We start from the raw sequence: 121,874 nt of genomic DNA, 5'->3' as shown, positions 1-121,874 counted from the left end.
CTTCCACTTCCTGTTTTGTGTTTTTACTTCCTGTATAGGCTCCACTTCCTTTTTTCTGGTTTGATTGATTCAACTTCCTGTTTTACATTCCCACTTCCTGTTATGACTCTACTTCCTGTTTTATTTATTTTTGTCCCCACTTCCTGTTTGCCGTTTCAAATTGTTTTCTTGTTTCCACTTCCTGTTTTATACAATTTACCATTTTTCTGTTTCTACTTTGTTTTTTCTTTCAACTTCCTCTTTATAGGTTTCACTTCCTGTTTTCTGTTTCAACTTCCTGTTTACTTTCCAGTCTCCTTTTTTTCTGCCTCTAGTCTTCTTGTTTTTGCTTCCTGGTTCCTGATTCTACTTCCTGTTTATAGGTTCCACTTCCTATTGTCTGTTTCTACTTCCTGTTTTCTTTCCACATTTTAGCTTCTTGTTTTACTGTTTTAATTTCCTGGTTCCATGATTCCACTTCCTGTTTTGGTTTCAATACCTGTATCCTTTCTACTTCCCATTTCCTTGTGTGAACTTCCTGTTTTCTGTTTCTACTTCATGTTGATTTTCCACTCCATTTTTTTTCTACCTAGTTGTACTTTTCTTGTGTTAACTTCCTGGTTCCTGATTCCACTTCCTGTTTTGATTTTGATTCCTATGTCCTTTCACCTTCCATCCTGTTTCCTTGTGTGAACTTCGTGTTTATAGGTTGCACTTCCTGTTGTTGTCTTGTTACACTTTGTTTCGTTTCACTTCCTGTTTCCTTCCCTCCACTTCCTGTTTTATCACCTTCCTACTTCCTGTTTCCTGTTTGTGTGCACCATGAAGGGAAAGCGAATGTAGCGAAACTCAGGGTGTGTGTGTGTGTGTGTGTGTGTGTGTGTGTGTGTGTGTGTGTGTGTGTTAAAAAAAGTCTATTTTTATTATGAAGGGCACGAAAAAAAAATGTATATTTTTCTGAAAAATAAAAGAAGGCAAAGCGTGTAATGGACACACCCCCTAGGGGCCAGGCCACGCCCACTGTGACACATGACACGCCCACATCATGATCCCCGCCCACGGACACAGGCCACGCCCACCTGCTCCAATCTGAAGGCTTTTATTTTGTTAACACAGCAGCTAAGAGGCTTTTATTTTGTTATCTCGAATTTAAAGACTTTTATTTTGTTAATTCTGGTTTATTCCTTTATTTCCCTCCAATATGAAGGCTTTTAATTTCTTAATTCTGGTTTCTTTTATCTTTCTTGAATTTAAAGGCTTTTATTTTGTTAATTCTGGTTTATTCCTTTATTTCCCTCCAATATAAATGCTTTTATTTTGTTAATTCTGGTTTATTTTGTTTATCTTCAATTTACAGGCTTTTATTTTGTTATTTCTGGTTTATTTCTTTATTTTTCTTCAATCTAAAGGCTTTTATTTTGTTAATTCTGGCCCATTACTTAATTTTTTCTTCAATTTACAGGCTTTTATTTTGTTATTTATGGTTTATTTCTTTATTTTTTTAATCTTAAGGCTTTTATTTTGTTAATTCCGGTTGATTACTTAATTTTTCTTCAATCTAAAGGCTTTTAATTTGTTAATTCCGGTCCATTAATTTTTTCTTCAATTTACAAGCTTTTATTTTGTTATTTCTGGTTTATTTCTTTATTTTTTTAATATAAAGGCTTTTATTTTGTCAACACAGCAGCTGAACAGGCTTTTATTTTGAAGTGAAGTTTATTTAACCCACGTTTCTACAGATTAAAAGTCGCTCTATTCTGAAAACAAGGGTCTCTGTGTTGTTGACAGAGCGAGGGGTCAAAGGTCAAAGGTTGAGTGTTTGTTTTTTGAGGTCATCAGCGGATCGGTGATTAGATCAAAACGGAGGTCCCTGAACGCATCACGGGAGGAAAACCTTCAGATTAAAAGAGAAGAGTGTGTTTGCCGAGAGTCCCTGAACGCATCGTTGAGGATTGGTGAAGAGAAAATAAAAGAAATAAAAAATTAAATAAATAGAAAATAAATAGATAAAAATAAATATTTAATAGAAATAAAATAAAAAAATTAAGAGTCCCTGAATGCATCATTGAAAATTGGTGAAGTGCAAAATATTGAAGGGGAAAAAAATATATAAAAATTAATTGAATGAAAAAAATACATAGAAAAAAATAAGGATTTAAAAAATGTAAAGTAAATATTCAAAAAAAAAAAAGTAGAAATATACTAGAAAAAAATAAAGAGTCCCTGAACGCCTCATTGAAAATTGGTGGTAGAAAAAAGGGGAATAAATAAACAGGAAAAAAAATACATGGAATTTAAAAGAAAATTAATACTAAAAATTAAGTCAATAAAGAAATAAATAAAATACAGGCAATTAAAAGTCTCTGAACGCCTCACTAACAAGCACAATGGAAAAAAAAAAAAATACAAACAAGAAATCAGCAAATCAAGTAAACGTTCCTTGAACGTCTCACAGAAAATACTTTTAAAAAGGTGAAGAAAATGAAAATAACAGTCAGTTAAAACTGCTTAAAAGTCATTGAACGCCTCGAATAACAAGAAACAGGATGTCCTTGAACGCCTCTGGGAAAATTACTTAACTTATAAAAAATAAATAAAATAAAAACATTTTTTTGGGAAAAAGGCTGAGAACAAAAAAAAAATGATAGAGAAAAAAATCCACAAGATAAATTTTTAAAAAAATGAAAAAAATGCACAAAATAATTACAAAAAAAAAAAAAAAAATTATAATAAAAAATTCAGCAGTAAAAAAAAAATCTGCAGTTCCACGCTTTGGCCACTGGGGGGCAGAACTCACCAAGCAGAGCTCTGTGAGGGGGGGGGCGGGGCTTCAGAGGAGGAGGAGGAGGGGGCGTTTGTTTTGTCCTCACACACACACACACACACACACACACACGCCGCCTCGGCTTCATTTGAGACACAAAGACGCTCTCACACACACACACTCTGTCACACACTCGTCCTTGATCATTGTTCCTCTGCGGATCTTTTCTCTCGGTCGCCGCGGCGATGGACGGCGCTCGGACAGGTAACGTCAACAACAACGCCGCCGCTGTCTGCTTGTTTGTTTATTTATGATGTGATTTAAAGGAGAAACAAATCGCTGGAGAAAAAAATCAGACAAAAAAATGAAAAAAAAAAATCTGCAGATTTGACTAAATTTAAATGCAGAGGGGAAAAAAATCTGGATTGTTTTTTTGTTTTTTTTTTGTTTGTTTTTTTTTCAGAAGTGGTGTTGATGTTTTTCATTTTTTTGAGAACTTAAATATTGTTAAATTTCTTTAAAAAATGTAAAGAAAAAATTAGCATTATATGATTATTATTCTGCAATAAAGATCATTTTAAAATATTTTTTCCAATTTTATTACCTTGTTTTATTTGTTTTTTAGTAAGTGTTTTTGTTGATAACAGTTTACATTTATATGTAATTTTTAATGATTTTTCAAAAATATTTTTATATTTTTTAAATGTTTTTAAAATTAACTTTAAACTTAAACTTTTAATTGCTGAAGTTTTTGTTTTAGTTTTTTGTTATTAAAGTCTGTTTTCTAAAAAATTGGCTTAGAAAGTTATTTCCAAGATTTACAATTTTTTAATGATTGATATTAAACATTTTTTACACAATTTTAATTTTATACTTTTTTTTATTTGAATATTTTCTTACGTTTTATTAAGAACAAAAAAATCTTAATATTTGTGAATTTAAAGTAGCCTTGATATTTTTTTCATATTTTGAAAAAGTTCAATATTGTTACATTTTTTAAATAAAAGCACATCTTTTAAAGAAATGTGATATTTAATGTATTTTTAATAAACAATTTGATAAATTATTATCCTACAATAATGGTGATTTTTAAATATTTTTACCAAATTGTTGTTTTCTTTTTTTTATTTTTGTTTAAATTTTTAGTCATTTAAATTGATATGTATTTTTTAATGATTTATTTCGTATTTTAATTCATATTTATTTTATATTTATAAGTTTTTTTACTAATTATTTTTTAAATTTCTTTAAACAATTTCTTACAACTTTTTAATTAAAAACTAAAATCTGGAGAATTTGATTGAATTTAATTTTCTTTTTAAATTTTCTTTTTAATTTTTTTGTATTTTCAATACATTTTCAATACTCAAATATAATTAATATTAATTAAAAACAAGTTTGTGTTTTTCAACAGCGTTCAATATTGTTATTTTTTATTTTTATTTTTGTCTTTTATACAAATTATTTTGTTTTCTGCCTTATTAATATTTATTTTTTTATTTTTATTTTGTGTGTTCTTTCCAATTTTTTTCTTTCTTTCTTTTTTGTTTTTTTACAATATTGATATTTTTAATTTTAATTTTTATCTTTTTATAGTAAATATTTTGTTTTCTGTCTTATTAATATTTTTTTTATTTATATATTTTTTTAATTTTGTTTGTTCTTTAAAATTTATATATGTATATATATATATATATATATATATATATATATATATATATATATATATATATATATATATATATATATGTATATTTTAAAATAAAATTATATAAATTTATTAATTTAAAGATAAAAACAGCTTTATTGTAGTAAAAACAAAAACAGCTCATTTTGAAGCGTCAGGAGAAAAAAAAAAAAGCTGAGTTTGAGGAATTAAAATAGTCGGGAGGAAGTTCAGAGTTTCAGGGTTTTTTTTCGGGGCCCTGGGTGACCTCTGACCTCTGACCGCCGTAAATCTGGACGAAGCGACAAGGCGCCGCTGATTCTTTATTGTTTTAACTGTTGGAGGCTGAAGAAGCTGCTGAGTAAGGAAAATAAAGAAAATAATAAAACAAAAAAAATGAGAATGTTAATGAAAAAAAAAATCTAATTAAAATAAATACATTTTTATTTCTTAAATAACTTTCAAAAAAATAATACAAAGAATGTAAACAACTGAAAAACAATACAAATAAAAACAACGTAAAAAACTTGTAAGCTGCTCAACACATTTAGAAAAAAACAACAAAGTTAATAAAATAGTAATTAAATGTTAATAAAAATGAAAAAAAAAATCTAAAATTGCTGCAAAAATAAAATTAAAAAAAATAAGCTTAAAAAAAATGACGTAACCAAAAAAAAAAAAAAATATATATATATATATATACAGGTTGTTTTTTTTTTTTTTCAAGCAAGTCTTCTAGGACCTGATGTGCCGACAATAAATAATAATAATCAAGAATCATAACAAAGAAAAATTGAATTTGAATATATATATAGATAAAGAAAAATATTTATAAAAATAATAAACATACTATTAAAAAAAATACTGTTCAAAAATAGTGTTTTTGAATTCCTAAACTTGAACCTTAATTAAAATTTTGGAAAAAAATATATATATAAAAAAAAAAATATGAATAAAAAATGATATATAATGTAATAATTCTGAAAAATAAAATATTTACAAAACAAATGGAAAATATAGAAAATATTTAAAAATGAGTAAAATCAAACAGAATATAGGGAAATAAAATAATAATTCCGTTTCACCTTTTTAAGTAAAAAAATATATAAAATATTAAGAAATGAAAATACGAACAATAATAAGTGTTGACCTTTGACCCGCAGTGCTGCTGCTGTCCTGCTGGCTGTGGTGCGTTCAGGGCCTCCAGGTGGACGTGTCCCCCCGCCGGCCGCTCTTCCCGCTGGGCTCCCGGCGCCGCCTGCTGTGCTCGGCCCGCGACTGCGACGCGCCGCCGCCGCACGTGGCCTGGACGCCGCCGGGCGACCGGCCGCTGGGGGGCGCCGTGGAGGCCGGCGACGGCGGGGCGGCCGCCGCCGTCACCTTCGACCCCGTGGCCGCCGAGCACGAGGGGGCGCTGCAGTGCCGCGTCGTCTGCGGAGACCAGATCAAACACGTCACCGTCCGGGTCCGGGTCTACGGTACGGCATGATGTCATCGTTTCTCTGTTTTTTATTTATTTGTCACTATGTACTTCATTACATTTTTTTAATTTAAATAAAAATAAAATATTAAATAAAATATTTATTTATTTTTTTATTACTAAAAGTAGTATCATATTTAATTATTAGTTATAAAATATTTTATTTTTTATTTATTTGAAAACAAAATAATAAAAAAGAAATTGTATTATTTTTGGTTAATTTTTTTAAAAATTATTTTCAATATTAATAGTATTAACAGTATATATAATGTTTATTCTTTTTTTTACTTTTCCCGTTTTAATTATTTAATTGTTTCATATTTATGTTTATTCAAAAAAAGTGTTTTTAACATTATTTTAATTTGATGTCATATTCATACTTGTTTATATTTGTATTTCTTCATTTTTTTCAATTTTTTTATATCTACAGTCAATTATAAATTTATTCATTTAGTAATTAATAATTCATTGTTTCTATTAGTATTTTATTATGTTTTATTATATTTGGATTTTTCAACACTTTTGTTTTATTTATTATTATTTATTAAATGTGTTATGTAGAATTCAAAATTTTCATATTTTGATATAATTATTATTCTTTTTATTTTTTCTATTTTTCTTCCTTATTTTTTTGTTTTTCTCCATTTTCTTATTTTATGCTTTATTTTTATTTATTTAATTCAATATATTTATATATTATACTCATTGTTCAGATGTATTCTTATTTTTAGCTTTATCTTTATTTGAAATATTTTTTATTGTAACTTATTATTATTATTATCATCATTATGATCAATAATATTGGAAGATTTTTTTGCTTTCACTGTTTTCAGTTTGTTGTGTTTCTCTTTATATGGCTTCTATTTAAAATTATGCTTTTTTTAATTGTACAATTCTTTTTATTCAAATTTAAATTGAACCTTTTTGTTTTGTTTTTCCCAAAAAATATATGTTTATTTTATGTTTGTTTGGTTTTTATATTATTAGTTTTTTTTTTAATGTATTTATTATATTAAATAATCTTGTATTTAACTTTGTATACATAAATTCATATTTTATTTATTTTTATATTTTCATTTATTGTAGTTTTAAATGCATTTATTTAAAATTGTTTTATTATTATTATTATTATTATTATTATTATTACTATTATTATTAATGTTATTGTTATTACTATCAATATTATTATTGTTATTGTTATTAATGCTACTACTGTCATTTAGTTTTTTGTTAATTTAATTCTTAATAGTAATATGATTTTATTATTATTACTTTCTTCTTTTATTATTGTAATTACAATTTTTATTGTTATTATTACTATTATTATCATCATTGTTATTTTTATCATCATTACTATCATTATTAGTAGTATTATTTTTATTATTATTATTATTACGATTATTTTTTTATTGTTATTATTACTATTATTGTCATCATTGTTTTTATCATCATTACTAGAATTATTAGTAGTATTGTTATTATTTTTTATTATTAATATTATTATTATTATTATCATTATTATTATTATTATTACTATTATTATTGATGGTGTAATGTGTGTGTTCCCCAGCCCTCCCCTCCCCCCCCCTGGTCTCGGGGCTGGACCGGCTCCTGTCGGGCTCGGAGGCGGTCCTGACCTGCCGGGCCCCCGGGGCCCACCCTGAGGACCGGGTGCGGCTGTCCTGGCTCCGGGGGGGGCGGGAGGTTCAATCCGGGTCCGAGTACCGCTTCGGGGTCTCCCGGGACGACCGGGGGGCCGAGGTCACCTGCAGGGCCTCGCTGGACCTGGACCTGGGGGGCCCCGATCAGAACCTCACCAGGGAGACCACGGTCCGCCTGGAGCCGCTGGGTGAGTCTGCCGGCCGCCGTTACCGTGGCAACGGGCCCAGAAGAGAGTTCTGCCCATCTAAACACAGATATCCATGTAAAGAGGTGAAAAAAATATTGTTGCCATGGTAACAGATTAAAAAAAATATATATAGTAAAAGGTTTAAGAGTGGGCAGTAGTTACCATGGTAACAGATAAAAAGACAGTAGTTACCATGGTAACAGCTGTTCAAAACTATCAGAAGATGCCATGGTAAGTTTTCAAAGTAGCAGTTACCATGGCAACAGGAAAAAAAAAAAACAAACAACAACAACAATGACGGTATGATAGTAACAGGTTTCCAAAAAAAAAAAAAAAAACCAAACATTGTTGTCATGGTAAAACTGTTACCATGATAACGTGTTTAAAAATAACAAGAGTTACCATGGAAACAGGTTTAAAAATAGCTTTTGTCCCCATGGTAACAGCTTTGAAAATGGCAGTCGTTACCATGGCAACAGGTTGTTTTTTTTTTTTTTTTAAGCAATAGATGCGACGGTAACAGGTTAAAAAAAAAAAAAAAACTATGGTTGTCGTGGTAAAAGTGTTGCCATGGTAACATGTTTGGAAAACAGTAGTTACCATGGTAACACTTATATAATAACAATAGTTACCGTGGTAACTTAGAAAACAGTAGTTACCATGGTTACACTTTTTATATATCAGGTTACCGTGGTAACTTCATTAAAAAAATGTAGTTACCAAGGTAACAGTTTCTAAAATAAGAGTAGTTGCCATGGTTACCGAGGTCACAACAGTTTAAAAATAATGGCATTTTCCGTGGTAACAGTTTTGAAAGTAGCAGTTGTTGCCATGGCAACAGGTTAAAAAAAAACAACGGTATGATGGTAACAAGTTTACAGAAAAGAAAAAACAAATACTGGTTGTCATGGTGAAACTGTTGCCATGGTAACATGTTTAGAAAACAGTAGTTACCGTGGTAACAGTTTTTAGAATAACAATAGTAACCATGGCAACATATAAAAAAAAACAGTAATTAACATGGCAGCAGGTTTAACATTTACAGTGGTTGCCATGGTAACAGTTTAGAAAACAGTAGTTACCATGGTAACAGGTTAAAAATATTAGTAGTTACTTACCATGGTTAACAGATAAAACAGTAAAAAAAAAAGTTACTATAGTAACGTTTTTTAAAAATAACAATGTTACCATGGCAACAGGTAAAAAAAAAAAAACTGGTTACCATGGCAACAGGTTTAAAATTAAAAGTAACAGGTTATCAATAAAAGTGGTTACCATGGCAACAGGTTAAAAAAAATACAGTAGCTACCATGATAGGTAAAAAGAACAGTTGCCATGGCAACAGGGAATAGACCTTTAGTGACAATGGTAACAGGTTAACAGTAGCAGGAGTTACCATGAAAACAGGTTTGAAAATAAGAGTTGCCATGGTAACAGGTTTAAAAAAAAAACTATAGTTACTATGGTAACATGTAAAAAAACAATAGTTACTATCGTAACAGTAAAAAGAAGAAAAAAAACCCCCTGCTGTATCCATGGTAACAGAGCTGTTGCCATGGTGACGTCAAAGTATGGACAACGAATCCACAAAACATGTTGTCATGGTTACATGTCTAAAAGAATACATCTGTTGCCATGGTAACATGGTTGCCCCCTCCTCTCTGCTCTAGCCCCGCCCACCCCGCCCTCCCTGCTCCTACTTCCTGGTCCGGACGTCCTGGAGGGAGGCCATGTGACCCTCAGCTGTCAGTCAGACGGAGCCCCGCCTCCCACGCTGGTGCTAAAGAGGGAGGGGGCGGAGCTTCGCCGGGCTGGCCCCGCCCCCTCCTCCTTCACCTCCTCGCTCTCCTTCAACTTCACGGCCGCCCCGGAAGACTCCGCCCACTACACCTGCGAGGCCACCAATCAGTTGGGGTCAGAGGTCGCCACGGCAACCGTCAACGTCAGAGGTGGGTTTGTGTTGCGGTGGAAACGAAAGGAAGTTCGAAGAAATTGTAATAAATTCTAAATAAAATGAATGGATGCAAACAACAATTAAAAATAAATAAAAAAATAACAATACATAAATAAAAATAAAATATGGAACTAAATCAATACAATAATAGCAATAGTAGAAAGAAATACATTTAAATAAATAAATTTAATTCTAAAAATAAATTTAAAGAAAAAAATCATAATGTAATATTTATAAGATAATGCATAAATATTAATAAAATAAAACATTGACATCCACTTTAATATTGTAACCATGGAAACAGATGAAAAGTACAATTGCAATAAATTGTAATAAATAAAAAACATAAAACATTTTTAAAAAATGGAATTAAAACAATAATTTGAAAAAAGGATTTCAAAAGTTACTTTTCTCAAATTAGCAGATTCTTAAAAAAATAAATGTAAATAAAAATAGAATAGAAAAAATAAAAAAACATAAAATTTAACATAAATAAATTGCTCGAAATAATTTTGAAAAATAATTAGAGAAAAGAATGAAACTATACCATAAATACACTGCATTTGCCATAAATTTTAATCAATTTATAATACAGTAATTGAAATACATATTGAAATCAGTAGAGGAAAAAAAAAATCAATATTTTTTTGACATTTTTCATAAAATTAAAAATTAAAAAGAAATGAAAAAATCAATATAATATATATTATACTGTAATTTTTTATTATATTATATATAATGAAAATAAATAAATATAAAATATACAAAAATAATATAAAATGAATAATATTTATATATATCTAATTTAACCTTGGCCCTACCCCGCTTCCAGCCCACCCCCTCCAATTGGACGCCTCCCCCGAGCTGTGGGCCGAGCTTGGCTCGGCCCTGCTCCTGTCCTGCCGGGCGTCGGGTTGCGAGGAGCCGCCGGAGCTCACCTGGTCCCGGTCGGACCCGGACCAGGACCCGGACCGGGACCAGGACCGGGTTCTACAGACGTCCCGGGAGCCCGACGGGCGCTCCCAGCTCCGGGTGGGTGACCTGGGCCCCGAGCAGCGGGGGGGCTTCGCCTGTCGGGCCCGGTGCCAGGGCGTGACCCGGGAGAGGTTGGTCCGGGTGCAGGTCTATGGTGAGGGCACACACACACACACACACACACACACACACTAGTGTAGGTTCACAATGGGGACTTACATGTGCAAAGTGGGGACTTACACACAGATATTGGTACACATGCAAAGTGGGGACTTAAACACACTACATGTGCAAAGTGGGGACTTACACACAGATATTGGTGAATGTGCAACGTGGGGACTTTCACGCAGATATTGGTTAATGTGGAAAATTGGGGACATATACACATATATTGGTACACATGCAAAGTGGGGACTTACACACATACATTGGTAAATGTGCAAAGTAGGGACTTTCACGCAGATATTGGTTAATGTGGAAAAGTGGGGACTTAAACACAGATATTGGTACACATGCAAAGTGGGGACTTAAACACACTACATGTGCAAAGTGGGGACTTACACACATATATTGGTACATGTGCAAAGTGGGAACTTAAACACTGGTGCATGTGCAAATTGGGGACGTAAACACATATTCTGGTCCCTGTATGAACTTCAGGACCCAATATAAAAACACTGGTACAGTTTTTGGATTAACATCATGCTAACATTAGCATCATGCTGACATTAGTGCCTCGGGCTTACTCTCACATCATGCTAACATTTGCATAATGCTACCATTGACCTCATGCTAACATTGGTCCAATGCTCATTATTAAGATGCTAAAATTTGCCTCATGCTAGCTTTGGCATAATGCTAACAATAATGCTATGCTAACAGTGTCCTAATACCAACATAATTAAGATTGGTCCTGTCAGCATCACGCTAATACTAGCATTATGCTACCATTAGCATCATGCTAACACTCCCCTCCTCTCCCCAGCCTTCCCGTCCGACCCGGTCCTCTCTGGCCCCGCCCCCTCCCCCCTCCTGATTGGCCGGCCGTCCTCCCTGCTCTGCGTGGCTCCCTCTGTCCTCTCGCCCAATGGGGCGCGGCTGCGCTGGCTGTGGGCGGGGCTTACCCTGGCCTCCCGGACCTTTGAGTTCTCCGGACATCCCAGGAATCTGTCGCTGGAGCTCCAACTCCAGGTGGATCAGGGTCCGGCTCAGGATCAGGACCAGATCCAGGATCAGGTCCGGGTCCGGGTCCGGCTTGGGGACCCAGTGGAGCTGAGCTGCGAGGCGGAGCTGCTGGGCGACGACGGCGCCACCTGGAGGAGCAGGAGGAGAAGCGTGGAGCTGGAGGTCCAAGGTGAGGGGGGAGGGGGCGGGGCTTGTGTCTACTAACATAGGGGCGTGGTTTAGCTTGATTTCTTAGTATTTTTTATATTTGTTTTGTTTGTTTGTGTATTTCTAAGTTATTTCACTTATTTTATTGTTTTACTTATTTTATTTTAAATGTTTGTGTTTATTAATAGTCATACAAGAGGCGTAGCTTTCATCTATGGTAACAGGAAGGGGCGTGGCCTATTGGTCCTGACTGCTTTATTGTACTTTATCTTATTATATAGTTATTTATATGTATTATTTATTTTAAATATATTTTTCTATGTATTTTTTAATTATATTTACTACTTTATTTTTTTGTTTTTTGTATTTTTTATTAGTATTCTGACTTCATGATAACCGAATGGGTGTGGTTTGTATCTATAGTAACACTAAGGGGGCGTGGCTTATTTGGTCCTGACTTTTGCTATTTTATTTATTAATTTTATTATTATTATGTTTTTTTGTTTCATTTGTTTCACGTGTTGTTTCACTTACTTATTTGTTTGTTTATTCATTAATTAATTTATTTAATTATTCATTAATTTTTTTATTTAGTTTTATTTATTAGAATTCTGACTTTATACCACTAAAGGGGCGTGGTCTGCCTTCATAGTGCCAGTAGGAGGTGTGGCTTGTCTCTACAAATACAGAAGTGGGCGTCGCCTGTCGGCATAACCACCCGTAGGGGGCGTGGTTTGTAAATATACCAAACAGTAAGGGTGTTGGTGTGTCAGTAAGGGGCGTGGCTTGACGTTCTAATAAACATACATGGGCGTGGTCTATTGGTTTAACAGCCAGTAAGGGGCGTGGCCTGTTGGTTTTAACAAAAAAAGGGGGCGTGGCCTTTTTATACAGCAGCATTTTGTTGAAGGGTGTGTCTATAGAAACATTAAGGGGGCGTGGTTTCTCCTTCCTATATCTACTTCCTGATTTCCTGTAACAGGCCCCGCCCCCTCTCTCACTCTCTCTAGCCCCGCCCATGCCGCCCTCCCTGCTTCTACTTCCTGGTCCGGACGTCCTGGAGGGAGGTCATGTGACCCTCAGCTGTCAGTCAGACGGAGCCCCGCCCCCCACGCTGGTGCTGCGGAGGGAGGGGGCGGAGCTTCAGCGGGCTGGCCCCGCCCCCTCCTCCTCCTCCTCTGTATTGACCTTTAACCTCTCCTCGGCCGCCCTGGAAGACTCCGCCCACTACAGCTGCGAGGCAGCCAATCAGCACGGGTCCAAGATGGCGGCCGTCACGCTCCGGGTCAAAGGTCAGAAAAAGTTATTGCTAACACACTCCAAATTAAGCTAATAGCTAATAATAGTCTCCAAATTATGCTAGCAGCTAATGCTAGCAGGCGCCAAATTATGCTAATAGTTTAGAATACCCCAAAATTATGCTAACAGGCTAATCATGCTAGCAGTGATTGGTAATAGACTCAGAATGATGCTAACAGCTAATGCTAGCAGACTTCAAATTATGCTAATTACTGATGCCAATATTTGCAAAATCATGCTAATGGCTAATGCTAATCAACTGAAAAATGATGCTAACATGCTCAACATGTTGGTATTAGCCAATGCTAATAGACTCATAACGATGCTAACAGCTAATGCTAGCAGACTCCAAATTATGCTAATTATTACTGATGCTAATATTTGCAAAATCATGCTAATGGATAATGCTAATCAGCTCAAAAATGATGCTAACATGCTCAACATGTTGGTATTAGCCAATGCTAATAGACTATAAATGATGCTAACAGCTAATACTGACAGCATTAGCATGTTAGCATTAGCATCATATCAGCATTAGCATTAGCATGCCGTCTCCCCCTTCAGCGCCCCCCAGGAACACCAGGGTGCTGGTGCTGCCCTCTGCCGTAGTGCCCCTGGGCCACAACGTGACGGTGTGGTGCCGCAGCGCCGGCTGGCCGCCGCCCGCCCTCACCCTCACCCGATTGGCCGACGGCGCCCGGCTGCCCCGCCCCCCCGGCGGCGACGTCGACGGCGGCTTCCTATTGGTCGACGTGCGGCCCGAGGACGGCGGGCGCTACCGGGTCAACGCCAGCAACGAGCTGGGGTCAGAGGTCACCCACTTCAGGATCACCGTCACCGGTAATGCTAATGCTAATGCTAATGACTAACGTTAAACGTTAATAATAATAATAATGATGTTGATAACAGTGGATGATGCTAATGCTAAAAGATGATTATGATGCTGATGCTAGTGGGAAATGCTATTAGGTAACGCTAAACAATAATAATGCTAATGCTAATGCAAAAAGATAATAATAACGCTAATGAGAAATGCTAATTGCTAATGCTAAAGGTTGGTGATAATGCTAATGACAAATGCTAATAGCTAATGCTAAAGGCTAATAATAATGCTAATGAGAAATGCTAATAGCTGATGCTAAAGGTTGAAAATAATGCTAATGAAATATGCTAATTGCTAATGCTAAAGGTTGATAATAATGCTAATTAAAAATGCTAACACCTAATGCTAAAGGTTAATACTAAAAGCTAATCTTAACGTAAATATGATAGTTACTAGCTAATGCTACTAGCTAATCAGAATACTAATGCTACCAGCTAATGCTAACAAAATTGTAGCAGTGATGCTAATTACTAATGCTAATAGCTAATGCTGACATATTGTGATGCTAACAATAATAAAATTTTACTAGCCAATGCTAACATAATTATAATGCTAATGCTAACGAAAAACAGTACTAGCTGTTGCTAAAATAATTATGAAAATGTGAGGAGCTAATGCTAACGAGCACAAGCTACCAAGAGGAAGCTAATGCTAACAATTTACGCTGATGCTGATAGCTATGTGCTAATTAAAAAAAAGCTATAGGGTAATGCTAACGCTAGCTTGCCCCTCCCCCTCCCCCCAGGTCCCGGCCCCGGCCCGCTCCTATTGGCCGTCCCGGCCGTCTGCGCGCTCGCCGCGCTGCTAGCTAGCGCCCTGCTGCTGGAATACCTGCGGAGGTCCCGGAAGAAAGGCTTCTACCAGCTAGCGCCTAGCGGGCTGGAAAGGCGCTAGCGCGACAAGCTAGCGAACCCCCCCCCCCCCCCAGGACTGTGACCACGATCGGCTAACGTTAGCATGATGCTAACGTCCTCTGAATGATTGGATATGAGGTGGCTAGCAAGCTGCCAGCGTGTGGATCCTACATGCTAGCATGATAGCAGCTGCTAGCTACTTGTTAGCATGTTGGAGGCTACACAATGCTAGCATGTATCGCCAACATGCTAAAAAGTCACTAGCATGCTCATTTGTTAACATTTGAGTGGAATGCTAGCATAGCATTTATTACCATGTGGCTCCAACATGCTAGCAAGTGGCTAGCAGTTGCTACCATGCTAGCATGTCAGAGCTACGTGTAGAGCTAAGTCATGCTAACATACTGACCTGTTAGCATGTTAGCATGCTAATATGCTAGCCGATAGCTGTCAGCCTGTATCTCATCATGCTAACAAGCTAGCAGCTAGCTGTTAGCCTTTATGTCATCATGCTAACATGCTAGCAGCCAGCTGATTTTCATGAAGCTAATATGCTAACATGCCAGCTCTTAGCCTGTATGCTAACATGCTAGCAGCTAGCTGTTAGCCTGTATCTACATCTTGCTAATATGCTAGCAGCTAGCTGTTGGCCCGTATCACGTTGACGCTAAGATGCTAGCTGTTGGCATGTTTCTCCACAACGCTAACATGCTAGCAGCTAGCATGCTAGCTGCTAACCTCGATCGACTGTATATAATGTTGCGTTCAATGACCGTCAGTAAAAAACAGTTTGTGTGTACATTGAGTCCGAGTTTTATTTATTTTTTATTATTCAATTTTATGAATGAATATTTATTTCAATTTAGATATTTTTTTTAAACATTTTTTTATTTTTATTTCTATACATTCAGTTTTTTTTAGAAGCTTTATTTTTATACTAATTTTAATTATTTCACCATTTATTTTTTAATTGTTTTTCCATTTAATGAATTTTTTTTAATTATTTTTTTTATTTTTTAGCCGTTTTTTGTCATTTTAATTGTTTATTTAATTTTTTATCAACATTATTTTATTTTATTTTTTTTTTTAAATTTCATTTCTTTTCTTGTTTTTCCTGCAACAACAAACACAACATTGAAGACATTGAAGTTGTTTTTTAATCCATTTTCAATAATTTTTATATTTCTAATCTACTTTAATTATTTTCTTAATTTATATATATTTTTTTTCTAATTTTTTTTATTTTATTTTATGCGTGATAGTCTCATTAAATAATTATATATAATTTTGTTTTTATTTTTTATCCCTTTTTGCCTATTTTTATTATTTATTTAAATTCAATAAAATTTTTTGATGATTTTTTTTTTTTTTTTAATTTCATTTGTTTTTTTCTTATTTTTCCAACGACAACAAACAAACAAACAACACCGAAGACGTCGATGCGGCTCTTCCTGCTGCCCGCTCCTCGCAACGACATGCTGGTGAAAAACACTGAGGACAATCCCGCATACAGGTAAAGTAAGTAAAACAAATGTAGTAAATAAAGTACAAGTAATTGAATAAATCAATAAATAAATAAATAAAAAAATAAAAAAATAAATAAATAGAAGTGTATATGAAATATTACATTTTTTAATTTTTTTATTTGTTTTCTTATTTTTCTTGCGACACCAAACAACACTGAAGACATTCCTATTTTTATTATTTAACTTCAATTAAAATTTTTTGATGTTATGTTAAAAAAATGTTATTTTTTTTGTTTCATTTTTTTTATTTTTATTTAATGTAACTAATAACATTAAGTAAATAAAATACAAGTAATTAAATAAATCAATGAATAAATAAATAAGTAAATACATAAGCAAATAAAATAAAATAAACAAATAAATAGAAGCGTATATGAAATATTTAGTAAAATGTATAAGCATAAATTTTAAAATATTTAATAAATGTAATAAAATATAAAGCAAAAAAATATATATGAAATAGAAAAATATATCTGATCAAAGGTAAAACAATGCCTATTAAATGAAATAATATACATAAGTTCTGTTCTTTCTTAATTTTTTGTTTTTTTTATTTTAGTATTGTTATTTTTAAATTACATTTTTATGTGTTTTAATTTATTTATTCATTTTTTTAGATTTGTTATACTTTTATTTGTTCACATTTTTTAAAATATTTTGTTTATTATTTTAATTATATTTTTTTCAAAACATTTAATATATATTCTTTTCTTTAATTTAAAAATTTTATTTAAAAAAAACTGTTTTGTTGCAGTTGCTTCCTTTCTCCATAAAAGCATATTCCTTTAAAAAAAAATACATAAAAAATCTAATCTCATAAACAAAAAATTTAGTAAATGAAATAAAAATATAGACTATGAAGTAAAATATAGTAAACAATTAAGAATAAATAAAAAAATAATAAAATAAAGGTAAATATGCAAAAAATAACGATGAAAATGAAAACAAATACATACATGTAAGACTAATAAAAATAAAGAATAAAAACGAATAGTTTATTAAAGTTCATTAGTTTACTAACAGAAACAATAATAATAATGATAAAAATAATAATAAAAATAAATTTAAAAAATCCAAATTAAAGATATTAAGTAAAAAAAATAATAAAAATGAAGTAAATAAAATTCCATAAAAAATTTGAATTAATATTAAAAGCAAAAAAAAAACAAAATCAGTGTTGTCTTTTTTCTTTTTTTGTTTACTAGTGTGTGTGTGTGTGTGTGTGTGCATGTTCATTCGCTTTTCTTATGTGTTTGTGTTTTGTTTTTCTTCTTCTTCCTTCTCTTGTTTGTTTCTTCTTCTCCTTCGACCGGAAATTCCAGCGCATCAACTTGATGAGTTGCTCTCTCTCTCTCTCTCACACACACACACACACACACACACACAAACAGTGAAGGGGGGGGGGTCAAAGGTCGAAGGTCGGGGGAGAGAATTCGCCGGACGCGGAGAAAACATGAATCAGCTGAAATGAGCAGAAACCTTGACGCCTCCTGGTGGAGGCAGAGGGACTGACGTCATGCCGCTGCAAAGAATGTTTGACTTCATTTGTAATTTTTTATCTAATTAATTTAATTTATTATTTATAATAAATGTATAAATATATAAATTAAAAATAAATAATAGATGACATAAAAATATCAATATAATAAGTTAAAAATCCATATGTTATTTTGATTATTCATTTATTTATTCATTCATTCATTCTTTAGTATTGATTTCAATATCAATTTAAATAATTAAAGAAATATTTATAACAAAAAAACAATCGAAGACATTTCATTTTTGTTTTTTTCATTTTTTAATGTAAAAACTTAATTGAAATTTTCACATTTTGACAATAATATGCAATACAATCATTTTGGTTCATTCATTTTTTTTTATTATATTTGTTTCCTTTGGTTTTATCATACATTTATTTCCGAGATTATTTTTTAAGACATTGAAATTTTTTTTTTAGTCTTTCAATGTTTTTTTTTTTTATTTCAATAAATTTAATAATTATTTTTAGATTTATTTAAAAAATATATTAATTTAATTACATTTGAGATATTCTTGAATTATTTCAATGTTCACATTTTGACAATAATATTCAATACAATCATTTTGGTGTATTCATTTTTTTTATTATTATATTTGTTTCCTCTGGTTTTATCATACATTTATTTCCGAGATTATTTTTTAAGATATTGTAATTTTTTTTCAGTTTTTCAATGTATTTTTTTTTATTTTTTTTATTTCAATAAATGTAATAATTATTTTTTAATTTAATTTATATAATATATTAATTTAATTAAATTTGAGAAATTCTTGAATTATTTCAATTACTTGTAATTATTTTTTGATTTTCTAATTATTATTTTTATTTTTATTATTACTAGTATTATTATTATTGTTATTATTATTATTTTTTTTTATGTGTTTTATTATTTTTTCATTTTTTATTATCATTTCTATTCATGCAACATGGATTCTGTGTAGCTAGCTTTAGCCTGAGCTAGCATTAGCCTCAGCTAGCCTAGCTTAGCGGTGAGCGAGTTCCCCAAAACCCGTTTTCCTCCTCCTTCCAAAAAAATGCTTGCTAGCTCCACATTCCTCCCTTGGGCGCCTGGCTTGACCCCTGGAGGTCAAAGGTCACGAGGTCAACCTTTAAAAATAGACTCAGGGTCATTCCCCGCGTTAGCGTCAGCGCCCCAGGCGCTAATAAACAACATTCACAACAAGCAAATAATTCCAGCTATGCTAGCGATGACGCTAGCAGCTTGGAAGGGGGCGTGGCTAACTTAGCTGGCGACGTTAGCAACGCGGTTTCGCTAGCAGAAGCGGCCAGGATGCCGAGGAGGACGCCGCCGCAGCCGCTGCTGCGCCGCAGGATTAGCATGGGTAAGCTAACCGCTAACCGCTAAACGCCGCGATTAAAATGACGGGGCCAGCTCATTTGCATAAAGGGGGATGATGTCGTTGATGAGCAGCTAAAAATAGAAGAGGGAAGATTTAAAGGGGGGAAAATTGGAAAAAATAAGTGGAAAAATAAAACAAAAAAAAAATGAAATGGAGAAAAATTTGAAAAAAAAGAAAAAAAAAACATTCATAAAATTTGAAAAATAAAACAGCAGAGAAAATAAGAAATAAGTAGGAAAAAGTAAATAGGAAAAATACAGGTGAAATAAAATGGAAGTTGGAAAATAATAAAAAAAAAATGAGTTGGGAAAAATTAGATTTCTTTTTTGTAATTTCTTTGAATTATAAAAAACAAAAATTAAAAAAATAAAAAATAAAACAGTAGGTATAATAAGAAATTAGTAGGAAAAAATAAATAGAAAAAATAGAGGTGTGATAAGATGGAAGTTGGAAAATAAAAAAAATGAGTTGGGAAAATTTAGAAAAAAATAAGAGAGATTAAAAAATACTAAAAAATAAAAATTACTTAAAAATAAAAAAAGGTGAAACAGCGGGGAAAATAAGAAATGTGAAAAAAACATACATAGAAAAAATAGAGGTGAAAGAAAATGGCAGTCGGAAAATAATAAAAAAAAAATGAGTTTCGAAAATTTTGAATTTTTTTTTAATTTAAAGAAATTTAAAAAAATAAACAAAAATTAAAAAATAGAAAAATTAAAACAGTAGGGAAAATAAGAGACAAGTAGGAAACGGAAAAAATAGAAGTGAAATAAGATGGATGTTTAGAAATAATAAAAAAATAGGTTGGGAAAATTAAAAAAAAATAAAAAAAATTTAAAGAAATTAAAAAAAATAAAAAACTAAAAAACAGAAAAAATAAGACCGTAGGGAAAATAAGAAATAAGTAGGAAACAAATAAATAGGAAAAATAGAGGTGAAATAAAATGGAAGTTGGAAAGAAATCAAGAAAAAATTTTAAAAAAGATTAAAAATATATAAAAAAATACAAATTAATTAAAAATAGAAAAAACAAAACAGTAGTGAAAATAAAAAATGAGTAGAAAAAATAAATAGGAAAAATTTAAGTGAAATAAGTTGGAAGTTGGAAAATAATTAAAAAAAATGAGTTGGGAAAATTTAGATTTTTTTTTTAATTTAAAGAAATTAAAAAAACAAAAATTAAACAAACAAAAAATTAAACAGGTATAATAGGAAATAAGTAGGAAAAAAGTAGATAGAAAAAATAGAGGTGTAATAAGATGGAAGTTGGAAAATAATTAAAAAAATGAGTTGGGAAAAGTGACAAAAACATACATAGAAAAAATAGAGGTGAAAGAAAATGGCAGTTGGAAAATAATAAAAAAAAATGAGTTGGAAAAATTTTGAATTTTCTTTTAAATTAAATAAATTAAAAAAATTAACAAAAAAAAAAAATAGAAACATTTAAACAGTAGGGAAAAAAAGAAACAAGTAGGAAACGAAAAAAAACAGAAAAAATAGAAGTGAAATAAGATAGATGTTTAAAATTAATAAAAAAAAATAGATTGGGAAAATTTTAAAAAAATAATTTTTTTTTTAAAGAAGTTAAAAAAAAACTCAGAAAAAATAAGACTGTAGGGAAAATAAGAAATAGGTAGGAAACAAATAAATAGAAAAAATAAAGGTGAAATAAAATGGAAGTTGGAAAATAATAAAAAGAAATGAGTTGGGAAAATTTAGACAAAAAATAAGAAAAAGATTAAAAAAATATAAAAAAAATTAATTAAAGAGTAGAAAAAATGAAACGATGGGGAAAATAAGAAAAATGAAAAAAATAAATAGAAAAAATAGAGGTGAAAAAATATGGAAGTTGGAAAATGATATTAAAAAAAAATTAGTTGGGAAAATTTAGAATTTTTTTTAATTGAAAGACAAAAAAAATAAAAATTAAAAAATAGAAAAAACTAAACAGTGGGGAAAATAAGAAATAAGTAGGAAAATCAATCAATCAATCAATCAATCAATCAATCAATAAATAAGTGAAAAAAGTAGGAAAATAGAAAAATGAAAATGTTGGGAAAAATGGGATAGAACTCGGAAAATAGAAAAATACATTTTTAAAAGAAAAGGAAAAAAGTAGAGAAAATGAAGAGGGACTCCGAAAATAAGTGGGAAAAAATGAAAAAAAAAAGAAGGAAAAATAAAGAAAATGAAGTGGCAAAAAATAAAAAAAAAAATTAAATAAAAAGAAGTTTGAAAAACCAGGAAATTTTATTTTTTTTTAGTTTTAAACTAGAGAAGAAGTGGGGGGAAAAATGAGAAATAGGCCTCGCTAATGACTGATGAGCGGGCTAATTTGCATAAAAGGTGATGTCATCAATCAGCGGCTAAAATTAGAACCGAAAAAGTTGAGGTCATTAGAGAGAAATGGGGATGATGAAGGGAAATATTGAAAATAACCTGGAAAATGAGGGCAAAAAAACGGGAGAAACAGGAAAAAAAAGTGAGAAAAGTTGTAGAAAAGAAGTAAAGGATTATGGGAAAAAAATGAAATGGAAAAAGTCGTAAAAATTGTAGAAATTAATTCAGAATTATTTAAAAAATGAATTGGGAAAATTAGAAAATAAGTTTAACAAGTCGGAATATTGTATTAAAAAAAATCATTTATTTTGACTTTTTGGTTTGTTGTTACATGGAAATTATTTAGTGATTTTCTTTATAAAAATCTTGATTTTCAAATTTTTTTTTCTTTTACTTATTTATTAAAAACATTATTATTATTATTATTATTATTATTATTATTATTGTTTTTTATGATTGTTATTATTACTAGTTTATCATTACTATTGTTTATTCCTTTCCGTTTCTTCTGTTTTTTTCATTCATTTAAACATGTTTATTTGTTAATTCATATTTTACTATTAGTTATTATCATTTTCATCATTATTATTATCATTATATCTATTCTTTTTTTCTATTATTTCTCTTTTTTTGTTATGTATTTATTCCTGTAATTTTTAGATATTTTTCAACCATTTATTATTATGATTATTATTATTATTATTATTATTATTATTAAAACATCTATTCTTTATTTTGTTTTTTATTAATTTATTTATTCCTGTAATTTTTTCTTAGATATTTTTCAGTTTTTATTATTATGATTAATATTATTATTATTATTATTATTATTATTATTATTATTATTATTATTATTATTATTAATACAAATATTATCTATTCTTTTTTGTTCTGCTTTTTATTTATTTATTCCTCTTTTTTGATATTTTTCACTTTTTTGAGTTTTAAGAAATTTTTAATTTATAATCATTATTATTATCGATATTATTATTATCTATTCTTTTTCTATTTTTTCGGTTTTTTTAATTATTATTATTATTATTATTATTATTATTATTATTATTATTATTATTCAAACATCTATTCTTTTTTATTGTTTTTATTAATTTATTTATTCCTGTAATTTTTTCTTAGATATTTTTCAGTTTTTGTGTTTTTTTAAAAAAATATTTAATTTATTATTATTATTATTATTATTATTATTATTATTATTATTATTATTATTCTTGTTATTATTATTTTTTTTTCAATTTTTTTTCCTACAAATTTCAAATCACCCTGTCTGGTGTCAGGTGCTGCCTTGCTCCAGGGCTCCTCGGCGGCTCGCCTCCTGCTGCTGCTGATGGTGATGCTGTCGGGGGCGGCAACAGCGGGAATCCAACTGGCAACCCGGCAGGGGGCTCCGGACCCGGGGAGGCAACTGGACACGGCAACAACCGAAGAAACAACAACAACAACAACCGACATGACAACAACCGAAGAAACAACAACAACAGACATGACAACGACCGAAGAAACAACAACTGAAATGACGACAACAACCGACGTCACAACAACAGCAACAACAACTGAAGAAACTACAACAGCAACAACCGCAGAAACAACTGCAACCACGGCAACAACTACTGAAGAAACAACAATGGCACCAACAACAACAGCAACAACAACAATGGCAACAACAGCCGGAGAAACAACAACAACAACAGCAACAACAGCCAGAGAAACAACAACAACAACAGCCGAAGAAACAACAATGGCACCAACAACAACAACAACACCCGGAGAAACAACAACAACAACAACAGCCGGAGAAACAACAACCGCCGGAGAAACAACAACAGCCGGAGAAACAACAAGAACAACAACAGCCGGAGAAACAACAACCGCCGGAGAAACAACAACAGCCGGAGAAACAACAACAGCCGGAGAAACAACAACAACAACAACAGCCGGAGAAACAACAACTGCCGGAGAAACAACAACTGCCGGAGAAACAACAACAACAGCCGGAGAAACAACAACAACAACAACAACAGCCGGAGAAACAACAACAACAGCCGGAGAAACAACAACAGCCGGAGAAACAACAACAACAACAGCCGGAGAAACAACAACAGCCGGAGAAACAACAACAACAACAACAGCCGGAGAAACAACAACAGCCGGAGAAACAACAACAACAGCCGGAGAAACAACAACAACAACAACAGCCGGAGAAACAACAACAGCCGGAGAAACAACAACAGCCGGAGAAACAACAACAACAGCCGGAGAAACAACAACAATAGCCGGAGAAACAACAACAGCCGGAGAAACAACAACAACAACAGCCGGAGAAACAACAACAGCCGGAGAAACAACAACAACAACAGCCGGAGAAACAACAACAACAAACAACAACAGCCGGAGAAACAACAACAACAGCCGGAGAAACAACAACAACAGCCGGAGAAACAACAACAACAACAACAACAACAGCCGGAGAAACAACAACAACAACAACAACAACAACAGCCGGAGAAACAACAACAACAACAGCCGGAGAAACAACAACAACAACAACAACAGCCGGAGAAACAACAACAACAACAACAACAACAGCCGGAGAAACAACAACGGCAACAGCAACCAAAGCAATTGAAACAACAACTTTAGCAACAACCGCAACAGCAACTACAACTGAAATGACAACAACAACCGAAGAAACTACAACAACCGAAATGACAACAACCGCAACCGAAGCAACAACAACAACAACAACAGCCGAAGAAACAACTGAAACCACGGCAACAACAACTACTGAAGAAACAACAGCGGCAACAATAACGGCAACCGAAGCGACTGAAACAACAACCAAAGAAACAACAACAACACCTCAAACGACAGCAACGAGTGACATGGCAACAACAAGCGCAGCAACTGAAACAACAACCGCAACAACAGCCGGAGAAAAAACAACCGAAATAACAACAGCAACCAAAGCGAGTGAAACAACTGGAGCAACAACAACAGCAACAACTGAAGCAACAAGGAGAGAAACAACAACAGCAACGTCACCTCAAATGACAACCGAAGCAACTGAAGCAACAACGGCAACACCTGCAACAACAGCAACAACAACCAGAGCAACAACAGCTGAAAAAACCAAAGCAACAGCAACAACCGAAGCAACGACAACAACACCCAGAGCAACAACTGAAACAACAACGGCAACAGCAACCGAAGCAACTGAAACTACAACCGAAGAAACAACAACAACAGCAACTGAGACAACTAGTCCAACAACAACCGCAACAGCAACTACAACTGAAACGACAACAACCGCAACCAAAACAACCAAAGCAACAACGGAAGAAGCAACTGAAGCAACTGAAACTACAACCGAAAAAACAACGGAAGAAACAACAACAACAACAACAACAACAACACCTCAAACAGCAACAACCGAAGAAATAACTGAAACTATAGCAACAACCACAGCAACTGCAACACCTGACATGGCAACAACTTTACAAGCAACAACAACAACAACAACAATAGCAACTGAAACAACAACCGAAGAAACAGCAGCAACACCTGAAACAACAACCAAAGCAACTGAAACTAGTCCAACAATGTTAGCAACAACCGCAACAGCAACGACAACTGAAACGACAACAACTGAAGAAACAACCACAGCAACTAAGGCAACTACAGCAACGGCAACAAGCGAAGCAACTGAAACAACTGAAGTTGCAACACCTGCAACAACAACAACAACAACAACATATCAAACAACAACAACAACCGCAACGACAACAACCAAAGCAACAACGGAAGAAGCAACTGAAACTACAACCGAAAAAACAACAACGGAAGAAACAACAACCAAAGCAACTGAAAGCCCTGACATGGCAACAACAACAACAACAACAACAACAATAGCAACTGCAACAACACCTCAAATGGCAACAACAAGCAAAGCAACTGAAGCAACAACCAGAGACACGGCAACAACCAAAGCAACTGAAACTACAATCGAAGAAACGACGGCAACAACAATGACTGAAACGACAACAACAACAACAGGAAGGAAGGCAACAACTGAAATGACAACAACCGCAACGGCAACCGAAGCAACTGAAACAACAACCGAAGCAACAGCAGCAACAAGCAAAGCAACAGAAACAACAACTAGTCCAACAACAACAACAACAACAACAACAACAACAACAGCAACTATAGATGAAATGACAACAACCGAAGAAACGGCAACGATTGAAATGACAACAACTGCAACTGAAACTACAACCGGAGAAACGACAACAACAACTAAACGTTTAACAACAACCGCAACAGCAACTGAAGCAACAACTAGTCCAACAACAACAACAACTCGAGCAACAACAGCAACAGCAACAACCGAAGCAACTGAAACAACAACCGAAGAAACAACCAGAGCAACAACTGAAACAACAACAAGAACATCAACGACGACAACAACAGCAACGGCAACCGAAGCAACTGAAACTGCAACTGGTCCAACAACAACCAAAACAACAACCGCAACAGCAACTACAACTAGTGGAACAACGGCAACAACAACAACAACAACAACACCTCAACCAACAACAACTGAAGCAACCAAAGAAGCAACAACAACAACAACTCGAGCAACAACAGCAACGACAACAACAACCGAAGAAACGACGACAACAACCGCAACCACAACAACCAAGGCAACGGCGGAAGCAACAGCAGCCGCAGCAACGGCAACACCTGACACGGCAACAACAACTTTACAAGCAACAACCGCAACTGAAGAAACAACCACAGAAACAACAACAACAACAACAACCAAAGAAACAACACCTGCAACTCCAGCAACAACCGAAGCAACGACAACACCTGCAACGGCAACTACAGCAACTGAAGCAACAACTGAAACTACAGCAACTAATCCGACAACAACACCTGAGCCAACAACTGCAACTAATCCAGTAACCATGGCAACCAAAGCAATGGCAACTTTGGAGACAGGTATGGGAACAACCGCAACGTCAACGACAACTACAGCAACCACGGCAACTGCAACGACACCTGAACCAGAAACTACAGCAACGGCAACTAGAGCAACAACGGCAATAAATCCAACTACAACCTCAACTGTGGCAACTGCAACTACACCCGATCCAGCAACCGCGGCAACTACAGCAACAACCATAGCAACTAAGGCAACTACAACTGGCCCGGCAACTCATCGAACAACTGCGGCAACGAGAGCAACAACAGCAACTGCAACTGAGCCAACCACCGCAGCAACTGCAGCAACTGAAACGACAGCAACTAATGCAACAGCTGCAACTACAGCCAGAGCAGCAACGGAAACTCCAACTGACCCAGCAACCGCAACCGTAGCAACTACAACAGCAACTGAAGCAACTACAGCAACAGCAACTAAGGCAACTACAACAACAACTACAGTAACTAAAGCAATTGCACCTAAAGCTACAGTAACTACAGCAGCAACTGGGGCAACGACAGCAACTAAGTCAACTACAGCAGCAACTATGGCAACTACAGCAACTACAGCTACAGCAACAACTACAGCAACTACACCTACAGCAACAAGTACAGCAACTACGGCAACTACAGCAACAACTACAGCAACTAAGGCAACTACAGCAACTACACCTACAGAAACAAGTACAGCAACTACAGCAACAACTACAGCAACTATGGCAACTACACCAACTAAGGCAACTACACCTACAGCAACAAGTACAGTAACTACGGAAACTACAGCAACAACTACAGCAACTACACCTACAGCAACAAGTACAGCAACTATGGCAACTACAGCAACAACTACAGCAACTAAGATAACTACAGCAACAACAGCTAAAACAACAGAACCATCAGCAACGACAGCAACTACAGCTGCAACTAAGGCAACTACGGCAACTACACCAACAGCAACTACAGCAGCAACTATGTCAACTACAGCAACTACGCCTACAGCAACTACAGCAGCAACTATGGCAACTACAGCAACTAAGGCAACTAGAGCAACTACACCTACAGCAACAAGTACAGCAACTACGGCAACTACAGCAACAACTACAGCAATTATGGCAACTACAACAACTAAGGCAACTACAGCAACTACAGCAAAAACAACAGAACCTACAGCAACAGCAGCAACTAAGGCAACTACTCCTACAACTATAGCAACTAAGGCAACTACAGCAACAACTGACAAAACTACAGCAACAGCAACTAAGGCAACGACAGCAACTATACCTACAACTACAGTAACTATGGCAACTACAGCAACTACAGCAGCAACTAAAGCAACAACAGCACCTAAGGCAACTGCAGCAACGACAGCAACAACAGCAACTACAACCAGAGGAACCACGGCAACTATGCCAACTACAACCGACATGGCAACCGCAACTGCAACTACAGCAAGCAATCGAAGGACTGCCCCAGACGCAACAGCAACTACAACTCCAGCAACAACAGCAACTATGGCAACTACACCTGACCCGGCAACTACAGTAACCGCGGCAACTACAGCAATTCCAGTTGCAATTATGGCAACAACGACGCCAGCAACTGCAACTATGGCAACAGCAGCAACTACACCTGACCTGGCAACTACAGCTATAGAAACAACAGCAGCAACCGCAACCATGGCAACTACAGCAACAGCAACTCCCAGAACGTTGCTCAGAGCAGCAACTGTTGCTACGTTAGCTACAACAGCTAGCGTTATCTCTGCAGATGTTTTTAGCACTAGAGCTAGCATTAGCGCTACAAGTAGCGTTAGCTCAACAGCTAGCGTTAGTGCTATAGATATTGTTAGCACCACAGCTAGCATTAGCTCTACAGATAAGGTTAGCACCACAGCTAGCATTAGCGCTACAGATAAGGTTAGCAGCGCAGCTAGCATTAGCGCTACAGATAGCGTTAGCTCTACAGCTAGCATTAGCTCCACGGCTAATGTCAGCGCTGCAGCTAGCGTGAGCTCCGCTAGCACGCAGGCTAACGACACCGCCGCCGTTGCCGTGGAGACCGTCGTCCAGGCAGCCTGCCCGCACGCTAGCAGCAGCCGCGCTAACGTCATGCAGGGGGGCGTGGCCTGCCTCCTGCCGCTGCTGTGGAGTGCTAGCATGGTTAGCGTCATACATTAGCATGATGTGTTAGCATCATTACCATTGTACATTAGCATCACGCGATAGCGTTTTATAGCTTTGTTAGCATCATCTGTTAGCATGATATTAGCATCATATCTTAGCATTACGTTAGCGCAAGGCGCTAACATCCTGTCTTGGCTTTGCTAGCATGTCGTGTTAGCATCATGTCTCACAATTGCGCCAGCTAGCATCACGTGTTATCGTTGCTAGCATGGTTTTAGCATACCATTAGCATCATCATTAGTGTCACGTTAGCATAATATCGTATCTTTGTTAGCATGTTGTGTTAGCATTACATTAGCATGATGTCATCATGATGTCATCTTGATGCTAGCATCCTCTGTTAGTAATATATTAGCATGTGGGCAGCAGGACTAGTGATGCTAATGCTAACACTGTTGTGGTTTTGTGTCAATAAAGTTTTGAACGACTGGACGTGCTGCAGGTTTCGGTGGCCTTCAGAAACAGGAAGTGAGACACCAGGCGGCACGGCCGACCACTCCGCTCACTACACCACAACAACACCACATGGAGTAGAGGGTAATATAACAAAAATAATAAATGTAATGAAAATAATAATAGGAACAATAAATAAAAAATATGTATTAATGTAATTATGATAGTACATATAATTTATAAAATAATAATAATAATAAAAGTAAGAACATTTATAAAAATAATTACAAAAATATATAAATGTACATATGCATTGTAAACAAATTTAATAAAATTACTATTATTAATAATAATAATAATAATAATAATAATAATAATAATAATAATAATAACAATATTAAAAATAGTGATAGTAGTAAAAAATAATTGTAAAAATAATTTCTAAATATGCTTTAATGTAAATATAAATAGTATATACAATGTTTAAAATAATATAAACAATAATACAAGTAATATTAATAGTAAAACTAATAATGATAAGAATAATTATAAAAAAATGTATAAATGTGTGTGTATATACATATATATATGGTAAATAAATGTAATAAAATATTATTAATAATAATAATAAAAATAATGATAGTAAAAAATAAAATAAAAAAATAAACTCAAAATATGAATTAATATAAATATAAATAATATGTATAATGTGTAAAATAATAATAAAAGTAATAATAGTAAAAGTAATGATAAAAATAATCACAAAAAATGTATAAATGTATATACATAATATATAGTAAATAAATGTAATAAAAATATTAATAATAACAACAATAATATTAAAAATGATAACAATAACAATAAAAATAATGATAATAATAATAAAAATAATTATAAATTACAAAAACGTATAAATTTTATAATTTATAAAATATTAACAACAATAATAGTAAAAGTAACAACAAAAAACAAATATTAAAAACAATAAAAATGACAATAACATATATATATATATATATATATATATATATATTTATACATATACATATATATATACTTTGTAAATAAATTTAATAAATTAATAAAAATAAAAATGTAATGATAACAGTAAACTAAATAATAATAAAAGCATATTTTTTGTTAAAAAAAGGGAGAGTTAGTTTTGTTTTTTTTAAACAGGAAAAACAAAAAAAATCAATGTTTTTTAAACTTAATGTTTTAATAAGAAATAAAAACATAATTCTTTGTTAAAAAATGGGAGATTAAAAGGTCTCTTTTGAAGAACAAAAAACATAATATTTAATATTTTATAAAACTTCCTGTTTTCCCACCAAATAAAACTCGATATTTTCTTGAAGATGTCTAAAATAAAAGTTTGTTTACTTCAAAAACCAAAACCGAAACATTAATAGAATAAAAAGTCATAGAAAATACCACCAAAACATTTTGTTTTTCTTTTATTTTATTTTTTTACAAACTTCCACGTTCCATACCGACGTTTTACCCGCCAAAATAAAAACCCCAGAATTTTTTTTATTTAAAAGTTTTTTTTTAAAACATTTAAACCAAAAAAAAAAAAGAAAAAGAAACAAAGTAAAAAGAATACAAAATAAAAACTGTACAAAGCCTTTAAAAATCGCTAACCGTTAGCGGATAGCTGCTAGCGGCTAGCCGTTAGCCGCTAGCTTCACTTCTTGTGCTGGATGAAGTTGATGCGCACGTGAGGGAGCAGCGGCACGGCCGGGCCTGAAAACAAACAAACAAACAGGTAAACAAACATCCGTAGCGTTAGCGGTTAGCATGTAGCACTGAGTCGGGAGTTAATATTGTTGCTAGCTTAACTGTTGCTAGCATAGTAGCATGTTTTGACGGACTGAAGGGTAGATGTTAGCATGTTAGCATCAAGCTAGCTTAACATGTCAAATTGCCAAAATAAAATCATATGCTAGCATGCTAACATGTTAGCTGATGTTAGCATGTGGCGTCCTCATTTATTGCTAGCATGCTATTAGCATATTAGCATCTTTTACTCAATCCTAGCATGTTTTTTGCTTCTTGCTAACTTGGGCCATCAACAGTTAGCTTGCTAACCGTTAGCCTCCTACTGTATTAGATTAGCAGTTAGCTTTTAGCCTCATGCTTTATTAAGCTAGCAGTTAGCTATTGCTGCATTAGCAGTTAGCTTACCAGCCGCTTGATACATTAGCCATTACTAGTTAGCTTACTAGCATTTTGCTATATTAGCAGCTAGCTTGCTAGCCATACGTAGTTAGCTTACTAGCATTTTGCTATATTAGCAGCTAGCTTGCGAGCCATTGGTAGTTAGCTTAATAGCATCTTGCGATAATAGCAGCTAGCTTGCTAGCCATTAGTAGTTAGCTTAGTAGCATCTTCCTATAATAGCTTTTAGCTCGCTAGCCATTACTAGTTAGCTTACTAGCATTTTGCTATATTAGCAGCTAGCTTGCTAGCAATTAGTAGTTAGCTTAGCAGCATCTTGCTATAATAGCAGTTAGCTCGCTAGCCATTACTAGTTAGCTTACTAGCATTTTGCTATATTAGCAGCTAGGTTGCTATCCATTAATGATTAGCTTGCTAGCATATTGCAATATTAGCAGCTTGCTTGCGAGCCATTAGTGATTAGCTTGCTAGCATGTTACTATACTAGCAGTTAGCTTGCTAGCCATTAGCGGCTAGCCTGCTAGCCTCACCTGGAGCCAGGAAGCTCTTCCCCGGCGGGAAGCCGGCCCCCGGGGGGCGGGGCATGCGGAAGCCCCGCCCCCCGGCCGCCGGCTGGGCGAAGATGATGGAGGGGTCGTTGAGCGGCCAGGAGGGGGCGGGGCCCAGCGGGAACGGCGCCGGGAAGCCCAGCAGGGACAGCGGAGGGGGCGGGGCCGGGACCGGGACCGGGGCCGGGGGGGGCGGGGCCTCCGGCTGCAAGAAGCAGGAAGTCACCCGTCAGAATAAAAGCACCGTCCTATTTTTTTTTATTATTTCTTTACTGTCAAGAGCAAAAAAAAAAAAAAAAAATAAATAACAATAAAATATATGAAAACTTAACAAAAAAATATAAAACTAAACATTAAATTATTAAATTGTTCTAATTTAATTTATACTATATACTATATACTATATACTATATTATACTATATTTATAATATATGAATTATATTTTTTATTTCATTTGTTTTGTTATTATTTCCATTTTTTATTAACATACTTTTATTAATGTCGTGAAATAATTTCTCTAATTTAATTCACGATTTTTATTTTATTTTTTATAATTTTATTATACTAATTTTAATTGATTTAATTTTAATGTTTTATTTTTCCTGTTTATTTTCCAAATTAATGTTCCTATTAATTATCCTATTAATATAATTAGTATCATCAGATATTAAAATAAATAACATGAATATCATAATTAAAATTACAAAGAAAATGAAAAACAATAAAGATATTTTATTTCTAACTATTTCTATTTTTTAATAATTTATTTTATGTGTTAATATTTTTGTTTTATTTATTTAATGTGATTTCTTTAATTTATTTTTTTATGATTTTTCCGTTATTTTTTATTTTTTATATAAATTTTAATGTTTTATTTTTTACATATTTATTTTAAATTTTTTAAATCACAAATTTTAATAAAATGAATTTTTAATAATTTATTATAATTTATTTATATTGTATAAATCTTAGATTTTATTATTATTCCTTTACTTTCAAAAGCAAAAAAAGAAAAAAATAACAATAAACAATAAAAGAGATAACAACTTAAAAAAATATAAAACTAAAAATTAGAATTTAAGTTCTATTTTTCTATATTTCACTTTATCTTTAATTTTATGTATTTTTTATACATTATTTTTTATTTTATTATTATTTTACTTATTTTTTTAAATTATTCTAAACTTTTTAGTCTTTCATTCACAAAAAGGAAAATATAAATAATAACATTGAGGATTTTTTTTGTTTTTAGAAATAAAAAAAACAAAAACAAAAAAGCTATTTTATTTCTTATTTCTATTTTTTATTAACTTATTTTATTTGTTAATGTTTGTGTTTAATTTATTTAATTTAATTTTTTAATTTAATTTATTGATGATTTTTCTTTTATTTTTTAGATAATTTTTTTTTTTAGAACTTTTTATTTTCTTGAATTAAGATACTTTTACTTTGAAATAAGTAAAAAAAAAATATGCCAATAAAACAAGTGAAGATTTTCTTGATTTCACAGAATTTTCTTTTAAAAAAAGCCTTTTTATCTTGACGAAATATAATATTTAAGTGAATTTGTGTTAAATCAAGTAAAATGAGACATTTTCACTCAAAACAAGTTAAAAAAAAAAAAAAAAAAAAAAAAAAAAAACTTGCTCAGACTTGGAGTCTGAAAGTGACGCGAGCAGTTCTTCAACCTTGTTTGCGTCTTCACTGTGTTTCTGGAGATCGTGTCTCGAATGAATGAATGAATTAATTTATTTTTCGAACATGTATAAAGTGAAAGGAAAAAAAAAAGATAAAAAGGAAAGTTAATGCAAATCAAAGAAAAAGAAAAATACAAACAAAAAAACATAACAGCATAGTTCGAAAAAAAGGAGTAGGAAGAAGTAAAAAAACTTTATAGAGATTTATACCCCTTTTTTTAACTATTAACACGTTTTAAAAGCATACATCATAGGACATCACATAATATATGTATGCAGATATCCCTATAAATACATAATATATATTATATACCATATAGTTATCCCCATAAATATATACTATATAACAGAATAATTATAATATAACTACAGTATAACAGCAATATATCAATTTCCACTATATGTATAATACTCAACACCATTTGTTATCATCATCATCCAGAGTTCCAGACTTCCTCCTCCATATACTTATTAAGAAATATTTTTTTGTACTTTTTTTTTTAAACAGATTTATTTATTTATTTATTTATTTATTTATTTATTTATTTATTTATTTATTTATTTAACCACCCTCCCTTTCCGCAAACATCCCCTGTATATTTTTTTTTTTTTTTTGGGCAGTAAATTATTTCTTGCTTTGAACATTATTTGTGCCGTTTTGAATTTGACCGGATCCGTGAATTTCAAGTATCGTGCATCTTACTTGTAAATATTTGTAAAAAAAAAAAAAAAAATCATGACTTGGTAGGTTAAACTCCCTTTGAAGTTGTTCGAACGATTTCAATATCGGCCCCTGTAAACATTTGTGCGATAAAGTTTAGCCATTTTTTATCAGTCCATTTCAGAAATCCTGTGCCCCCGGTACAAAGTCTGGGTTTTTTTGGGCTATTTTTGTAGCTTTACTGTCGACCCAAATTGTCATTGTTTCTAGAATCAAATCAATTTTAATTTTAAGTTTTTTTTTTTTTTTTTTTTTTTGCTCCGACCTGGATACAAATGGCAGCGATTCCAAAAAACACATCAGGGCAACAGTAGTTCCTTAGATTTGGTCAATTCAGCCCTCCCTTATGTTTTGGGGGTTAAAAAGGGGCGAATCCCAATTCTCCGCTTCATCCTCAATCTTACTCCTAATTCCTCAAAATGCGCGCTCCCGTGAAATTAAGTGCTGTCCCGTTCCTTAACAAGTTGAGGAAAGGAGCGAGACTAAGGAGTGTTAATTTTGAGATTCTACCAGACCTACCTTGGAGGTAAGTATAACCCAGAATGCTTGTTAAACAGTTTGTTTTGCTGTTATTTATTAATAAAAAAAATCTTGTATATTACTTTGGGAGTAACTGTATTAAGTTTCTATCACAGATAATTTTTACAAAGGCTATTTAGAAAGAAATCGAGAAAATTCATTTGAATTGCATTTATTAACAAGGTCACACATGCAAAATGTTAAACATTTGTAATTCCGGACGGTCCAAAAAAAGCGCCGCACTAGCTGCTAGCCCCCTCCCGACGGTCCAAAAAAAGCGCCGCACTAGCTGCTAGCCCCCTCCCGACGGTCCAAAAACTCCCCGCCGCCGCCGCCGCGCTCTAACCCTAACCCTGGCCAAAGTTTTTTTTTCCTTGCAGGAAACGCCGCACTTCCGGCTTTCTTCTACCCTCTTTGCGCAGTGCTGCTGCCCCCTGTGGTCCAAGGACGTAACTGTCTTTAAGGGTTGTCCCATTTCCAAGTGACTTTACATTCCTGAACACTTGTTTTTTGAGGAGGCGCTTGATTTTGAGATTGAGGATCAAGGTTGAGGAGTGAGGATTAAGCCGAGAATTTGGGATTGAATTCTTGCTTTTTTTTTGTTTTCGCCAGAGAAATCTTGATATAACTTTGTCTAACATTTTAAAAAAGCAATCAAGACCGGAATTGACTGAAACGGAAACAATCATCTTGGCAGGATATTCATTCTAATTATTTCTACCCCTCCCAGTGAGAGTCGGGGGGTAAAAATTGCCCATCTATCCAAATCTCTTTTTAATTTCTTTCATCCGTTTTCCATAATTGGCCCGAATATAAGACGATGTTTTTTTTTTTTTTTTCCAGAAATCGCATCCTCAAAAGTGGGGTCGTGTTATAATCGCGGACTTACGGTAGACGGTCGATACCCGTCCGCGCTGCTAGATGGCGCCAAAGTATCACTGACCAGAGAGCGAGTGGAGCGATGAAATGAGATCAAATGATCTTTGAAAAATAGGGGTCGTGTTATAATCGGAGTCGTCTTACATTCGGGCCAATGCGGTACTTTCAATTCCACGTTTCGATACTTTGTGTAGATGTTGTGAGATGTAAAAAAAAAAAAAAAATCTATTCTTGAGTAGCTTCCGTGCGGATTTGAATAAAATGTCTGATCTCTCCTCTTTGGATTATTATCCCTCCGTTGATCAATGAGACCTAAAGCTCTCTTTAATCATGTTATTCAGCGCTGTAGATTTTTTTTTTTTTTTTGTGCTCGGTCCGCGATCTGGAGGAAATCGATCTAATCTGCCGTTTTGTATTGTATTAAACGCCCCCCCCCCCCCCCCCAATCAGCAACACCCCCTTTGGCTTCACTGGTTATTATTTTAGTTATCTGCTTAAAGTCGGGCTGTCACGATATCAAATGTTCTCTTGACGATTATCGTGGGCAAAAACAAAAATATCACGATAACGATATCGCGATATCGGCAAAAATTGAACTAATAACGGTTCAAACATTCAGATTCATCTTTACTTTTATTTATTTTGGTTTGTTTTCTCTCTTTTCCCAGATGAATGACATCCAGAATACCTGTCAAATGAGGTGGCCCCGAGCTGAAGGGGGGGGGGGGCCCGAGGGACGGCTGACATCAGTCAATTTCAATGACAGATTCAAGGCCAGACGCTGCAACGACAACGTGTCGAAAATCCCCCGCATGGGGCCCTTTTCCGAGTACTCACCGGTTAGTTGCTAGAAGGGGGCCGGCGGAGAAGACGGCGGATATCAGCGACACAACTTGAACCCCCCCCCCCGGACACATTACAACGACACGTCTGGAACCTACCTAACGGGGCCCCGCTGCTACCCGGCTTGCTAAACACACTTTTTTCGGGTTAGGATAGAGCGTCTCGCTGTCGCTGTCGGCCGCCGCCGACATGTTTAGTTCACTCGTGACGCTCGCTATGTGGGAGCTAGCTAGCTAGGAGCCGAGCCGCTACCGCTGTGTTTATATGTGGGGGGGGGGGGAAGAGACGAAGCAGGGCGGAAGAACAGGAGCAGATTTTGAAAACACAACGTTTCAAGCGGCGCCAGATCCTCTTCACGGTATTATCACATGCGCATTTTGAGCACGATATTGAAATTTCATATATTTTTTTTTTTTTTATTACCGCGATTATCGTCAATACCCGGTTTACCGCGACAGCCCCCCTAGCTTAAAGAAAGCCTCTCTCTCCTCATCTGGGGCGTACACGTTCAGCACTGAAACGGTCGTATCTCCTATAGATCCCGCAACCTTTAACGCATCGTCCAGTGTCCTCTTCGATCTCTTTCTCAACCTGAATTGACGAACCGCGCTTCGCGCATGACGTAAAAAATCGTCACGAATTCCGCGTTGCGCGGCAGGTCGCGGAAGTGTGCGCCTGCGCCAGAGCGCCATTAGCGAGCGGACGGAGCTCCAGCCTGATGTGGCTCCACTTAAAGACGCCGAAAGAGTGAAAAAACTGGTGGAAAAAGAGAGAGAGAGAGAGAGAGAGACTGTCTGGAGGGAGGAGGAGGTCTGCCGACAGACGTGAAAGTAACTAATCGCTCCGGCGCCGCCCCCGCGATTCAGAAAATAAAGTGCATGTGCTTAATTTTCTCTAAATAATCCGTAATAAAGGAGCAGATGAACAGTCTGCAGAGCCGGAAAATCTTGTCGAGGCTGCGTGGATAGACGCGTACAAGCTGAGCTCAAAATGCAGCGTCGGAGTGAAAAGCGCGTCCACATCGGCGGGGCGTGGAGCTTCCAAAAGCGGACGCGGAATTGCAAGAGACGAGATTAAACTTGTTCCTGTTATTTTCCCAATGCCGCCAGCGACTTCCACGCCTCGAACGTAAGGAAGAAAACAAGCGAAAAAAGTTTGCATAATCAGGAAAACACCAAAAAAAAAAAAAAAAAGGTGCATCTCCATCAGAACCAGAACTATAATATAAAACAGGAACGTGAACAAATGTCTTCCAAGAGTCTCTGGGAAAAAAAAAAAAAAAAAAAAAAAAAAAAAACACTATGTGAAACCACAACCTGAGGTTGTTAAAAACTCTAAACTCTTCAGAAAAAAAACGCTGTTTCTGTCACTTTAAAGCTGCCGGCACCTCCACATGACGCACGCCATCGGTTGGAAAACGTTTTTTATTCTGTGTTGAATAAGGACGGCTGGTGAAAAAAAAGATAGACGGACTCTTCCGAAGAGGTAATTATTTTCTTTTTTTTTAAGGGTCCCTTAAAACCACTAAGGACCACTTAAGGGTCCCTTAAAACCACTAAGGACCACTTAAGGGTCCCTTAAAACCACTATGAAGCATGTAGGGTCCCTTAAAACCACTAAGGACCACTTAAGGGTCCCTTAAAACTACTCTGAAGCATTTAGGGTCCCTTAAAACCACTAAGGACCACTTAAGGGTCCCTTAAAACCACTACAGACCACTTAAGGGTCCATTAAAACCACTATGAAGCATTTAGGGTCCCTTAAAACCACTACAGACCACTTAAGGTTCCCTTAAAACCACTATGAAGCATTTAGGGTCCCTTAAAACCACTAAGGACCACTTAAGGGTCCCTTAAAACCACTATGAAGCATTTAGGGTCCCTTAAAACCACTAAGGACCATTTAAGGGTTCCTTAAAACCACTAATAACCATTTAAGGGTCCCTTAAAACCACTGAGGACCATTTAAGGGTTCCTTAAAACCACTAATGACCATTTAAGGGTCCCTTAAAACCACTAAGGACCATTAAAGGGTTCCTTAAAACCACTATGAAGCATTTTTGTCCCTTAAAACCACTAAGGACCATTTAAGGGTCCCTTAAAACCACTATGAAGCATTTAGGGTCCCTTAAAACCACTAAGGACCATTTAAGGGTTCCTTAAAACCACTAAGGACCATTTTAGGGTTCCTTAAAACCCTAGAACAGATATTCGTATTTTGGGCCGTTTTTTGGCTTTAGTTGAGAGCGAGTTTTAAGTGGTTTTATTCGGAGCTACTTTTCCTGCGACTCTCTACAACATGGCGCCACCGGCAGCCTGTCATATCAATTTTAATATTTTATTTTTTAAATATTTATTTATTTTTTTTAACTTTAATTTTTTTTTACATGATATATTTCAATAAAATTAATTTTTATTAATTTATTATATCTTTACATTACATGAATTTTATATTTTATTATTTTATTACTGTTTTTTATTATTTCCATTTTTTTTACTAACTTATTGTTTATGTATTTAATTTAATGTATTTTTTAAATTTTATTTATTTTTATATATCTATTTTTTCAATATTTATATATATTGTTTACTCTATTTACATTTAATATTTTGTTTATTTTTTATTTATTCAAAAAAATAATATAATAAATATTATTATTAGATATAAATAAAAAAAAAAATTAGGACCATTAGCTAAGCTAAGCTAGCTGGCGGACTCACCTTCTCCTGGTGGCTCCGCCCCCTTCCTGCTCGCTCTGCGTCTAATTGGGCGACAAAGTGGGCGTGGCTTAACTCCCAATTATCACCCAGGCTTTGAACACATAACACTGTTGGCCGGCCGGCTAGCTTACCCGCGCTGGCGTTGGCGTTAGCGTTAGCGGCGGGGGGGGCGGGGCTTGGCCGGGCAGTCGCGCCGCACGTGGCCCGAGTCGCCGCACTGGAAGCAGCGGCGCTCGCCGCAGTCCTCCTTCAGGTCCTCGTCCCGCTCCGGGTCCTTCTTCTTCATCCTGCGCTAGCGAGACGGCGCCGTTAGCTAGCGGGGCTAGCAGCGGCTAGCCGTGGCCGCCACGTCGCTACGGTGCGCTGTTAGCGTCCTGGCTGCTACATTAGCATGTTAGCACCTTCAAAATGTTACATATTAGCATGCTAACTTAGCAATGTGTCGCATTAGCGTGCTAGCCTGTTATTACCAGTCATATTAGCATGTTAACATTTGCATATTCAAACGTTAGCATGCTATTGTGAGTCATACTAGCATGCTAGCTTGTTATTGTAGGTTATATTAACATGCTACCTTGTTATTGTTGTTAATTTTAGCATGCTAGCTTGTGATTTTCAGTCATATTAGCATGCTAGCTCGTTACTGTAGGTCATATTAGCATGCTAGCTTGTTATTGTAAATCATTAACATGCTAGCTTTTTATTGTAGGTCATATTAGCATGCTAGCTTGTTGTTGAAGGTCACATTAGCATGCTAGGTTGTTAGTGTAGGTCACATTAGCATGCTAGCTTGTTATTTTCAGCTATATTAGCTAGTTTGTTAGTGTAGGTCATATTAGCATGCTAGCTTGTTGTTGAAGGTCATATTAGCATGCTAGCTTGTTTCTGTAGGTCATATTAGCATGCTAGCTTGTTATTACAGTCCATTTTAGCATGCTAGCTTGTTGTTGAAGGTCATATTAGCATGCTAGCTTGTTATTGAAAGTCATATTAGCATGCTAGCTTGTTATTACAGGCCATTTTAGCATGCTAGCTTGTTATTGAAGGTCATATTAGCATGCTAGGTTGATAGTGTAGGTCATATTAGCATGCTAGCTTGTTATTTTCAGTCATATTAGCATGTTAGCTTGTTATTACAGGCCATATTAGCCTGCTAGCTTGTTATTGAAGGTCATATTAGCATGCTAGCTTGTTAGTGTAGGTCATATTAGCATGCTAGCTTGTTATTTTCAGCTATAGTAGCATGCTAGCTTGTTATTACAGGCCATATTAGCATGCTAGCTTGTTAGTGTAGGTCATATTAGCATGCTAGCTTGTTATTGTAGGTCATATTAGCATGCTAGCTTGTTATTGAAGGTCATATTAGCATGCTAGCTTGTTAGTGTAGGTCATATTAGCGTACTAGCTTGTTATTGTAGGTCATATTAGCATGCTAGCTTGTTATTACAGGCCATATTAGCATGCCAGCATGTTATTGAAGGTCATATTAGCATGCTAGCTTGTTAGTGTAGGTCATATTAGCATGCTAGCTTGTTTAAAATGCTATTACAATGGATTTAAAAGGAATTAGCACTGCTAACACCCTTTGATACAACGTATTAGCATCATAGCATGCTAGCTGCTAGCTTACCGGCGCCGCCGCGGGCAGTCCTTCATGTAGTGGCCGATCTTTCCGCAGACACGGCAGCAGCGGTCGTTGGGCGCTAGCTCGCCGTCCGTTAGTGTCCGCGAGTCGAAGAAGTAGTCCTGGGAGAGAAAAGGGGGCGGGGCTACATGTCAGGACGATGTCATGATGACGTAATGGTGATGTAATAAAAACAGCTAGCAACTACATACACTAAGGACCATTTAAGGGTCCCTTAAAACTACTAAGGACCATTAAAGGGTCCCTTAAAACGAGTAAGGAACATTTAGGGGTACCTTAAGACCACTAAGGCCCATTTAAGGGTTCCTTAAAACCACTAAGGACCATTAAAGGGTTCCTTTAAAAAACTAAGGACAATTTAAGAGTCCCTTAAAACCACTACAGACCACTTAAGGGTCCCTTAAAACCACTAAGGACCATTTAAGGGACCCTTAAGACCAGTATGAAGCATTTAGGGTCCCTTAAAACCACTAAGGACCATTTAAGGGCCCCTTAAAACCACTATGAAGCATTTGTGTCCCTTAAAACCACTAAGGACCATTTAAGGTTCTGTGAAAATCACTAAGGACCATTTAAGGGTTCCTTAAAACCACTAAGGACCATTAAAGGGTTCCTTAAAACCACTATGAAGCATTTAGGGTCCCTTAAAACCACTGAGGACCACTTAAGGGTCCCTTAAAACCACTAAGGACCATTTAAGGTTCTGTGAAAATCACTAAGGACCATTTAAGGGTTCCTTAAAGCCACTAAGGACCATTAAAGGGTTCCTTAAAACCACTATGAAGCATTTAGGGTCCCTTAAAACCACTGAGGACCACTTAAGGGTCCCTTAAAACCACTAAGGACCATTTAAGGGTTCCTTAAAACCACTAAGGACAATTTAAGGGTCCCTTAAAACCACTATGGGCCATTAAAGGGTCCCTTAAAACCACTATGAAGCATTTGTGTCCCTTAAAACCACTAAGGACCATTTAAGGGTTCCTTAAAACCACTAAGGACAATTTAAGGGTCCCTTAAAACCACTATGGGCCATTAAAGGGTCCCTTAAAACCACTATGAAGCATTTGTGTCCCTTAAAACCACTAAGGACCATTTAAGGGTTCCTTAAAACCACTAAGGACAATTTAAGGGTCCCTTAAAACCACTATGGGCCATTAAAGGGTCCCTTAAAACCACTATGAAGCATTTGTGTCCCTTAAAACCACTAAGGACAATTTAAGGGTCCCTTAAAACCACTACAGACCACTTAAGGGTCCCTTTAAACTACTAAGGACCATTTAAGGGTCCCGTAAAACCACTAAGGACCATTTAAGGGTTCCTTAAAACCACTAATGACCATTTAAGGGTTCCTTAAAACCACTACAGACCACTTAAGGGTCCCTTTAAACTACTAAGGACCATTTAAGGGTCCCGTAAAACCACTAAGGACCATTTAAGGGTTCCATAAAACCACTATGGGCCATTAAAGGGTCTCTTAAAACCACTAAGGACCATTTAAGGACCATCTAATGACGTCATGATGATGTAATGGTGACCTAAACAGCTGCTAACGGCTACATGCAAATGAATGGCGGCAAATTTTAAACCACTAAATGCTAAAGGCTAGCTGCTAGCAGGTACGTGCTAATGGAAAACAGCTAGCCGCTACATATGCTAAAGGATAGCAGATTGTGGCTAGCGGCTAACTAGCTAGCTAGCAGTACCATCTCCGTTCCCGGGGGGGGGAAGTGCGGCGTTCCGAACAGCCGCCGGCCGTTGATCAGAGCCTTCATGATGAAGTTGGTCACTGTGGGAGGAGCAGAGGGGGCATTATGGGTAAAAAAACAAACAAAAAAAAAGCCACGCCCAGTCAAGATGTAGCCACGCCCCCTACACATTACATCCAGCCATGTAATGTTAACTTCATATGTTAAGGGATTCAAACTGAGGACAGGAGCATTATGGGTAAAAAAAAAAAAAACCTGAAAACACACTTGGACAGAGGCCACGCCCCTTCCTCATTAAAATAAACTAATAGCTGTAAAGCCACGCCCCCTTTTGGAATGATGCTAAGCTAACCACAGAGCGATGCTAACCTCTATGCTATGCTAATTTAGATGCTAAGCTATGCTAAACTCTACATGCTAACCATGATGACATTCTAATGCAAATTTGATGCTAACCTTTAAGATATGCTAATGAGCAGGTGATGCTAACTTCATTGCTATGCTAACCTCCACACAATGCTATGCTAACCTTCCTGCTATGCTAGCATTCGCGTTATCCGAACCTCAGCACTCGGCTAAACTTCCCTGCTAACCCTTGTGCCATGCTACCGATGCTATGCTAACCCCCCCACACAACAAGAAGCCCACATCCACGCTAGGCCACACTCCATGCTAAGCTAACGGCATGCTCAGCTAGCATCCGGTACTCACTCTTCCGGGACACTCCGGCTCCGAGGTTGTGGTTCAGGTCGAAGGGATCTGAGGAGGAGAGACGCTGTTAGCATTAGCATTAGCATTACCCTCTATATTGATGCTCTTATTGGTTAATTAGCCTGTTAGCATTAGCATTAGCCTCTATATCGATGCTCTTATCGGTCCATTAGCCTGTTAGCATTAGCATTACCCTCTATATTGATGCTCTTATTGGTTAATTAGCTTGTTAGCATTAGCATTAGCCTCTATATCGATGCTCTTATTGGTCCATTAGCCTGTTAGCATTAGCATTAGCCTCTATATCGATGCTCTTATCGGTCCATTAGCCTGTTAGCATTAGCATTACCCTCTATATTGATGCGAAGCCTCAACATCGTACAGTTTTATCGTAGAAAATTAACGTAAAATTTTATCATAGAAAAGTTAGTAAAATATTATCGTAGCAAATTAACATACATTTTTATCGCAACATCCCAATATAACCAAATTTTATCATAGAAAATTAAGGTAAAATTTGATCGTAGAACATTACTGGAACGTTTTATCGCAAAGTCTCAAGGTCAAATTTTATCGGAGAAAATTTTTTTATAGCAACGTCTCAACATTGTGAATTTTTATAGTCGAAAATTAACGTAAAATGTTAATTTTAATAATGTAATTTTTTTTTCAGGCAACATTATACAATTTCATCGTAGAAACTTTTTTATTCCAAAGTCTCAATATTGTGAAATTTTATCGTAGGAATTTTAATGTACATTTTTATCGCAAAGTTTCAATGTTGTACAGTTTTATTGTAGATAACGTAAAACTATCGCAGAAAATGTACGTAAAACATCGTAGAAAATTTATGTAAATTTTTATCCAACAGTGTCAAATTTTATCGTAGAAAATTAACGTAAAATTTTATCATAGAAAAGTTACGCAAAATATTATGGTAGCAAATTAACGTAAATTTTTATCGCAACGTCTCAATACTATCAAATTTTATGATAGAAAATGAACGTAAAATTTTATCGTAGACCATTACTGGAACGTTTTATCGCAAAGTCTCAATGTCAAATTTTATCGTAGAAATTTTTTTTATCGCAACGTCTCAATATTGTGAATTTTTATGGTCGAAAATTGACGAAAAATGTTAATTTTAATAATGTAAATTTTTTTTCAGGCAACATTATACAATTTCATCGTAGAAACTTTTTTATCGCAAAGTCTCAATATTGTGAAATTTTATCGTAGGAATTTTAATGTAAATTTTTATTGAAAAGTCTCAATACTGTCAAATTTTATCATAGAAAATTACTGGAACTTTTCATCGCAAAGTCTCAATAATATCAAATTTCATAGTGGAATTTTTGTTTTTAATCGCAAATTGTCAATATTGTAAAATTTTATCGTAACAAATTTTTATCGCAACGTCTCAATATTGTGAATTTTTATCGCCAAAAATTAATGTAAAATTTCATCATAGAAAATTAATGTACATTTTTTTTCACAGTCTCAATATTGTACAATTTTAACGTAGATTTGTATTTTTTTTCTTTATCGAAATCTCAATATTGTGAAATTTTATCATAGAAATTTAATGTAAAATTTTATCGCAAAGGCTCAATGTTGCACAGTTTTATCATAGAAAATTAACATGAAATATTGTGGAAAATTTATGTAAATTTTATACAATATTTTACAAATTTATCACAGAATTTTTTTTATCGCAAATTATCAATATTGTAAAATTTTATCGTAGAAAATTTTTGTCGCAACGTCTCAATATTGTGATCTTTTATCGTCGAAAATTAACATAAAATTTTATCGTAAAAAATGAATGTACATTTTTTTTCACAGTCTCAATATTGTGAAATTTTATAGCAGAAAATTAACGTAAATATTTTATCGCAAAGTCAGTGTTGTACAGTTTTATTGCAGATAATTAACGTAAAACTTTATCGTAGAAAATCAACGTAAAATATTATTGTAGAAATTGTAAGTACATTTTTAACCAAGTGTCAATTTTATTTTTATCGTAACATCTCAATATTGTGAATTTTCACAGTCAAAAATTAGCATAAAATGTTATCGCAGAAAAATTTTCCCATATAAAATGAATGTTCTTTCTGTTCAGTCTGAATATTATACAATTTTTTCATAGAATATTTTTTTTTTATTTTTTTTTTACTGCAAAGTCGCAATATTGTGAAATTTGATCGTAGGAAATTTACGTAAAATTGTATTGTAGAAAATGAACGTCCAGTTTTTCGCACGGTCTCAACGTTGTCAAATTTTATCGTAGAAAATTGACGGAAAATTTTATCAGAAAATTAACGAGAAAATTAATGTAAATTTTGACCGCAAAGTCTCAATGTTGTACAGTTTCATTGTAGAAAATGAAAGCAAAATTCTGTTTTAGAAAATTTACGTAAATTTTTATTGCAACGGACTCAATATTGTGATTTTATATCATAGAAAATGAACGTGATTTTTTTTACCGTTTTAACGTTTTTACCGCAAAGTCTAAATGCTGTAAACTTTCATCGTTTCACCACATTCTAAACATTGTACAATTTTATCGTAGAAATTTTTTTGTCGCAAAGTCCCAATATATGTCATATTTTATCATATTGGTCCATTAGCCTGTTAGTGTTAGCATTAGCCTCTACACTGATGCTCTTGTTGGTCAATTAGCCTGTTAGCATTAGCATTAGCCTCTATGTTGATGCTCTTGTTGGTCCATTAGCCTTTTAGCATTAGCATTACCCTCTATATTGATGCTCTTATTTGTCCATTAGACTGTTAGCATTAGCATTAGGGTCCCTTAAAAACACTAAGAACGACTTAAGGGTCCCTTAAAACCACGAAGGACCATTTAAGGGTCTCTTAAAACCACCAAGAATAACTTAAGGGTCCCTTAAAACCACGAAGGACCATTTAAGGGTCTCTTAAAACCACCAAGAATAACTTAAGGGTCCCTTAAAACCACTAAGGGCCATTTAAGGGTCCCTTAAAACCACCAAAAAACAACTTTGGGTCCCTTAAAACACTAAGGACCATTTAAGGGTCCCTTAAAACTACTAAGCACCATTTATGGGTCCCTTAAAACCACAAAGGACCATTTCAGGGTGACTTAAAACTACTAAGAAAAACTTAAGGTTCCTTAAACCACTAATAACCATTTAAGGGTCCCTTAAAACCACCAAGAACAACTCAGGGGTCCCTTGAAACCACTAAGGACCACTTATGGGTCACTTAAAACTACTAAGGACCATTTATAGGTGACTTAAAACCACTCACAACCACTTAAGGGTCCCTTAACACCACTAAGGACCACTTAAAGGTCCCTTAAAACCACAAAGGACCATTTCAGGGTGACTTAAAACTACTAAGAAAAACTTAAAGGTCCCTTAAAACCACTAACAACCACTTAAGGGTCCCTTAAAACCACCAAGAACAACTCAGGGGTCCCTTAAAACCACTAAGGACCACTTAAGGGTCCCTTAAAACCACTATTAGCAACAGTTAGCATTAGCATTACCCTCGATATTGATGCTCTTATTGGTCCACTCCTTCTGGAAGCTGCTGATCTTCCTCCGGCTTCGTACCGACACCACCTCCTCCTTGAAGTCGAACTCCTCGGTGTAGAAGCGCAGCAGGCCGAGCCACAGCGCCCCGACCGACTCCCGGTTCGAGCCCCGCAGCGGGGGGCGGCGCTAAAGCGGAGGAGGAGGGAGGAGGTGTCGAATTACACATCAGGGTTTACTTGAAATAAGTAAAAAATAAAGATAACTTAAAATAAACATAAATAAAAAACAATACTAAGGAAAAACATAAACAAAAAACAAAAACACAACAATATGTATATTTTAAATTTTATATTTTTTTTTATGTATTTCAGGGGAGGTGTTGAATTACACACCATGTTTTACATCGAATAAAAAAAAATAAATTAAAAAAGAAAGATAAACTAAATCAATATCAATGATAAAAAAACAAATATAAATATAAAAACAAATAACATATATAACAAATAAAAACAAAAACAAAAAAACTTTGGCATATTATTTGACTATTTGTTTAGTAATGTATTTATTGTTGTAATTGTACTTTTTAAATATTGTTTAGCTTGTTTATTGTATTGTCATTTCTTCATTTACTTAAGTTTTTTTTATTTTATTTTTTTTAATGTATATCGGAGGAGGTGTCAAATTACACATCAGGGTTGACATGAAATGAATAAAAAATAAATGTATTAATATTTCTCAATAATGAAAGAAATATAAATAACATACATACATAACATATAGAAAACAAAATAAACAAAAAAACAATAAAAAAACAAATAACACACAAAACAAATAAGAACAAAATTTATATTAATCAAATATATGTTTATACATAATATCATAGTAATGATGACAATAATTTCAATAATCCAAGTAATTACATTGATAATTTTACTATTTGAATTTTTTTTTTTTTACTTTTTACAGATTTATCCAATTTTTTTTGTATAATTTTTTTTGATAAATGTATAATATATAATAAAAAAATAATTATATGTTTAATCATCATAACTACTAATATAAAACAATCTATTAAATTTAAAGCAATTAATCAATAATTATTATTTTTCAGCTAGCCTAACTAGCGGTTGCCATGGTTACCAGATGCTGCAGGTCGCCGCAGAAGAAAGCCACTTAATCTTATTTTTATTTTATCATTTTAACGTTACTTTTTTAATTTTTGCAACTGTTATTGATATCACATTTTTATTTATATTATTTCCACTTTTTTACTTATTGTATTTACATTCATTTTTTTAATAGATTCATTTTGTTATTTTTGTTTATTCTTGTTCGCATTATTTTTCATGTAGTATTTTTTTCATTTTTATTGTATATCTATTTTTATGTATGTTATGTTTACTTATTTTATTTATGTTAACTTGTATTTTATTTTCCTTTCCACAATTTTTTTAAGTTTTATTTATTTCTTTAATGTATTATAGTTTTAACTGATTGCTAGCAATGTTAGCTAACCGGGCTACTAATTTTTAACTTTGCTTATTTTTTTTTTCATAATTTTAAGCAAATTATTTATTTTAACTTCACTTTTCTACTTATTTCATCTACATTTGTTTATTTTCTTTGTTTATTGTTGTCGTTATTAATTTTGTTTTTATTTATTCATTTAATTTATTTTGTATTTTTAATGCATTAGTTGATGTTTTAATTTTATTTTTTTATACTTACACTTTAAATTTTTCAGGTATGCTTTTATTTAATAGTAACTTATTTGTATCATTTTTCTTAATTTTTAATGCATTTATTGCTTTATTATTTTTTGTTTATTCTTAGTTCAGCATTTACTTTTTTATATTTTTTTATTTTTTTATTCATTAATTATTTTTTATTATTTTTCTTTTTTTATGTATTTATTGCTTTGTTGTTTGTTTTTTTATTGTTAGTTGATTTTTTTTATTTATTCTTTTATTCAATGGTAAAGTTTTTATTTTTTTATGTTTTTTATTAATTTTTAATGCATTTATTGATTTATTGTTTATAATTTCCTTATTTTCAGTTGAGTATTCACTTTATTATTTATCATATTTTTTTTCACTTTATATCTTAATTTTCATGTGTACTATTTTTCATGTGTACTATTTTAATTAGATTTTGAATTTCTTATTTACTTATTTTTATTTTATTTTAATATTTATCTATTGTATTCATTATTTTTTATTTTTATTAAACTTTATTTTTGATTCAATTTTATTTCAATGCTTTTTATTTTTTATCATTTTTTAACTTTTTTATTATTTATTATTTACTTTATTTTATTTTAATTTTTTTATTTAATTTTACTTTTCATTCAATTTTACTGCAATGCTGTTTGTTTTTTAATATTTTTTTTAATCGATTTTTATGATTTTATGATTTTATGATTTGTTTTACTCATTATTTACTATTTTTATTTTTACTTTTTAATTTATTTTTATTTCAATGCTATTTTTTATTATTTTTTACTTATTTTAATTATTTTCAACATATATATGTACAGCTTGAACTGTTAGCTAGCAGTGCTAGCTCGCGGTTGCCGCGGTTACCAGCCGCTGCAGGTCGTCGTAGAAGAAGGCGTTCCAGCCGTCCACCGGTCGCCGCGGTGCCGCCTCGCCGTCGTAGATCTGCCGAGGAAACCCCCCCCCATTGGTTAGCTCACCGTAGTCAAGACGGCATTAGTGGGCGGGGCTTAGCTAGGCGCCCCCGGTCGCCGCGGTTACCTCCTGCAGCACGGGGATGACGGGCGGCCGGCGCTGCTGCAGGAAGTACAGCACCAGCAGGATGTGGGCGTACGAGGAGAGAGAGCCGCGGGAGGCGTCGCCGATGTCGCAGCGCTGAGGAGAGGAGAGGGGGCGGGGCCAGAGGAGAGGGGGGCGGGGCCAGAGAGGAGCATGACATCACCAGCAGGGATTCGTGACTGACAGGGCTAGCAGAGGCTAACATGCTAACAAGTGAAGATTATGGGAACTGGTTGCGGTATGTTAACATGCTAATGCTAGCACGCTAACAAGCTATAACATGCTGACATGCTAGCAAGCTAGCATACTAACGATAGTATGCTAATACGTCAACAATCACTACTATGCTAGCAGATACTAACAAGCTAACAAGTAGAAACAGGTTAAGAAATGCTAACGAGGTCAAAAATGCTAATATGCTAACAATCAACATGCTAACAAATTCTAGGATGCTTATAAGTATTAATATGCTAACAATGCTAACACGCTAACATAATGACTGTATGCTAATTAATCAACAATCACAACTATGCTAGCAGATGCTAACATGCTAACAAGTACCTACATGTTAAGAAATGCTAACGAGGCTACAAATGCTAATATGCTAATAACCAATAACATGCTAACAAATTCTAGAATGCTTATAAGTATTAATATGCTAACAATGCTAACAAGCTAACATAATGATTGTATGCTAATTTATCAACAATCACTACTATGCTAGCAGATGCTAACATGCTAACAAGTACCAACATGTTAAAAAATGCTAATAAGGTTACAAATGCTAATATGCTAACAATCAAAAACATGCTAACAATGCTAACAAGCAATAATATGGTAAAAATTTGCTAATATGCTATTAGGTGCTAACAGATGCTAACATGGTAATAAATACTAACAAGCTAAATGTTGCTAATATACTGACAGGCGCTAGCATGTAAAGACATGCTAAGACGCTAAAATGCTAACACGTTGAGACACAAATCATTTAACGTATGTAGCTAATTGCCAACGTAAGATAGTAGCATGGAAGCTAGCGATGCTAGCAGGTACCTTCGCGAACACCTTCATGGTGTAGCCCAGCAGCTGCACGCGCGGGTCCAACGCCGCGTAGGTGGCTAGCATCCGCGTGTTGTGCTGAGCCTGCCGGTGGGAGGGAGGGAGGGAGGGTAGCTAGTTAGCTTAGCCACAATTTAAGCTAGCAGCGGAGCTAACGGTGGCATCTAATCTAGCTTAAACTGCTAATGAAGCCCGAATGCTAATGTAGCTTAATGTATCTCAATGCTAATGTAGCCTTAATGCTAATCTAACTGAATGCATCTCAATGCTAATGTAGCCTAATATGCTAAAACAGGATATGCTAATGTAGCATAAATGCTAATCTATCTTAACGTATCAGAATGCTAACGTAGCCTAAATGCTAATCTAGCTTAACGCAACACAAGGCCAACATAGCCTAAGATGCTAACGCAGCTAATAAAGCTAAAGTAGATCACAGAGCTAGTGTAGCCTTTAGCGTTAGCATCTTACGCTATGTTAGCATTGTAACATTACTTTATGTTTTAGCGTCATTAGCATTTAAAGCTGCGCTAGCATTGCAATCCAAATTAGCCACAATCACTACATTAGAATTTTAGGCTATGTTAGCATTTTAAGCTATGTTAGCATTTTAAGCTATAAATTAAAATTTTAAACTATGCTAACATTTTAAGATATGTTAGCATTTTAAGCAATATATTAGCATTTTCAGCTATACTGGCCTTTTAAGCTATATATTAGCATTTTAGGATCACATTAGCATTTTCAGCTATGTTAGCATTTTTGACTACATTAGCATTTTCAGCTATATATCATAGGCTATATTAGCATTTTAGGGTATGTTAGCATTTTAGGCTATGCTAGCATTTTAAGCTGTAAGAATTTTAAGATATGTTAGCATTTTAGGCTATATTAGCATTTTAGGGTATGTTAGCATTTTAGGCTATATTAGCATTTTAAGCTATGTATTAGCATTTTTGACTACATTAGCATTTTAAGCTATATATCAGCATTTTAGGCTATATTAGCATTTTCAGCTATGTTAGCATTTTAAGCTATATCTTACAATTTTAGGCTGTATTAGCATTTCAGGCTATGCTAGCATTGAGGCATCTTAGGCTATGTTAGCATGACGACATTTTAAGCTAGCAGCTAGCCTGTTGTACCAGCATGTCTTACAGGCTGACGTCGCCCTCTGGAGGCTCTAACGTAGCATTATATGCTAACACGGCGGCTGGCAGCTAGCCTAGCGTACGCTAGCAGCTAGCCTAGCCTGCGCTAGCAGCTAGCCTAGCCTGCGCTAGCAGCTAGCCTAGCCTACGCTAGCAGCTAGCGTGCGGTACCAGCGTGTTGTAGAGGCTGATGTCGCCCTCCAGGCCGCTCTGCCGGTGCTCGAACTTGACGATGGGGACTTTGGCTGTGGTGATGGGCAGGATGTTCCTCAGGCCTGGCAGGGAGGGACGGGGGCGGGGCGTCAGGAAGAGGGGGCGGGGCGTCAGGAAAAGGGGCGGGACGGGAAGGCAGGAAGGGGGCGGGGCCAAAAGGGAGGAAGCAAAGACACAGGCAAAACATTAGCAGCAATATAAAAGGCTAGGTGCCAAGAAGAAACTTCACGATATATTTTTCGTACTTTACGAGAAAAAACAAAAACTACGATAAACTTTTACAATGAAATAAATTTCCGTATTTTCTACGATTAAATGTTTTCAATATTGAGACTTTGTGATGAAAATTATCGTAGAATTATCGCAATTTTCTACAATAAAATTCTACAATATTGAGACTTTGCGATAAAAATTATCGCAAAATGTTCGTAATTTTCTGCGATGAAATTTTACAATACTGAGACAATTGCGATACAAAGTATTGTAAAGTTATCGTAATATTCTACGATAAATTTTTTTCAATATTGAGACTTTGCGATGAAAATTATCGTAGAATTATCGCAATTTTCTACAATAAAATTCTACAATATTGAGACTTTGCGATAAAAATTATCGTAAAATGTTCGTAATTTTCTGCGATGAAATTTTACAATACTGAGACAATTGCGATACAAAGTATTGTAAAGTTATCGTAATATTCTACGATAAAATTTTACAATATTGAGACATTGCGACAAAAATTATTGTAAATTATAATTTTCTACGAGAACATTTTACGATACTGAGACATTACAATAAAAATTATTGTAAATTATCGTGATTTTCTACGACAAAATTTTACAATATTGAGACATTGCAATAAAAAATATTGTAAAATTATCGCAATTTTCCACGATAACATTTTACAATATTGAGACTTTGCAATAAAAATGTTCGGTAATTTTCTACGATAATTTTTTTTCAATACTGAAACTTTGCCATACAAATGTCCGTTATTTTTCCACTATACAATTTTGCAATATTGAGACTTTGCGATAAAAATGATTCGAAAATTATCGCAATTTTCTACGATAAGATTTGACAGTATTGAGACTTTGCCATAACAATTATTGTAAAATTATCGTAATTTTCTACGATAAAATTTTACAATATTGAGATATGGCTTTAAAAATTTTCGATCATTTTCTACGATAAAATTTTACAATATTGAGACTTGGCTTTAAAAATTTTCAATAATTTTCTGCGATAAAATTTTTACAAAATTGAGACATTGCAATACATTTGCAATAAAAAATTCGGTAAATTTCTACGATACAATTTTTCAATATTGAGACGTTGCAATGAATTTTTTTTTTGAAAATTATATTTTCTAAGATAAAATTTGCAATTAAAATGTTTGCTAATTTTCTACGATACAATTTTTTCAATGATGAGACTGCGATAAAAAATTCCATTATTTTTCTACGATAAAATTTGACAATATTGAGACTTTGCAATAAAAAAATGTCGGTAATTTTCTACGATAAAATTACACGATATTGAGACTTTGCGATAACATTTTTTCCGGTAAATTTCTACGATTATTTCTACAAGGCTTACGATAAAAATTAAGACTACGATAAAAATTGTGGATTAATCGAACAAAATTGTTAAAACTGTGCGATCAAATTTTACCGATAAATATTCAGACTATACGATAAAGCTTTACGATATATATTCAGAGTGTGGCAAACATTTACGATGAAACATTGCAATATTGAGACATTGCGATAAAATTTTCCGGTAAATTTCTATGAAAACTCCTACGATAAAAATTAAGACTTTACGTTCAAACTCCCGATGAAATGTTACGATAAATATTCAGACTACGAAAAGTATTTGAAAAAAAGTTCACGATCAAATTTCAATAATAACATTTCAGACTTAACGACAAGACTTTACGATAAATTTGTCCTAAAAATATCAAGACTTTATTAGAATTGAGATTTCACGATAAAATTTGATAAAAGCGTACGATCAAATTTCGATGATAGTTTAATAGTTTACGATAAACCTGATAAATTTCTTAAATAAATACTCATATTTTATGACAAAGCTTTACGATAATTATTGAGATTATGATAAAAAAGTACGATAAAAACTTGATAAAAATGCACGATTCAATTTTAATGATAAAGTTTCAAAATTCTACAAACTTTACGATAAACTTCTATGATAAATATTTTGACTTTACATTAAACATTCAGACGTTACGATAAACTGGAATTTTATCGTACAGATAAATTTTAACAATAAATATCGGGAATATACGTTAAATGTTCAGACTTTAAGATACATTTCCGACAAACACCGAAACTCACCTGCGTGTTTCTTTAGCACTTTAGCTAGCGCCTCGATGATCTCCTTACAGTTCAGCTTCTGGAAAAGATCGGAAAGACTTCGTTAACATGAGAGTTTGCCGAAAAGAGTTTGTAAACCATTTTGTAGAAAAGATCGTGAAAAAGGTCGGAAAATAAATGTACAAATGATCGTAGAAAACATTGTAAGTTTCTTAAAAAGATCGTGGAAAAACTCGTAGAAAAATTCGTACGAACAAAAAATGGCAGAAAAGCTTAGAAAACATTAAAGATGGTAAAAAAATATCGTAAAACAGTAAAGTGAGAAAGTTCGTAAAAAAGATCACAGAAAAACAAGCCTGTTGAAAACATTGTAGAAAACAAAACAAACATCGGAAAAATATACAAGATTGCAGAAAAGTTCGTAGAAATCATCGTAGCAAGGCTAGCAGGAAACATTGTAGAAAAGATTGTTAATCAGGGAGGCTGAAGTTAAGAAACAATTAGCATTAGCACTGGGTTAGCATCCGATGAAAAAAATCGAAAAATAAATATACAAAAGATCGTAGAAAACATTGTGAGTTTATTAAAGAGATCGTGGGAAACATCGTAGAAACCATCGTAAGAACAAAAATGGCAGAAAAGTTGCGAGAGAACGCCGTAGAAATGTTTGAAGAAAAAGATCGTGGGAAAGATGGTAGGACACGTAGAAAAGTTCGTAAAAAACTTCTTAAAAAATACGTAGAAAACATTGTAGGAAAAGTTAAAAAAATTAGCAAAAAGTTTGTCGTAGAAACGTTCGTAGAGAAGATGCTAAAATGGTTTGTAAGTTTGTAAGAAAAAAATGTTCGTAGAAAAGATCGCAGAAAAAGATCAGATTTGTCAATAAGTGAAGAATTTAAGCTCATTAGCATCAATTCTGTACTAGCATAACGACAACTTAGCAGTGATGCTAACCAGCAATTCGGAAAGATATTTAAAAAAAAAATCATAAAAAAGGTAATCGGAAAAATCGTGCAAAAGTTCGTAAACACTACTCATTGGAAAAAAAAAATAGCAAGAAATGATTGCGGACACAATCATAAAAAAAAAAAAAAACATGGTAGAAAAGATCGCAAAAGAGGAAAGTGAGAAAGTTCGTAAAAAACGATCGCAGAAAAACAAGCTTGTTGATAACATTGTAGAAAACGAAAAATAAACATCGGAAAAATATACAAGATCGCAGAAAAGTTCGTAGAAATCATCGTAACAAGGCTAGCAGGAAACATCGTAGAAAAGATCGTTAATCAGGGAGGCCGAAGTTAAGAAGCAATTAGCATTGACATTGTGCTAGCATCCGATGAAAAAAATCGGAAAATAAATATACAAAATATCGTAGAAAACATTGTGAGTTTGTTGAAAAGATCGTGGGAAAAATCGTAGAAACCATCGTAAGAACAAAAATGGCAGAAAAGTTGCGAGAGAACACCGTAGAAATGTTTGAAGAAAAGGATTGTGGGAAAGATGATAGGACACGTAGAAAAGTTCGTAAAAAAAGTTTGTAAAAAATACGTAGAAAACATTGTAGGAAAAGTTAAAAAAATTAGCAAAAAGTTTGTCGTAGAAACGTTCGTAGAGAAGATGCTAAAACGGTTTGAAAGTTTGTAAGAAAAAAATGTTCATAGAAAAGATCGCAGAAAAAGATCAGATTCATCAATAAGTGAAGAATTTAAGCTAATTAGCATCGATGCTGTGCTAGCATCCCAACAAATTAGCGGTGGCGCTAGCTAGCAATTAGGAAAGAAATTAAAAAAAATCATAAAAAAGGAAAAATCGGAAATATCGTGCAAAAGTTCGTAAAAACTACTCATTGGAAAAAAAAAAAACGAAATGATTGCGGAGACGATCGTAGGAAAAATTAAAGATGGTAGAAAAGATCGTAAAAAAGGAAAGTGAGAAAGTTCGTAAAAAAAGATCGCAGAAAAACAATCTTGTTTAAAACGTTGTAGAAAACGAAAAATAAACATCGGAAAAATATACAAGATCGCAGAAAAGTTCGCAGAAATCATCGTAGCAAGGCTAGCAGGAAACATCATAGAAAAGATCGTTAATCAGGGAGGCCGAGGATAAGAAACAATTAGCATTGACATTGTGCTAGCATCCGACGAAAAAAAATATAGCTAGCTAACTAGCTAGCGGTGATGCTAGCGGCTAGCTAGCCGGGTACCTCGGCGGTGCGGTGGCCCTCCAGCGTCATGCAGATGTCCAGGTCGCTGTCGCGAAACCCGAAACCGTTCTTGGACGAGCCGAACAGGCAGAGGCGGGCCTTATCTGGAGAGAGAGAGAGAGAGAGAGAGAGAGGAAGGGGGCGTGGCTTAGTCGGGAAGGGGCGGGGCTTAGAGGTATAGAGGAGGGACTAAAACAGGCTAATTACAGACTGAATAGGAAAGCAGAAAAAAAAGAAGGGGCGGGGCTTGGTTAAAGAGGTGGGTGGGGTTTAGTGAGGGGATGATATAGGGGGCGGGGCTTAGTGTGAAAGGGGCGGGGCTTAAGGCGGAGCTAAAACAGGCTAATAAGCTTAATAGGAAAAAGAGAGAAGAGAAGGGGCGGGGCTTAATTAGATACTGGGAGGAGCTTATTGAGAGGGTAATAAAGAGAGGGCGGGGCTTAGAGTGGAAGGGGCGGGTCCGAAGGGGTAGAGGAAGAGTTTAAACAGGTTTAACATGAAAAAGAGAAGTGGGCGGGGCTTGGCTACAATGGGGAGGGGCTTAGTGAGGGGGTGAAGAGGGGCGGGGATTAGTGTGGAATGGGCGGGGCTGAGGGGAGAAAGGATGGGCTAGAACATGCTTATATTAAGCTTAATTGAAGAGGTGAAGGGGTGGGGCTTAGATGAAAACGGGGCGGGGCTTAGTGTGGAAGGGGGCGGGGCTTATAGGTCAAGAGGAGAGGTGAAAACAGGCTACTAACAGGCTTAATGTGAAAACTGACATAAGAGAAGGGGGTGGGGTTTAGTTGAAAATGGGGAGGGGCTTAGTGAGGGGATTAAAACAGAGGGGGCGGGGCTTAGTCTGGAAGGGGGCGAGGCTTAGAGGAAAAGAGGATGAGCTAAAACAAGCTCATACTAGGCAGACATCATGCTAACAGACTACAGGGCTAGCATTAAGCTAACAGGATAAATGAGTAGAGGGTTAGCAACAAGCTAGCAGGCTAATACACTAAAGAGTTGGTAACTAGCTAATAGGCTAATAGACTAAACGGCTAGCGGAAGATGCTAGCAGGGTAATAGCAGACGTGAGCAAGCTAAAGCGGTTAGCGGAAGATGCTAGCAGGCCAGTAACAGATGTTAGCAGGCTAAACCAAGTAGCAGCCTATGCTACCAGGCTAATAGGAGATGTTAGAAGGCTAATGTAGTTAGCGGGAGATGCTAGCAGACTAATAGTAAACATTAGCAACCTAAGCCAACTAGCAGGTGATGCTAGCAGGCTAACAGGAGGTGTTAGCAGGCTAATATAGTTAGCAAAAGATGCTAGCAGGCTAATAGTAAATGTTAAAATCCCAAGCCAACTAGCATGTGATGCTAGCAGACTAATAGGAGATGTTAACAGGCTAATGTAGTTAGCAAAAGATGCTAGCAGGCTAATAGTAAATGTTAAAATCCCAAGCCAACTAGCATGTGATGCTAGCAGGCTAATAAGATGCTAACAGGCTAACAGTAGACATTAGCAGGCTAAAGCGGCTAACACGAGATGCTAACAGGTTAACTACAGTGACTCAGTGAGAGAGGAAAGGGGCGTGGCTTCCGGACGAAGGGGGCGGGGCTTAGAGTGGGGGCGGGGCCTCACCGTCAAACTCCTTCCTGATGAAGCGCTCCAGTCCCGAGAGAATCTGCTCCCGGCGCTGCTGCTCAAGGGGCGAGAGGCAGAGCTCCACTGACACACACACACACACACACACACACACACACACACACACACAGTCAGCAGTTAATTTGGAGTATTTTACAGTGTATTTTAATGTTTAAAGTTTGCTATATTTTCTAAATTATTTTCTGCAACGTTTTCTATGACACTTTCTGGGATATTTTCTACGATGTTTTCTACGATGTTTTCTCATGTTTTCTACAATATTTTCTACGATATTTTCTACGATGTCTTCTATGATATCTTATGATGTTTTCAACTATTTTATTCAACGATGTTTTCTATGATATTTTCTGATGTTTTCTATAATATTTTCTATGTTCTTTCCTACGATATTTTCTGGGATATTTTCTACGATATTTTATATTTTCTTTGATGCTTTCTACAATGTTTTCTACAACATTTTTTGATGTTTTCGAAGATGTTTTCTGCTATATTTTCTGATTTTTTCTACAATATTTGCTTTGATGTTTTCTAAGAAATTTTCTCCAATGTTTTCTACAATGTTTTTTACGATATTTTATATTTTCTTCGATGTTTTCTACGATATTTCTTACAATATTTTCTGTATTTTCTGATGTTTTCTATGATGTTTTCTGATGTTTTCTACGATGCTTTCTACGATATTTTCTATTTTCTTCGAAATTTTCTCCGATGTTGTCTACAATATTTTCTATGATGTTTCCTACGATATTTTCTGTGATATTTTCTATGATATTTTATATTTTCTTTGATGTTTTCTACGATGTTTTCTACAATATTTGCTTTGATGTTTTCTAAGACATTTTCTCCGGTGGTTTCTAAAATGTTTTTTAAAATATTTTATATTTTCTTTGATGTTTTCTATGATGTTTTCTATGATATTTTATATTTTCTTTGATGTTTTCTACGATGTTTTCTACATTTTTTGATGTTTTCTAAGATGTTTTCTGCAATATTTTATATTTTCTTTGATGCTTTCTACGATGTTCTCTATGACATTTTTGATGTTTTCTAAGATGATTTCTACGATATTTTCTGATGTTTTCTACAATATTTGCTTTGATGTTTTCTAAGATATTTTCTCCGATGTTTTCTACAATGTTTTTTTTATATTTTATATTTTCTTTGATGTTTTCTACGACATTTCTTACAATATTTTCTGTATTTTCTGATGTTTTCTATGATATTTGATATTTTCTTCTATGTTTTCTGACGTTTTCTACGATGCTTTCTACGATATTTTATATTTTCTCCGATGTTTTCTACGATGTTTTCCTCAATACTTTCTGATGTTTTCTAAATTATTTTCTATGAGGTTTTCTACGATGTTTTCGGGGATATTTTCTATGACATTTTCTTCATTGTTTTCTACGATATTTGATAATTTTCTTTGATGTTTTCTACGATGTCTTCTACGACATTTTTTGATGTTTTCTAAGATGTTTTCTGCGATTTTTTTTATGTTTTCTACAATATTTGCTGTGATGTTTTCTAAGATATTTTCTCCGGTGTTTTCTACAATGTTTTTTTTACGATATTTTATATTTTCTTTGATGTTTTCTACGATGTCTTCTACTACATTTTTTGATGTTTTCTAAGATGTTTTCTAAGATGTTTTCTGCTCGATTTTTTCTGATGTTTTCTACAATATTTGCTTTGATGTTTTCTAAGATATTTTCTCTAGTGTTTTCTACAATGTTTTTCACGATATTTTATATTTTCTTTGATGTTTTCTACGATATTTCTTACAATATTTTCTGTATTTTCTGATGTTTTCTATGATATTTGATATTTTCTTCGATGTTTTCTATGATGTTTTCTACGATATTTGCTGATGTTTTCTACGATGTTTTCTACGATATTTTCTATTTTCTTCGAAATTTTCTCCGATGTTTTCTCCGATATTTTCTGATGTTTTCTACGATGCTTTCTACGATATTTTATATTCTCTTCGATGTTTTCTACGATGTTTTCTACAATATTTTCTTATGTTTTCTACGATGCTTTCCACGATATTTTATATTCTCTTCGATGTTTTCTATGATGTTTTCGCCGATATTTTCTGATGTTTTCTACGATGCTTTCTACAATATTTGATATTTTCTGATGTTTTCTACGATGCTTTCTACAATATTTTATATTTTCTCCGATGTTTTCTACGATGTTTTCTACGATAATTTCTGACGTTTTCTAAATTATTTTCTATGATGTTTTCCACGATATTTTCTGGGATATTTTCGATGATGTTTTCAGCAATGTTTTCTGCGATATTTTCTGATATTTTCTACGATGTTTTCTATGTTTCCTACGACATTTTTTGACGATTCTTTCTACAATATTTTCTGACGTTTTCAATATTTTCTCTTTTTAATATTTCCTATGATTATCTATATTTTCTACGATATTTTCTGTTCTCTACAATGTATTCTACGACTTATCCTCAGTTAATTTAACTCTATAGTATTTTTTTTTTGCAGTGCATTCTGGGAGCAGAAGTAAGCGGGTGTCGTGTTACGGCGCTCTCACAGTAGCAGGCGGTGCAGACCCCGTCCAGCACCCTGAGGAACGCCTCGCTGGGCTCGGGCAGCGGCGGAAGCTCCGCCCTCTTGAAGTCATCGGGGCAGTCGGCGCGCACGTGGCCGTCGCGCTTGCACACGCTGCACACCACGGTGGGGGGCTGCGCACGCACACACACACACACACACACACACACGTACACGTGCACGTGCACGTTGTTACCGTGACGACAAGGTAAATAAAGGAGAAAAAAAAAATAAGAGGCTAGCATGCTAATGGCGGCTAACCTTCCCGCCGGTGAGGATCAGCTTGTCGAAGACGTATTGCACTTCCTGGTTCACTTCCTGGTTCTCGGATGACACTTCCTGGTTCTCCCGTGACTCAGGAAGTCTCGTTTCCTCGTTCTCCGACTTGAAAAGTTTTACTTCCTGGTTCTCAGATAACACTTCCTGTTTGTCACATGACACCTCCTGGATCACTTCCTGGTTTGTTAACCAATCAGGGTTCTCCTGGTTCTTTGATGATGCTTCCTGACTCACTTCCTGGTTCTCTGTAAGAGTCACTTCCTGGTTCTCCAATGAACCAGATTTTCTCACTTCCTGTTTCTGCAATGATTCAGCATTTATCACTTCCTGGTTCTCTGTCAGTGTCACTTCATGATTCTCTAATGACTCAGCACTTTTCATTTCCTGGTTGTCGGTCAGTGTCACTTCCTGGTTTGTTGATAAACCAGCTTTTCTCACTTCCTGGTTCTTTGACGAACCAGATTTCCTCACTTCCTGCTTCTCTGTAAGAGTCACTTCCTGGTTCTCTAATGAACCAGATTTCCTCACTTCCTGGTTCTCTGAACCAGATTTCCTCACTTCCTGGTTCTCTGTCAATGTCACTTCCTGGTTCTCTGATGAACCAGGTTTCCTCACTTCCTGGTTCTCTGTCAATGTCACTTCCTGGTTCTCTGATGAACCAGATTTCCTCACTTCCTGGTTCTCAGTCAGCGTCACTTCCTGGTTCTCGGTTGAGCCAGGTTTTTCCACTTCCTGGCTCTCTGTCAGTGTCACTTCCTGGTTCTCGGTCGAGCCAGGTTTTCTCACTTCCTGGTTCTCCGACGACTCGCGGCTCTCCACTTCCTGGTTGGGCGGGGGCGGGGCCCCGGGCGGGGGCGGGGATGGGTGGCCAAAGTAGCGGTAGGCGGCCCTCAGGCGGTCCTGCAGGTACTCGAAGACCATCTGGCTGTTGAGGCTCCGGGCCACGTTCCGCTTCAGGGAGAAGGGGTCTGGAACCGGAGCAAGGCATGATGGGAGCTGGCTGCACATTAGCTAACAGGAGCTAACAGAGGCTAACTGGGCTATCAGACGATAACGCGCTAGCATTAGCTAAACAGAAGCTAACTGGGACTGACAGAAGGTAAAAGGCTAACGGAAGCTAACAAGCTAGCAGGACATAAGAGGCTAACATGCTAACTGGGGATGAAAGGCTAACAGGCTAACTTTAGCTATCGGGCTAACAAAAGCTAACAGGATACAAGAAGCTAACATGAGATAAGATGGTAAGCGGGCTAGCAGAAACAAGCTAAAGCAGGATAATAGAAGCTAACAGGCTAACAGTAGCTGATATGCTAAGAGAAGCTAACAGGCTAAAGCAGGATAACGCAAGCTAACAGGCTAACATCCTAACAGAAGGTAAAATACTTATAGAAACTAACAAGCTAAAGCAGGATTATACAAGCTAATAAGCTAATAGAAGCTAACAGGTTGTTTGGAGCGAACAGGCTAAGTGTAGCTAAAAGGCTAACATACCCTAACAGCAATCAATATGCTAAGAAAAGCTAACAAGCTAAAGCAGGCTAATAGAAGCTAAAAGGTGTATAGACACTAACAATCTAATGGAAGCTAAGAGGCTAATAGAAGCTAACAGGCTAACAGTAGGTATTACGTAATATAAGCCAACAAACTAAAGCAGGCTAATAGCTATAATGCTAATAGATGCTAACAGTCTAATGGAAGCTAAGAGGCTAATAGAAGCTAACAGGCTGACAGTAGGTATTATGATAAGTCAATAAGCTAAAGCAGGCTAATGGAAGCTAAGAGGCTAATAGTAGATATCATGCTAAGAGAAGCTAACAAGCTAAAGTAGGCTAAAAAAAAGCTAAGAGGCTAATAGATGCTAAGAGTCTAATGGAAGCTAAGACGCTAACAGATGCTAGCAGTCTAATGGAAGCTAAGAGTCTAATAGATGCTAACAAGCTAATGGAAGCTAAGAGGCTAATAGATGCTAACAGTCTAATGGAAGCTAAGAGGCTAACAGATGCTAACAGTCTAATGGAAGCTAAGAGGCTAAGAGATGCTAACAGTCTAATGGAAGCTAAGAGGCTAATAGATGCTAACAGTCTAATGGAAGCTAAGAGGCTAACAGATGCTAACAGTCTAATAGAAGCTAAGAGGCTAATAGAAGCTAAAAGGCTAACAGTAGGTATTATGTTAAGAGAAGCTAACAAGCTAAAGTAAGCTAAACAAAAGCTAATGGAAGCTCAGAGTCTGGGTCCGAGTCTGGGTCCGGGTCCGGGGCCGGGTCCGGGTCCGGGGCCGGGTCCGGGTCCGGGTGTGGGTCCGGGTCTCACCCTCCACGGCCAGCCTGCGGCGGGGCCAGTTCTTGGCCTCGCGGGGCAGCGGCTCCTTGAGCCGCACGCTGATCACCGAGTCCTCCAGGGGAGCTCCAGGGCGTAGAACCGCAAGCAGCTCCAGCCACAGCAGGCCCAGCGGCGCCGGGACGGGGCGGGGCCAGCACAGGGGGGCCTGGAGGGGGAGGGGGGGGGGACAACCGGTCAGCAAGTAGAGGAAAAAGGGGGCGGGGCTTCACACCAATCGGGAAGTGAGATGACAAGGTTCACACCAACCAGGAAGTGAGAGGAGGGTTTAAAACAAACCAGGAAGTGAGGGGAGGGATTTAAATGAAATCAGGTAGTGAGAGGAGTTTAAAACAAACCAGGAAGTGAGGGGAGGGGTTTAAAACAAACCAGGAAGTGAGAGGAGAGGTTTAAAAGAAATCAGGAAGTGAGGGGAGGGATTTAAATGAAATCAGGAAGTGAGAGGAGGAGTTCAAAACAAACCAGGAAGTGAGGGGAGGGGTTTTAAAACAAACCAGGAAGTGAGAGGAGAGGTTTAAAATGAACCAGGATGTGAAGGAGAGGAGCTCTCAAACAAACCAGGAAGTAAGAAGAAAGATTTAAAACAAACCAGGAAGCGAGAGGAGGGGCTTATAGCAAACCAGGAAGTGAGGAGAGCAATTTAAAACAAACCAGGAAGTGAGAGGAGGGGCTTAAAACAAACCAGGAAGTGAGAAGAGGAGCTTAAAAAAACAGGAAGTGAGGGGAGGGGTTTTACAACAAACCAGTAAGTGAGGGGAGGGGCTTAAAACAAACCAGGAAGTAAGAAGAGAGATTTAAAACAAACTCGGAAGTGGAGTTTAAAACAAACCAGGAAGTGAGAGAAGGGGCTTACACAAACCAGGAAGTGAGAGGAGGAGCTTAACATAAACCAGGAAGTGAGAGGAGAGATTTAAAACAAACCAGGAAGTGAGAGGAGGGGGTAACACAAACCAGGAAGTGAGAGGATAGATTTAAAACAAACCAGGAAGTGAGAGGATGGGCTTGAATCAAACCAGGAAGTGAGAGAAGGGGCTTAAAACAAACCAGGAAGTGAGAGGAGGGGCTTAAAGCAAATCAGGAAGTGAGAGGAGGGGTTTAAAACAAACCAGGAAGTGAGAAGATGGGCTTGAATCAAACCAGGAAGTGAGAGAAGGGGTTTAAAACAAACCAGGAAGTGAGAGGAGGATTTAAAATAAACCAGGAAGTGAGAAAAGGGGTTTGAAACAAACCAGGAAGTGAGAGGAGGGGCTTAAAACAAATCAGGAAGTGAGAGGAGGGGCTTAAAACAAACCAGGAAGTGAGAAGAGGGGCTCAGAAAAACCAGGAAGTGAGGGGAGGGGTTTTAAAACAAACCAGGAAGTGAGAGAAGGGGCTTAAATAAACAGGAAGTGAAAGGAGTAGCTTAAACAAACCAGGAAGTGAAAAGTGTTTTAAAACAAACCAGGAAGTGGAGAGGCGGGGCTTAAAGCCTGGAGGCGGGGCTTACCAGGCCCTCGGAGCCCTCCTGCTCCTGCCTGGGGTTGTCGGTCCGACGCTGCCAGCGCACCGCGGCCTCGGAGCAGATCCCCGTCAGGTGGAACTCGTCGGCCCGCTTCGGGTGGAACCCCGGGACCTGCTAGCATGATGCTATATGTGAGGCTAAAGGAGCTAGCTTTAGAGCTAGCATGATGCTATATGTGAGGCTAAAGGAGCTAGCTTTAGAGCTAGCATGATGCTATATGTGAGGCTAAAGGAGCTAGCTTTAGAGCTAGCATGATGCTACATGTGAGGCTAAAGGAGCTAGCTTTAGAGCTAGCATGATACTATATGTGAGGCTAAAGGAGCTAGCTTTAGAGCTAGCATGATACTATATGTGAGGCTAAAGGAGCTAGCTTTAGAGCTAGCATGATGCTATATGTGAGGCTAAGGGAGCTAGCTTTAGAGCTAGCATGATGCTATATTAGCCTCACATGCTAGCTTAAAAGCTACCGCCATTAGCCTCACATGCTAGCTTAAAAGCTACCTCCATTAGCCTCACATGCTAGCTTAAAAGCTACCTCCATTAGCCTCACATATAGCATTAAACTCTCTAAAGCTAGCTCCTTCAGCCCTACGCTCTGCACTACATTGAGAACCAGGAAGTGGACGGCGGCCGGTCGCCGTGGCGACGGCACCTTGTCGTCGAGGTAAACAGGAAGCAGCGGCGGCTCCCTCTGCTGGAGGAAGTGCAGCACCATGAGGGCCAGGCAGTAGGACGGCAGGCCGCCCTCGCCGGGGACGTCCAGGTGCACCAGCTGCAAAGGGGGGGGGGGGGGGGGGGGGGGCGGGGTCAGAGGTCAGAGGTCAGGGGTCAGGGGTGACATCACCAGATACATGTTAGCTTAGCATTGGAGGATGGATGTTAGCGTTAGAGGCTGAATTTAAGCATAAAAGGCTACATGTTAGCATTAGAGGCTGCTAGCATTACAGCACGCATGCTAGCTTAGCATTGGTGCTATATGCTAATTGGAGGGAACGTGTTAGCTTAGCATTAGAGGCTACGTACTAGCAGTGGACAAACGTTAGCTTGGCATTATTTTTATTATTATTATTATTATTATTAGGCTAGCATGGGAGGCTACATGCTAGCATTACATGCTACATTCTAGCATTGGAGAATTCATGTTAGCTTAGCATTCAAAGCTGTAGGCTAACATGCGCCAAGCGGCTAGCTTGGCGCTCTCTCTCTCTCTCTCTCTCTCTCTCACGATCTCTCTCTGTCTCTCTCTATCTCCATTTCTCTCTGTCTCTCTCTCTCACACTGTCTCTCTCTCACTCTCTATCTCTCTCCATTTCTCTGTCTCTCTCTCACTCTGTCTCTGTCTCTCTCTCTATTTCTCTGTCAGTCTCTCTCTCTCTCTGTGTATCTGGTTCTCTCTCTCTCTCTCTCCATTTCTGTGTCTATCTCTCTCTCTCTCACTATCTCTCTGCCTCTCTCTATCTCTCTCTATTTTTCTCTGTCTCTCTCGCTCTCTCTCACTCTCTGTCTCTCTCTATTTCTGAGTGTCTCTCACTCTCTCTCTCACTCTGTCTCTCTATCTCTCTCACAATCTCTCTGCCTCTCTCTCTCTATCTCTCTCTGTCTCTCTCTCACGATCTCTGTCTCTCTCTCTCTATTTCTCTCTGAGTCTCTCTCACTGTCTCTCTCTCGCTCTGTCTCTCTCACGATCTATCTTCCTGTCTCTCTTACCTCTCTCACTGTGTCTCACTCTCTCTCTCTCTCTCTCTCTATTTCCCTGTCTCACTCTGTCTCTCACTCTCTGTGTATCTCTCTATCTCTCTCTCCATTTCTGTCTGTCTCTCTGTCTCTCTCTCTCTCTCTGTCTCTCGCTCTCGATCTCGGTCTCTCTCTCACACACTGTCTATTTCTCTCTCTCTCACTCTCTGTCTCTATCTCTCTCTCTCTATTTCTGTCAGTCTCTCTCTCTGTGTATCTCTCTATCTCTCTCTATTTCTCTCTGTGTCTCTCTCTCACTCTCTGGTTCTCTCTCTCTCACTCTCTCTCCATTTCTGTGTCTATCTCTCTCTCTCTCACACTATCTCTCTGCCTCTCTCTCTCTCTCTATTTTTCTTTCTCTCTTGCTCTCTCTCACTCTGTCTATCTCTCTCTCTCTCATGATCTCTCTCTATTTCTCTCTCTGTGTCTCTCTCTCACTCTCCATTTCTGTGTGTCTATCTCTCTCTCTCTCTCACTATCTCTCTGCCTCTCTCTATCTCTCTCTATTTCTCTCTCTCTCTCTCTCTCTCTCTCTCTCACAATCTCTCTGTCTCTCTCTATTTCTCTCTGAGTCTCTCTCTCTCGCTCTGTCTCTCTCTCTATCTCTCTCACTATCTATCTTCCTGTCTCTCTTACCTCTCTCACTGTGTCTCTCTCTATCTCTCTCTCTATTTCCCTGTCTCACTCTGTCTCTCACTCTGTGTATCTCTCTATCTCTCTCTCCATTTATGTCTGTCTCTCTCTCTCTCTCTGTCTCTCACTCTCGATCTCGGTCTCTCTCTCACACACTGTCTATTTCTCTCTCTCCCTCTTTCTGTCTCTATCTCTTTCTCTCTATTTCTCTGTCAGTCTCTCTCTCTGTGTGTATCTCTCTATCTCTCTCTATTTCTCTCTGTCTTTCTCTCTCTCACTCTCTGGTTCTCTCTCTCTCACTCTCTCTCCATTTCTGTGTCTCTCTCTCTGTCTCTCTCTCTCTCACTATCTCTCTGCCTGTCTCTCTTACCTCTCTCAATGTGTCTCTCTCTATCTCTCTCTCCATTTATGTCTGTCTCTCTCTCTCTCACTCTCTGTCTCTCTCTCTCGATCTCGGTCTCTCACACACTGCCTATTCCTCTCTCTCTCTATCTATCTCTCTCTCACACTGTCTCTCTCTCACTCTCTGTCTCTATCTCTCTCTATCTATTTCTCTGTCAGTCTCTCTCTCTGTGTGTATCTCTCTCTATTTCTCTCTGTGTCTCTCTCTCACTCTCTGGTTCTCTCTCTCTCACTCTCTCTCCATTTCTGTGTGTCTATCTCTCTCTGTCTCTCTCTCTCACTATCTCTCTGCCTCTCTCTCTCTCTATTTTTCTCTGTCCCTCTCTCTCTCTCACGATCTCTCTGCCTCTCTCTCTCTCTCTCTCTCTCACGATCTTTCTGTCTCTCTCTTTATTTCTCTCTGAGTCTCTCTCACTCTCTCTCTCTCGCTCTGTGTCTCTCTCTATTTCCCTGTCTCACTCTCTCTCTGTCTCTCTCACGATCTCTCTGCCTCTCTCTATCTCTCTCTCCATTTCTGTCTGTCTCTCTGTCTCTCTCTCTCTCTCACTCTCTGTCTCTGTCTCTCACTCTCGATCTCGGTCTCTCTCTCACACACTGTCTATTCCTCTCTCTCCCTCTCTCTGTCTCTATCTCTCTCTGTATTTCTCTCTCTCTGTCTCTCTCTCTCTCACCCGGGCCCAGTGGCGGAAGGCCAGCACCAGGGGGGCAAGCCGCGGCTCCCGGGCCGAGAGGGCCGCCAGGTGGTCGCTGCTGAGACACGCCAGAGAGTTCCCACTGCTGACTGTAAACAACAGGCCGCTGCAGGGGAACAAACAAACAAACAAACAAACAAACAGGTCAACAACAGGCCGCTGCAGGGGAACAAACACAGAGTAAACAACAACAACAGGCCAGTGGAGGTAAACAAACAACAGTCTGCTTCAGGTAAACAAATAAACAACAGGCCACTAGAGGTAAACAACACTGAGCAAAGAACAACAGGCCGCTGGAGGTAAACAAACAACACTGAGTAAACAACAGGCAGCTGGAAACAAACAAGTAAACAGGCTGCTGGGTACAAACAAACAAACAAGTAAACAAGTAAACAACAGGCGGCTGGAGGGAAACAAACAAACAAACAAACAAACAAACAGGTCAACAACAGGCCGCTGCAGGGGAACAAACACAGAGTAAACAACAACAACAGGCCAGTGGAGGTAAACAAACAACAGTCTGCTTCAGGTAAACAAATAAACAACAGGCCACTAGAGGTAAACAACACTGAGCAAAGAACAACAGGCCGCTGGAGGTAAACAAACAACACTGAGTAAACAACAGGCAGCTGGAAACAAACAAGTAAACAGGCTGCTGGGTACAAACAAACAAACAAGTAAACAAGTAAACAACAGGCGGCTGGAGGGAAACAAACAAACAAGCAAGTAAACAACTGGCTGATGGAGGTAAACAACCAACACTGACAAACAAACAACTGGCCGCTGGAGGTAAACAAACACAGAGTAAACAACAACAGGCCAGTGGAGGTAAACAAACAAGTAAACAACAGGCCACTTAAGGTAAACAAACAAACAACAGCCTGCTTCAGGTATACAAATAAACAACAGGCCACTGGAGGTAAACAACACTGAGCAAAGAACAACAGGCCAGTGGAGGTAAACAAACAACACTGAGTAAACAACTGGCCGCTGGAAACAAACAAGCAAGTAAACACTTGGCCGCTGGAGGTACACAACCAACACTGATAAACAAACAAAACTGGCTGCTGGAGGTAAACAAACACAGAGTAAACAACAACAACAACAACAGGCCAATGGACGTAAACAAACCAAACTTCAATAAACAGACCCGCTTTTGATAAACAAACCAACCAATAAACAACATTTGCCGGAAGTAAACAAACACACACAAAGAGGAAAACAAGGAAACCAGAGGTAAACAAACAACCAAATGAACGCTAGCGGCTAGCCACTAGCCAGCCGCTAGCGTTAGCTCACCTGCTAGCGTGGCGGCAGCGCACGGCGGGGACCTTGGCGTGGAAGTCGGACGCCGCGTCGCAGAACTCGGCTGGCAAAAGAGACACCACAGCTAGCGTTAGCGGCTAGCGCTAGCGGCTAGCCGACGCTAACGCTAACGCTAACGCTAGCGCTAGGCTAGGCTAGTAGCGGAGACGTACGGGAGCTCTGCAGGATCTCCAGGACCTGGATCAGGACTTCAGGCTGGCTCATCTAGAAAGGACAAAAAGGCTTTTATTTTGAAAAAAAAAAAAAAAAAAAAAAAAAAAAAATTCACTTGGAGGGTTTCAGGCTTTTATTTTGAAAATCACACGAAATCATTGTGGGGATTGGTTGGTTTTATTCTGAAAATGACACTAGTTTATTGTAAGGATTTGATGCTTTTATTTTGTAAAACACACTAGCGATTCATTGTAAGTAATTCATGCTTTTACTTTGAAAATCACACTAATTCATTGTAAGGATTTCATGCTTTTATTTTGAAAGTCAGATTAATTCATGCTTTTGTTTTGGAAAATCACTATTTTATTGTATGTATTTTTTGATTTTATTTTGAAAATCACACATTCATTGTTAAGACTTTGTGCTTTTATTTTGAAAATCACACTAATTCATTATTTGGTTTTCATTTTATTTTGAAAGTCGGACTAATTCATGCTTTTGTTGTGAAAATCACTATTGTATTGTATGCATTTTTTGCTTTTATTTTGAAAATCACACATTCATTGTTAAGACTTCATGCTTTTATTTTGTAAAAAATCACTACGTCGGTGTAAGGATTTCATGCTTTTATTTTGAAATTCAGATTAATTTATTAAGATTTTATGCTTTTATTTTGAAAATCACACAACATCATTGTTAAGATTTCATGCTTTTACTTTGAAAATCACACTAATTCATTATTTGGTTTTCATGATTTTATTTTGAAAGTCGGACTAATTCATGCTTTTGTTTTGAAAATCACTATTTTGTCGTATGCATTTTCTGCTTTTTTTTTGAAAATCACATATTCGTTGTTAATACTTCATGCTTTTATTTTGAAAAAAATCACACTACGTCATTGTAAAGATTTCATGCTTTTATTTTGAAAGTCAGTTTAATACATCAAGATTTTATGCTTTTATTTTGAAAATCACATTAATTCATTTTTAGGTTTTCGTGATTTTATTTTGAAAAAAATCACACTAATTCATTGAAAGGATTTCATGCTTTTATTTTGAAAGTCACACTAATTCATTGAAGGGTTTCATGCTTTTATTTCGGAAATCATTATTTTATTGTATTTTTTGCTTTTATTTTGAAAATCACTACATCATTTGTAAGATTTCATGATTTTATTTGGAAAAAAAATCACACTAATGGATTGTAACGATTTTGTGCTTTTATTTTGGAAATCACAATAATTCACTGTATTTTTCGCTTTTATTTTGAAAATCACGCTAACTGTTTGTACTGATTGCATTCCTTTCATTTTGAAAACCACACCAGACTCACTTGAACAATTCCACACTTTTATGGTGAAGGACAACAAACTTAACGAAACACTCTTAAGTCGAAAGTTTGGTAAATGTGATCCAACATCGGGTTTTTCATTTGAAACTCCAACCCAAACTGGAATACAAAAGGTGCTTTTATTGTGAAAATTACTTGGAATTTCAAAAAATAAACACTTTTATTTTAAAGGACGTTTCCTAACTGACTTTCATTTTTTTTATATTTTTTTAATTAATAAAATTAACAGTAGCAATAACAATAATAACAATGATAATTATAATAATAGTATGTTAGAAAATTTGAAAATAATTTAATATAATTTAATATAATTTAAAATAATAACAAAAATACTGACAAGTATTATTATTTAGTATTATTTATTTAATGAAATGAGTACATATTTATTATTTTTCATTAACTTTATTTATTAATAACTTTACATAATTTATTCATTTAATTATTTATATACACTTTAATTATTTATATAAATATTTGTTTATGGATCAATTTTTTGTATATATATTTATATATATTTATATCTTTATCGTTCATTGTCGTAGCGATTTATTCAACAGCGGTTGTTTATTTTTACAAAATAAATTTTGTTCTCTTATTTTTTATTCTTGTATTACTTCAATTATTTTTAAACTCATATTTTTGTTTTTTTTCACTCACATTGTTTTTTTAATATTTTTTAAATCTTTCTAATGACCTGTTTATTTTTAGAATTTTTTTAACTTATATTTTGTGTATTTTTTTTAACTTTTATGTTTTTCTAATTTCTATTTTTTTTCATTTATCTAATTATTTACTTATGATTTAACGATCTAAGTTTTCATTTTACAATATTTAGCTTTGATTTGATTTTTTTTATTACTGCTTAGTAATTGCGCTCTTATTGCGGTGGGTATTTTTTTATTTTTCTAATTTTTTTGATTTTCTATAATTTTCGTGTGGTTTTTACATTCTTGTTTTTTTTATAATTATTTTTTTAAAATTCATTCTTTTTCTTTATATTTTTATACTTCTTCATTATTTTAAATTTTTTTATTATGTTTATTTTCTCCTATTTCTTATTTTTATTATTTTGATTTTTTTATGTTACATGTTTTTTCAGCTCTTATTTTGGCGGTGTGAATCACATTGTTGTTTTTACTGTATTTATTTTTTGTTAATTTTGTTTGTTTCCTTTCATTTTTTTCATTTTTATTTTTTTATTTTATTTCTTTGTTATATTGTCGTATTTTCAATTTTTGTTTTTATTTTTTTTTACTTTTCTCATTTTTTAAATTTCTATTATTTGATGTTTATTACTTTTTATTTTTTCCTTTTTCAAATGTTATATTTTATTCATTTTTTTTGTTACACATTTTTATTTTCAGCTCTTTTTGGCGGGGTGACTCAAAGTGCTATTTTTGTTGTATTTTCTTGTATGAAAGTAGTTTTTTTGTTCATTTTCTTTGATTTTTTTACTTTTTCATTTTCATTTTTTTATGTTGTATTTCTGTATTTTTTTCATTTTTATAATTACTTTATCATTTTTGTATTTTTCAATACTTTTACTTTTACTATTTTTTACATTTTTTCTATTTTTTTTTACTTTTATTTTTTATTCATTTTTTATGTTACAAATAAATGTTTTCAGCTCTTATTGTGGCGGGGTGACGCAATCTGATATTTTTATTGTGTTTCTTCTATTAAAGTCGTTTTTGTTCATTTTATTTGATTTTATTTTTTCATTATTTTTTTAATTTTTGTATTTTTTTAATTTTTATATTTATTTTCTCATTTTCATATTTTTTTATTATTTTTAGTTGTATTATTTTTTTTCATTTTTTTATTTTTGTATATTTTTAATTTTTATCTTTATTTTCTCATTTTCATATTTTTTTATTATTTTTATTTGTATTATTTTTTTCATTGTTTTATTTTTGTATATTTTTAATTTTTATATTTATTTTCTCATTTTCATATTTTTTATTATTTTTAGTTGTATTATTTTTTTCATTTTTTTTATTTTTGTATTTTTTTTAATTTTTATATTTTTTTCTCATTTTTATATGTTTTTTTATTATTTTTAGTTGTATTATTTTTTTCATTTTTTTACTTTTGTATTTTTTTAATTTTTATATTTATTTTCTCATTTTCATATTTTTTTATTATTTTTAGGTGTATTATTTTTTTCATTTTTTTATTTTTGTATATTTTTAATTTTAATATTTATTTTCTCATTTTCATATTTCTTTTATTTTTTATAATTTCATTATTTTTTTACTTTTTTTAACTTTTATTTTTTATTATTTTTTATGGTACACATATGTTTTCAGCTCTTATTGTGGCGGCGTGACTCAAACTGCTATTTTTTTTGGATCATTGTCATTGTTTTTATTTTTTTATTTTTGTTTTTACTTTACTTTTTTCCATATTTGTATTATTGTATTTTTTTAGTTTTTATATTTGTTTTCTCATTTTAATATTTTTTTATTTATAGCTTTACTATTTTTTTTATTTTTTTTTTTCAATTTTTTAACTTTTATTTTTTTTTTTATGTTACACATATGTTTTCAGCTCTTATTGTGGCGGGGTGACTCAAACTGCTAGTTTTATTCTATTTCTTGTATTAAAGTAGTGTCTTGTTCATTGTCTTTTTTTATTTTTACATTTTCTATTTTTTTTATTTTTATTTTTTCGATTTTTGTATTTTTTCATTTTTTTATTTTTCTATTTATTTTCTCATTTTTATATTTTTTTTTTACTTTTAGTTTTAGTATTTTTTTTATTTTTTTTCTATTTTTTAACTTTTATTTCTCTTTTTTTTATGTTACACATATGTTTTCAGCTCTTATTGTGGCGGGGTGACTCAAACTGATATTTTTGTTGTATTTTCTTGTATGAAAGTAGTTTTTTTGTTCATTTTCTTTGTTTTTTTACTTTTTCATTTTTATTATTTTTTTTCCATGTTGTATTTGTTTTTTTTTTTTCATTTTTATATTTATTTTATCATTTTTGTATTTTTTATTACTTTTACTATTTTTTACGTTTTTTCTATTTTTTAACTTTTATTTTTTATTCATTTTTTATGTTACAAATACATGTTTTCAGCTCTTATTGTGGCGGGGTGACGCAAACTGCTATTTTTGTTGTATTTTCTTGTATGAAAGTAGTTTTTTTGTTCATTTTCTTTGTTTTTTTAATTTTTCATTTTTTTAATTTTTTTTTTATTTTTTCCATGTTGTATTTCTGTATTTTTTTTTATTTTTATATTTATTTTATCATTTTTGTATTTTTTATTACTTTTACTTTTACTATTTTTTACATTTTTTCTATTTTTTAACTTTTATTTTTTTACTCATTTTTTATGTTACAAATAAATGTTTTCAGCTCTTATTGTGGCGGGGTGATGCAAACTGATATTTTTATTGTATTTCTTCAATTAAAGTAGTTTTTGTTCATTTTCTTTGTTTTTATTTTTTCATTGTTATTTTTTTCATTTTTTTATTTAGGTATTTTTTATTATTTTTTTATTTATTTTCTCATTTTCATATTTTTTTTATTATTTATAGTTTTATTATTTGTTTTACTTTTTTCTTTTTCTTAACTTTTATTTTTTATTCATTTTTTATGTTACAAATAAATGTTTTCAGCTCTTATTGTGGCGGGGTGACTCAACCTGATATTTTTATTGTATTTCTTCTATTAAAGTAGTTTTTGTTCATTTTCTTTGTTTTTATTTTTTCATTTTTATTTTTTTCATTTTTTTATTTTGGTATTTTTTTTAATTTTTATATTTATTTTCTCATTTTCATATTTTTTTATTATTTATATTTTTATTTTTTTTTACTTTTTTCTATTTTTTAACTTTTTTTAATTTATTTTTTATGTTACACATATGTTTTCAGCTCTTATTGTGGCGGGGTGACTCAAACTGCTAGTTTTATTCTACTTCTTGTATTAAAGTAGTTTTTTTTTGTTCATTTACTTTTTTATTTTTTCATTTTTTTGTATTTTTTATTATTTAATAATTATTTTTTACTCACTTTTTTTCCTTTTTATTTTTATATTTATTATTTTTAATTTTTTTTTATTATTTTTTTGCATTTCTTTTATGTTCCACATCTATGTGTCCAGCTCCTATTGTGGCGGGGGTGGGGGGTGGGGGGGTGTGACTCACGCTCGGGGCCCCGCCCACGTCCACGTTGACGTCGCTGCTCTTGAGAGCCAATCCCGTCGCGGACGAGCCGTAGAGCCGCAGGCGGCAGCCTGCTAGCGTTAGCATCCCGTTAGCATTCGCCTGCGGAGGTTTGTACACGTGCACGCTAACCGCTAAGCCCCGCCCCCACCTGGCAGCCGCGCGCTGATGACGTCGTCCAGGCGGTGGGCGGCGGCCCGCCGGGCGGCGACGTCGTCCCGGGAGACGCCGTGGTGGCGGGCCGTCGCCGCGACGACGGCGTCCAGGGCGGACAGCTGGGGGCCGGTGGGCGGGGCCAGGGAGCGGAGCTCCGCCTCCTCCTGCTTTTCCTGGAAAGGAGGGAGGGGGCGGGGCCGAGAGTCACGGCACATGACAGGCTAATGGGCTAGCATTGAGGCTAGGCTAACACATGGATGCTAAGCTAACATAGAGGGATTAGCATACATGCTAGGCTAACACATAGATGCTAGGCTAGCATAGAGGGGTTAGCATATGTGCTAGGTTTATATAGAGGAGTTAACATTAATGCTAGGCTAACACAGTAGGCTAACATAGAAGGATTAGCATAAATGCTAGGCTAACACATGGATGCTAGGCTAACATAGAGGGGTTAGCATACATGCTCAGCTAACGTAGATGTTATGCTAACATAGAGGGGTTAGCATACATGCTAGGTTTATATAAACGGGTTAGCATTAATGCTAGGCTAACACAAATGCTAGGCTAACATAGATGGGTTAGCATACATGCTAGGTTTTATAGATGGGTTAGCGTTAATGCTAGGCTAACGCATAGATGCTAGGCTGACATAGAAGGGTTAGCATAAATGCTAGGCTAACACAGAGGGGTTAGCATACATGCTAGGTTTATATAGATGGGTTAGCATTAATGCTAGGCTAACACATAGATGCTAGGCTAACATAGAAGGGTTAGCATAAATGCTAGGCTAACACATGGATGATAAGCTAACATAGAGCGGTTAGCATACATGCTAGGCTAACACATGGATGCTAGGCTAACACAGAGGGGTTAGCATACATGCTCAGCTAACACATAGATGCTAGGCTAGCATAGAGGGGTTAGCATACATGCTAGGTTTATATAGACGGGTTAGCATTAATGCTAGGCTAACACATAAATGCTAGGCTAACATAGAGGGGTTAGCATACATGCTAGGTTTATATAAACGGGTTAGCATTAATGCTAGGCTAACACATAGATGCTAGGCTGACATAGAAGGGTTAGCATAAATGCTAGGCTAACACAGAGGGGTTAGCATACATGCTGGGTTTATATAGACGGGTTAGCATTAATGCTAGGCTAACACATAGATGCTAGGCTGACATAGAGGGGTTAGCATACATGCTAGGTTTATACAGATGGGTTAGCGTTAATGCTAGGCTAACACATAGATGCTAGGCTGACATAGAAGGGTTAGCATAAATGCTAGGCTAACACAGAGGGGTTAGCATACATGCTAGGTTTATATTGAGGGATTAAAATTAATGCTCGGCTAACACATGGATGCTAGGCTAACAGAAGGGTTAGCATTAATGCTAGGATAGCATATTAATGCTAGGCTAATATTCTGATGCTAAGCTAACAGAGGGATTAGCATTGATACGAAGCTAGCTCCAATATAAACTGATAATTAGCATGTTTGCTAAGCTAGCCTCAATCCACAACACCAAAGCACAAACAAGAGCTAGCATCTCGTCGCTATGCTAGCCGGGAGGCTAAGCTAACGGCTAAGCTAGGCTAGCGTACCGCCAGGTTCTTCTTGTGCCGCTTCTCCTTGATGTGCTTGTGGGCCAGCTGGACGTTCTCCACGTGCACGGAGCAGAGCGTGCACACGTACAGGTAGGACGGGAACTCCGCGCAGCGCTAGCAAGGACACAACGCCAAAAAAAAAAAAAAAAAAAAAAAAACGTTAGCGTGGTAGCGGCTAGCAAGAACAGGCTGGTAACAGAGTAAAATGGCTACACTGAGTTAGCATTTCAACCTTTTAGTTATGTGCTAGGTGGTTATGGCGCTAGCGCTAAGTGGCTATGTGGCTCTGGAGCTAGCATGAGTTAGCACTTCTACATTAAAATGTATGGAGTTAGCAAGTTAGCATTTCTCCATTAAAATGTGTGGAGTTAGCAAGTTAGCATTTCTCCATTAAAGTATATACAATTAGCAAGTTAGCATTTCTCCATTAATACGTATGGAGTTAGCAAGTTAGCAATTCTACATTGAAATGTATGGAGTTAGCATTTGTCCATTAAATTATACATAGTTAGCAAGTTAGCATTCCTCCATTGAAATACATTGAACTAGCATTTATCCATTGAAATACATTGAGTGAGCATTCCTCCATTCACTTACATGGAGTTAGCATTTCTCCACTGAAATGCATTGAGTTAGCATTTCTCCATTGAAATACATTGAACTAGCATTCATCCATTGAAATACATTGAGTTAGCATTCCTCCATTCAAATATATTAAGTTAGCGTTCTTCCATTGAAATACATTGAGTTAGCATCCCTCCATTGAAATACATTTAATTAGCATTCCTCCATTGAAATACATTAAGTTAGCATCCCTCCATTGAAATACATTGAATTAGCATTCCTCCATTGAAATACATTAAGTTAGCATCCCTCCATTGAAATACATTGAATTAGCATTCCTCCATTCACTTACATGGAGTTAGCATTTCTCCATTGAAATGCATTGAGTTAGCATCCCTCCATTGAAATACATTGAATTAGCATTCCTCCATTCACTTACATGGGGTTAGCATTTCTCCATTGAAATGCATTGAGTTAGCATCCCTCCATTGAAATACATTGAATTAGCATGTCTCCATTGAAATACATTGAGTTAGCATTCCTCCATTCAAATATATTAAGTTAGCATCCCTCCATTGAAATACATTGAATTAGCATGTCTCCATTGAAATACATTGAGTTAGCATTCCTCCATTGAAATACATTAAGTTAGCATTCCTCCATTGAAATGCACTGAGTTAGCATCCCTCCATTGAAATACATTGAATTAGCATTCCTCCATTGAAATACATTAAGTTAGCATTCCTCCATTGAAATACATTAAGTTAGCATTCCTCCATTGAAATGCACTGAGTTAGCATCCCTCCATTGAAATACACTGAGTTAGCATCCCTCCATTGAAATACATTGAATTAGCATTTTTCCATTGAAATACATTGAATTAACATTTCTCCATTGAAATACACTGAGTTAGCATCACTCCATTGAAATACATTGAGTTAGCATTTCTCCATTGAAATACATTAAGTTAGCATCCCTCCATTGAAATACATTGAATTAGCATGTCTCCACTGAAATACATTGAGTTAGCATTTCTCCATTGAAATACATTAAGTTAGCATCCCTCCATTGAAATACATTGAATTAGCATGTCTCCATTGAAATACATTGAGTTAGCGTTCCTCCATTCAAATATATTAAGTTAGCATCCCTCCATTGAAATACATTGAATTAGCATTTCTCCATTGAAATACATTAAGTTAGCATTCCTCCACTGAAATACACTGAGTTAGCATCCCTTCATTGAAATGCATTGAATTAGCATTTCTCCATTGAAATGCATTGAGTTAGCATTTCTACATTTAAATACACTGAGTTAGCATTATTGCTAAAATTAGCTAGTCAAGCTAGTAGCCTAGCAGGCTAGCTTACCTCGGTCAGCCGCTGGATGTGGTCGCGTCCGAGCCGCTCCTCCGCCTGCCGCAGCCCCAGCTGCTGCTCGGCTAGCGCCGCCGCGTCGCCAGCTAGCCTCCCGTCGCCGCCGCCGCCGTCGCCGCCGCCGCCGCTAGCGTCCGCCGCTAGCCGCGCCAGCCGGGCGAGCCGCGCGCGCCGCGGGTTCTCCGGGTGGGTCCCCCCAGGCATGCTGGGAGGAGGAGGAGGGGGAGGAGGAGGAGGAGGAGGAGGAGGGGGGCGGAGTCACGGGGGAAAAGGGGGCGGGGCCAACGTCAAGTCTGGGGTAGAGGGAAAGAAAACACTAGTTAGCACGCATTAGCATGTTAGCTATGATTAGCTACTAAGCATTTATTAGCTACTTAGCAATAAGTAGCTAGTTATGAAATTATAACTAGCTTCTAATGCTATATCCAACTAGTTAAGCTGGTTATTATGCTATATTCAGGTAGTTAAGCTTGGTATAATGCTATAAACAGCTAGTTAAGGCAGTTAATAAGTTATATAGAACTAGTTAAGTCAGTTACTATGCTAAAAAAAAACTAGTTAAGTGAGATATGATGCTATTAATAACTAGTTAAGGCAGTTAATAAGTTAAAAAGAACTAGTTAAGTCAGTTAAAATGCTGAAAACAACTAATTAAGTGAGCTGTAATGCTAGAAACAACTAGTTCAGGCAGTTAATAAGCTAAAAAGGACTAGTTGAGTCCGTTATTATGCACATAAACAACTAGTTAAGTGAGATATGATGCTATAAACAACTAGTTAAGGCAGTTATGCTAAAAAGAACTAGTTAGGTCAGTTAGTATGCTAATAAACAACTAGTTGACTGAGATATGATGGCATAAACATCTAGTTAAGGCAGTTAGTAAGCTAAAAAGAACTAGTTAGGTCAGTTATTGTGCTAAAAACAACTAGTTAAGGCAGTTAATAAGCTACAAAGTACTAGTTAAGTCAGTTAGTATGCTAATAAACAACTAGTTGACTGAGATATGATACTATAAACAACTAGTTAAGGCAGTTAATAAGCTAAAAAGAACTAGTTAAGTCACTTATTATGCAAACAACTCGTTAAGTCTGTTATGATGCTAAAAAACAACTAGTTAAGTCAGTTATGCTAAAAACAACTAGGCAAGTGAGATATGATACTATAAACAACTAGTTAAGGCAGTTAATAAGCTAAAAAGAACTAGTTAAGTCAGATATTATGCTACTTTTGGGAAGTTAAGTCAGTTATTTGGCTAAAAACAATGAGTTAAATCAGTTATTATCCTAAAAAACAACTACTTTAAGTGATATATGATGTTATAAACAACTAGTTAAGTCAGTTATGCTAGTTTTAGGTAGTTAAGCTTGTTAGGATGCTATAAACAACTAGTTAAGTGAGATATGATGCTATATTTGGGAAGGTAAGCCTGTTATTATACTTAAAACAACTAGTGAAGTCAGTTATCATGCCGTATTTAGGTAGTTACATGCAAAATGAAGCTATAAACAACTAGTTAAGTGAAATATGATACTGTAAGCAACTAGTTAAGGCAGTTATCATGCTATATTTAGGTAGTTGTGTGAGCTCTGAAGCTATAAACAACTAGTTAAGTGAGATAAGATGTTATATTTAAGGAGTTAAGCTTGTTATTATGCCTAAAACAACTAGTTAAGTCAGTTATCATGCTTTATTTAGGAAGTCACATGCGATATGAAGCTATAAACAACTAGTTAAGTGAGATATGAGGCTATATTTAGGTAGTTAGGCTTCTTATCATGCTATAAACAACTAGTTAAGTCAGTTATCATGCTTTATTTAGGTAGTTACATGCAATATGAAGCTATAAACAACTAGTTAAGTGAGATATGATGCTGTAAGCAACTAGTTAAGTCAGTTATCATGCTATACTTGGGTAGTTACATGAGCTCTGAAGCTATAAACGAGTAGTTAAGTCAGATATGAAGCTATAAACAACTACTTAGGTCAGTTATGCTATATTTAAGTAGTTGCATGCAAAATCAAGATATAAACAACTAATTAAGTGAGATATGATGTTATTTTTAGGTAGTTAAGCTTGTTACTATGCTTAAAACAACTAGTGAAGTCAGTTATCATGCTTTATTTAGGTAGTTACATGCGATATGAAGCTATACACAACTAGTTAAGTGAGATATGATGCTATATTTAGGTAGTTAAGCTTGTTAATATGCTTAAAACAACTAGTTAACTCAGTTGTCATGCTTTATTTACGTAGTTGCGTGCGATGTGAAGCTATACACAACTAGTTAAGTGAGATATGAGGCTATATTTGGGTAGTTAGGCTTCTTATTATGCTATAAACAACTAGTTAAGTCAGTTACCATGCTATATTTAGGTAGTTACATGCGATATGAAGCTACAAACAACTAGTTAAGTGAGATATGATACTGTAAGCAACTAGTTAAGTCAGTTATCATGCTATACTTGGGTAGTTACATGAGCTCTGAAGCTATAAACGAGTAGTTAAGTCAGATATGAAGCTATAAACAACTACTTAGGTCAGTTATGCTATATTTAAGTAGTTGCATGCAAAATCAAGATATAAACAACTAGTTAAGTGAGATATGATGTTATTTTTAGGTAGTTAAGCTTTTTACTATGAAGCTATAAACAACTAGTTAAGTCAGTTACCATGCTTTATTTAGGTAGTTACATGCAATATGAAGCTATAAACAACTAGTTAAGTGAGATATGAAGCTATAAACAACTAGTTAAGTCAGCTATCATGCTATATTTAGGTAGTTGCATGCGAAATCAAGATATAAACAACTAGTAAAGTGAGATATGATGCTATATTTGGGTAGTTAGGCTTATTATTATGCTTAAAACTACTGGTTAAGTGAGATATGATGTTATTTTTAGGTAGTTAAGCTTGTTACTATGCTTAAAACAACTAGTGAAATCAGTTATCATGCTTTATTTAGGTAGTTACATGCGATATGAAGCTATACACAACTAGTTAAGTGAGATATGATGCTATATTTAGGTAGTTAAGCTTGTTAATATGCTTAAAACAACTAGTTAACTCAGTTATCATGCTTTATTTACGTAGTTGCGTGAGTTGTGAAGCTATAAACAACTAGTTAAGTGAGATATGAGGCTATATTTGGGTAGTTAGGCTTCTTATTATGCTATAAACAACTAGTTAAGTCAGTTACCATACTATATTTAAGTAGTTACATGCGAAATCAAGATATAAACAACTAGTTAAGTGAGATATTATGCTTTATTTGGGTAGTTAGGCTTATTATTATACTTAAAACAACTAGTTAAGTGAGATATGATGCTATTTTTAGGTAGTTAAGCTTGTTACTATGCTTAAAACAACTAGTTAAGTCAGTTATCATGCTTTATTTAGGTAGTTACATGCAATATGAAGCTACAAACAACTAGTTAAGTGAGATATGATACTGTAAGCCACTAGTTAAGTCAGTTATCATGCTATACTTGTGTAGTTACATGAGCTCTGAAGCTATAAACGAGTAGTTAAGTCAGATATGAAGCTATAAACAACTACTTAGGTCAGTTATGCTATATTTAAGTAGTTGCATGCAAAATCAAGATATAAACAACTAGTTAAGTGAGATATGATGTTATTTTTAGGTAGTTAAGCTTTTTACTATGCTTAAAACAACGAATTAAGTCAGTCACCATGCTTTATTTAGGTAGTTACATGCAATATGAAGCTATAAACAACTAGTTAAGTGAGATATGATACTGTAAGCAACTAGTTAGGTCAGTTATCATGCTATATTTAAGTAGTTACATGCGAAATCAAGATATAAACAACTAGTTAAGTGAGATAAGATGTTATTTTTAGGTAGTTAAGCTTGTTATTATGCTATAAACAACTAGTTAAGTCAGTTATCATGCTTTATTTAGGTAGTTACATGCGCAGTGAAGCTATAAACAACTAGTTAAGTGAGATATGAGGCTATATTTGGGTAGTTAGGCTTCTTATTATGCTATAAACAACTAGTTAAGTCAGTCACCATGCTTTATTTAGGTAGTTACATGCAATATGAAGCTACAAACAACTAGTTAAGTGAGATATGATACTGTAAGCAACTAGTTAAGTCAGTTGTCATGCCATACTTGGGTAGTTACATGAGCTCTGAAGCTATAAACAAGTAGATAAGTGAGATATGAAGCTATAAACAACTAGTTAAGTCAGCTATCATGCTATATTTAGGTAGTTGCATGCGAAATCAAGATATAAACAACTAGTTAAGTGAGATATGATGTTATTTTTAGGTAGTTAAGCTTGTTACTATGCTTAAAACAACTAGTTAAGTCAGTTATCATGCTTTATTTAGGTAGTTACATGCGATGTGAAGCTATAAAAAACTAGTTAAGTGAGATGTGACAGTGTAAGCAACTAGTTAAGTCAGTTATCATGCTATATGTAGGTAGTTACATGCGATATGAAGCTGTAAAAAACTAGTTAAGTGAGATATTATGTTATATTTAGGTAGTTAAGCTTGTTAATATGCTATAAACAACTAGTTAAGTCAGTTATCATGCTTTATTTAGGTAGTTACATGCAATATGAAGCTATAAACAACTAGTTAAGTGAGATATGATGTTATATTTAGGTAGTGAAGCTTGTTGTTACGCTTAAAACAACTAGTTAAGTCAGTTATCATGCTATACTTGGGTACTTACATGCAATATGAAGCTATAAACAACTAGTTAAGTGAGATATGATATTGTAAGCAACTAGTTAAGTCAGCTAGCATGCTATATTTAGGTAGTTGCATGTGAAATCAAGATATAAACAACTAGTTAAGTGAGATATGATGCTATATTTGGGTTGTTAGGCTTATTATTATGCTTAAAACAACTGGTTAAGTGAGATATGATGTTATTTTTAGGTAGTTAAGCTTGTTACTATGCTTAAAACAACTAGTTAAGTCAGTTATCATGCTATATCTAGGTAGTTACATGCGATATGAAGCTATAAACAACTGGTTAAGTGAGATATGAGGCTATATTTGGGTAGTTAGGCTTCTTATTATGCTATAAACAACTAGTTAAGTCAGTTATCATGCTTTATTTAGGTAGTTAGGTGAGCTGTGAAGCCAGATTCGGGCAGTTCAGGCGCCCCTTCGCCACATTTAACCCGTCATTCATCCATATTCATGTGGTTTCGCCGCTTGTGATGCTAGCTTTAGCCGCTAGCCCGGCTCCTTCACATCTCGCGCTCGCAGGACAAGCAGCGCGGCAAAAGACGTCCCGTCCCGTCACGTCACGTCACGTCGCGCCCGGTGACGTCACATCAAACCCCCGACGTCCGTTTTTTTTTATTTTTTCATTATTTTCTTTAAAGAAAAAAAAAAAACGCCGAAACGGGGATAAGAGCTAGCGGGATGCTAGTACAGGGGCGCTAGTGTATGTGTGTGTGTGCGTGCGAGCGGGGACGCGCGGGAAGGAGAAACGACAGGAGGAGAAAAAGGAGGAGAAGAACCTGGAAGGCGAACGGCGGGTCGCGGGTCTCTCCGGGGCCGTTATTAGCATCCGGCGGCCGTCGGCTCGCGGCTCCTGCCGGGAGCCATGATGTTTTGGACGAGGGGAGGGGGGGGGGGGGGGGGGGGGGGGGGGACGCTGCGTGCCTCCGTGCGTGCGTGGTGACGTCACGGCGTTACGTGGCGGTTTCAAAGAGAGAAACGGGGGAAAAATGAATAAAAAAGAAATAAAATGTTTAAAAAAGGAATGAAAATTGAAATGAAATAAGAAGAAAACAGAAAAAAAAATGGAAATGGAAATGAAAGTCCCGCCCATGTGACGTCACGACGTTATGTGGCTGTTTGAAAAAAAAAAAAAAAAACGGGGAAAAAAAATGAATAAAAAAAGAAATAAAATTTAAAAAAAAGACAATTGAAATGATACAAAATGAAAATAGAAAAAAGTAAATAAATTTAAATTGATATAAATGAATGAGGATTATTATAGGCCCATGGGACGTCACGGCGTTAAAAAAAAAAAAAACGGGAAAAAAAAATTTAAAAAACGAATAAAAATTAGAAAAACAATAAAAATTGAAATTGAATGAGAAGATATAGAAGAAAATAAAATAATAAGATAATAATAAGAAGTAACAAAATAATACAAGAAATACAACAAAATGAAATAAGAAAACAGAAAAAAGAAAATATTTACGTGACATCACGGCGTGACGTGGCCATTTAAAAAATATATAAAAACGGTAAAAAAAGTAAATGAATGAGTAAAAAATGAAAATTAAAATGAAATGAAGTGAAAATAGAAAAAAAAAATTTTAATGTAAATGCATAAATGCATATTATTATACGGCCGCGTTACAGGGCCGTTTGAAACGGGAAAAAAATGGAATGAAATAATAAAAATAAAAATGAAAATTTCAATTAAATAAAATGAAAATAGAAAAAAAATAAATGTGGGTTATTATAGGTCCCGCCCACGTGACGTCACGGCGTTGTGTGGACGATGGAAAGAAAAAAAAAAAAAACGGGAAAAAATGAATAAAAAATAAATAAAAAGAAAAAAAAGAAATTCGAAATGAAACAAAATGAAAATAGAAAAAAAAAAAATAAATGGGTATAATTATAGTTCCCGTCCACATGACGTCATGGTGTTACGTGGCCGTTCAAAAAAAAACAAAAAAAAACGGAAAAAATGAATGAAAGATTTAAAAAATTTAAAAAAAATGAAAATTTAAATTGAATGACATGAAAATATAAAAAAAATTAAATTTAATTGAAAATAAATAAATAAATAGGTGCGTTCGACATGAGAAAGCCAGAGGCAGACCTTTAAGACTTTTGAGCCGCCCCGCCCAGATGTGGCCCGGCGTCACTGATACGTCGGACCTACGTAGGGCATCGAAAACTCGCGAGACCCAAACGAGATCGGTCACAGAGGTAGCCGCGTGAGCTGCTCGAGAGCAACTCACCGCGGCTACCTGGCCCACCTCTCTGTTTCATACAGGCAGGGGATTGGACCCCAGCCCACTCGTCATCAATTTGATGACAACGCGCTTTATTTGCATAAATAAACACCCAGTCCCGGCTCCAGCCCAGTGTAGAGGGGGGAGGGGGGGGGCAGCGGCGGCGAAAAAGTAACGGAGCAACACAAAGACAGAATCCACAGATCAGAGGCCTGTTCTACTGTGTCCAACAACATATGATCATTAATCACATTGGTAAAAAGCACAAATAGTAATAAAACAAATGATAAAATAGCCAGCCCTCACCTTTAGTAGAGCTGGAGTCTCCACTTTTTTTTTTTTTTTTTTTTTAATTTTGAATAGCGCAACACTTCATATTGATTTGATCAAGCCAGTGGAGTTTGCTGTTGTTTTTTAAGCACAAAATAGACTGAAAACTGTATTTATTAATTTTTTGGACTGAGGGGGCGAGGCAGTCTGCCCCCCTTGATGCCTGGTCGCACTTGCAGCAGCAGGCACGCTTCACATGACAGAAGCCAAAACGTAACTTAAAATTATTTTGTTTTTTTTAAATTGTATTCATTTCAGTTAACTGAATATGAATTAACACAATGTGACACACAAAAGAAATTATGAATTCTTTTGTTTTTGATAAGAAAAACAAAATTACCCCTCTGACAGCCAGGGGGGGCAAGGAGGCACAGGCGGGGGGGGGGGGCATTGCCACCCCGGACGACGGGCCTGTAAACACCCCCCACAGTAGAGTCATGAGAAACACCAACATGGAGAACATAGGGTTGTCCGACTTGGAGGCAGACTTATAACTCCGCCCCACGGCTGCGTCGTCTACTTCGTCTAGCTCCGTCTACCTCTGGCTTTGCCATCGTGAACGCACCTAATGTGTATTGTTATACGTCCCGCCCATGTGACGTCACGTGGCCAATTTAAAATAAAACAAAAACGGAAAAAATGAATGGAAAATTTTAAAAATTTAAAAAAAAAATGAAAAATTTAATAAAATGAGATGAAAATTTAAAAAAAATTAAATTTAATTGGAAATAAATAAATAAATGTGTATTGTTATAGGTCCCGCCCATGTGATGTCACGTGGCCATTTAAAAAAAAAAAAAACGGAAAAAAATAAATGAATATGAAAAAAAATGAAAATTGAAATGAAATAAAATTAATATAGAAAAAAATAAACATAAATGGAAATAAATAAAAGTATGTTATTATAGGTCCCGCCCATGTGATGTCATGGAATGAAACTATACTTTTAAATAAAATTAAAATAAAATTTATAAAAATTGTAAATTAAGTATAAAAAAGATTAAAAAAAAATACAAATGAATTAAAAATGGAAAAAATAAAAGGAAAATGAAAAAAAAGAAAATACAATCTGTCATCTTTTTTGAAATGTTTTTGTACATTTTCATCTCATATTTTGTATTTATTTATTTATTTATTTATTTATATATTTATTTATTGAAATGAAACAAAATGAAAATAGAAACAAATAAATTAACGAATAAACGTATATTATTATAGGTCCAGCCAATGTGACGTCACGGCTACGAAGAAATTAAAATTTAAATAAAAGTGAAAGAAAATTTAAGGGAAAAAAAGTGAATAAACCAAGAATAAATAAAATAGAAAGAAATTAAAATACATTAAAATTGAAAGAATAAAAAGACAATGAAAAATAATTTCTAATAATTCCAATAATTAGTCTGTTTTAAATATTTCTTGTACATCTTGACCTATTTATTTATTTTTAATTTATTTTTGTTATATTAATATGTTTGGACTGTATAGCTAACTAAAAAAGAAAAAAAACATTTTATTTCTCTAGTCTACATTTAAATATATTTTTGTTAAATTCATTGTAATGCTTATATTTTATTTTGGATATTTTTCTTACTCTTTTTAATTAAAATTAATACAATTAATTAAAATTAAATAAAATTAATCATTGATTTGTTTGATGTGATGTCATTTCATTTTATTTGTGTGATTAATTTCTTCATACGTTAAATCAGTTCTTATTATACTTTTAATTTTATTATGCACATTGTATATTTTTTCCTTATTTTTTTTATACATATTTATTGCGATTATTTATTTTTTGTATTTATGTTTATGTTTGCTTTGTCAATGACACAAAACAATATAAAAATGTTAGTAGTTATGCAATTAATTACTTGTTTTATTGTGATAAATTTGACATAGATTTTTTTTTATTATTTTGTTTTAGTGGGTTATTTTGTCATTTTTTTTGTTTATTGAGTAATTTGTTTATTTGTTTGAAAAAATATTTTAACTTTTCTTCTATATATTTTATTATTATTATTATTATTATTTTTATTATTATTTTTATTATTATTATTATTATTATTATTATTATTACAAATTTATCAGTTCTGCTTGTTATTTTTGTTTATTTTTTTCTAGATTTGTATTTATTTATTTATTTATTTCCTCAATCATGTTGAAATCAATTAGAAATAATAATAATAATAATAATAATAATAATAATATTTGCACAATTTGTGTGTTACTTATTATATTTTAATTATTTTATTTATATTTTAATCTTTTTCTAGATTTGTATTTATTATTATATATATTTATTGTGAAAAAATAGACCTTTTTTTTTTATTTGAAAGTGAGGATTTCACAATAAAAGTCGAGCAGTTGTAAATTCTACAAACAAAACAGTCCGGTTCTTCATTTTCCCAGCGGGTGCTTTTATTGTGAAGGTCCCCCGCTCCTCCTTCCTCCTCCTCCAGCCTCCGGTCCTCCTCTCCCTCCTCCCGGGGTCTCGTCTCGTCTTCTCCGCCGGGTGAACGATGCTCCGGCCCGGCCGGCTCCCGCGGCGGCGCCCGGCCTCCTCCGGCGTCTCTCTCATCCTCGGGACTCTCCTGCTGCTCCACGCCGCGCTCGGCGCGCTCGGCCGCGGCCGCGACGCCTACAGCTTCCGGGCGGTGAACAGCCGCGGGAAGCTCGTGTCGCTGGAGAAGTACCGCGGCTCGGTGAGACCAGAGAGGGGGGGGGGGGAGGCGGCCGACGTGGCGAGAGCGGCCCGGTACTCCCGGAGGAGCTGACGTTCTGAATGGAGGCTAATGGAGATGCTAACATATTGAATGGAAGCTAATGGAGATGCTAACAGTTAGAATGGAGGCTAATGGAGATGCTAACAATATGAATGGAGGCTAATGGAGATGCTAACAGTTAGAATGGAGGCTAATGGAGATGCTAACAGTTAGAATGGAGGCTAATGGAGATGCTAACAATATGAATGGAGGCTAATGGAGATGCTAACAATATGAATGGAGGCTAATGGAGATGCTAACATTTTGAATGGAGATGCTAACAGTTTGAATGGAGGCTAATGGAGATGCTAACATTTTGAATGGAGGCTAATGGAGATGCTAACATTTTGAATGGAGATGCTAACAGTTTGAATGGAGGCTAATGGAGATGCTAACGTTTTGAATGGAGGCTAATAGCGATGCTAACAGTATGATTGGGGATGCTAACAGTTTGAATGGAGGCTAACGGAGATGCTAACAGTTTGAATGGAGGCTAATGGAGATGCTAACGTTTTGAATGGGGGCTAATGGAGATGCTAACGATTTGAATGGAGATGCTAACAATTTGAATGGAGGCTAAAGGGATGCTAACAGTTAGAATGGAGGCTAATGGAGATGCTAACGGCTAAGTGCACTGGCGAATGGAGCTAACAAGCTAACAGACGGTTTTGATGATGTCATCAGCGACGTTGCGCTAAGCTAACATACTAACCGCTGTTTCAGTTGTGGTTTTCAGTTTAATTATGCTAAGCTAACATGCTAACAATGGTGTTAGAGTGCTAAGCTGGCATGCTAGCATGTGTTCTGATGATGTAAAGTGTAACATGCTGTGCTAACATTGCTAACAGTGGTTTCATTATGCTAGGCTAACACCCCGATGGATGCTATCGTCATGCCGATGCTAACTTTAGCATGCTAACACCCCCCCCCCTCCCCAGGTCTCCCTCCTGGTGACGGCGGCTAGCGTTAGCCTGATGGCCAACGACCCGGGTGGATTGGAGGCTAACGGAGATGCTAACGGCTAACAAACACTGGTGAATGGAGACTGAGCTAACATGCTAACAACTTCTTTCATTTACTAATTGTGACACGCTATGCTAAGCTAACATGCTAAAACTGCTTTAAAGTGCTAATTTTTAATTGTATGCTAAGCTAACATGCTAAAAACCGTTATTATGCTAAGCTAAAATGCCAATAACTGTTATTATGCTAAGCTAACATGCTAAAAACTTCTTCAGTATGCTGTTCTTTTAAAGTTATGCTAAGCTAACATGCTAAAAACATCTTTGACAGGCTAATTTTACATACTATGCTAAGCTACCATGCTAATCACTATTATTATGCTAAGCTAACATGTTAGAACCTTTTGTATGATGCTAATTTGTCATATTACATGAAGCGAGCCTGAATTATGCTAAGCTAACATGCTAAAAACATCTGTGATAGGCTAATTTCACATAATATGCTAAGCTACCATGCTAATCACTGTTATTATGCTAAGCTAACATGCTAAAAGCATCTGTGATATGTAAATTATGCCATGTTATGCTAAGCTAACATGCTAATAACTGTTATTATGCTAAGCTGGCCTGCATTATGCTAAGCTAACCTGCTAAAAACTGGTGTTATGCTAAGCTAACATGCTAAAGACCTTTAGTAATATGCTAATTTCGCATATGTTAAGCTAACATAAGATATGCTAACATGTGTACAGGCGCCATAGTGCTAAGCTAACATGCTAATAACTAAAACATGCTAATTAGTACACTAAGCTAACAGGCTAACAGCTTAATCAATATGCTAATTGGTGACTTTATGGTAAGCTAACATGTTAAAAGTTATGAGTAAGATATGCTAACGTGTACAGGTTCCATAATTCTAAGCTAACATACTAATAACTAAAATATGCTAATTAGTACACTATGCTAACAGACTAACAGCTTAATTAATATGCTAATTGGTGAGTTTATGGTAAGCTAACATGCTAAAAGTCATGAGTAACATATGCTAACATGTGTACAGGCGCCATAATGCTAAGCTAACATGCTAATAACTAAAACATGCTAATTAGTACGCTAAGCTAACAGGCTAACAGCTCAATTAATATGCCAATTGGTGACTTTATGGTAAGCTAACATGCTAAAAGTTATAAATAAAATATGCTAGCATGTATATATCTACTATCATGCTAAGCTAATATGCTAATAAGTAAATAAATGCAAAAAACTACGCCAAGCTAACATGCTACCAGCTGCTTTAAAGAGCTTTTAAGCTCAATCTAAGCTAAGCTAGCTTAAAAAACCTGTAATTATGTGAAGTTAGCATGCTAATCAATGCTAACGCTAGCACGCTAACTCCCTCGCAGGTCTCCCTGGTGGTGAACGTGGCTAGCGAGTGCGGCTACACCGACGCGCACTACCGCGGCCTGCAGCAGCTGCAGCGGGACTTTGGCCCCGCCCACTTCAGCGTGCTGGCCTTCCCCTGCAACCAGTTCGGCGCCCAGGAGCCAGGCAGCGACCGCGAGATCGACGCCTTCGCCCGGCAGACCTACGGCGCCTCCTTCCCCATCTTCAGCAAGATCGCCGTGGCGGGGAGTGGAGCCAACAACCTCTACAAGTACCTGGCGGGTGAGGGCGCTAGCTAGGGGGCTAGCTAAGGGGTTAGCAAGGAGATAGCCAGGCTAGCAAGGGGTTAGCCAGGCTAACAAGAGTGCTAGCGAGAAGATAGCAAGGCGAGCAAAGGGTTAGCAAGGCTAGCATGGTGGGATAGCAAGGCTAGCAAGGTGTTAACAAGGCTAGCAAGAGTGCTAGTAAGAAGATAGCAAGGCTAGCAAGGCTTTACAAGGCTAGCATGGTGGGATAGCAAGGCTAGCAAGGGGTTAACAAGGCTAGCAAGAGTGCTAGCAAGAACATAGCAAGGCCAACAAGTCGTTAGCAAGGCTGGCATGGTTGGGATAGCAAGGCTAGCAAGACTGCTAGTAAGGCTAGGAAGGGTTTAGCAAGGCTAGCAAGAGTGCTAGCAAGGCTAGCAAGAAGATAGAAAGGCTAGCAAGGGGTTGGCAAGGCTAGCAAGGGGTTAGCCAGGCTAGCATGGTGGGATAACAAGGCTAGCAAAGGGTTAGCAAGGCTAGCAAGAGTGCTAGCAAGAAGATAGCAAGGCTAGCAAGGGGCTAGCAAGGCTAGCTAACGGATTAGCAATTAGATAGCAGGGCTAGCAAGGAGATAAGGTTAGCAAGATGTTAGCAAGGCTAGCAAGGGGTTAGCCAAGCTAGCATGGTGGGATAGCAAGGCTAGCAAGAGTGTTAGCAAGGCTAGCAAGGGGTTAGCAATTAGATAACAGGGCTAGCAAGGAGATAACAAGGTTAGCAAGATGTTAGCAAGGCTAGCAAGAAGATAGAAAGGCTAGCAAGGGGTTAGCAAGGCTACCAAGGCTAGCTAATGGGTTAGCAATTAGATAACAGGGCTAGCAAGGAGATAAGGATAGCAAGATGTTAGCAAGGCTAGCAAGAGTGCTAGCAAGAAGATAGCAAGGCTAGCAAGGGGTTAGCCAGGCTAGCAAGGGGTTAGCAATTAGATAACAGGGCTAGCAAGGAGATAACAAGGTTAGCAAGATGTTAGCGAGGCTAGCAAGGGGTTAGCAAGGCTAGCAAGGTGGCTAGCAATGGGTTAGCAAGGGAATAGCAAGGCTAGCAAGGGGCTAGCTAAGGGGTTAGCAAGGAGATAACAAGGCTAGCAAGGAGACAGCAAGACTAGCAAGGGGTTAGCAAGGCTAGCATGGCTAGCTAATGGGTTAGCAATTAAATAACAGGGCTAGCAAAGAGATAACAAGGTTAGCAAGATGTTAGCAAGGCTAGCATGGTGGGATAGCAAGGCTAGCAAGAGTGCTAGCAAGGCGAGCAAGGAGTTAGCAAGGGTGGCAAGATGCTAAAGAGAGCGAGCAGAGCTTGCAGCAGGCTAAAGGGGGCGATCAAGACTAGCATAGATAGCTGTTTGCTACTAGCGTTAGCCATGCTAAATCTTAACCTCTGCTATTTGCGATCCTGACTCCGCCTCCTCCCTCTTGTCTCCACCCCCTCCTCCCTCCTGACCCCGCCCCCTCCTCCCTTGGCTCCTCCTCCTCTTTACTGACCCCTCCCCTCCTGGCCCTGCCCTCTAATCCTCTCTTGACCCCGCCCCTTCTCCCCATGGCTCCGCCCTCCTCCCTCCTGACCCTCCCCTCTTTCCTCCTGACACCGCCCCTTCATCATTCCTGTCCCCTCCCTCTCATTCCACTGACCCCGCCCCCTCCTCCCTCCTGGCCCCGCCCCCTCCTCCCTCCTTCCTCCTGACCCCGCCCCCTCCTCCTCCCTCCCTCCCTCCTCCTGACCCCGCCCCCTCCTCCTCCTCCCTCCCTCCCTCCTCCTGTCCCCGCCCCCCCCCCCCTCCCTCCCTCCCTCCCTCCTCCTGGCCCCGCCCCCTCCTCTCTCCTCCTGGCCCCGCCCCCCCCCCCTCTTTCCAGAGGCGTCCGGCTCGGAGCCCGACTGGAACTTCTGGAAGTACCTGGTGGACGAGGACGGCCGCGTGGTCCGGGCGGCGGGGCCCCGCGTCCCCGTGGAGGAGCTGCGCGGCGCCGTGGCCGCCATGGTGCGGCGGCTCATCCTCAAGAAGAAGAAGAAGGACGAGCTGTGACGCTCGCCGCCAGCGCTAGTGCTGTTTATTGTGCTTTTTTTTATACAGGATGTTTTTTTTTCAATAAAAACATTGAGAATCGAGAGTGTTTTTGCGTCGTTAGCATGCTAGCGCAGCATGCTCATGCTAGCATGAGCGTTTAGCTGGTTTCGAAATTCGCAAGAAGAGCTAATTATGGTTCAAGGTTAGCTGAAATTAAAAAAAAAAAGTTAGCTAATGTTAGCTAACAATGGCTAACACTTAGCTATAATTAGCTGAAATTGGTAAAAATGTGGCTAGCATTAGCTAAAAATTTCTATTTATTTTTAAAAATGAGCTGAAACTGTGAAAAGGTTAGCTAACGTTAGCTAAAATAGCTAATTATGCTTCAAAATTAGCTGAAATTTTGAAAAAGTGAGCTAATGTTAGCTAAAAATGGCTAACACTTACCTTATTATTAGCTAAACTTGGTAAAATGTTTAGCTAAAATTGGTAAAATGTAGCTAATATTTCTAACAGTTTAGCTAGCATTGGTAAAATTGTAGCTAGCATTAGCTAAAAATTGCTAATTATGGTAAAAATGAGCTTATAAACTGTAAAAAGTTTAGCTAACGTTAGCAAAAATAGCTATTTATGGTTCAAAATTAGCTGAAATTTAAAAAACTTAGCTCACGTTAGCTAAAAATGGTTAACACTTACCTAAAATTAGCCGAAATTGATAAAAAATTTGCTAACATTGTTAAAAATGTAGCTAGGATGGGTAAAAATGTAGCTACCTTTGGTAAAAATGTAGCTAGCATAAACTAAAAATTGCTAATTATGTTTGAAAATGAGCTTAAAGTGTAAAAAGGTTAGATAACGTTAGCAAAAATAGCTGATTATGGTTCAAAATTAGCTGAAATTGAAAAAAGTTAGCTAACATTAGCTAAAAATTAGGGATGTGCGAGTACCGATACCAGGTATCGGTATCGGGCCGATACTGGCCTTATTTCAAGGTATCGGGTACTCGTGAAGGCTACCGATGCCAGCCGCCGATACTCACGGCAAGAAAACCCCACGCGTAGTAAGCCCTCCTCACCAGCAGTTGGCGGTAGTGCAACCAAATGGGATGCAAGCTGCCGACAAACATGAAGGAGGAAGAAGCTCCTCTCTGGAGCGCTGACAGGCGCAGGGCTACACTGCAGCGGGTTGACTTCTCCATGAGTCTCATCCAGAGCAGAGACAACAGGATGAATCCAGAACGGCTGCTCGTCTCACCAAAACTCCGCCGGTGTGGAAATTCTTTTATACAAGTGAAAACGAGCCGAGCTTTGCAGAATGCTAACTCTGCAATGCTAAAATTGCTAAAGGAGGTGCGCGATGTTGTTCATGTACCACTAGTAATTTGTTTAAACACCTCAGGGCGAAGCTTGTGGACGAGAGTCTGACGCTGTTGTGCTGGAAAAAAGAAAACTCCGGCAGCAACTCGACGGCAAACTCTGCAGAAGACCGAGAAACTGAAGAGCAGAGATCCGAGAGCAGCACAAATAACACGAGCAACTCTTTAAACTCAGGGGTTTTTCTATCTTTGACTTTAGTTCATAAAAAAATCATTAAAATTAGTACATTTAAAAACCTTAGTTTATGTAAAGTGTAAAACTCAGAGAAAACTGTTTTATCTTGCACTTAATTTCATTTAAATAAGTGCAAACTCAGAGTTGCTTGTTTTATTTTTCAGACTATTATTTTGGACTTAAACGTAGTGGCTGGGCTGCCTTTTTATTGGAAATAAAATTCATTTTCAAAAATAATCTCATTGCATTATTTTACATTTTATGTATATAAAGTATCGGTATGCAAGTATCGGTATCGGTGAGTACTGAAGATGAAGTACTCGTACTTGGTATCGGTCTGAAAAAAAGTGGTATCGCACATCCCTACTAAAAATTACAAACATTTGCCTAAAATTCGCCAAAATTGGTAAAAAAAATTTGCTAACATTGTTAAAAATGTAGCTAGCATGTGTAAAAATGTAGCTAGCATTAGCTAAAAATGGCTGATTTGTGGTAAAAACGAGCTTAAACTGTAATAAAGTTAGCTAACGTTAGCAAAAATAGCTAATTATGCTTTAAAATTAGCTGAATTTTAAAAAAGTTAGCTAATGTTAGCTAACAATGGCTAACACCTATAATTAGCTGAAATTGGTAAAAAAAAATGGCTAACATTGTTAAAAATGTAGCTAGCATGGGTAAAAATTAAGCTAGCATTACCAAAAATAGCTAACTATGCTTCAAAATTAGCTGAAATTTAAAAAACTTAGCTAACGTTAGCTAAAAATGGCTAAGACTTACCTATAATTGGCTAAGCTTGGTAAAAAAATTGCTAACATTCGTCAAAAATTTAGCTAGCGTTGGTAAAAATCAAGCTACCTTTGTTAAACTTTAGCTAGCATTGGTATAAATGTAGCTAGCATTAGCTAAAAACTGCTAAATCCGTTTGAAAACGAGCTAAAGCTGCTAGCATTAGCCAATAGCAGGTGCACGGGCTTCACAGCAGATCTCACAAACATCCGCCCGGCACGTCACGACACATCCGGACATTTATACATCCGATGTCCAAACAGCTGTTTGTGGCCGTACTTCCTGTTGCTACGTGATGCAGAGACAGAGGAGGCGGGGCTTGTTATGCAGACGAGCTTTATTGAGTTGAAATCAGAGCGAGGCTAACATGCTAACAGCGCTAACTCCCCGAGCGAATAATAAATAACAGAGCGCATGAGGCTAGCTTAGCATTGTGACGCGCGCGGCATGCTGTGTAGGTTAGCGTAGTTGCTATAGCTAGCAACCGCTAACATGTTGCTAAATTGAACATAATTGGGCTGCAGTGAAGCTAATTTTGGCTAATGTTAGCTAACAACAGCTACTCATGGTCTAAATTTAGCTAAAAATGTCAAAAAGTTAGCAAAAATGTGTTACAAATGGCTGATTATGTTCCAATGTTAGCTAAAATTAGTTACAAAATTTGCTAATGCTAGCTAAAAAAAGTTCAAACTTTGGTAAAATACCTAAAAAAAATGGCTAATTATGGTTCAAATTCAGCTGAAATTGCAAAAACCTTGCTAGCATTAGCTAAAAATTGCTAATTATGGTTAAAAATGGGCTTAAACTGTAAAACGGTTAGCTAACATTAGCAAAAATAGCTAATTATGCTTCAAAATTAGCTGAAATTTAAAAAATTTAGCTAATGTTAGCTAAAAATGGCTAACACTTACCTAAACTTCGCTGAAATTGGTAAAAATTTAGTCAACATTGGTATAAATGTAGCTAGCATTCGTAAAAAAATATGCTAACATTGGTATAAATGTAGCTAGCATTAGCTAAAAACTGCTAAATACGTTTGAAAACGAGCTAAAACTGCTAGCATTAGCCAATAGCAGGCGCACGGGCTTCACAGCAGATCTCACAAACATCCGCCCGGCACGTCACGACGCATCCAGACATTTATACATCCGATATAAAAACACGAAAACCCATATTTGAAGTGCTATTCGTTGACATTTGACGCCACTTCCTGTGTGGCTCTCCCTCACCACAGCGCCGCCTGCTGGAGCATGAGCTGCACGTAGACCAGCAGCTGCTGGCAGAGCAGCAGCAGCGGCTGCAGCAGCAGCTGCTGGTCGCTGGGACACTGCAGCAGGAAGAGCTGCAGCTGCTGCAGGTAGAGCAGCAGCTGCTGCACCAGGAAGAGCATCTGCTGGGCCACCGCGTCCTTGGCCCCGCCCCCGAGGAAGGGGTCCTCCAAGGGGTCGGAGGTCGGGAAGAAGCCGTCGCCGAAGTCGCTGTCGTCGTCCTCCTCCGAGGAGGAGGAGGTGGAGGAAGTGGGCGGGGACATGGTGGTGGTGGGCGGGGCCTCGGTGGGGCGGTCGGGGTCGTTGCAGGTAAGACCCTCGCAGCAGGAGAGCGGCTCCATCAGCTCGGTGTCGGACAGCAGGAAGGGCGCGGCGGCGGAGCCGGGGGCCTCGCAGACCGACGCCGAGGCGCAGCCCAGGAGGGTGTTCACGCTGCCCGACACGTTGCCTGAAGGAAAAGGAGAAAAAAAAACAAAACGTGTTATTTTATTTTGTATTACGTATTAGGAAGTGGCCAACTTCATGCCTGACCAAAAAAAATAAATAAATACATGTAATATAAGAGAGATTTTTTTGCTGCTCCAAAATCATGCCTGATTAAAAAAGATTTTTTTTTTTTTTTTTTGAGTGAGCTGCCCCAAAATTGTGCCTGACTAAAATAAAATTCAATAGTATTTTTGTTATTTATTTATTTATTTTTGGAGTGGGCTGCCCCAAAATAATGCCTGACAAAAAAATAAATTACAACAATTTGTGACTTTTTTGTTTTTTTTTTAGTGGGCTGCCCCAAAATTGTGCCTGATTATTGTTTTTTTTTTTTATTGGCTGCCAGAAAATTGTGCCTGATTATTATTTTGTTTTTTACTGGGCTGCCCCAAAATTGTGCCTGAATAAAATAAACACTGATTGTATGTTTTTATTTAAAAAAAAATGATGCTGTTTTTTAGTGGGCTGCCCCAAAAATGTGCCTGATTATTTTTTTCTTTTTTTTTAGTGGGCTGCCCAAAATTGTGCCTGACTAAAATAAAAGCTGATTGTATTTTTTTTTATTTAAAAAAATGCTGCTTTTTTAAGTGGGCTGCCCCAAAAATGCGCCTGATTTATTTATTTTTTTTTTTTTTACTGGGCTGCCCAAAATTGTGCCTGATTAAAAAATTTTTTTTTTTTTTTTTTTTAGTGGGCTGCCCCAAAATTGTGCCTGACGAAAAAAAAAAAAATATATATATATATATAGTATTTTTTTGTTGTTTGAGGGGGCTGTCCCAAAATTGTGCCTGACCAAAATAAAAAAAAAAAAAAAATTAACTGACCGATGGCGGAGAAGCAGCGGTCCTCGATGCCCTGGCACTGGATCAGGAAGTTGCAGATGGACGTCCCGGGGAAGCAGATGCTGCAAAACATCCCGTTGTTGGTCCCCGCCGCCGGCGCGGCCAGCGTGTCGTTGTTGCAGTTGTCGCCGCGGCAACACTTAAGGTTGGCTCCGCCGGCCGTGCCGCCGGACTCGATGGCCAGCTCCACCACGGTGTCGACGGGGCGGTCGGCCGGGCAGACGGACGGCGGGCCGCAGCCGCGGTAGACACGCCCGCCTGGGAGGAAGACGTACATGAATGAGAGGGGGCGGGGCTTAGCTGAGCTAGCTTCAAAGATTTTAAGAATAGTAATACTAATACTAATAATAATAATATTAATAATAATAATAATAATAATGGCAATAAGAACAATAATAGTAATTAAAAAGTAAAATAAATACAGAAAAAATAAAAAAATAAAAAAAAAATTATAAATTATGTTTCATTTTTGTTTACAAATATTTAAATAATAAAGTGTAGTAATAATAATAACAATAACATAATAATAATAATAATAATAATAACAATAATAATAATAGTAATAATAATAATGGCTATAAGAACAATAATAGTAATTAAAAAATAAAATAAATACAGAAAAAAAAAATAAAAAGAATAATTTTAAATTCTGCTTCATTTTTGTTTACAAATATTTAAATAATTAAGTGTAGTAATAATAATAACAATAATAACAATAATAATAATAATAATAATAATAATAATAATAATAATTACTATTATATATGTATATATATATATATATATATATGATAATGGCTATAAGAACAATAATAGTAATAAAAAATAAAATAAAAACAGAAAAAAATTAAAAAATAATTTAAAAAATTAATTTTAAATTGTGTTTCATAAATGTTAATATTTATTTACAAATATTTAAATAATACAGTGTAATAATGATGATAATAATAATAATAATAATAATAATAATAATAATAATAATAATAATAAGGGATTAAACAAAATAAAAATAAATAAATAAATAAATAAATAAATAAATAAATAAATAAATAAATAAATAAATAAATAAATAAATAAATAAAGTAAAAAGTAATAAGAGAGTAAGAGAAAAAAAATTACATATGAAAATGTATATTATCAAGGATCTGAGCAAAAAAAAACTATAATGATAACAATAGTAATAAAAATAGGGGATAAAAAGTAAAAATATAGATAAATAAACAAATAAAAAAAATGAAAAAATAAATCAAACAATAGTCATAAAAGCAAAAATTAAAAAATAATAATAATAATAATCATAATAATAATAAAGGCTGTACCCAGGAAGGTGGCGGTGACGCACTGGTCGTCCGTCATGGGGCACTCGATCTCCGTGGTGGAGGCGCAGGTGGAGTCGGTGGTGTCGTTGCACATCAGGCAGCGACGTGCTGCACACACGGAGCATCCCGTTAAAACAACAATAATAAACATTAACAGTATAAATATACATTTGGGATGAAAAGTAACGTGAGGAAATGTCAAAACATGGAGGATAATAGCAGCGATTGGAAAATAGAATTTAAGACGGTAAAAATCATTGTGGAAAAAATATTGGATAAAAATATGAATAAAAATTAATTATAGAAAATGTATCGATTAAAAAAGAAAGAAGAAATAATAATAATAAAGTAATGAAAGGGTAATATAATAAAAAATAATATTACAAATAATAAATAATATGTTAACAAATGGATAAACATTATTATTGTTATAATTATTGATAATAATAATAATGTTTAAAAAATAAGACTAAATAATAAAATCTTAAAATAATTAAAAAACAACAAATAAAAAAAAATAATGATAATAATAATGAGAATATTAAAAAACTAATACGAAATATTACCATCTCAAAATATTTAAAAAACAATAAATAAATAAAGATAATATAAAAATGATAATAATAATAATAATAATGATGATAATGATAATAATAAGAATATTAAAAAACTAATATTAAATAATAAAATCTTAAAATAATTACAAAATAACAAATAAATGAAAAAATAACAATAATAATAATGCTAATAATCAAAATAATAATAAAACAATAAAACAAATAAAAAATAATAAGATCATAAAATAATGATTAAAAAAACAATAATGCTAATAATAAAAATAATAATAAAAATATAATGAAAAATTGATAAACGTGATTATCATTAATAATAATCATAATGATGAACAAATAAAAATAATAAATGTAATTAAATAGTGAATATAATAATAAAAATAAGAAATAAAAATATTGTAATTAAAAAAATTCAAAAATAAATGACAACAATAAAACAGATGTTAGTGAAGCTGATAAAAATGGCGTCCTGACCTTGCGGCTCGGGCGCCTCGCTGCACTCGGGCTCCTCGGCCACGGTGCCCAGCTTCTCCAGGAAGGGGACGCTCTCCAGCGCCGCGGCCGCCGAGCAAACGTCCTCCGTGCCGCAGCCCACCAGGGGCACGTACTCGCCGTGCACGAGCACTGGGGGGGCGACACGTTCACACTTTATTTGTCAGGGAGAATTCCAAGAAAAGTTGAAGAATAAAATCAAATAAAATAAATTGAATTAACAGAAATAATTAAATTAAATTAATAATTAAATATAAAATAAAATTCTATAAATAAAATATTGTAATAATAAATAAAAATGAAGAGTTAAATAAACGAATTGAAAAAAATAAAATACAAAATGACTAAAAAATAAATAAAAATGAAAAAATAAAAAGAAAGTAAAATGAAAAAAATAAATATAAAATGTCTAAAAATATATGTAAAACCAAATAGATAAAAAATAAATTAAAATAAATAAAATAAATACAAAATTTCTAAAAAAAAAATAAAAAAAATTGAATCGATAAAAAATATTTTAAAATAAATAAAATAAACATAAAATGCCAAACAATATATATAAAAAAATAAATATATTAAAATATAACGTAAAATAAATGAAAAAAATACAAAATAACAAAAGAAATGAATAGATAAAAAAAACATTAAAATAAAAATAAAATGTCTAAAAAATGAGCAAATGAATACATTAAAAATAAAGTAAATAAAATAAATATAAAATGTCCAAAAACTAAATAAAAAGGAATGGATAAAAAAAATAAATTAAAATAATTAAAATAAATTTAAAATGTCTGAAAACTAAATAAAAACGAATAGATAAAAAAAAAATAAAAAGAATTAAAATATATACAAAATGTCTTAAAAAAAATAAAAGAAATGAATAGATAAAAATAAAGTAAAATATATAAAATAAACATAAAATGTCGAAAAAATAAATCAAATACTAGTAAACGGTAGTGAAACTGAATAACCGAATTTGTAATGTAAATATAAATAAATAAATAAATAAATAAATAAACAAATAAATAAATAAAAATGAAAAAAAAATACAGAGGCCAAAGTTACTAATTTAATTAAATTAAAAAAAATGAATAAATAACTAAAACAAATGACCAAAATAAATTAAAGTTAGGAGTTACAATGAAGCAGTAATCGAAAGAAAAACTATTATTTTAATCTGAGTGAAGAAGTGTTCAAGCAGCTAGCAGCTAGCGGGCTAGCGGGCTAGCGGGCTAGCGAACTCACGCTGGCCCGTGAAGCAGGTGTCCTCGTCGCCGCGGCATTCCACCTCCAGGCAGTCCTCGCCCTCGCAGCTGGAGCAGATGCGGCGGTTCGGCTCGTGGCTCGAAAACTCAGGGACTGAAACCAGACCGGGAGGTTAGCTTGATGCTACGCTAATGCTATACCAGCATGTATATGTATATATATGTATATGTATATATATATATATATTTTTTTTTTTTTTTTTTTTTTTGGTTTTTCTTTAAGATTTCAATAAAAAACTTATCTGTTATTAAAGTTCATTCTGAAAAACGATCCAAAATTGTTTTAATAAAAATAATAATTAATGCAATAAATAAATAAATTTAATAATAATAAAAATATACAGTGGAAAAGTCAGAATAAGAAGTTATATCTATGAAGTGTATTAGTGCTTTAAATGCTTTTATTTTGGTACCTCAATAATATAAATGGTCAAAAAAAAATAATTACCAGAATGAGAAAATAATACATGAAAATATAACGGTAAATAAAAAGTCAATTTTTATTTTTGTACTTTTTTTACTTTCTCACCTGTTACTTTTTAATTTTTTTTTACTTTTTTGGTTTGAACGTTTTTATTTTAAATTTTTTTTATATTTCTACTTCTTCATTTTTTACTTTTTTTAACTTTTTGTTTTTAAATTAAATATAGAAAATAAATAGTGACGTAATATGTTATTAAATAGGTAAAATAAAGATCTACGATTTTTAACCATGTTTAAAAAAATCATCTTTACCTTCATAATTTACCTTTAATTTATTTACGATTCATAATTTTTTTTTTTTTTTCTTTTGCAACTTACTGTTATTTATAATGTTAAAACTTTTCTATAATAGTAAAAAAATTAAAATAAAAACTAAAAAAAATACAAATAAAAATAGACAAAATACAATAATAAGTAATATAACAAATAAAATAAATAAATAAAATGTAAAAAAAAATTAATGCAGCGTAACGATGCTGGTGACTCACAGGGCAGCTCCTCGTCGTTGCAGCCATTGCCCTGGCAACAGTAGACGTTGGCCAGCGCGTAGGCGTCGCCCACGCCGCCGGAGATCTGGCGTTGCCCCGTGGACGGGCACAGGTCCGCCCCCACGCAGTCCTTAAAGATCCGGGTCTTCTGGGTTCCGTCAATCTCCACTGAAAACAAGCTAGCGTTAGCGGCGGAAGCTAGCGGGAGGCCGCTTGTTTGTTTGTTTGTTTGTTTTTGTTTGTTTGCTTACAAATGGCGGAGGCCGTCAGGCACATCTTGCCCCAGGGGCAAACCACCTGGTCCTCCAGCTCGCAGTCCAGGTCGTTTGGGTCGTTGCAGCGTTTGCAGGAGCGCTGGTAGAACGCCGCCGCTGCAACAACAACAACAACAACAACAACAACAACACTTTAGTTTTTACTTTTTACTTTTTTAATTTGTACTTTTTCCTTCTTTTCCTTTTTTGCTGTTTTACTTGTTTTTGTTACATTTTTGCTTTTAACTTTTTTATTTAGGTACTTCTTTACGTTTGTAATTTCTACGTTTTTAAATTTTTACATTTTCCTTTTTCCCTTTTAACTTTTTTCCTTTTTTCCTTTTCTTACTTTAAATTTTTTACATTTTTGCTTTTAACTTTTTTACTTTGGTACATCTTAACTTTTGTACTTTCTAAGTTTTTAAATTTTTACATTTTCACTTTTCCCTTTTTTCCTTTTAACTTTTTTTTAAACTTTTTAACTTTTCTTATTTTAAATTTTTTACATTTTCCTTTTTCCCGTTTAACTTTTTTACTTTTTTACTTTTCTTACTTTAAATTTTTTACATTTTTGCTTTTAACATTTTTCCTTTGGCACGTCTTTACATTTGTAATTTCTACATTTTTAAATTTTTACATTTTCCTTTTTCCCGTTAAACTTTTTAATTTTTTAACTTTTCTTATTTTAATTTTTTGACATTTTTGCTTTTAACTTTTTTACTTTGGTACTTCTTTTCTTTTTTTAATTTTTCCTTTTTAGGTTTTTATTTTTTACGTTTTTTCTTTTTAATTTTTTACATTTTACATTTTTGCTTTTAACTTTTCAAAATTTGAATTAGTTTAAAATTTAAATTAAAAAAAAATTCTTTTCAGATGTGAAATTGCAAAAAAATTCAAAAGCTAGGATCCAATCGTTTCCTGTAATTGGTAAAAAAAAAAAAAAATAAAAAAAAAACGTTATTTTTGTCCAAGGCCCTTGTTGAAAAATCCATTAAAAAAAAAAAACAACAATGAATACAAAAAGTTTTTTTTTTAATCATGGAAAAAAACACAATTTTAATTTAAAGTTTCAAATTGAAACCTTTTTTTTTAATGATTTCTTTTTCATTTTCATTCGATTTTCTTTTGAAGTTGATTTGTATGTTTTGATGTTTTGAATTCATTTTAAAACTTAAAAAAAAACAACAACAAAGACAAAAACAACTTTTTTTTTGTCCTGGAAAAAAAAGAATTTTAATTTTAAATTTAAAACCCTTTTTTTCAATCGATTTCTTTTTCATTTTCATTCGATTTTCTTTTGAAATTTGAAATTTCTAATTCCATTTAGAACTAAAAAAAATAAAGTAATTGAAAGTAAATAAAGTGAGTAGTTTGAAAATACATTCAGAAAAAAATTAAAACTTAAATTAAGAAAATTCTAAATAAATATAAATATAAGGAAGTACATCCAAAAAAATCATAAAATGTTAAAAAAAAAAATTAAAAATTTTAAAAAAAGAGCGAACCTGTGGCGGAGAAAGCAAGGAGCGCGAGGAGCGTCAGGAACTTCATCGTCGGGCGTCGTAGAATCGCAGAAAGTCAGGACCGGAGTGGAACTCGTTCCCTTTTTGTAAGAATCCGGGCGCGGCGGATGGCGAAGATGCCTTGCCCAAGAGACGCGCCTGCTTCTTTTGTTCCCCCGGAACATTGTTCTTTGAACAAGAGGAGAAGAAAACATTCCGATCGGGGGTTAATTAACGGCGTTACGCAAAGAGAGCGGCGGCCGCGCCTCGCCGACTTGAAAAGGTCGGGACGGGTGAACAATGCCGGGGAACAATGAGGAAGAAGCTTCGCATAGTTCTGTTTCGAAAAAAAAAAAAAATTTAAAATAAATGAAAAAAATTCGAAAAAAAATTTTAAAAAGAAAGACAAATAATTTGGTGTGTAAGTGGAATACAATAGAAAAATAAAAAAGGGGGAAAATGATTGTAAATTGATGAAAAATAAATAAGTATAGAGGAAAAAATAGAAAAAAATGAAAAAAATTGAAAGACAAAATCAAGTAAAATAAACTAAAAAAATGTCAAAAATAAATAAAAAAGAAAATACAATATTCAAAAAAAATCAAGCGATAAGAAAATTTAAAAAATTGACAAAAAAGTACTAAAAAAGAAAATACAATATTTAAAAAAAATCAAATGAAAAATAAAAGTAAAAAAAAGACAAAAAAGTACTAAAAAAGAAAATACAATATTTAAAAAAAATCAAATGAAAAATGAAAGTAAAAAAAAGACAATAAAGACAAAAAAGAAAATGCAATATTTTTAAAAAAAATCAAGTGAAACAAAAAACTACAAAAAAAGACCAAAAAGAACTAAAAAAGGAACTACAATATTGGAAAAAAATCAAGTAAAAAAAAGTAAAACAAATAATAAAAAGCAATTAAAAGTGAAAAAAAACTAAAAAAATGACAAAATAGAACTTGAAAAAATACAATATTTAAGAAAAATCAAGTGAGAAAAAGCTAATAAAATAACAAAAAAAGAAATAAAAAGAAAATACAATATTTTAAAAAATCAAGTGAAAAGAAAAATTAAGGAAAAACACAAAAAAGAACTATAAAAGAAACAATATTGGGAAAAAAAAATCAAGTGAAAAAAACTAAGCAAGAAAAAGAAAGGAAAAAATAAGAAAAACAATCAAAACAAAACTTAGATATTTACAAAAATTTAAAGATAAACGAGAAAAAATTCAAAGAAAAGTTGAAAAGAAAAACATAGTTTGGAATATAAATGAAATACAATAAATAAGTAAAAATAATAGAACAATAAAAAAAGATGAAAATTTTATTAAAAATAAATAGTAAAAATAAATAATTAGGTTTTTTTGATTCATTTTCCAAAATTTCAAAATAAAATAAATAATCATAATAATTTAAAAAATATTGAGAAAGAAAAAAAATATGATGAATATAAATAAATATATGATAAAAAATAAAAAATAAAATAAGAATTAAAAGACAAGAACATTTTAAAACAATTAAAGAAAATAAATAATTGGAAGAAGTTTTATCTGATTTATTTCAAAAACTGAGTAATGAATTTCAAAAAATATTAGAAAAGTATATATAAAAGAAAGAAAAATAATTCTAATATAAATACAACACAATAAGAACAATTAAAATAACATTAAAGGAAAACACAAGTCATACAAAATAAAAAACAAATAAATATATATAAAAATTATAAATAACTGAAATGAGAAATTCAAGTGAGAAATAAAGCTGAACAATATTTCACCGAATATTCAAAACATAAAAAAATGACCAGCAAAATTAAAAAAAGAAAATAAACTATTTTTCTAAAAACAACAAAGGAAAATGAAATCAAAATTAAAATAACTTGAACCTTTTAATTTGAATAAAAAGTCATTTTTAAATTCATACAATGTAGAAAATGTGAAAACATACAATGTAAAAACAAAAACTTAGATATTTAAAAAAAATGAAAAACAAATAAGAACATTTTGAAAAAAAAAGAAAACATGATTATGAATATAAATAAAATACAACAAATCAGTGAATATAATAGAAAAATAAAAAAATGAAAAATTGATAAAAAAAAAATATTAATTAAAAAATAAATAATTAGAAGGTTTGTCTGATACATTTTCAAAATTTTTAAAATAAATGAAATATAATGATAATTTTGGCAAGATGGCGGCGTCCGTGACAACAGAAGTTGATAAATGTCAGTATTTTGTCAATGAATAAAGTTTCAAAGTGTAAGAAAAACATTCTTACATTCTAACAGACAAAACTTCTTCTCATTCTTTATTTTCATTAATTTTTTTTAAATTTTAATCATTTTATTCTCATATTATTTTTTTCTTATTCGTCGTATATGTATATATGCTCATAATTATTTTTTTCTTTGTTAATAGTTTTTTAAATTATCATTATTTTAATTTTTTAAATTTTTTAAAATGAATCAGAGAAACCTTCCAATTATTTATTTTTACTAATTTTTTGTAATAAATTTTTCACCTTTTTAATTTTTCTCTTATTTTCACTTATTTATTATATTTTATTTATATTCTTAATTATGTTTTCCTTTTTCGTTTTTTTTTTACATTTTTCTTATTTATTTAATTATTTTTTTAATTTTAATTTTTAGTTTTTTAATTTTTTTTTATTAATTTTATCAATTTATTTTTCAATTTTTGAAAATATGAACATTTCTGTTTTCATTTTTTTTTCCAGTCTTTTGTTGTCTTTTGTCTTATTTATTTTCTTTTCTCTTTTCGCTCGCCACCGGCCCGCACAGATTTCCCAGAAATCCTCAAGATCGGCAAGATTGCGGCGTCGGCGACGACAGAAGTTCAAAAATGTCAGTATTTTGTTGATTAATAAAGTTTTAAAATGTAAGAAGAAACATTCTAGGGTTAGGGTAGGGCTAATCGGTGGGGCTAATCGGTAGCGTTAAGGGTTTCAGCTAATTGGTAGGGCTAATCGGTAGGGTCATAGGTAGGGCAAAAGGGTATAGCTAAGGGGTAGGGCTAATCGGTTGGGCTACTCGGTAGGGCTAATCGGTAGCGCTAAGGGGTATAGCTAAGGGGTAGGGCTAATCAGTAGAGCTATAGCTAAGGGGTAGGGCTACTCAGTAGGGCTAATTGGTCGAGCTTCGGTTGGTATAGTTAAGGGTTAGGGCTAATCGGTAGGGCTAAGGGGTATAGCTAAGGGGTAGGGCTAATCTGTAGGGCTAATTGTTCGAGCTACGGGGGGTATAGCTAAGGGGTAGGGCTAATCAGTAGGGCTAATTGGTCAAGCTATAGGGCATATAGCTAAGGGATAGGGCTAATCGGTAGGGCTAATTGGTCGAGCTACGGGGGGTATAGCTAAGGGGTAGGGCTAATCGGAAGGGCTAAGGGGTAGGGCTAATCGGTAGGGCTAATTGGTTAAGCTATAGGGCATATAGCTAAGGGATACGGCTAATCGGTAGCGCTAATTAGTCGAGCTACGGTTGGTATAGCTAAGGGGTAGGGCTAATCAGTAGGGCTAATTGGTCGAGCTACGGGGGGTATAGCTAAGGGATAGGGCTAATCGGTAGCGCTAAGGGGTATAGCTAAGGGGTAGGGCTAATCAGTAGAGCTATAGCTAAGGGGTAGGGCTACTCGGTAGGGCTAATTGGTTGAGCTATGGGGGTATAGCTAAGGGGTAGGACTAATCGGTAGGGCTAATTGGTCAAGCTATAGGGCATATAGCTAAGGGGTAGGGCTAATTGGTTGAGCTACGGTTGGTATAGCTAAGGGGTAGGGCTAATCGGTAGCGCTAAGGGGTAGGGCTAATCAGTAGGGCTAATTGGTCGAGCTACGGGAGTATAGCTAAGGGGTCGGGCTCCTCGGTAGGGCTAATCGGTAGCGCTAAAGGGTAGGGCTAATCAGTAGGACTAATTGGTCGAGCTACGGGGGGTATAGCTAAGGGGTAGGGCTACTCGGTAGGGCTAATCGGTAGTGTTATGGGGGTATAGCTAAGGGGTAGGGCTGATCAGTAGGGCTAATTCGTAGAGCTACGGGGGGTATAGCTAAGGGATAGGGCTAATCGGTAGGGCTAATTGGTTGAGCTATGGGGGGTATAGCTAAGGGGTAGGGCTAATCGGTAGGGCTAAAGGGCAGAGCTAATCGGTAGACCTAACTGGTAGAGCTAATCAGTAGTGCTAATCGGCAACGAGCTGCATTCGGCAGCCATGACAGTGAATCAGCACTTTTTCATGCGGTGCGCACGGTTGAAGAACTGTCGTTTCTCGCTGACCGAGAGGCGGAATTGAAAAAAAAAAAATCCACAGTTTGAATCACAAGCCTTTCATGGATTTATGTTGAAGATGTCATGTCAGTAGGATCTTCCATTCAGCCACGGGAAGTGTGTAAACACGAGCGAAGTTTCAGATTCGGGCATCTCCAAAATGCATCGGAGCGGATGGGAGAAAATCCTGCGCTCTCCTCAAACAAATGCAGCTGGAGAGAGAACCGTTTGAGATACAGACAAAGTGACTCAATTTTATGAGTCACAAGAAAAATCCCTACGTTTTGAGCTATAATTTGTGAAGATTGGGCCAGAAATGTGGCCAGGAGGACGAGAATAGAATTTATTTTTGGGGTTTAAATTGAGACCTTCTCCTACTCCAGCTTTTCCAATACACACTCATTATAAACTCCTGAAACGGCTGAAATTTACTCCGTACTTGAAGGCTCACCGTTTAAATTTGGTAAAAGTTCTTGAAATGATAGTACATACATGTATAAAGGACAAAAATGCCTACGTTTTAGAAGTAAAATGACTTGTCTATGTGAAAGTATGACCAAGTTATCATGGTTCAAAGTTGAAGGAGTTGAAAGGTCAGTTGAAGGGTTTTCCATCCACTTCAATGTTGAAAACAATTTTAAAAAGTTGAAATCTTTCAAAAAGTTGAAGAAGGTCGAAAACGTTTCAAAAGGTTGGAGAAAGGGTTGAAAAAGTTGAACTTTTTAAAAGCTGAACGGTTAAAATCGGTTAAGATTTGAAGGAGTTAAAAGGTAACAAATTTCCAAAATGTGTCCATCCGTTAACATGGGGCAAAAAGTTGCACAAAAGTTGAAATATTTTCAAAAAGTTTAAAAGGTTTTTAAAAGCATCAAAAAAAAAAAAACGGCGGAAGAAGTCAAAAGAATAATATTAAAGACAGAGGAAAATTAAGGTGTTGTAAAAATGTGCTTCAGGTGGAAGCAGCTTGTCGCCGTTCCAGGTTTTTTGGGCGGCGATCCGGTTCTCCCAGTTCTCCGGCTCCTATTTTTAAGAGAGAATGACGGGCGTGGAGGATCTGGAAGAAAAAAAAACAAAAAAAAAAACAAGACTCTGGGCGTCGCGCTAGTCGCTGATGCTAACGCCGTCATGCTGACAAAACGATGATCATTTCTGTCACAGTTAAAATGAATCATAGTTGAAAAATAACAAAAACAAATTATTTTAATATTTTGGATTGTTATTTTTTTAAAAAAAATCGGACTAAACAATTTATTTTATTTTTTATTATTTATTGATTTTTTTTAACTTTTGTTTTCATAAATTTATTTATTTTCATCAATTATTTATGTAATAAAATCAATTAATTCATTTGTGTATTTATATTTTTTATTCCTTTTAGAATAATATAAAAAAATTTGATCAAAATTTAAATAAACAAGCTTGAACTCAAACTGAAACTTCAAAAAAAAAAAAAGAATAAATATGGTAACTTAACACAATGGAGATAATCAAGAAATATATTTAAAACATTTAATTAATAAAAACATAATAAAAAAAATATAAAATATAATACAATATTTTGGATTGCTATTTAAAAAAAATCTGACTAAATGATTTATTTTATTTTTTATTATTTTTTATTTTTTTTAACTTTTGTTTTCATAAATTTATTTATTTTCATCAATTATTTATGTAATAAAATCAATTAATTTATTTGTATATTTATTTCTTTTTCGTATTTACTAGACTTGTTTTTGTTACATTTTTATTCCGTTTGAAATAATAAAAAAAATTGATCAAAATTCAAAGAAACAAGCTTGAACTCAACTGAAACTTCAAAAAAAATAAATATAAATAAATATGGTAACCTAAAACAATGGACATAATCAAGAAATATATTTTAAAAAATTCAAATTAAATAAAAATATAATAAATAAAATAAAATATAATAAAATAATATTGTAAATTAACCTAAAAAATAAAAAAAATTCAATCAAATTTGCAAAAAAAGAAAAATTAAATAAACTAAAGACATAAAATAAATGTAAATAAATAAATATTACATTTAAAAATAGAATAAATAATAACACAGCTAAAGGAAAAAAGCAAGTTAATTAATTAAATTAATAACATAATAATAATAATAATAATAATAATAATAATAATAATAATAATAATATAATATTTTTAATAATAATAATAAAATAATTTAATAATATTAAATAAATAAATACAAATTAAATTAATTTCAGTAAAAAAATAATTGAAGGTATCTCAAAATATCTAAAACAAAAAAAGAGGAAGATGTAGAAGAAAAAGTGTAAACTAAAAAATATATATATAAAATACAGAAACTAAAGAAAAAAAGAGGAAAAATAGAGGATAAAAAGTGGCCAAAAAAAATAAAGTTCCCCCCCCACCCAAAAAAAATAACATAAATAAAAATCAGCAATTTAGATGAAAGTCAAAATCAAAATATTGTGGGAAAAAAAAAATCAGAAAACAATAAATTAAATCAATTAAATCCACACAAAATGAAAATGATTAAATATAGCAATTAAAAGTAACACCTTAAAAAAAAATCACCTTTAATTAAAGGTGAAATAATAACAAGCTGTGGAGGCAAAATAAAAGCCAGAGTGACTCAGTCCCAAAGTCGGCCGATGACGAGCGTCGCCGCTGCGTGACGCCACGCTAATTAGCATGCTGGCGTTAGCGGCACGCCTGCTATTGTTGCTAACATTTGTTGTCAACTTTCTTTCATTTTCCGGAACATCCAATTTTTTTTTTCAGTCTTCGTCTAATTGTCGTTTTGAGTGATTTTCTTTTTTGAAGTCATTGATCGAATTCTTTTGTTTTATTTTGAACAATTTTTTTCACTTTTTCATTCAAATTTTAAAATTTCATCATTCTTTTTATATACAATGAAAAAAGGACAATTTTTGAAAGTTTTATATTATTTTGTAAGTTTTTTTGTTTTTTTAATTAAAATTTTGTTGAACAACTTTTTTTATATAGTTTTTTAAATTTTTTTCTATATTTTCCATTCATGTCTTTATTTTCACTTCATTATTATTATTTTTCATTTGTATTCTATGGATTTTGTTTATTTTATTTATTATTTTATTAGATTGTATTTTACTTTTTTCTTGTTTCGTTTTATTTTATTTCATTTGATCTATATATTTTATTTCATTTTATTTCGATATTTTGTTACATTTGATTTTTTTTCTTGTTTTATTTTATTTCATTTTACTTCATTTTTTTATTTTTATCTTTATTTTTTTTATTATTTTTCCATTTCAATGTTTCATAATTGCTTTTTCATTTTCATGTGTTTTTTTCATTATTATTGTGAATTTTTATTTTGTCACAATCTTTATCATCATTTTATGTTGTATTTTTTATTTGTGATTTTTTTATTGTTATGTTATTGTCATTTTGTATTTTTCTTCTTATTTTTTCACTATTTTATTTTATTATGAATTTGATTTGTTTCAATATTTTATTACTTTCATAATCATTAATATTTATATTAGTATTAATATATTAATATAAATATTAATATTAATATTTTGTATATTTTTAGCTCTTTGTTGTTGTTTGTTGCCACTATATGTTTCATTTTTATTCTATGTATTTTATTTATTTTATGTATATTTTTTTATTTTCTTCTATTTTACTTATTTTTGTCTTGTTTTGCTTTTTTACTTACTTATTGAATTTTTATTTTTTCATCTTTTTTTTTGTTGCATTATTTTCATTTTTTTGCTTCTTATTATTACTACTATTTTAACTATGAATTTGATTTGTTTCAATATTTTATTATTTTTTAGTTTTTTTTTATTTTATGTATTTGATCTCTGCATTTTTTGCCACTTTATGTTTCATTTGTATTTTTTGTGTTTTGTTTATTTTATGTATTATTTCATTATATTTTACTATTTTCTTTTCTTGTTTTGCTTTTTTTTTAACTTTATAATTTTAATTTTATTTTTCATCTTATTTTTTTATTGTTACATTATTTTCATTTTGTTTTTACTTTTAATTATTATTACTGTTGTAATTATAAATTTGATTTGTTCCAATATTTTCTTATTTTTATAATTTTTTTTTTATTTGATGTATTTTATCTCTTTATTGTTGTTTTTGTTGCCACTATTTGTGTCATTTTTATTCCATGTATTTTGTTTATTTTGTGTATTATTTTATTAGATTTTTTTTTTCCTTTTTTTTTCTTGTTGTGCTTTTTTTTTACTTATTTATTTAATTTTTATTTTTTCATCTTATATTATTTTTTTATTGTTACATTATTTTCATTTTGTATTGTTCTTCTTCTTATTATTACTGTTTTAATTATAAATTTGATTTGTTCCAATATTTTCTTATTTTTATAATTTTTTTTATTTGACGTACTTTATCTCTTTATTGTTGTTTTTGTTGTCACTATATGTGTCATTGTTATTCCATGTATCTTGTTTATTTTGTGCATTATTTTATTAGATTTTTTTTTTTAACTCATTTATTTAATTTTTATTTTTTCATCGTATATTATTTTTTTTATTTTTACATTATTTCCATTTTATATTGTTCTTCTCATTATCATTACTATTTTAATTATACATTCGATTTCTCTCAATATTTTCTTATTTTTATAATTTTTTTATTATGTGCATTTTATCTCTTTATTGTTGTTGTTTTTTCTTGCCATTAGATCACGACACTTTCAAGAAAAAGAAAAACAAAGAACCTCTATAAAACCACGAGGCCTAAATATAGACAATGATTAGCATTGGCGCTAGCGCAGGAAGCTAATTCCTTTGCGAGGCGTCGCTCCGCAATAAAAGATAATAATTGCCCGGAATGCGGCGGCGCCGCTTTCGGGGCGTCATTCTGCGCCGGCTCACATTCCAGGGCGAGGAGCCGATCGCTCTGGAAACGAAAGCGACATGTCACTGATTAGCAAGAGCAACTTTAGCTTTTTTTTCGGGTTTTTAGCTTCCTTTTTTTGTCGCTGTTTTAGATTTTTTTAAACTTTAACCAATTTTTCAATTTTTTTTTTCTATTACTGTTTCACTATTATTTCGCTGATTTACTTTTTTGTTGTTTTTAAATTAATTTCCTAATTTTGTTGTAACTCTTTTACATTTTTTACTCATTTCATTTCATTTTTTGTACTTTTTTTTTAAATTAATTTCTTAATTTGTTTGTACCATTTATTTAATTGGATTCAAAATTTGTTTTTATCATCTATGTATTTTATTGTTTTTACTAGTTTATTTGTTTCTTTGTTATTCGATTTATTTCTAACTTTTATTATTATTATTATTATTTGATAAAATAATTTTACTGATTTTTCAACTGTTATATTATCATTATTTTATTGTTTTTTAATTCATTTTAATATTTTTTATTTATTTTAAATATGTTATTTTATTTATTATTATTTAATATGTTATTTTACTCATTATTATGCGACTAATTATTTTTATTGATTATTTATTTTTAATAATTTAATTAATTTTAATTTTAATTTTTTACTGATTTTTAAACTACTGTTATTTTTATTTTTCATAAATGCATTTGTTGATTTAAAAAAAGTTTTTAATCAGGTTTTAAAATTTTCTAATCAGTGGTTTTTTCCTTTTATTTTTTTATTTTTTTAACTATTGTTTTTTATATTATTGTGGAAATATTTTTTGTAATATATTGTTATTGTTTATTATTTGTATTATTATTTTTTTTAATAGATTAATTTTTTAATTGTCACTCCATTAATTTTTTTAATATTTGAAAAATGTTTTGAGATTTATTTTAGTATTTGAATGTTGTTATTTGTTATATTTTAACATTTTTAATTATTTCTTTAATTTATATTTTGTTATTTAAATTTTTTTTTACTTATATTACTAATTTTTTTTATAATTTTTTTTTTATTTCTTTTATTAATTTTTCCTCTTTTTCATCAATTAATCTTTTCAATTGTTACTTTATTTGTTATTCTTTTTCACTTATTTGAATTATTTTTTTGAGACTTTTTTTGAGTATTTACGTGTTATTTTTCGGTATATGTTAACATTTTTTATTTATTTTTGGACTTATATTTTATTTAATTACCTTATGGTTTTACTTATCTTAATAATTTTTCCATTGTTTTTCAAATTTTTAAAAATTTCTTTTTATTTTTGTTATTATTTTTTTTTCTATTTTCATCAATTAATTGTCACTGTATTATTTTGTTTATTATTTGAATACTTTTTGGAGATTTTTTGAGTATTTAATGTTATTTTTCGGTATATTTTAACATTTTTTATTCATTTTTTTAACTTACATTTGAATTAACTAATTTATTTTTTACTTGTCTTACTAATCTTTTAATTTTCTTAATTTATTTTTAAAAATTTTTTCATTACTTTTTTTTTCCTTTTTTATCAATTAATTTTCATTTGCCACTGTATCATTTTTTTTATTATTTGAATCATTTCTTCGAGAATTTTTTGAGTATTTAAATGTTATTTTTTGTATATTTGAACATTTTTTATTTATTTTTTAAATCATATTTTATTTAATTACCTTATATTCTCTTACTAATATTTTAAATGTTTTAAAAAAACATTTCTTTTTATTTTTTTATGCTAGCTAATCAGGCTGCTAATCGCGAAGCTAGCTTGTTTAATCTCGAAAAAAAAAGCAGCTGTGTCGTTAGCACATTTAGCTTCTCACTGTTAGCATTTTTATTTATTTTTATGGGGATTAAAAAAAACCTTGAGCCCCGCCCTTTGCTAGCTTAGCGCCGGTTTACCCAGAGAGGAGAGGCCACCAGGAAGTAGTTACTAAAAGTTTCTCACACCCGTCCGTCACGTTCACACGTTCACTCACTTTATGTTTTGTCCTCTTTTAATTGGTTGTTTTGTTCTTTCATCAATCTGTTAATTTATCATTTAACATTTTTTGGCCTTTTATAAGTGCATTGTTTTTACCTGTTTTATCATTTTTTAACTGTTATTTTATATTTATTTCTGTTATTTGTTATATGTTTTTTACAATTTTATTATATTTTTATGATTTCAGTTTATATTTATGTTTGTTATTTTTATTATATTTTTTACATATGTTTTTATTTTTGTCATTTTAGTTTATATCTATTTTTGTCATTTTTATTATGTTTTTTACATTTAAATTATATTTTTTATTATTTTAGTGTATAATTATGTTTGTTATTTTTATTATATTTTTTGAAAATATTTATTACATTTTTGTTATTTTACTTTTTATTTATTTTTGTAAATGTTATTATATTTTTTTTACATTTTTATTATATTTTAAATATTTTATTTTATATTTATGTTAGTTATTTTTATTATATTTTTTAATTTTTATCATATTTTTGCCATTTTATTTTAAATTCATTTTTGTCATTTTTCAAATATATTTTATTGGTTTTCGAACTTGAATTTTTATTTTTTTCCATGTTTTCATCAGTTTTTTTAAACATGCTTATTTATATTTTTCACCAAGTTTTTTTTATATATTTTCTAAATTGATTTTTTCTACATATTTTTACCTCCTTTTACCAAATTTTTATTATGTGTTTTTTTCATTTTTTTGATATTTTTGTTATTGTAGTTCATATTGTTTTTGTTACTTTTCATAGATATTTTATCGTGTATTTAACTTAAATTTTTATTTATTTTTCACATTTTGATAATATTTTTATCATTTTAGTTTATATTTATTTTTGTTATTTTTCATACATAGTCTATCAATTTTCGAACATGAATTTTTATTTACTTTTTCCATGTTTTCATCAGTTTTTTAAAATTGCTTATTTAAATTTTTCACCAAGTTTTTTATATATTTTTTAAGTTGATTTGTTGCGCATTTTATTTACCTGTTTTTATCACATTTTTATTATATATTTTTTACATTTCTATGATATTTTTGTCTTTTCAGTTTTAATTTATTTTTGTGATTTTTCATATATATATTTTATCAGTTTTGCTCCTTCAATTTTTATTTGTTTTTCCATGTTTTCATCAGTTTTTTTAATCATTTATTTGTATTTTTAACCAAGTTTTTAATATATTTTTAAATAGATTCTTTCTATATATTTTTACCTGTTTTCATCAAATTTTTTTTATATTTTTTTAAATTGTTTAGATATTTTTGTTATTTTAGTTCATATTTATTTTTGTTATTTTTCATATATATTTTATCGGTTTTTGAACTTAAACTTTTATTTATATTTAACATTTTTACATTTTTTTGTCATTTTAGTTTATATTTATTTTTGTTATTTTTCATATATATTTTATCGGTTGTTGAACTTAAACTTTTATTTATATTTAACATTTTTACATTTTTTTGTCATTTTAGTTTATATTTATTTTTGTTATTTTTCATATACATATTTTAGGTTTTGTACTTTACATTTTTATTTATTTTTTCCATGTTTTCATCACGTTTTTAAAAACGCTTATTTATATTTTTCACCAACTTTTTAATATATTTTCTAAATTGAAGTTTTCTATATATTTTTACCTGATTTTATCAAATTTTTATTATATTTTTTACATTTTTTTGAGATTTTTGTCATTTTCATTTATATTTATTTTTGAGATTTTTCATATAAATTTTATTGGTTTTCTAACTTAAATCTTTATTTATTTTTTCCATGTTTTCACCGTTTTTTTTAAATGCTTATTTACATTTTTCAGCAAGTTTTCATCTATTTTTAATTGTTATTCAACATTTCAAATTTTGTTAATATTAAAAAAATTTTCTTTTTTAAAAATATTTATTAAAAAATTTCAAACACATTTTATTTATTTTCTAACTTAATTATTTATCTATATGTTTTTATATTTTTTCATATTTTTAAAACAAAACCGAGTGAAATGTTTCTTTTCACATTATTTATTTATTTCATTTTTTTAACCGTACATTGAAGTATTAATTAAAAAATGAGAATAAATAAAAAAAATAAGAACCGTTTTCTTTTCTGTTCTATTTCTACAAGCTCTCTAGCGCCCCGTGTGGACGGATTAATAATATATGACTGTGTGTGTGTGTCCCTCACCTCTGCTCCGGCTGTTGTCATGGAAACCCCCCGTCCGCTCTCCTTTCCTCTCCCGGCACGTCCGCCGGCGCGGTGACGTCATCACGCCCTGCGTCGGGGGGAGGACGCCGACTGCCGCGCTCCCATTGGCCGCCGAGCCGCGGGGCGTCAGAAGCAGGCAGAAGCAAACATGGCGGCGGTGACCAGAGGCTCCTTCAGCGTCTTCAGGCGGCTGGTGAGTGACGCCGGGGACCGCGCCGACCCGCCGGTGTGGCCGCTCCGGAGCTCCCCGGAGCTCCCCGGACCGGACGCCGGGGAGTCCGCGCTCCGGGAGGCCGGGGGAGGCGCGCTGTGAGCCGGGGAGACGAGGTGCAAGCGGCCGCTGAACAGATGGGAGTCTGAGTTAGCACGATATCTCATGTAAACGGACGGGAGCGGGAGCTAGCATGCTAACTAATGAAAACAGACGGAGCATGTTAACTGATGAAAACAGACGAGAGCGAGAGTTAGCATCATAACTCATGTAAGCGGACGGGAGTGAGAGCTAGCATGCTAACTAATGAAAACAGACGGAGCATGCTAACTTATGTTTGCAGACGAGAGTGAGAGTTAGCACGATAACTAATGTAAGCAGACGAGAGTGAGAGTTAGCATGACAACCAATGCAAACGGACGGGTGGGGGAGCTAGCATGCTAACTAATGAAAACAGATAGGAGTAGCAGATAGCATGCTAACTAATGAAAACAGATGGGAGTGGAGCTAGCATGCTAACTAATAGCAACACATTGGAGAGGGAGCTAGCATGCTAACTAATGTAAACAGATGGAGTGGAAGCTAGCATGCTAACTAATAGAAATGCTAACAAATTCATGTAAACAGATGGGAGCGGGAGCTAGAATGCTAACTAATGTAAACAGATTAAACAACTAGCTAATTGTAGCTAGCTGTAGCTAGCTCCTGCCAGCTGCGGCTAACTTTGGCTAGCTGTACGCAATTGCGGCTTGCTGTCGCTATTTGTGGCTAGCTTCTAACTGTGGCTAGCTGATTCTCACTGCTGCTAGCTAACCGTCGCTGCCGTTAGCTCATTCTTGCTACAGCTAGCGTTATCTCTTTGCTCCAAGCTAACCCTCACTGCAACCATCTGCTAGCTAACGCTTGCGGCTACTAGCTAATCCTCTGTATAGGTAGATACTAGCTTATCCTCATTACAAGTAGCTGCTAGCTGACGCTCACTGCTACTAGCTAACAAGCTAGCTGCTAGCATGCTAACCCCCCCTGTGTCCTCAGCTCAGCCAGCAGTACCGCCGGGGGCCGCGCTGCATCCGCTACCTGCACGCCTCGCCAGGTGAGTGCCCGGAAGCCCCACCCCCCCCCTATCCGGTGACATCACCGGCGACGGTGATGATGTCATTGTTCTGTCCCCTGCAGTGATTGGCCGGCCCATCGTCCCCTTCAAGCTGTCCGACATCGGGGAGGGCATCATGGAGGTGACGGTCAAGGAGTGGTAAGCCCCGCCCCCTTTCCTGCCCTCAGGTCATATTTCATAAAGCCCCGCCCCTCTGATGTTTTCTTTAAGCCCCGCCCACTCCAAGGTCATGTTCTCTAAAGCCCTACCCTCTCAGATATATTAAGCCCCGCCCATTTTGCATATTTATTAAGCCCCGCCCCTTTTTTCAGCTCATATTTCAATACGCTTCACCATTCTCAGGTCGTAGTTTGTAAAAACCACGCCCCTTTTCTGGTCATATTTCAGTAAGCTCCGCCCCTCTCTTTGTCGTATTTCAATAAGCTCCGCCCCTTTCATATTCCCTAAAGCCACGCCCATCTTACATGATGTCAAGCTCCGCCATGTGTAAGATCATATTTCATAAAGCCCCGCCCATTCTGATGTTTTTTCTTAAGCCCCGCCCCTCTCAGGATTCTTTTTATAAAGCCCCGCCCCTCTCAGATCATATTTAATAAAGCCACTCCCCTATTATCTTAAGCCCCGCCCTGTATAAGATCATATTCCATGAAGCCCCGCCCACTCGCAGGCCCTGCACACTTAAGCCCCTCCCCTTGTCATTTCATATTTCCAAAATTCCCACCCAATCTGTTAAGCCCCGCCCCCTTGTCATATTTCAAGCCCCGCCCCATTCCAATCTTACACTTTTAAGCCACGCCCCTTAATAAGCAATGCCCCGTTAAGCCCCTCCCTGGTTTGTTTTACATTTCCTAAAGCCCCGCCCACTCTAACATTTCCCCTCTCAGATATATTCTCAAGCTCCGCCCTTTTTCAAATCATGTCTCGTAAAGCCCCGCCCCTTTTATTCCATGTTTCCTTAAGCCCCTCCCCTTTCTGGTCACATCGTCTAAAGCCAGTCCCACTGTCAGATATTGTATGAAGCTCCGCCCCTCTCGGATCATATTTCATTAAGCCACGCCCCTTTCTGATATATTGTTAAGCCCCGCCCCTCTCAGGTTGATTTCCCTGAAGCCCCGCCCCTTATTAAGTCATATTTCCTAAAGCTCCTTCCTCCTGAGCCCCTCTCCTTTAAGCTCCTCCCACCTCTAAGCCCCGTCCCCTCCCTCTCCCCCCCCCCCCCCCCCGTCCAGGTACGTGAAGGAGGGCGACCGCGTGTCGCAGTTCGACAGCATCTGCGAGGTGCAGAGCGACAAGGCGTCGGTCACCATCACCAGCCGCTACGACGGCGTCATCCGCAAGCTGTACTACCCGGCCGACGCCACGGCGGCCGTGGGCCGGCCGCTGGTCGACATCGAGACGGAGGAGGGCTCCGGTGAGCGGCGAGCGGCGAGCGGCTAGCGCTGGTTAGGTATATGTAGCTGAAGGTCTCTACGGGTAACTGAAGGTCCCTACAGGTAGCTAAAGGTCTCTACAGGTAGCTAAAGTTCCCTACAGGTAGCTAAAGGTCTCTACAGGTAGGTAAAGGTCCCTACAGGTAGCTAAAGGTCTCTACAGGTAGCTAAAGTTTCCTACAGGTAGCTGAAGGTCCCTACAGGTAACTGAAGGTCCCTACAGGTAGCTAAAGGTCTCTACAGGTAGCTAAAGTTTCCTACAGGTAGCTGAAGGTCCCTACAGGTAACTGAAGGTCCCTACAGGTAGCTAAAGGTCACTACAGGTAGCTAAAGGTCCCTACAGGTAGCTAAAGTTTCCTACAGGTAGCTGAAGGTCCCTACAGGTAACTGAAGGTCCCTACAGGTAGCTAAAGGTCACTACAGGTAGCTAAAGGTCCC

General features: G+C 34.5%; 6 protein-coding genes across 7 annotated transcripts in view; 4 read left to right on the top strand and 2 right to left on the bottom strand.

Moving 5' to 3' along the window:
- Positions 1–2,862: 2,862 nt before the first annotated feature.
- On the top strand, positions 2,863–15,773 carry vcam1b (vascular cell adhesion molecule 1b). Its single transcript, XM_030087250.1, has 9 exons — positions 2,863–3,007; positions 5,573–5,887; positions 7,460–7,738; positions 9,409–9,687; positions 10,525–10,821; positions 11,653–12,021; positions 13,010–13,291; positions 13,863–14,138; positions 14,927–15,773. The coding sequence occupies exons 1-9, from the start codon at positions 2,989–2,991 to the stop codon at positions 15,073–15,075; spliced, it is 2,265 nt and encodes a 754-aa protein (XP_029943110.1). The 5' UTR covers positions 2,863–2,988; the 3' UTR covers positions 15,076–15,773.
- An 11,575-nt stretch (positions 15,774–27,348) lies between these two features.
- On the top strand, positions 27,349–28,328 carry LOC115385261 (putative uncharacterized protein DDB_G0291608). Its single transcript, XM_030087234.1, is given in 4 exon segments — positions 27,349–27,360; positions 27,404–27,559; positions 27,971–28,092; positions 28,160–28,328. Coding segments are annotated over 4 exon segments (459 nt in total).
- A 3,907-nt stretch (positions 28,329–32,235) lies between these two features.
- On the bottom strand, positions 32,236–84,932 carry tut4 (terminal uridylyl transferase 4). The gene is made up of 27 exons (XM_030087237.1): positions 84,820–84,932; positions 79,308–79,606; positions 77,370–77,486; positions 75,754–75,931; positions 75,585–75,673; positions 70,081–70,132; positions 69,902–69,971; positions 68,582–68,708; positions 65,794–65,913; positions 65,127–65,252; positions 63,614–63,788; positions 61,284–62,269; positions 61,006–61,156; positions 58,420–58,506; positions 56,805–56,908; positions 54,623–54,680; positions 52,221–52,324; positions 50,893–50,982; positions 49,822–49,935; positions 49,648–49,725; positions 47,077–47,251; positions 43,548–43,595; positions 42,834–42,916; positions 41,116–41,231; positions 39,617–39,772; positions 39,486–39,526; positions 32,236–32,310 (listed from the first exon to the last, which is right to left on the bottom strand). The coding sequence occupies exons 2-25, from the start codon at positions 79,515–79,517 to the stop codon at positions 39,640–39,642; spliced, it is 3,591 nt and encodes a 1,196-aa protein (XP_029943097.1). The 5' UTR covers positions 79,518–79,606; positions 84,820–84,932; the 3' UTR covers positions 32,236–32,310; positions 39,486–39,526; positions 39,617–39,639.
- Positions 84,933–89,068: 4,136 nt separating this feature from the next.
- Positions 89,069–94,110, top strand: gpx7 (glutathione peroxidase 7). The gene is made up of 3 exons (XM_030087238.1): positions 89,069–89,309; positions 91,735–91,996; positions 93,867–94,110. Exons 1-3 carry the CDS (start codon positions 89,127–89,129, stop codon positions 94,034–94,036), a joined length of 615 nt encoding a protein of 204 aa, XP_029943098.1. The 5' UTR covers positions 89,069–89,126; the 3' UTR covers positions 94,037–94,110.
- Positions 94,111–96,679: 2,569 nt separating this feature from the next.
- Positions 96,680–105,455, bottom strand: LOC115385272 (urokinase plasminogen activator surface receptor-like). Of its 2 annotated transcripts, XM_030087249.1 has the most exons (9): positions 105,329–105,455; positions 103,821–103,940; positions 103,570–103,737; positions 102,579–102,692; positions 101,316–101,465; positions 100,270–100,377; positions 98,933–99,208; positions 97,689–98,070; positions 96,680–97,628 (listed from the first exon to the last, which is right to left on the bottom strand). In XM_030087249.1, exons 1-9 carry the CDS (start codon positions 105,372–105,374, stop codon positions 97,580–97,582), a joined length of 1,413 nt encoding a protein of 470 aa, XP_029943109.1. In that variant the 5' UTR covers positions 105,375–105,455; the 3' UTR covers positions 96,680–97,579. The 2 variants fall into 2 exon arrangements, with proteins under 2 accessions (XP_029943109.1, XP_029943108.1); XM_030087248.1 differs by having other exon boundaries at positions 96,680–98,070.
- A 13,334-nt stretch (positions 105,456–118,789) lies between these two features.
- The window catches only part of dbt (dihydrolipoamide branched chain transacylase E2), a 14,698-nt gene continuing 11,613 nt past the window's right edge, over positions 118,790–121,874 (top strand). The window contains exons 1-4 of the mRNA XM_030087256.1: positions 118,790–118,874; positions 119,928–119,985; positions 120,069–120,144; positions 121,236–121,417. Of these exons, the coding sequence (XP_029943116.1) occupies positions 118,830–118,874; positions 119,928–119,985; positions 120,069–120,144; positions 121,236–121,417 (361 nt within the window). The 5' untranslated portion in view covers positions 118,790–118,829. The remainder of the gene's footprint in view (positions 118,875–119,927; positions 119,986–120,068; positions 120,145–121,235; positions 121,418–121,874) is intronic.

This window comes from Salarias fasciatus, unplaced genomic scaffold, assembly GCF_902148845.1.
Source record: "Salarias fasciatus unplaced genomic scaffold, fSalaFa1.1, whole genome shotgun sequence".
Taxonomy (NCBI): Eukaryota; Metazoa; Chordata; class Actinopteri; order Blenniiformes; family Blenniidae; genus Salarias; species Salarias fasciatus.
Note: the sequence above shows the minus strand (reverse complement) of the source record. Positions and strands in the feature narration are given on the sequence as shown.

Coding starts and splice junctions, on each gene's coding strand:
- LOC115385272 (XM_030087248.1), bottom strand. CDS start 105,374: ATGAAGTTCCTGACGCTCCTCGCGCTCCTTGCTTTCTCCGCCACAG. Junction 101,466..102,578: donor CACCTGCTTCACGGGCCAGC/GTGAGTTCGCTA, acceptor TCGCCCCCCCAG/TGCTCGTGCACGGCGAGTAC. Junction 100,378..101,315: donor CGAGGCGCCCGAGCCGCAAG/GTCAGGACGCCA, acceptor CCGTGTGTGCAG/CACGTCGCTGCCTGATGTGC.
- tut4 (XM_030087237.1), bottom strand. CDS start 79,517: ATGCCTGGGGGGACCCACCCGGAGAACCCGCGGCGCGCGCGGCTCGCC. Junction 54,681..56,804: donor AGGGCCACCGCACCGCCGAG/GTACCCGGCTAG, acceptor GATCTTTTCCAG/AAGCTGAACTGTAAGGAGAT. Junction 50,983..52,220: donor TCAGCCTCTACAACACGCTG/GTACCGCACGCT, acceptor TCCCACCGGCAG/GCTCAGCACAACACGCGGAT.
- vcam1b (XM_030087250.1), top strand. Junction 5,888..7,459: donor CGTCCGGGTCCGGGTCTACG/GTACGGCATGAT, acceptor TGTGTTCCCCAG/CCCTCCCCTCCCCCCCCCTG. Junction 9,688..10,524: donor GGCAACCGTCAACGTCAGAG/GTGGGTTTGTGT, acceptor CCCCGCTTCCAG/CCCACCCCCTCCAATTGGAC.
- gpx7 (XM_030087238.1), top strand. CDS start 89,127: ATGCTCCGGCCCGGCCGGCTCCCGCGGCGGCGCCCGGCCTCCTCCGGC. Junction 89,310..91,734: donor TGGAGAAGTACCGCGGCTCG/GTGAGACCAGAG, acceptor ACTCCCTCGCAG/GTCTCCCTGGTGGTGAACGT. Junction 91,997..93,866: donor CCTCTACAAGTACCTGGCGG/GTGAGGGCGCTA, acceptor CCCTCTTTCCAG/AGGCGTCCGGCTCGGAGCCC.